Genomic DNA, 144,179 nt, shown 5'->3' on the forward strand with positions numbered 1-144,179 from the left:
GGTTTCTTTTTTTTCTTTTTCTTTTTTTTTTTTTTTACACCAGTCTTCTAATTTTGGAAGGTGATTTTACAGAACTGCATGCTTGCTGTTGGCACTACTGTACACTGCAAAGAAATCTTACAAATATTTGCTAATGCTAGTCCTATTTTAAGTTAAACCTGCTACTGCACTAGGGCATTATCCTAAAGATGTGTTCCTTGTCTGTCTTTGCTTGCTTCAAGTTTCCACTCTTCACTGAACCCAAGTCCTCTTTCGATGCCAGATGCTTAAACTGCCATGTGTACCCTTCCTAATTTGCTACTTTCCCAGAAATTTGCATTTGCTGCTTCTGCTCCATTTGCAGTGTCTTCATCACTTACTCCTGCCACTCAATTGTGTATTGCTTTTCATCTGTAAGTATTTTGCCAGGTATGGTCCTTGCTTTATGATTTAACTGGACTGCTGCTACTCACGATTCCAGCAAGAAGAGAACATGTTCAAGCCATTGTAAAATAATCAGCACCACATGAAATTGAGAAGGTGGGATCCAATAACCTGAAACCCAGATGGCCTCTGGCAGTGAAAAGTAGGAGAGCTGTCATGATGAAAAAGATCCAGAAGTCAGCAAATGAGTTGACTTAATCATGTGACACACAAAAAAATGAAAGGCAGAGTGATTCCGAGCAACATATGTAGGAGTGTCCCACTCAAGATTGAACTCTCTGTAGTCTTATCTATGTTAGTGTTCTCCACACAGGTAGTACAGCTATTGGGGTGGGGGCAATGATGGGTACTAATTATAAATTAACAAGGTGATAGATCTACCAGCATGCTGGAACAGTCTCTCTGAGGGGAGATTAGCAATTGGGATTCGCAAATAGAATTGGACAACACTTTGCTGACACTAGTCGTGTCAGGTGGGAGGGGAGGAGAAGGTTGATTTCACTGTATGTGAAATAATAGTGATGTAAAGTGTGAAATAACATGTGGGCATGGCACTGCTGGCTTCTGTTAACCTCCACAGGAGTATGTTTGTAGATTCAGTGCTCTGGTACTGAGTGCCTTGATTTTGAGTAGGAAGTCACTGAATGACAGTCGTGCCAGAGGAGGTTCGGGTTGTGTATTAGGAAAAGTTTCTTCCCAGGAAGGGTTCTCAGGCATTGGAACAGGCTGCCCAGGGAGGTGGTGGAGTCACCATCCCTGGAGGTATTTAAAAGATGAGTGGATGTGGTGCTGAGGGACATGGTTTAGTGGTAGTGGCTTATCAGTAGTCGTGGGGTTGCGAGTTCTAGGAAAGTTGTTGGACTTGATGATCTCAAAGGTCTCTTCCAACCTCAATAGTTCTATGATTCTATGATTTTGAGTAAGAGCCCCAGCAATTTTTGGTCTCTGACAGGCTGGCTAGCTGTTTCTGTTGAACAATACTGCCTGCTTGACCAGTTAATAATATGTGTTGCAATGGTGGGGGTAGACTTTTACTAATACCTGAGCTGGTACCATGTGGCACTGAGTCACTGTCCTCTGAACGTTCCCTGTACTGCTACTGCAAATAAATTCACCAGCTTCCGTCTTAATAGCTGCTTTAGAGCCAGTGCCACGCTTCACACCCTGTTCTGGACACTCTCCAACAACTTAATGTCTTCCACTGAGGAAGGTGAGTAAAACTGATGAGAGTATCCTTAACTAAGGGGCCATAAAATTCTAATAGAGCAGTAATGTACCCAGTGAGCCTGAAGGGAATCTGATCAATAGTTGGAGGTTGAGGCTCAATTTACAGCCTTAATTCATCAAGCACAGTCATTCTCCATTTTTGTACAGGATGCTTTTGTGGTTCCTGCTGAGCTGCGTATAAAGTCTGCACAAGCCCTCTCTTGACAGTTCCCCAGGCTTTGTCATTTAAGAATAGGTGACTCTGCAGAGGTGGTGATCAGGGTCCTATGATCTATCTGAAGTCAATTTTTCATTGCATATGATAGACTGTACCAACTCTATCTGTTCTGAGAGTTTCAGGCTTGGAGCTGTTTCAAAGTGAGTAAAAAAGAAAGTAATTTTGAATCTCTTCAAAGTTTGACACCACAGTCATTCATATGCCTGCAAACCACTCCACACTCAGTCAGGAATGCTTCAGTAGCATGTTCTCCAAAACTCCTTTTACTGCCTCTTGTAGACCCTTTGCAATAGGATTTTTAAGAGGCAGATAGGTGCTGGGCTACTTTTATGTTTCTAAGGTGCCTCTGTGGTAGAAAGAAGTTTCCCCAGCTACTCCAGATACAAGTTTGATCTCTTTAAGTTTCCCAAATAAGCATGGAGGCAGACAATGAAATTTCCACCAAAGGTTTTACTAAAACCTTTATGTAAAAAATCAGACCTTTCCAAAGACTGAAGTAATGCAAGATTTTTGTAGCCACCTCCCACCAGTGGCATAAGCATGAAGTAGACCAAAGCATTTAAAACAAAACAGAAAAGCCTTGGTTAAGGTCATCTTGGCAATCTACTTGCCATTCATGCATATGTAAGTTAGCAGAAGTGTTAAGTACCTGAAGTGACAGGAAGTGCCTTCTAAGTGTACAAAAGGGTCCTACCTGGAGAGGGCTCTCAAGTAACCAAAATTATTTTATTTTAATTTTCAAATATAATTTAAGTATGTTTTTGAAATTCCTATCTCTTACATCACATATGGATGCATGTGCTAACAGCCTAGACCTGCACATGATCCTCATTCTGCAGATTAATTCCTTCTTTGGCAATCTCTCAGTGACTTTTATGGTTGATACACCCTGCCTGTAAGTATTTGCACTGCCAGGGGAGAAAGAAAGGGGAAGGTGGGACATTTTCAGAGAAATCTAAGAAACGAAAAGCTGAAATGTGAGTGGTAGCTTTTCTGACAGCCCACGGGGGCTCCGGAAAGCCAGAGCTTCAAGTCCTTTACCAAACCTCCCTCTGCAGCAGCATTTTTCCCTAAGGGCAGCGGCAGCTGTAGTGGAGGGGAGGCAGGAGGAGATGGGGAAGCCCTGCCTCTTAACTGAACCAACAGCGACACCCAGGGCTTCATCAGCACAGTCAATCCCTTTCCCAATCTGCTCCTCTGCACCCCAGACAGCCTGGAAAATTTTCCAGGGTTTAGCCCTTTTCTGTTCCAAGGTGACCACACTGATTGAGAAGGAGGTAACATTTTACTGTAGTAATTTTATCAGTAGAAATCCTGTATACTGGTGCACTGAGAGTAAATTAGATCAGCCACAGGCACATCTAAATTCAAACAACTGCATTCACATCACATGGATTGTCCTTTTTCATCTCTATTCAAAGTAGTTAAGATGGAAATATTTGTTTGCAGCTAAGGCCAAGGCAGCCAGCTTATAAAACCTCCCATTCCTGCTTCCTCACTGGAGTGAAAAACTCATTGAGGTCATACTGAAATTGTTTTGGTATGCTTTGGTTGATAAATATGTATACACCAAGATGAACAGTACACTCAAGGAGGATGTCACCACCAAAATAATAGGTGTAGGTTCTATGACAATGAACACTGAGTCAGACTTTTGCTGAAATGATCCTGAACAGCCCCCTGAGGACACATACCTGAACAAACAGTGGTGAGGGAACTGGGATTCCTTACTCTGGAGAAGAGGACGCTGAGGGGAGACCTCGTTGCTCTCTACAGCTATCTGAAAGGAAGTTGGAGTGAGGTGGGGGTTGGTCTCTTCTCCCTAGTATCAGGTGATAGAATGAGAGGAAATGGCCTGAAGTTGTGCCAGGGGAGGTTTAGGTTGGAGATTAGGAAGAGTGGTCAGGCATTGGAACAGGCTGCCCAGGGAGGTGGTGGAGTCAATCCCTGAAGGTGTTGTTCAAGAAATGTGTGAATGGGGCACTTGGGACATGGTTTAATGTCCATGGTGGTGTTAGGTTGATGGTTGGACTTGATGATCTTAGAGGTCTTTTCCAACAGAAACACTTCCACGATTCTAAAATGATTAGAGAGCAGCAGACATTAACGATTCTAGAAAAACATTTCAACAGAAGCAGAAAAACACCTTACAACTGGACACAAGGATGTACAGAGAAGAACCCAAATTACACACCAGTTGTCCATACTTCCCAATCCTAGGATGTGACAGCTGTCTGGCAGTCACTGGGGTATTGGTGATGTCACCAGTGCAAAACCTGCATGGCTGCTGAGGTAGTTTCTTGTTTGCTTTTCAAACTGAGGCTTGCTTCACATCTGAAAGGGATACCTGTTCCTCTCTGCAGGGCAGGAGGCAGCTCAGCTGCTACCAGGCTGAAAGAGCAGCAAATGAAGTAGACCAATGACTGTAGTTCTACCATCATGCAGAGAAATCATGGAGGGGAAGGGGACGAATGAAGTTCAAGGTTTTTAACATTCCAGTCGAGAAGCTGAGGCAAACTTAAGTAGAAAACAAGTAAATGCAGTCTGTGTTACACCAGTTTAAAGCACAAAAGTGCAAAGCACTGATTCTCCTTTGAAGCAGAGTATGAAGAGTTACAGAGTTCAGAAAGCACAGGAGTAAGCAGCCCATGAACTGACGGTCTGAACAGGCTAGGTCATACCTGAAAGCATACTTGGCCACTCCTGTACAGTACTTTAGGCTCTTTTAAAACAAACCCACCAGGGGCATCCTTCTCTAACTGAAACAGACCTGTGAGAAAACAGTACTCTGAAAATCAGGGCTAAAGTGTCTGAAATGAAGCACCTAAAACCATGAAGCATCTGTGATTCGTTTAATTCTTCTGAAAATGTGTGTCATAGTCCATAAAATCGTTGCATTTTCATATAGTCACTGGCTGCTTTTCAAACTGTCTCCCTGTTTAGTAGGATTTATACTGAAATAGTTAACTTCCGACCTGCTTGCTCAAGGAAAGATGAAGCCAGCTGAGGTTTATTCCTGCTGTGGCACAGCTGGCAATGGAATATTCAAAAAGCCAGCGACCCATACGCTGTCAGTGTGAGAGTGTTGCTACAGTCTCCAGCTCTATATCCCTGGCTTTCTTTTTCACTTTTTTTTCCTTCAGAATTTGGTAAGAAAGGTTGTTTAAAAACCAGTCTACATCCTGATAATCTTCAGGCCACCGCAAATAGTGACTCCTTTGTAAAAAGCTTTGAATTGGTTTGTGCTTCATCAGCTGATATTGAGAAAGTGACCCAGCTACTACCATAATGAGGACATCTTTCAGATCACAAAAGTACCTGCTCTGGGCAAAATTAAAGGCTTCCACACACCACCCATCTTTGAGAAACTGCTTGGTCACAATGCAAATTGTTTTCCTGCTGTTCCAAATGGCATCACGAATATTGTTGATATGTTCTTCCCCAGGCAAGAAATCTCTTTCCTCAAAGCACAAAGTAAATCTGTTTTTATCCAAATATTGTGAATCCAGGTGCTTTATCAAAGCATTCTGGACCCATTCAAAGTCATTTTTGCTGAAGCACAAATAGGCATCATATTTGTATTCACTTTTATCTGCTGCTTGTGGCTGGTTGTCGATCAGTTTTTTGGTGATAGTTTTATACCAGACAAAACAAATCCCCCGACAGCGAGTAAAAATGATGACTGCCATCAGAAACAGTGTAAGAGTGACAGAGGTGAAGACAAATACCGATAACCTGAGGGTCTCCTGGAGTTCATCTTCATCACAATCATCATATATCAGAGACGACAGTGGTACCCCTGCAAATTCAGGTGGGTATACACAGTACCTGTCAGAATGCGACCCAGCTAGGGTTACATTGGTTTCATTTAGCCACACTAGCAGGCTCTTTAAAGCACAATCACAGACATAATTATTATGTGTTATATCCAGAATACTCAAAGTCATAAAGACTTCAGGCTCGGGGGATAAAAGCTGGTTTCCAGATAAGTTCAGGTTTGTTAGGCTTTGTGGAAAAAGCCCAGGAGAAAGATGAGACAATAGGTTGAAAGCTAGATTAAGTCTTCTTAGGGATGTTAGACCTCTAAAAATCTCCGGTGGAAGAGCAGCAAGGTAGTTGTTATTCAGATGTAGAACCTCAAGTTTGGAAAGTGCCCCGAACACATCCAGACATAAATTTCTCTCCCACACGAGCTGTAACATATTTTCACCTAGATCCATGTATAATAGCTGACTGCTTCCTACAGCACTATCACTTTTCTCACAGTAAGAGAAGCGATTCTGTTTTAGGAAGATATACTGCACACCTGGAAATTGGAAAAGAATATACAGATGACCCAGGTTTGCCAACCAATTTCTTTCTAATTCAAGGTGTGTTGCTGCTATTGCTGTGTCAGGTACAGATGTTAGCTTGTTGTCACCTAAAAAGGCAGAGGTCAGATGTGGAAAGGAAGGGAGATTTTTGAGAGCATTGTCTCGGAGATCAATTATTTTCAGACTTACCAACTTCCTGAATGCTTCCTGAGCAATCATCCCAATATGATTTTGCTGTAAATCAATATGCATCACACTATGTAGACCATCAAAAGTATAATCGTACAACTCACCTAAAAGATTACTTGAGAGATTGAGAGTTTTTAGGTTTCTCAGGCCAAAAAATGCTTGGCTTTTGATTTGATTTATCTTGTTTTTGAAAAGGTTCAACAATTCCAGATTACCAAGGGTTTGAAAGATTAAGGAATTCAGAGAGAAAATGTAACCATTTGAAATATCAAGCAAACGAAGATCACTTCTTGCTAGCCCTGCAAATGTGTCGCTGTCTGGATTTCTTAAATTATCAAAGCCAAATCCTGAACCCATTATATGATATCTAAATGTTAAAGCACTAATCTGAGTCCCTTTAATGGCTTTTAAAAAATATTGGACTTTCTCTGTGCTCCAGCCGTTTTCACTAAGGTCTAGTGAGTTAAACCTGATGTTTATGAAAGGATTTGTGCATTTGGCCCAGGCCATTTCATGTGTCATGTACAAAGGATTAGAACTGAGGCTAAAATATAAAAAGTGTTTTCCTCCAAAGCAGGTAAGATTGCTTTGACACAGGTTGGCTATGTGGTTGGATTTCAGGTCCACAGTTTTCAAGACTGTTAGATTATAAAACAAGGGATGTGGATGAAGTTCTGTGATTTCATTCCCTGAAAGATCCAGTTCTTCTAATGAGCTCAAATCTCGAAAGTAACGTTCCTCCAGGATGGAATCTCCAAGTTGGTTCCTAAACAGACGAAGTACAGTCAAGCTTGACAAGCCCACAAAAGCATCAAGATCCAGTTGAAGAATCCTGTTGAATCCCAAGTCTAGGACACGAAGGTTTGGCAGGTTCCTGAAAGCTTCTTTTCCTATGGTAACAGGAGAGACATACTGCTTTCCAATTTCCAACAGCAACAAGTGCTCCAGCAGCGGAAACGAAGTTGCAGACACTTGTCTGATGTAGTTGAAACTTAGCAAAAGCTTCACCGTATCCTTTGGCACCCATGGAATATCTGTGAGGTTGCAGAAATTATACAGGGACACCTGGTCTTCTGAATGACAGTTTTTAAGTGCACATATATAACTAGCTAGTGATATTCCAAAGACAAATACTAGCTGTTGATGTAACATCACGAATCTATGTGGAAAAAGTGAAAACAGTAAACATTAATTCTGTAGTTGGCCGGCTATGCTTGTTGCTGTAACTCAGTAGTTGTAAAGAATATTTTTAACAGTTGTAGAATAAAGACTCATTTCACACTGAAAATTACTACTGATGTGGGGTTTATCCTTTCTCTGAAGTCTAACAGGCATGATCTGATAGGCTGGCTGAGCAGATGATGGGTCCTAAGGGGATGCCAGCACTTCCTACAACCCTCCTTGATATATGTTAAGGGTGGCACCAAAACACAAGGTAAGTGGGAAAATCCTGGCCTAGCCATTTAATTTGCATCATGGAACTGATAATGCTGGTGTATTGGCTCAGTTATCCAAACAGGTTTAAACAGTTTGATTACCAAAGTGCAGTGCACTTATCTCAACAGAGCAGGCTAACCCTGCTCTTTCCCTGAGTGCTCCCCTCATGAGGACAAGCACAGTACTGAGAATTCAAACTGCTGTCACACAGCCATGAATTTTTAAAAGGGGGACCTCTTTTGGGCCAACTTGAGCTTCAGATTAAGGCTGCTCTGTGAAATTGTTCTTGAAAGGGCTGTAAAATACTTTTGAAAGTATAGGCAGGGACATACCTAACAATTAAGGAAAAGAAGAAATGCAATAGCCTGAAACTGTGCTGCAACTATATTTCCTGAACTGTAAATTCCTAAGTTATAGAAAAAGATGCACGTTTTTTGCAGCTCACTGATGAATCCATGCATTCATTTATTCCAACTCTGGATTTTCCTTGTGTTATGCCATCTGTCTGCATCTATGACAAAAATGTCTTCAAAGCAAGGAAGAGCATAGTGAAGAACAAATCAAATTACTAGTCCTAAAGTGATTGTTTCTGTACTGTAGTTAAAAAATTAAATACCTACCTAAGATTGCAACCATCTGCCTCTGCTTTTTAAGATCTTTATTGAAATGGAATGACAACCCAGTGGAAAAAAATTTATCACCTCCAGCACAATCTGCTTTAAAACTGGTGAGTTGTCTTGGGTTTGGCTAGGAGAGGGTTAGTTTTATTTTAGTAATTTATTCTTTTCTTTAAGAGATGAGGAAGAGCTGTACCTTCCCTGTCAGTGTGATCATTAAAGATGCTCAAGGCCATGTGAAGATAAAAGCCAACAAATTCACTTAAATCAAATTGTGTAAACTCATTAAATACAGTGAGCTTTGAGAGAACCTGCTCATCATTCAGATCATTATAAATTACCCCCAGCACAGTTCATTCCCTCAGGTACTGGGTACCTTTCTCTATGGTGGTCCACTTCCCTGGGTGACATGTCACGTCATCCTTGAGTTGGTACCTTTCCTTCATGTCTGACAGAAGCTGCCTACAGAGACTCAGGGCCTGTGCCTGTTTTCCAATCACCTTGTCAGTGCCTCCTTCCCTAGATGGGTATCCCAGATGCTTGACTTCCCTGCCCTCTAATTCCAAACTGCTGAGCCCTTTATCCCAGCCTGGGAGCAGCCAGGTGATAATGTGCTTGCCTGGGTGGTGGCCGAAGTTCTTTTGCATGTCTTGTAACTCGCTCTGGGATACATGGATTCATAGAATGGTTTGAGTTGGGAAGGACCTGAAAGATCACCTAGTTCCAACACTGCTGCCACGTGCAGGGACACCTTCCAGACTGCTCAAGGCCTTATGCAACCTGGCCTTGAACACCTCCAGGGAGGGGGCATACACGACCTCCCTGGGCAACCTCTTTCAGTCTCTCACCATTGTTACTGTAAAGAACTTCTTTCTAATATCCTGTCTAAACGTACCCTCTTCCAGCTTCAGACCATTCCCTCTTATCTTGTCACTACAGGGAATGGATAGGGATAGGGATCAGGTGGTCACCTCTGGTTCTTCCTCCTGCTCTCGTGATGGCACAGGTTCATTGTCATCCCCTTGTCAAACAAACTGATTTTTTTTTAATAGGGGGAACTGATACTGGCACAGGTTGGCTCTCTGGTGTAGCTGCAGTGCTTGCTGTTAGAATTTGAGTAACCACAGCACCTCAGAGACCTTTTCTTCCCCTTCAGGAAGGCACTGAGTAGTGTTGAAAAGGGACTCTGTGTCTCTTGTGAATTACCAGGTTGGGGATATACTTTTTCCAAATATTGTACTAGTTTATCAGGATTTTGCACTCGTTCAGGGGTGAAATTCCAAAACACTGGAGGTGACCACTGTCCTAGGCACTTGCCCATACTCTGCCACACACCCTGCCACTCATAACTATCCAGCTTCAGGGCAGATCTCTGGATGGTATTCCCATGTCCTGCCCACAGATTGGGTAAGATGACTACTAAATGACACCACCACATACAAATATTAGCTCAGCCTATTGACTAGTGGTATAATCACAGCATAATGCAGCATTACCCAGTACAGCAACACACTAGTTCTGATCCATTTCCCCAAGGTGATAAACAGCACCCCAGAGAGCACACAGAGGACATAAGGATTCACATAACACAACCATGTAAGCAAATGAACCAGCATTATAAACATGCACTTGGTTGGACCTGATGATTATCTCAAAGGTCTCTTCCAATCTCAATGGTTCTATGATTTAGCTAATATAAAAAACATTTATGGCAAAGTTATTCTTAGAGACTTTGCTCAGATTTCTCATCTCAACACTTCAGGCTCCACACTGGGTGCCAAAAATGACTGTTGTGGTTCAGGCCCAGCCAGCAGCTAAGCCCCACACAGCTGTTCACACAACTGTCCCCACATCCCCAGTGGGATGGGAAAGAGAATTGGGAGATAAGGCAAACCCCCATGGGATGAGACAAGAGGAGTCCAATAGAACAGCACAAAGAGAGAAAAAACAATCAGGAAGCACAAGAATAGTAATGAAATAGTATATAAAGTGAAGGACATAAAATGCAGCACTAACCATGATGGCCCAACCCAACCTTCTGATCCTGGACCACCTAATCCTGCTCAAAGCACACACACTTGCCCCCACCAGCCCTTTGCTGATAGAGAGTATGAGGTCAGTATGGTATGGAATACACCATTGGTTGGTTCAGCTTCTTGTGAAAAACAACAACAATCAAAATAATCAAAAACCACCCCAAACAACCACCCCCAAATTTAACCCTATCCTAGCCAAACCCAGGGCTTAAGTGTAAATCCCTGCAGAACCAAACCCCCAGTGGCTATCAAACATCTGCAAAGTAAATCTACTTCAGAGAGAAGCTGGGCTTTGAGCCAGTAATTAAAAAGAGTTTAGCCCTACTAATTACGATGATGATGATTTGAGCATGCTGCTACTTTAAAGGACAAGTACAAAATTCAATGCAGAATATTGTTCTTGAATTAAAATAATCTTATGCTTGTTGACATCACACAAAGTGATTCCTGGGAAATGAAAAGGTGTGCCAGTAGAAACTGCTATGATATTCCTGTTGCAAATACCAAGTGAAAGAGCAAGCCACTTTTAAGAGCCTGTCTGCTAAACAGCAGGTACAAGGCTACTATAGCACCATCAAGTCTTGTAACTGACACAATTTCACTGTACCTAACATTTTCAGTGACGTTCTCAAGGCCATCTGACTATCCTGAAACCTTAACTTATAGAAGCACAGAATCATTAAGGTTTAAAATCATCTAGTCCAACCATAACCCAACTACCATGACCACTAAACTACACCCTAAACTACTAGGGTAAGCCTGCAAATTTTCACCCTAGAGGCTTACAGACCAAGTAGGAAACACACAGACATTGGAACTTAAAATACTAATCTTGTCCTTTGTAAAGACAATTGTCTGGGTTTGGTACAAGATCTGATTCTTGAAAGTAAAAGAGATTAATAATATAGGATAGACACCTGAATTCTGAAGTCCTGGCATTCAGTCTTCATTCACATTTTGTCTCCCTAAGGAATTTAAGATGTGCTGGAAAGAAAAGATTTTTTCCTAAATGATGACTCACACAGAGGAAACATGCCCACCACAAGCACAGATTGCTTGAAATAATGTCACAAAGGCCTGTAACCAAGAATATCTGTCATTTAGGTGTTTGGGATGTGGGTAGTGGATAAAATGATACAGACAGAGGTAAAGGTAGTAAATTTTTCATTATCTGCACCAAAAGGTACAGATAATGAAAGCATCCAGTCTGGTTTCTGGCCATGAAGGACATGGACCTGCTGGAACAGGTCCAGAGGAGGGCCACAAAGATGATCAGAGGGCTGGAGCACCTATCCTAGAAGACAGGCTGGAGGCTGAAGAAGAGAAGGCTCAGGGAAGACCTTAGAGCTGCCTTTCAATATCTGAAGGGGACTTAGGGGAAGGCTGGGAAGGGACTGTTTAGAAGGGCTTGTAGTGATAGGATGAAGGGCAGTGGAGCAGGGTAGATTTAAGATGGACATTAGGAGGAAGTTCTTTACAATGAGGGTAGTGAAATTCTGGAACAGGTTGCCCAGGGATGCAGTTGAGGCCATAGCCTGGAGACATTCAAGGTCAGACTTGACAGGGCCCTGAGCAGCCTGATCTAGTTGATGTCTCTGCTCACTGCAAGGAGGTTGGGACAAGATAACCTTTGAGGATCCCTTCCAACCCAATGCATTCTATGATTTTTCTGTAGGTGAGTGAAGCACAAATGAGTAAACTATATATATAATAAAGGCAGCATATCTTTTGATGAGTGTGTGAGAATCCCATCTCTAATTGCTACAAACCTGCTTTAGGATTAAGGGATAAACATTAATCCTAGTGCCAAGTTGGATTTAGCTCCGTAACTCACAGCCTTGCTGTTTGGACAGCAAGATGTGAGAGCACTGCCTGAGTGCTGCTGGCAAATCACAGAATCATGCTGCTACCTTGATTTCTTTCAGTGAAACAGCACTAGCTGCTACAGGTAGCATAAAAGCTCTCCAGAGAAAGGGAAGAAAGAGTGATAAGATTAAACAACTTCAGGGTGTATTTCTTGCCTGTAAAATCAATGCATAGAAGAGTCCTCTCTTTCCCTTCTATACCCAAACACATTAGGCACTGAAAAGACCAAAATCATATTTAATTGTCTCTTACTATTTTTTTTAATAGTGAGATGGGTTTGTGTGTAGAATTAAACTGATTTAACTTAAAATTTGATAGGCACACTACTTACATCATCAGTGTACAACACTTCTTGTGAATGTTTTGAAAATATTTAAGCAATTTCTACATGTTTACATTCAGTGCAGCTAACTGTTTTATATTCCTACTACAGACTGGTTTATGTTCATCTAACTTAAACTACCCAGTTTGCAGCAGTGTTCATGAGTAAGGCTTTCTGGCAAATTGTAAGATAGGAAATAACTCCCTGTTTCAAATCTAATCAGTAATAGATGTTTCTGTGTAGAAAATCATATAATTTAAAATGTTTTGCTTCTGATAGTATCTGATTAGTCAGATACTAATATAAATACATTCTTACCAACTTCTGTCTCTCTAACTCCCTGAAAGGAGGTTGCCATGAGGTGGGGGTCAGTCCCTTCTCCCTAGTAACAGATGATAGAATGAGAGGAAATGACCTGAAATTGTGCCAGGGGAGGTTCGGGTTGGATATAAGGAAAACTTTATTTGCTGCAAGAGTGGTCAGGCATTGGAACAGGCTGCCCAGGGAAGTGGTGGGGTCACTGTCCCCGGAGGTGTTCAAAAAACGTGTGGACATGACACTTTGGGACATGGTTTAATGGCCATGGTGATCTTGGCTTGATGATTGGACTTGATGATCTTAGAATCCTTTTCCAACTGAAACAATTCCATGATTCTATGACTCTTGTGTTCACCAGGCAGTGTCCTGCTGAAAGGATGGAGAAGTTTACAGCTGTAATATAATGAATGGGGGGCCCTGCCCGTTCTAAATTCTGCCTGAAGTAGTTATATTTTTAGCGTGAAATTGTTCTGGCTTCTACATGGCATCCAATGTTATTGACAAAGGTTCCAGGATGTCTTTCCCAGACCCCAGAAACAACAATTAGTTGTTAAATCCTTTTTGGGACAAGGGATTAACCAATTCTTCAAAGAGTTAGTAAGCTCCAGATCTTTCTGCCAGAAGCTGTCAAAGTGCAGCACTCACAATCAATAAAGAAATTAGCTGTGGGTACAAAGCATATGAGTGTGAAAGAGCCACCTGGAAAGGGAAAATTTAGAATCTTTGGGTAAGTGAGAATATTTTTGCTTCATTTCAGATTAAGCCTGACTCAGTGTAAATACCTTGGTTAAGACTGAGATTTAAAAGGGTTCTTGATTCAGTGCACAAGTTCTGGAACAAGAACCCTGTCAAAGTCAAAGAAATCCATTTTTTCTTCTCTTCTTCCTCTTTTAATCCAAATTTACTTTTGAGAACAAATCACAAAATGGATCAGGTTGAAAGGGACCCTCAAAAAGTCATCTTGTCCAACCCCCCCCACCGGTGAGGAGGGACATCTCCCCCTGCATCAGGTTGCTCAGGCTCCCATCAAGTTTGACCTTGAATGTCTACAGGGATAGGGCCTCAACCACATCCTTAGGCAACCTATTCCAGTATTTCACCACTCTCAATGTGATGAACTTCCTCCTAATATCCAACCTAAATCCACCCTGCTCCAGGTTAAAACCAGTGTCCCTTGTCCTATTGCTAGAAGCCTTCTAAACAGTCCCTCCCCAGCCTTCCTGTAGGTCCCCTTCTTCATAAAGGGAGAAGCAAACCCATGAAGAGAAGGCCTGATGGAGCAGAGGTTATTTAAGCACAGCCTGACATCACATTCCAGTGACAGAAGAAGCTGTAGAAGCTATAGCTGGTGTCAAACATGAAGCTCTCAAGCATCCTAAAACCACACAGTTCTCTGGGTGTTGATGCAGCCTGGGCTTTACCATTCAGCATGTCAGGCAAATGTTCATGTCCTCACAGTACTGAAGTTTAAATAACTGTACATCTGTAACTGATTTTTTTGATATGTTGCAGGTAAGTTGCTTGGAATGGCTCCAGGAAAGAGGTCATGGTAAATACAACAGTCTATGACCACTCAGCCATGCTGACAGGACAAAGCTGAGCTCTGGCACCTAGGGCAATGTGGGAAAACTGAGCAAACCCAGAAGTGTTGCAGGAGCCTATGTGAGGCTCTGCTCCTGACCCTAGAGTTGGTATATCGATAAATGAACTCAGTTCCCATCTCCATCTTCTTTTCCTCATTCCCCTTCTCTCTTCACCACACTTAGCTTAGCCATGGACCAAACACACCAGCACATAAAATGTATATAACATTTCCTGTAACTCCTATATTAGTGTGACCTACTGCATCTGTCCTCTTTCCACACTGTTATTCAGTCTGGATGTAAAGGTCAGACTTAAACCTGCCTTGGGAATTCTGGATGTTAGCTGCCCAGTCAGACAAGTAATCCCTGATCAAAGTCTTGGAATGGGGACTAGAAAGCATGCACAAACCTGGTTTGTGGCTGCTGCAGCTAGTATTATTGATGTTGAAGGACAATTTGGATTTGGTGCTTGGTAAAATTTCTTGGAAAAAAACAACCCCAAAGTCCTGCAAAGGTATTTTTCTTTGAATCTAACAGAAAGCCTACTAACAAGGGGATTGATTGTAATATTTATCTAGGCCATAAAAAGATCTTGAAAGAGATACCACAAACAGTAAGCCTTTGTTAAGGCTTACTTCCTTACTTCCTTAAAGGCCAACTTCCATTGTGAAAATTTCTGTTGCTGCTGCTATCTGATTAGATCAAATCTCCTTAGTTAAACAAAACTAAGGCTCTGAAGCTTTTGCCCAGGCTCTAAGCCATCACAATATATGCATTTGAGCTCATAAAAAGCTGTGCAGTGCAAACACACTTTTCTTCATGGAGCCTCTCTAGCAATTACAATCTAAAAAAGAAAACAATTTCATTCATCAGATGATTAATGAATGTGTGTGGGAGACTCCTTCAGCCTCTCCCTTAAGTCTCCAGGATGATGAACTCAAATACAGCATTTACCAACATAAAATCAGTAAGCATTTTATAGGGCAAGTGAGTACTGCAACAGTTCCTATCACTTACCTAAGGCACTCAGTCATTTAATGACCTGACAGAGCAGGACCACAGGGAATGATGAAGGCAGAGAGAGCCTCAGCTAGTCTTAAGAAGACCAGCAATGTTTCTTATTCTCCTCCAGGTCCTAAGGAAATGAGCTTCTGGAGGCTTCAGTGAGAAGAGTGAAGATTCCTGTGTTGCTACAGTTGTTTTCCAGCAGAGATGCTTGATCAAAGCTGCACACACCACCTGAGGGCACTCACTGTCACCACTTAGGTATTCTTGCCTCACACTCTGAATACCTTCTTTTTCTTTGAAAACTCATGTGGTAACTGCCTGGTCTAGACTAGAAGCCACTCCAGGCAAATAGAATTTCCTTCCTGTTAAGTTTACCTTCCCTCTTAGCTATCATTTTGGACTGTGTTTTTCACAAAGTGGATTTAGCCGAGGGACAAAACGTCTTTTTTTTTGTGCTCACTGGATAATTAGAAGCAGCCAGGATTAAAACTCCCACCTGGAAAAGATTGAAGTGATAATAGGAAAGGACTCTCAAGAATGACAGCCAAGTTTTTAGCTTACAGGAGGGCCAGCCTTTCACAGGAGACAGAAATTCTGGAGAAAGCAGCACTAAGCAGAGAAGCAGCATTCAGACTGTTAACTCCTAGGGGCAGAAACAGAGCTCTGTACAGCTTTACCTGCAAAGCTAACCTTTTCAGAAAGCTCACCAGCACTGTCCTGCCTGTGAAATAGTGGTCAGGCATAAAAGAGCAATAATGATTTGGTAGCCGAAGTCAGCAAGGATGACTAAATGGCTCGCCAGAAGGGAAATGCCACACCTGCACTCCTAGGGCCAAAGCTGGGCACATCATTTATTAAGGGACTATTAAAAGAGTATGGAGAAAGGTGCTTACATTTGTGGAGCCAAGCAGAACAAATGATAATAAAGAAATGCTTGCTTTTGCAAGTATCTGCACACACATTTTAAGAAAGGCAATGAAAAGATTAACATGCTGTAAATACCGAGTGACAGAAGGACCATATAGTACATGAGAGAGACAGCCAAGCTGCTTAACATTCAAGTAAAGTTAGAATCCTGCTCCACTCTTTTCTGGAATGAAGGCATTGAAAGGAGACCTTCTGAATGTCTATGAAATAGGGTTCATAGACTCTTAACTTGTCTATGGAGTGTGGAAATTACAAGTGTAGCTGGCAGAACTTTGTACTGTAGAACCTGTTGCGCAAACGAGACCAAGAAGTGAAGAATACAGGGAAGTAGCTAGCAGCTGTTCTTGAAGAGTTCCTGGGTGAGGCTGCAGGAAAGGCATTTAGAGTGGAAGGCATCAGACCTGAAATAGACACTCCATGCACTGCATGTAGAAAGTTATGCATCCCATTTATGAATCCATAAAAACACCTGCAGTCTGATACCTAGGGAATGCTAAAACAGACATTCCCATGCAGGTTGTATTTTAAATTCTGTCCCTACCCAGCTCTTTTTGGAGAGGAAAATAGTAAAGTCTTCATCTGGCAGAGTAATTTGTCACGGAAAACAGCTAACACTCAATTCTGTTTTCTGCACAGTGCAATACCAAATTATCTCACAAATACCCACGATCTGTGGAAGCACTGGTTATTTTGGACTGAAGGCACCCTCCTCCTCTCTGCTACAGCTCTTTGAGTGAATAAAGTTCCAGATTCACTAGATCAGAGGCGTGCTGGGGGCTGTTTTGTATGTGGGCCAAGGGAGGGGAGCATGGAGATCTGCACTGGGACTTTCAGTGTTCTGCTATGCACACGTTCAATCCAGAAACCATCCTTAAAGGCCCTTCTTGTCCTCCCTTTTAGTTATTAACACCTCAATCAACTTCTAGAAGTTCCTGCACAATGACACAGCTTCCAAAGGAAGCTGAAAAGTGCCAGGAAGAGCCTCTTGCCAATTAGGAGGAAGACCTAAGTCTCATTTGCCCTCAGGCAGAGGACAGAATGGAATTGAACTCTCCCATGACCTGGGTGAACGCTCCCAGCCAAAAGCCACTTAAGTAACGATTAAGTAAGAGTTCACTGCTCCATTTTAAAACACTGCTGCTTTTTAGGCTGGGTATGACTAGAAGCATGCCTACACCACAAGAGTTGTGCAGGGTAGCTAGACTTGGATGCTGACTGATCGGCCCTGTCAGCCTCAGGCATTGCGAGGTATCTGCAAAACCACAACGTTTCATGTGTTAAGGGTGGACATGGCACTTCAGGACATGGTTTGATGGATACAGTGGTCTTAGGTTGAAGGTTGGATTTGATGATCTTATAGGTTTCTTCCAATCAAAGCAATTCCAACATTCTGTTCTATGAATACTGAAATGTGGGTTGGACACGGCAAGCTGGACGCTTCCACGATCAGGTGCACCTAAGGCTGTGCCTCAAGCCCTCCCTCACATGCCTTTGTGTGTTTTAGTAACTTTATACCCCACATAGGTACTTTTACCCCGCTCCCCAGAAAACGTGTGTAACAATCTTTGTCTGCCTTGGGGGAAAAACTCCAACAGAACAAACCAAAACGGTTCAATAACATACTGCTTTGAAAAACGCAACGCACCACCCCGGTGCCAAAACACTGCGCTAGGTCGGACGACACGCCCTGTTTCTTGGCAGCTCTGAGAGGAAAAGCAGAGGGTGCAATGAGAAGGAACCTGACGCTTGCGTGACAACTCACCGCAGGCTGCGAAGAGCTTGTTCAGGGCTCCCGCTCCACGCTGTCCCCCGCCTCCCCGCCCGCAGCCCCGTGTCCTGGCGGCCATCGGAACACAGCGCGGCGGGACTCCAGTGCCAGAGACCCGGGAGCAACCGCCTCACGCCGCCCACCACCCGCGCTTACCTCCGGCCTGGCCCACGCTGCCACCGGTCGCCTCGGCCTGAGGTGCGCGGGGCTGAGGCTCCCCGCCCCGGGGCGGAGCGGCGGGTAACGGAAACCCGGGCGGCGGCAAGGCGGGCTGCTGGGTCAGCAGAGGAGCTGGGCTAGCAGACTGTGCGAAGCTGGCTTGCACCCCCACGGAAAACACGGAGGGTGCTTAGAGCTGCTTGTTCGTGCAGCACAATGGTAAATCAAGGAGAGGTGGGGTGCTGCAAAGGTAAAGAATGGAGGAAAATGGGGATTGGGGAGATATGGAATGGAAAGAAACATTTTTAAAGAACAAAAGCAGAGAGGAATGAGAAAACACTGACAAGTAAATTCCCCACTTGGGTGGGAATCCTCCCCAGCTTTAGAAGGTTTGCAATTAGGTACTGATAAGGGTATTGAAGGGCAATGGAGCTGGTGAAGCATGTAGAGAGCGGGTCTTAGGAGGAGGAAGGGACTGGGGCTGTTTAGTAAGCAGAAGACCAGGCTGAGGCTCCGGAGACCTCACTGCTCTCTACATCTACCTAAAAGTAGGTTGGACTGAAGTGGGGATTGGTCTCTTCTCCCAAGTAACAAGCAACAGGACAAGAGAAAATGGACTCAAGTTGCACCTGGGAGGTTTAGATTGCCTGTTAGGAAAAATTTCATCACCAAGAGGGTTGTTAAGCCCTGGAACAGGCTGGCCAGGGAAGTGGTAGAGATCACCATCCCTGGAGGTGTTTAAAAGATGAGAGGAGGTTGGAGCGAGATGGGCATTGGTACTCCTCTCCTTAGTAACAACTGATAGGATGAGAAGTGGCCTTAGTTTGCACCAGGGCAGGTTTAGGTTGGATATTAGAAGAAACTTCTTCACTGAAAGGATTGTGAAACATTGAAATAGGCTCCCCAGGGAGGTGGTTGAAACCCCATCGCTGCAGGCGTTTAAAAGAGGCAGAGATGTAGTGCAAAGGGACGTGGTTTAGCAGCAGACTTGGTAGAGCTAGGTAGTGGTTGGACTCAATAACATTAAAGGTGTCTTCCAACCAAAATGATTTTGTGGCTCTAGGATTATCACACTGACTCATCTCAGTCTAAGCAGTGTAAAAAATTGTGTTTGCTGGTTGCTTGATGTTTGAGCTTTTTCTTCTGGTCTTTTGCAGGTGTAAAGAGCTGGCTCATCTCTCTTTTCACCTCCAGTATGGCTGACCCTCTGATGTGCAGTCTATCTGGCAGAAGCTGAGTGGAAGCAGCCGGTATGCTGCTTGCAATCTTATCCTATTTCTAATGGCCATTATATTCCATTTTCTACATTACCTTATACTAAGTAGGATACTTAGGCTTCCTAAAGAAGTTAAGCTTGAATGATAGATCTGTAGCTGAAGTGATTTATTTGCCTTTTACTGTAATTCTTAAAAGAGGAATCCAGGAATGAAGAAGAAGGGGTAAAAGAGAGGACAGGGTAATTTTTATTTTAAAACCCAAGAATTATAGTAATTTAAATTTTCATTCTGCATTTAAATACAAGTGCTCGAAATGGATGCTGTTTGGAAAAGTGGCCACTTCTGAGCTAGCTCTTGAGCACACTGCTGCCTGTCCATACCCATAGCAGTAAGGTGATGTTTTAGTAGCATTGCATGGCAGACATAGGTGCCTAAAGCATTGGATCTACAATATATATCACATTAGCCAAAACACATGGCCTAATCTGGACAGTTGGTAATGCAGATCCTCAGTTCTGCATGTCCTGTGGTCATGTCTTAAGATTCACCTAGTAAATAAAATGAGGGTCCACTCTGTTGAAGTTGCACAACTCTCATGTCTCTTGGACTTGAACGCTGAAAGCAGCTCTTGCTTGCAACTCTCAGCAAGCTGTAATGTAGCCCCATCTCTTATCCCTCAGTGGTCAGATCACTCCTTCCAGAACTTTTCCTAATAAGATCTGAACTCTCCTATCCCTAGTGTCCCTGGATGTCCCACCAGACCATGAAGCAATCTAGATAGAATATTCTCACTCTTTCCTGTGTAAGCTGTTCTGCTTACAAAATCTTAACGGAATCAGTTGGGCCAGAAGGGACACCAAAGTGCCTGTCTTCATGCTGATCTGGGTTATGTACCTTTAATTACTGATACTTGTGTCACTGCTGTATTAAGTACTTCAAAGTGATTTCATATACAGGAGTTTTAATGGTGTTAATGCACCTTTCTGGTTGCCTGTGATACGTTCTGGTCATTCTAGATTACAACACACTCAGGCACTGAAACAACAGTTCTAAGGCTGCTGAAAACAGGACCTGTGTATCTGGATAAGTGATTGTGCTACATTTTGAATCCTATGTTTAAATGAAACACAGGGAATCTGACAAAGGCAAACAAACCAGTTTGGGAAAAGTCCTTCAGAATTCTGTCAGGTCATATAAGATATTACAGAAGTATGTGGAAGCACTTCTTGCTTTTCACAAATTTAGTGTGAGGAAATGCTTGTGACACTTATGCTCAAATATCTAACACTTATGTTCTGTTTTGTCCTGCTTCTTTCTCTTACTTATGTCTGTACAGATGGAGCTGGATAGCTGAAGTTCTGAATACTTCCAGGATTGCTCCTAGCTGTAATAAATAGGAAGATAGTAAGTTTGTAGTAAGTCATATCTGCTGACCCTGCCACCACAACACCTCTTTCTAGGTGGTGACAGTAAGAACCAGAATCAGGATTTAGACAGTTTACACATCCCAATGTGTGCCTCCAGTTTACACATCTCAATGTGTGTCTAATGTGGATACTTCACTTACAATCCTGTTGTAACTTGATGCAGGTGGGAAGCGCCTAGGTTGTTGTGGATCCTTCAGCCTGGGCCTCTAACTGTTTGCCCATACACATAAATTCACAATCGGAAACTGGCTTAACTGACACCTGAACTGTCACTGGGTTCTAGGCCTTGCTTCAGGCTGAGCTACTTTATGCTGAAGTTAGTGAAGCAAGGCCTAGAACCCAGTGACAGTTCAGGTGTCAGTTAAGCCAGTTTCAGATTGTAAGTAAAAACTTTAGAAGTGGCTGAAGCAGCAGTTAATGCAGGACTGGCTCTCCTTTCATTACTATAGTCTTGGAGCATCTACCCTTTCATTAGTTCAGTGCATTGAGTTTGATTTATCACTGAACAGTGCTCACACACTAGCATTACCACTGCAGACGGGCTTCTGGATTAAATCTTTTTGATTCAGTTATTAAAACCCTCCAAGTTTAAAATGTGTAAATCACAAAACTCTGTAGAAGATGCTATTGTATTCAACTACTGTGCTTGTGTAACTCAAAAGAAACAGCTCACTTGTCTGTTAATGCAGCTGTATTTTCTGGAGCACTGGGCTGATACCTTTCCATGCCTTCTTGCAGAGAGGAAGTAATGCAATTCCAAATGATGCAGATGAGCATGTTATATTTTGATGACAAAAGGCACACCTACACAACCATCTCACTTTGTTCTGTCACTTGCAAGACTGATGGAAATTAAAACAAAAGTTGTCTTTCTGCCAAGGTGTCTGTGTTAAGCAGAGACGCGTTTCTTGCTTCTCTGTTGTCTTATGCAAGTCAGGTACACAGAGCGAGCTAGACACCTGGCAAGCACCATGAAGAATAAGGAAAGGGGGGAAAAAGAAAAGATGTCCAATGTATAAATGAAACCAGCAAAAATTAGGAACAGTTACTTACAGAATTTTAATGTGTCCTAGATTTATGCAGCTTCTTGAAGTGAAGTACTGAGACACTTAATTTTAAGCATATTGCTACTTTCAAGAAATACCATACATGAAGGTTCATTTATAAAAGGTCAGTAAATGCTCTAACAGATTTTTTTTTTTCTGGTAACAAATAGTCATTTGTCTCATATTTTGATACTGACTGCAACAGGCTGGTTTACTGCCGTGATTTAGCACCAGCTATGATGTCTTCTACTGATGTGCTTGTAATATTTCCAGTGTATCCCACTCCAGTTTTAACACGCTAATAAAATATCTTAATAATGTGCAATCTTTATAAGCTCCCTTAAAATGTTGCTAGGATAGAATCTTTATTGAACTAAGACCCAAACAGGTGCTCTCTCTTATATTTAATGGAGTGGATTTAATACTGAAAAAAAATGTGCTTCCAGCCAAAGAACAGGCCCTTGTGTGTGCTGGTTGTGCAAATGACATTTGCCAGTTGTAATGAACTCAGACTGTGAAATTCTAATAGCCACAAAGGTTATCTATGGTGAATGACTTAGTACCTTCTAAATTAAGGCCTATAATCACACTCTAGTGATTAATGCATTAAATCACTGATGTCTTACATGTAAAACATTTAACCAGCTGTGTATCTTATTGTACCTCTGGGCTCACCTATAATGTACAATAGGCAGGTGAAAAGCATTATCATTTCCCACAGGTTTGTTCTAAAGCAGCCTTCTACCCACACAAGATCAATGCTATAATAAGGTCATTATTTCTAGAGACACACATTTTCATATCTTGCATAGGTAATGACATTAACTTTCTTTACCTTATGAGCCTTAGCTGAAATTATCATATTAAATAGAAAGAATTATTTGATTTTTTTCCCCCCTCCTGGATTTCACAATAAATACAGGAAAAATCTATGATGTTCTTAATAAACCTCCAGCTTTAAAAAAAACACAAAAAACAGTGTGGGTTGTGTTGAATGTTTGGGGAATTATTGAAGTGTTTTAGAAAGCTTTTGTCGATACAGTGAACTCAAAGGTTTGTCCACAGAATGGATAGAACAAGAAAAGATAAATTTCTACATGTACAAAGATAATTTTTCTCTCCTCATGTGTCTAGAAGCACACAAAATGAGCCTCTACAAGTGAATTTTTTTCCTTGTTTAGGTAGCATCAATTTAGATCTGAATGTGGTTCTGTGAACTTCATTTTTAGTGTTGCTGAAGACTTTGGAGAGGCAGGTTTTAGCATTTTTAGTCTTTGTAGCCTTGGCTACCACTGAGTTCAATTACAGATATGATTGTGTTAATTCGAGCAAAGAGAGAAGATCAGTAAAGTCTAACTGAGCTAAGTTTGATCAGTTGATGAAAGGACTCTATTGATCTCAACCTAAGAATAATTCAACATATTAGCTTGAAAATAGATTCATAGAACGGTTTGGGTTGAAAGGGATCTTGAAGATCATTTAGTTTCAACCCCCCTGCCATAGCAAACAGACACCTTCCACAAGATCAGAATGCTGATACTTTCATTTTAGCACATTGAAGCCAAAATTTGGTCTGTTGAAATTAGTGTGGTCAGATCTAGGCAAAAAAAAAAAACCTCAGAGCTGTGCTTACCCTGATTTGGATTCTTAAAAATAAGGTAAAAGTATGCAAAACAGTGGTGTCTGAGGAACTGATTCAGCCTGCTCTGCTTCTCTTCAAGGTATGATTAGGTTGTAGGAGAAAAATGTACTCACATGTTTAAAATTATATATACATACTACAGCCCCTGATTGTCCAACCTCCACAGCTGTAAAGGGCAAATCCCTATTTCAGGCATGGCACAGCAGCAGCTTCCCTCTGATGAGGCCACTTGGAGTAGAAGGAGACCTTTGTTCAGGCAGTGCCCAAGGGGCAGGCAGCTGTTCCCCGTATTCTGCAAAGAAAAGCTGACTGGAGCTGAAACCTGGTTTTATACTAACCTAAATACCTTTCAAATGTTGGGGCTGTAGTAAAACAGCCTGTGACAGCTTTTGTGTTACTGAACTCTCCAGAGTTTGTGGGAGTGTATACACAAACACACACAAGCTCAGGTCTCTGCCCAGGGATCACACAATGCACACAGTAGCAGGTAAGACAGAAGAGAGCCCCAAGAAATAATTCCTGCAGTGTTAACTGAAAAAAAAAAAAAATGGAGGTAAAACAAAATCCACTGCTTACACCAAAAGAAATGTCCCGTGAAATTGAAAATTACAGATGCTGACAGCACGCCAAGGTTCTGGGGTTTAAAAGCCAGGAGAGCCTCGTGACTCCTGCTGCACTCAAGACACCTCTGGGTTAACACCAGCGCATTCAGCTGGGATGGCTGGATTGCTCCATTCTGACCGCTTCTCCAAATGTGAAAAGGACAGATGAATTGCAACATGTCATGTGCCACTCAAAAGTACTGAGGGTGAAGAGAGCTTAAAAACAGCACAGCACTTCTGGCACTCCCCAGGAACACTCTTCAGTATCTCCAAAGTAGTTTATTAGCAAAGCACATAATATCTCTAACATTTTTGATTTTTTTTCACGTGACAAGATGCCTGCAGGCATCAGAGCAATAATCTGAAGCCTCAATACTAGATCACATTTTTTCCAAGAACAAAGAGGAAGTAAATCTTCTACCCAGGTTCAAGAGGAAGGACTGCTGAGCAGCCACACGAGTTCCCAACTTGGCTGAGAGCCCCTCTGCTGCTGCTGCCTCTGAGTCCTATGCCCAGGGTAGGAGAGGCCTTGGATGCTGCAGATAGTGAGACCTGCCTTCCACAGAGTTGTGCTGAGGGGTGACGTGCCACCCAGCTTCTTGCCCCATTGCAGGTAACCACATTGACTGGGGTCTCACCTGCTAGAACAGAAAAATACCACAGCTGTACTGCATCGCTTTCCACCTCACTCAGTGCCTGGTTTAGCCAAGCTCCAACTACTGCTGCTTGCACTCTTGCTTTTAAGCTGACAGCAGCTGCTGACCAGGAGTAACTGGAAAAGTGCTTGGAGCAGGAGGTGACATTGATTCTGGCTTCATCCACACCTGAGAGTCCAACCTTTCCCACATGAAATGTATTTCACTTTTGTATGGCCTCTTGCTGTATTTTTCCTACCTGTTTTGACTTGACAGCAGTTTCTGTTCATTTTGTGCTATCAGCACAAGCCCTAAACACTGCTCTTATCTGTTCCTGCCATGGAAAGTGCTGCCTAAGGAGAGGAGAGGTGCTGCGGAGGCTAAGCTTCTGTGACTTGCTGCCTGTGAAGCAACCATCCTCTCACAAATCACATTTGCCTGAAAACAGCAAGCTTGCCATTTTCTGTAACCCCACAGATTTCTGATAGTTCCCATTTACTTTGTACATTTGTGAGAATTTTATGTCTAGTAACCTTTGCTACTGGTTTTCCTGACCAACACACCACTATTTGTCCAGATGGAGCTGTGTGGGTCAAGGCCCAGTAGAGATGGGCTACAACAGCATAAACTTCTCTCTTTCACACTAGTGTATAAGGTGCACATTCAGAAACAGCTTTGGGCAGCAAACAGCTTTTGGTTTTAAGACAGCAGAATCAATTCTCTGTGACTGTGCCAAAGGGTAAAGCAGTTGCTCAAGCAGAGCATTTCCCAGTTATCACAAATCTGTTATTTTGATTTTTTTTTCTTTTCCTTACCTTCTTAGAGTTATATGGAAACAGTTGTTTGGCATCTGCTCATGTGAGTCGATCTAAATGTGTAATTTAAAATCTGTTGCAGTCTGCTTGGCATCAGTTTCCCTGTAAGCTTTTATCGCATACTTACTGCCCTCCACAGTCATTCTCCATTTCTTTCTCTGTGGCCCCACTAATTAAAGCCTTAGCTCATTTTTCTTTTAAGGGTCAAACTCTCTTCACTCTGTAATAGAGAAAAGTACTAATTAAATGTCAAAGGTCTTCAAACTGTTGTATTTGTGTTGCAGCCTGTAATGATTACACTGAACTACCTCTGACTGGCAGCCTGGACCGTAAGCCTTCCTCACTCGGTAAACAAATCTTTTCCTCAGTGCTTAAATATGTAATTGCATGTCAGGAGCTGCTTCTTTCCAGCAAAAGCACTCAAGAACACATCTTGTACTAGGCTTTGAGATTTCAATGCAATCATGGGCCAAAATTTTTTCTAGTTTACAGGCTGTTTTTACCTTCCAGGGTTCTAATTCTGATTATGAAATTTGGCTGCCCTGTTGTGCACTTCTTGTTCTTTAAGGGCATGTTTAATCTGAACAGAAAAAAAGAATGCACAGGGACAACACAACAATGAGGCCAACCTTAAGCCTGATTTCTTTTGTTTTGTTTATGGTTTTAAAAGTTTGTTTAGTTTTCAGTGATACTCACTTTGGAGTTGAAAATACTCACTGTATCATGCAGCCAGGCCTGAGGAACATACTGACACGTGATCTGATAGCGTTGAATGCTGCTGATGTAAAAGCCTAAAAGGGCAAACCTAAGAGGACAAACCAAAGAAAAGCCATTATAAAGCACTGCCAGGGGAGGAGACCAATATGGGCAGCACAAGGCAGTACAGGGGGCAGAGCACTGCTCTCTCCGTGCTGCACACAAAGGTGTTGGCTTCTCAGTTCTTGTGTCATCCACAGATGCGACTACAGGATCTGCAGGTGTTGCGTGCTGCAAACATGGGTGCTGTCAGAGACACAAGGACCAAGGTAATTTCTTACTAATTATTTGGGAAAAAAGTCCCCTTTCTACTTACTGCATGTTCAGTCTTGGGCCACAGAAGTAAAGTGGGAGTTCAGTCTGCTTTTGGACTAATTAAATGATTGCTTAATTTCTTGAGAAATTGAGTGAGGTTTTTTATATAAATTATTTTTAAATTATGTAGTGGGAAGGAAAAAAAAGAAAAAGCATTTGGAAGATGAGAGAGAGTGGCAGGTGGCTGTTCTTTGCCAGCACTGCAAACAAACCGAGGTAAGGCTCCTTTTGCTGGAAACTAATAGGCAGACCTGTGAGGATGAAATTGCATTTTAAAACAGAATCTGGAAGGCAGAAAATCCTCTCAAGAAAATCTGTCTGCGTTAACGGATGGAAGTAATTTCCTCCCTTGTTAGATATTCTGGAGCAGACAGATAGTTGATTTACGTCTACTGTCTCCTAGTGACATAAAATATGGTTTGGTGACACAGTCTCAATGAAGAAACTGAAGGTCAGGGAACAATTAATCACTTTCTTGCTCATAATTTAATAGGAAGATACTTAGGTGTCCAAAGATGAAGACAGCGCTGTGCTGGATTTTCAAAGTGTCTAAAAGGGGAACTGTCTTGCTTTCTCTTGCTTGTCCTTGCATAGAACAGCCAAAGGCTGTTGATGACCTTTTGCACAGCCCTATGTGCTGAAGGCTTAAGAGACTGCAGAGTACCCCATACAATGCACCCCATCAGCCTGGATTCACTGCAAATAGTGTAATGCAAGAAAAACTAGAGAGCTGGGTGGAGTTCACAGAGCCCAGGTTTGCTTTAAAGGGGTGTAATGCTAAACCCCACCCTCCCTTTGATGGGAGCACATGGCCTTTCTTCTGCTTCTGGGAATCATGAGATGGGGACTCCCAACTGCATGATCAGAAAGATCTTGTTGCTGAAAGGGGTCCCAGTTCCCATCCATTTCATTGGTAGGAGCAGAGGACAGGCTGAAAGAATTGGGGCTGTTCAGCTTGGAGAAGAGAAGGCTCTGAGGAGACCTTATAGCTGCATTTCAGTATCTGAAGGGGACCTATGGGAAGGCTGGGGAGGGACTGTTTAGAAGGGCCTGTATAGATAGGATGAGAGGCAATGGTTTTAAACTGAAGCAGAGTAGAGTTAGGTTGAACACTAGGAGGAAGTTCTTTACAGTGAGAGAGGTGAAATATTGGAACAGGTTGCCCAGAGATATGGTTGAGGCCCAGTCCTTGGAGACATTCAAGATCAGACTTGATGTGGCCCTGGGCAACCTGATCTAGTTGGAGGTGTCCCTGCTCACTTCATGGGGGTTGGTCAAGACGACCTTTGAGGGTCCCTTCCAACCCAATGCAATCTGTTAAGGTGTGATGGCTCCTGAATTCAAAATTTCAGGGGACAGGAGACTGCCAGACCAGAGAAAACTGACTGGAAGGCATCATTACCTTTAATGATGCTTCTTGGCAATTTCCCCCCCTCCTTTTTCCATAAAACAGAAAGAACATTATCATCTAAGTCTCATCACAGGTATGTGTATCTCCAGTGAGATGTGTTTGTGATAGATCAGCCTGGCACCCCAAGCCTAATTGGAATGCTGGAATCTTTGCAGCTGCCACAATGACCTTTTTAAGGCTGGGCTTCATCACTTGTGTAGCTGTATCTGCTCTGCACACTGCTGCAACGTGAATGGATGCTTAAGTGAACCTGCTACGTTACTGGGGTAGTTCCCTTCCCAAGTGGTTGCCCAAAATCCAGTGGAAAACCAAGCAGATGGTGCACAAGCAGGCAGCTGACCTTGCTGGTCAGACTGAGCCTCATTTTTGCTGCAACACTCCAGTAACAGCCGATTACACCGAATTCCAGTAGCGTCTGTATCTTCATCAATAAGCAGGCTAAGCCACGCTAAATTGTTCTGCTCAACTTTTCAGTAAGTAATTAACCCTGAATTATCAGCAGCAGGCAGCTCTGGTAATGGTTATGAAAGAACTAACAACCAGTTGCACAGTTATTAACAGGAGAGCCCCGAAGAAGGCAAGCGAACAGCATGTGCTGCCATGGAATTAATAGAAGGGACAACGGTGGCAAGTGTGACCTCCTGCAGGGTGCTATGGTTCCAGGGGGCTGAGAGAGAGCTGCTGAAAGACACTTGCTTTGGCAAGAGCAGCATGTGCTCAGCAGTAGATGGATGGAAGTCAGAAACAGATGGAAATAAGGAGTGTTAAAAATAAATCTAGCCTAATTAGGTTAAAAAATAAAAGGATGTGAAGCCAACAGCTCAGCAACTGGTAACTGTTTAGTTCAAGCAGTTGTCCTGGCGACAAGAAATTCATGGGGGAGTGCCAGGAAGTGGACAGATGAAGTCATTTGCTGTGCACCCCATGCTCCTTAACTGGACCATATCAGTACCCATTTTCTGAATGTGTGAGCTCACCAGTTTCAGAAAGAAGGATCTCTTTAAAATGTCTTACCTTGAAACACCCTAAAATATTCACTAATTCTTAAAAATCTGGACTCCTGGTTTTTTGTATAGGAGCATTCAGGTGCTCCCGTGAATTCTGGGCCAGTGAAAGATCATGAGCTGACAGGCTCAGAACCAAGGTGTATAGATACATCATGCATGTAGCAATGTGGGCTCCCCTCAGTGTCCTTCTCCAACCATTTTCATGGACCATTTGTCAGCAGAGTGAGGAGCTCCATGTCCCTTCTCATCCTCTCTGCTGAGAATGTAAATTAGGAAAGCAAATAAGAGGAGCTTCTTATGAGGGAGGGGCTGTGTCCTGCTGGGCACTGCACTGCAATTAAGCAACTCATTTTGCTTCCCAGGATGAAACTGGTACAACAATATTAGTTACCAAAAAAAAAAAAAAAAAGACAAGAGAAGGATAAGCAGAGGGGAAAGAAAAGGCAAACACAGTAAAAATGGAAAAAAGTGGATCCAAACCAAACCCAAAGCCCTAATTGGAAGCAGAACCAACCTGACCACTGAAATGCAGACTTGATGGAAAAGAGCCACTGGACCTCCAATCCTGTAAACTTGCCTTCCCTCTTGATCTTTTGGAACCATTGTATAAAGAAAACAGCTTCTTCTGTTCTTACTGGAGAACATGGGGAAGTTATCCATGACCCTGGGACTTTCTTAGAATGTGTATTAGAATGTGTCATTTCTTCCTTCTCCAAGTTTCTGTTTAATATATTTCATCAGTGAATCCAGTTTTCCTGAGTTACAAAGCATCCCCGTGTAACAGTAGTCCCTGTCTCTTTGCCTTGCTGAGGAAAGCTGACACAAGAATCCCACTCAGCCTTTTATGTCCAATTTCTGTATGGGGTCTATGTGAATTATTAGAAATCTGCTCTGACACCTGGACAGTCAATAATTTAGTCTTAAGCTAAGGTCCTTCCTATTAAATAATGTATCTTACTGTCCTGGAAATGGTAGGGCTGGAAGAATCATAGAATTGTCAGGGTTGGAAGGGACCTCAAGGGTCATCTGATTCCAATCCCCCTGCCATGGGCAGGGACACCTCACACTAGATCAGGCTGGCCAGAGCCTCATCCAGCTTGGCCTTAAAAACCTCCAGGGATGAGGCTTCCACCACCTCCCTGGGCAACCTGTTCCAGTGTCTCACCACCCTCATGGTGAAGAACTTCTTCCTAACATCCAACCTGAATCTACCCACTTCTAGTTTTGCTCCATTCCCCCTAGTCCTATCACTACCCAACACGCTAAAAAGTCCCTCCCCAGCTTTCTTGTAGGCCCCCTTCAGATACTGGAAGGCCACGATAAGATCTCCTCAGAGCCTTCTCCTCTCCAGACTGAACAGCCCCAACTCTCTCAGTCTGTCTCCATAGCAGAGGAGCTCCAGCTCTCTGATCACCCTGGTGGTCCTTCTCTGGACATGTTCCAGCATGTCCAGATCTTTCTTGTAACAGGGGCTCCAGAACTGGATGCAGTACTCCAGGTGGTGTCTCACCAGAGTGGGGTAGAAGGGGAGAATCACCTCCCTTGACCTGCTGGCTACGCTTCTCTTGATGCAGCCCAGGATGTGATTTGCTTTTTGGGCTGCAAGGATGGGCTATATGCTGCTATATAATGGTAGTGACAAGAGAAGCTTGAGATGTGCTTCTCTCATCTGTGCCAATCCTCCTCTGACAGCTGATGTGGTAAGCTGTGCTACCATCTGCAGCACAGCACAGAGAGGAGCAAACAGCTTTTGGGGCATGGGAAGCACATTTTGCATAAACATGACAATGGTCTCTGCACTCCAGTGCCTAAGCTGCTGTTTTTCCTTCAACTTAATAGGTGTCTTCAGATAATTGCTGGAGAGGATTTATGTCACCTAGTGTGCAGGGAGTATTAGAAGGGCTGCATTCATTTAACTGCCTAAGATAGACACGAAGACCACAAAATCCCAAATTTGAATTTGTCAGAGAAAAAGATTCTGAAATCAACACCACTTTAATGCAACGGGGTTTAATTCACAGGATTTAACTGGAGTGCAGCCCACACTACATGGAAAGCTTCTGTAGGTGGAATAGGGAATATTTCTGGCTGTGATTTTGATGACTGCTGACCAATTTGTCTAGTTTGGAATTAGTCTACATGGGGCGAGCCATGTATTAGCCAAGCTTAGTTCTGAAAAGGCAGGAATTGCACAGAAACAGAATGAGCATGGGCTCCAAAGCTCATTTAGTGCATCTTGCTCCAGTGTTTTCCTGGCTTCTATTTACTTACAGTGGTCTTTAAAAATCTCTCATAACAGAAGTTTCTGACAACTTCCTCAGGCCATCTCTCCTTGCTTTGTAATCATTCCTGTGCTAAGAAAGTTCCTCCTAATATCTAACCTAATCCTCTCAAGCCTATTGTTCTTGTCCTACTTATATAGACAAATTCCTTTCTTGCAAAATATGCTTCTTACAGAAAACCAAATTTCTATGTTCCCTTTCATAGAATCATAGAATCATAGAATCAACCAGGTTGAAAGAGACCTCCAGGATCATCCAGTCCAACCTATCACCCAGCCCTATCTAATCAACCAGACCATGGCACCAAGTGCCTCAGCCAGTCTTCTCTTGAACATCTCCAGGGTCGGCGACTCCACCACCTCCCTGGGCAGCCCATTCCAATGGGCAATCACCCTCTCTGTGGAGAACTTCCTCCTAACATCCAGCCTAAACCTCCCCTGGCACAACTTGAGACTGTGTCCTCTTCTTCTGCTGCTGGTTGCCTGGGAGAAGAGACCAACCCCCTCCTGGCTACAACCTCCCTTCAGGTAGTTGTAGACAGCAATGAGGTCACCCCCGAGCCTCCTCTTCTCCAGGCTAAACACCCCCAGCTCCCTCAGCCTCTCCTCACAGGGTTTGTGTTCCAGGCCCCTCACCAGCTTTGTTGCCCTTCTCTGGACACATTCCAGTACCTCAACATCTCTCTTGAATTGAGGGGCCCAAAACTGGACACAGTACTCAAGGTGTGGCCTCACCAGTGCTGAGTACAGGGGAAGAATAACCTCCTCTGTTGTTCCATCTGAACACTACATGATATTTAATGTCACCTTTGAGGACAGACTCTTCCAAATTTCTAATAATTCTCTCTGCTTGGCTTCCCTTCAGCTACTTCATTTTTTCCTTGAAGTGACAAACAATTGCTCAACATTTGACACACTGCTCTAAGCTGAGCCTTTGCTATTGCTGAGTAGAGCTGAAGGATTGCTTCATGCATTTTATAAATTCCACTTCTGTGTAAACATCTTTGTATTGACATTTGACATTTTGACAACAGCCAGGTCCTGTTGACTCAGGTTGTGATTCACTCCCTATAGAGCTGCTGAGAGAACTTGGATGCCCACTCTTCCCCCAGCACTCTACAGGTCAAGCCCTCATTCATAAGTCAGTGTTAAAGGCTGACACATTGCTCATTTCTCCTTCTCCTTTTTCATTTTTAGAAATATTGGCAGGGTGAAGCCAGTTCTTGGTGTGGTTTTTTTTGTGTGTGTGGTTTTGTTTTGTTTTGTTTTGTTTTTCCCCTGGAATTCACAGTATCTACCCAAAGGCACATGGGTTGTTCATTTTTACTAATATGCTGCTGCTCCCTCTCCAACAATGTTTTTTCTGAGTTTGTTTTTGTTCACATCCAGTTAACTCAAATGAAAATAGTTTATGATGTGCTTATCTTCTCATCTGGTTTCATCTGCCCAGTGAACATACTGTCATGATCTTACCAGCTCTCAAGTCTCTTGTGGCCCTAAGAGCATCCACCCTCCTGATGGTTTGGCTGCTGGAGGTCAGGGAGTGCTTGAGGTTAGCCTGAGGTCCTTATGTCAGGGAACTGTGGGGTTCTTCAGGGTGGCCAGGGCAGGTTGAGAGGCAGCCCTCAAGCCCAGAGCACCAGCTTGAGGGTCAGGGCACAGCTGCCAATCTGGGAGCAGGCAGAACTCTGATGAGAATTCAAACCCCATGTGGAAAATAAACAAAAAGCAGAAGAAACAGTCTTATCTTTCCTCCAAAATATTCAAGCATGCAAAACCCCCAAACTCAACAACCCAAGTAATGCCCCCCAAACACCCTTTCAAGAAGCCTTATATGTCATAAGCAAAAAATGATAAAAATCTCTCTTTTACTTTTGCAAGTTACATTTACTATGGTGCTATCAAAGGGCTATTGAGCAATATTAATACATCAACATTTCCTAGCATTTGCAGTTTTTCTAGTATTTGCAGTTCTGCACTTTTAAAAATAAAAAGGGCCTAATAAGCCATAAATTTACATTCCTTACCTTGCCCTGTCTGGCTCTGTTAGCCAAAATAACTGCAGTGCCATAAGTCCAGCAGTGTAAATCTGTAAAACCGTAGAGCTCCAAATATTAATCAGGAGCTTTCATAACAGAAATTAATAAATGGAAGTCCAGAAATTTAATAAGGAATGAAATTTCACAAGCTGTTAGCAGACTGGCAAAGACAGATTTCATAGTGTTTTATAAGGCATCTAAAGTAAATTCAATACTTTTCGATGACATTATGAAACCAAAAATCACTTAACTGACTGTAGGCTTGGGAAGTGCTTCAGTTTAAGGCTGATATTACTGCACTCTTGTCTTGTTTGCTGGCATGGCAATCCTGAACTTCAGCTGGTAGTGCAAGCACCTCTGGAAAGGATGGGGCCTAAAAAGGAAGGGGAAGCAAAGAAAGTACAAATACACAATAGGTTCAGGATAAACCTGAAGATCTGATTGCAGTTGAGACCATTTCAGCAGAAACCAATGTAAATCTTACGTGAGCAAGAATGGTGGATGATGTGGAAGATGTCTTATCTTTCAATATCAACCACTGTGTTCTCATCAATGATACCACAGAATGATTGAGATTATTCCAATAATTGCCTCTCTCTTGCACAGTTTTCTGTCTCCATTTGCTTCTTGCTATCATACACAGGTGCTGGCAGGATGCTAATAAACACTTTCTTGACTGGTTGCAGCACAACTACCATGCTACCAGCATGACTCATGAATGGGACCACTAGGTGCTACCACAATGCAAATAAATATCTCCAAAGGTCATTTAGTCCAACCTCCCTGCAGTCAACAGGGACATCCCCAATTAGACCAGGTTGCCCAGCGCCTCATTGAGTCTTACCTTGAATATCTCCAGAGAAGGGGCCTCAACCACCGCCCTGGGCAACCTGGTCTAGTTGCTGAGTGAGTTCTTCAAACACCAGTTTTACATCTGTATCATTTGCTCAATGACAAAAATAAGATGAGAAAATCTACTTGGCCTTCAGTAAGTGTATGGAACAGCCAGGATTGTTCCTGACTAGTAACAGTGAGCCTGTAACTCCACAGAGGTGACACACAGGCGTTAGCACAGTGCTCATGCAGAGGAAGGAAAAGCCTCTGCAGAGGCTGTGCAGCATCTGCAGAGGCTGTGTAGCATCTACAGAAGCTGCTCCCATTTCCTGTGCTCTGCTTAACCAACACCACTCTCTCCATTTGTAGCTGGATAAGGAATATAAAGCTGAAAATGCCACAGAGCAGGTATTCTGCTGCCATCTCAGCCTTCAGATGGGAGCTGGTGAAAGAAGCAAGGAAGGCAAGAACCAGGCCAACTACACACAATCAGATAAGTCAAAAGAACCAAAATGGAACTTTATTATTATTTTTTAAAGTATTCTACAATAATGGCTCAGAATACTACCACAAGGTACAGGGACAAGGCAGTGCTCTGGGCTATGACTGTAGATTACTCTAGTAGATATATATATATATTTGTAAGAGCCTAAGAAAGGTTGAAACAGGGCAGTTCAACATTTCTTAAGCACATATTTCATAATTTTAACATTTTCTAGATCTCTCATATTATAGCAGGATTTATCAAATGCAATGTAGTCACAGAAGACTTGCATAAATACAAATATCAATACTTTACCTTGAATATTGTATAGGATATAAATTCTGCTTTACCTTTAAAAAAATTCTCCAGATCATTATGTGACCTGGGAGTCTTCCCTTTTCTTTCTCTTTAAGAGTTTTTAAATATATATATATATTTATATATATATTTGCTATCATACATCAAAGTATATACGAATCCCATCATTTCTGTTCTATTTTCTGCAGACATGGTCTGAAACAAAATCACCAACAATTAAATCAAAAGCTTCCTAGTTACCATAGGAAAGCCAAAGAAGATCTTTCTTTTTTTTGTGTGTGTGTGTGTGTGTGTTTCAGTACTAGGTTGTTTTTTAGCTTGTAAGGATTCTTCATAAAGTAGAGGTCCGTAGATCATTTAAAGCAGTCTTTATAAGCAAATTTACATACTTTGACATGCTTTTGTGAGGCAGTTAGTATCAAAATCCAATAGCATTTCTTACAGAACCACATGACTTTCTGCGATGCAGATACACATTTCATTTCTAAAAAGCCACAGTTCTTTTTCTACATCTGCTCTCATCAAATCCCCAGGATTCATTCATGAAACCATTGCTGTTCCAAATGCTGTCGCTGTTATCCCCGCCCTGGATTAAGTTTTCACCCAATCTGGTGACATCATGGCGTGGAAGATTGCTAAGTAGGAAAACATGCTCCCCAAATCCACAGAGAGTCTTTTCTATCTCTAAATCCTTGTGATTTGTGTCACCCCACAGTGCAATGTGACACAGACAGGTCTCTGTGCAGGCTAAGGGTCTTCTTCCATCAAAGGAATCTCTAGGGGAAAAGAGGAAATAATGTTGGTTGTTGATTGTAACTTCCTTTTATATTTTTGCAGAGTATTAGCAATTTTACAAAACCCAGAAATGAATCTTGCAAAGATCTGAACAAGGCATGCAGTATTACCAGTTCTACACCCACTTATGCTCGAACACCTGTATGAAAAATGCAAACTACCCAGATTTTCTAAAGAAGTTAGGCCCACAAAATCTAAATTCAAACATCCTTTCTACTACATTAATCACTGAAACAGGGACGTTTACTGGCATTACCAGAATTTCTTCCCTCTCTCTTTAGCTGTGCTGTGAAGTAGAAAGACCTTCTCCACCCACACTTCCATTTACACTGAATTTAGGCCACTGGGCTTCAGCTGTTTGCCTAGTAACTCTCAGTGGCTGTGGAGAGCAGGATCAGAGCCACTCCTAAATGTCTCCAAGGAAAGCTATCTAGTTTCCTTAACATGCTGAGCAGCACACCATGGAGCTCCATTAGAACTCGGTGAAATTATATCAATGTGTGCTCATGTTTGATTCAAATGCACACAATAATCTATGGCAATCTCCATCCTCAGATGTGGTCCCATGGGCATATTCCCCTTATGCTGTGACTCCCATGGCCATGGCTTAATGTGTACATGCCACAGACTGAGCAGTTATCTGTACAGATAGACATGATGAGTTTGGTAATAAAGGCTGCTAATTTTGGCTGAGTATGAAAACAGCATTTGCTTTCTATTTCAAGGGGGAAATCCAATTCTTTGCTGTGGAGGCTGTGTAAGGGAGGTTGTGAGCATAGGAGCTGAGGAGCAGATGAACAAACTAACACAGGCAAGATGATAGCTGGCTTTGCTGCTGTGTGCAGCAGCAGACACATACAGCAGCTTTGTGATCATGGAGCAGTGTGGTTTAAAAAAATGCCCACATCAAAATGTGGACAAAACCATGGGGAAAGTACAAGCAAGTCCTCTGGGTTTATTCTTGCTCTGATAGTGCAAACAAATGATGGCTTCTGTTCAGGACTCATCTGTTACCCCTATGCAAGACTCACCATCTGCAATATCGATCTGTGGACTCGTGGACACAGCCTCCGTGGCAGTGCTATGGGATAGGTCAGTTCGATCTGAACCAGGAAGCGCTGCCACTTGGCTTGCTGGGGGTGAGTACAAACTTTGGAGCAGTTCAGAGGAGCCTGACCTGCTGTCACAGGTCTCATATTCACTAGGCAGCGTGTCTGCAATCCTGGGGCCAGGGTAAGCAGGAGGGTTCTGATCTTCTGTCTGCAAAACATGCCCCTGATCTGTGGTAGCTGAGTATCCGGGTGCCAAAGCATTCAAGCCACTGCTTACAGCTTCATCGTAGGAAGGCAGCATGACAGGAACACCATCCACCACCACAAAGTCGGGGTCACCCATGGAGCCCTCCTGGTTGCCTCTACATCAAACACAGATGAGTTACCACAGAGAGCAGGAGCATGTCAGAAGCACGTCAGAGCAACTGCTTAAGTAACCACGGCACTTTCTAGTCATGCAAAATGAAGCTACAAGGTCATTACCAGTCACAGAAATGTTTGCTTCATGGGTTTGCAAAACTCTGTTCAAGCTGACAAACTGAATCTGTTACAAGCAAAAAAGGTAAACCAGTAATCATAGAATCATAGAATTGTTTTGGTTGGAAAAGACCTCTAATATCATCAAGTCCAACCATCAACCTAAGACCATGATGGTCATTAAACATGTCCTGAGGTGCCATGTCCACACAATTCTTGAACATCTCCAGGGACAGTGACTTCACCACATCTCTGGACAACCTGTTCCAACGCCTGACCACTCTTTCAGCAAAGAATGTTTTCCTAACATCTAACCTAACCCTCCTGTAGCACAGTTTTAGGGTATTTCCTCTCGTTGTCACCTGATACTATGGAGAAGAGACTGAACCCTGCCTCACTACAACCTCCTGTCAGGGAGTGTGAAGAGCAATTTTGAGAGGGGAAGGAAAAGAAGTGCTTAGAAGAGATAACGAGTACCATTTGCTGTGCTGTGCAAGGTATGTATCATGGAGATAAGATCACAGATGTAGTTCACAGATATAGTGTCTGAACCCCTGGAAAGAGATGTGCTAGGGCATAAAGATGTTTACAGCCCATGTAAGCAGGCACTGAGATGACTGTTTCTGAATGACAGGGCTTTGGTTGCCAGATTTTTAGCCTCCTTCAGGTCTTGCTTAAAAAGGATGAAGGCTTCCTTAACCAGTACTAAACTGGTTTCTTTTTTAAGCTAAACATTTCTATTCATTCAGAAGTTCTGTTAAACCCTTAAGTATTGGATTTCCAGCCATTTAAATCACAGTATAGTCCTGGCAAGAGGGAATTGATCCCAGATACCTTTGGGACATGAAAACATCTGAAAAGGAGAGGACAGAAAGCAATTTTATAGTTTCATAGAATGGTTTGGGTTGGAAGGGACCTTAAAGGTCATCTAGTTCCAACACACCCCTGCCACAGGCAGGGGCATCTTCCACTAGAACTGGTTGCTCAAGGCTGCCTCCAGCCTGGCCTTGAACACCTCCAGAGAGAGGGCATCCACAAGCTTCCCGGCCAACCTGTTCCAGTGTGTCACCACCCTGACTGTAAAGAATTTCTTCCTGATACCCAGTTTAAATCTCCTCTCTTCCAGCTTAAAGCCATTCCCTTGTCCTATCACTACAAGTCCTTGTAAGATGGCTTTCAATAAGCTAGATAAGGACAGGCTATAAAGCTATCCATAGTGCAGCACACTGCCCTGAGATCTTCCTAGTTTTATATGTAAATGTGTACGTATACTAGTCCTCACTTGCTGTATATATGTACATATATATCTATGTATACAAATGTACATATTACTTATATAATCTGGATACTTTCACCTACATGTGTTTATTTAACTTTAACTAAAGTCCTTTTCTGGTGCATTGGAATGGGGGCATGTCAACTGACATACAGCTTTTTCACCTCTCCTTTCTGTATGTGGCAGCATAAAGACACAAGAAAGACCAGGCACAGGAGAGGAGAAATCACACAGCCAAGGTCCATAGCAAACTTAGCAGACTGAAAACTAGAAACAAGTCTAAACTCCAATACAGTACTAGCTTTGCCTAAAACTCAGCATGCCTGCCTTGTTTTTCCAGTTGGAAGGTGATATGTTTTTCCAGTTGGAAGTAGTAATATGAAGAATAAGAATAATAATACCCACCTACCTGTTGTGTGAGGAGTGCTGTGAGAATTAATGGCAAATGCTCATGGCTCATATTAATGGAAATAAAGCAAGATGTAGGAGATGTTTACAAATTGTGGTGAAAATAGTACTCATAAAGGGGAATAATAAACTTTTAATACAAATATGTCTATATAGAAAAAAAAATCCTTTCTTTACATTACTAACTCTATAGTATTAAAAAAAAATAATTCCCCCAGCACCTGAAAATAAGTATTTAAAAATATTGTCAGCTATTTTTACATGCAGAAGCAGCAATTCTCAGTAGCAGGGCTATAACTGTTCCCAAAGTGAATCTGTGAAACTTTTCCTTTTATCTTAGTTGCAGAAAAGGCTACTGGGGAGTGCCCTTTTCATACCGGTGGTTCAGACTTCCACTCAGAGCAGAAGATTATTATCTACAAGGCTCATGAGCTGCTCCATCTCCTCAGCAAGGAGTGCTGAATGTGAAAACTGAATCAAGGCCCTCAATCTTCAAAAAGATAACAGTACAAACCTTGGAAGGAAATGTGTCTTAAATTTGGTCTGGAACATCCTGGCTAAAATAACCAGTAGCAGTACTAATAAAACACTGGTAGCAGTGAATGCCACTATTTTCCATGTAGTCAGGAGGGTCTCCTGTGTGTTTGGCCAGGTCTGTTCTGTAACAAAAAGGCAGTACAAGAGTTGTGTTTTATTATTACCATTGTTATTTTGGATTAATACTTTAAGACTCAGAAATGGTAATTAGGGCAAGACATCTTTTTTACATCCATTGCAAAGTCACACGATCCCAATGCTACATGCCAAAAGCAACCTTAACATAAAGCTCTGTCACAAGGGCTGGATATTGATTTTCCATCTTCTTTTATACATGCAAACATGACCTTAGCCTATATACACATAAAAATATGGAGAAGAGCTAACAATTGAATCATAGAATCATAGAATGCTGGGTTAGAAGGAACCTCAAGGATCATCTGGTCCACCCTTTCTAGGTAAGAGTATAGTTTCAATGAGATGGTCCACCACTCAAGCTGAGTCTTAAAACTGTCCAGTGTTGGGGAGTCCCCTACTTCCCTTGGGAGATTATTCAAATGTCTAACTGTTCTTGTGGTGAAATTGAAATGGTTTAGGATCATTTAGGATCTTGAAAGGGTACTATAATTAATAGCATCTTAAAAGATATATTCATCACTTTACCATGAACCATGAAGTTCACCAGTGATAGGATGAGGGGCAATGGTTTCAAACTAGAGAAGAGTGGATTTAGACTGGATGTTAGGAACAAGTTCTTTACTGTGAGAGTGGTGGAACACTGGAAAAGACTGCCCAGGGAGGTGGTTGAGGCCCCATCCCTGGAGATATTCAAGGTGAGGCTCACAACCTGATCTAATGGAGGATGCCCCTGCTGACTGCAGAGGGGGTTGGACTAGATGACCATTAGAGTTCCCTTTCAGTCCAAACCATTCTATGATTCTATGATTTACAGACCACTGAATTTGGCCTAAAAATGAGGGGATCAGAATAAGAGGATCAGAATAATGCATTGCTTCTCCCTCACCTGTTTTGACACAGTATACTTGGTAGGAGGGAAACCACTCTCCATACTGGCAGGTGATGTACTTGTAGTCATTGGTGAGGGTGTAACCAGGATCACAGTAAAACTCCACCACTGTCCCATGGTTGTAACGCTCACAAGGCCGCGGGTGGCAGATGTAGTCTCCATGACTCACCATTGGAGGTAGTGGACAAACTTGAGCAAATAAACAAAGAGAAAAGGATAAAGACATTAATTCTAGCAACCCACCACTGGGTAGCTTCACTGTCAAAACACGCAGGGCGCCCTTCAGACTCCCTTTCAATTTTGGGTTATACTCAGGGGTACCAGACCACTGCTGCTGGGAAGTGGTTTTTGGTTCTCATCAACACCAGCAAGTTCTGCTGTCACCTGCTTGTTTAAAGTCCTGAGAGACAGGATGTGGTGAGCTTTCCAGCCTCTTGGGCAAGGGGAGGTCAAGAGGAAGACAAAAGGGGACTATAAGCTAGAAGATGGTTATGTGGGGATGGAGTGGGACAATCAAAATAAGGAGAACTGCTCTCCTTACGAAGCATCTCAAATTTAGCTGTAACATCCTAATTTTTTTATTTCATTTATAGAATTAAATGGTTGTATGCACTAATTAAATTCCTAAATACTCACTTTAAAAAATAAGTTGCTATCAACTGTGCTGCTAGAAATGCACAGCACACCATGTTGCTTAAGCACGTACAATCTGTAGCACTGTAATATTATTAAGTTGAGCTTATAAACTCTAGCAGTGTTATTTGTGTTTTGTTATCTTTGAACAGCCCAACTGATCTCAGTGGGACCACTGGTGGAGTGAGGTCTTAAATATAACAGAGGCTGAGCCTGTGTTAATTGTGTGCAGTGGTTTACATAAGGTTAGGTAAATAGGGGAGAATTGCAATGTAAACATGTGGAACTTTTATTGTAGGCCCTGAAATGAAAAAAGTCCTCTCACATGGCTGGGCAGATGAACTCAATGGAGAACTGAGAGTTCACTCTCCAGGAAACAGCACTGAGGGAAGCAGTTCACAAGCAGCATTTTTATAACAGAGGAAACCTTTCCACTAAGCATTAGTCGATTACTATTTTCCTAAATGCTTCTTACATAGAGGGAAAAGACACCTACAAAAAGTAATGATGTTTCAAATAGCTACATACTGACCCAAAAAGGGCTTAAATTTCTGGATGGCTTGTTTTATTTCCCTTCAGAGGCAGTAACTAACTGGCTCAGTGCCCCATCTGCAGGCTGTTGCCTTCACTTCATGCCTCCCTCATGCAGGCAAGACCTACTGCATTGATTTAAATAATGAAAATGCCATCTCTTGGAAGAAGAATCTTCACAGAAATTACAATTCAGCTGCTTCTCTCTGTGAATCTTGTTACATGAATAATGCATTTGATAAAAAAAAAATACACAAGATATTAAATGAATCTTCAAGAGAGACTGATTACAACATGCAGCAATGCCTATTCCCCATTCCCTGGAGACATGGTTTTGTTTGCATTTTCACTGGCAAGGCTTAATAATAACTTGAAATCAGAGCAAGTAGTTCACATAAAAATTCACACCCTCAATACTCTCCAAAGTCTCTGGGTCCACAAGGAAGAGGAATGCTTTACTTAAGAGTCAAAGAAATTTTCTTAAGACTAGGGCAAAGGTGTCAGAAAGCATCTTTTGTCCATATCCATTGTCGGCAACAGTTTTGGCCTGCCATAAGGGAACTTGGTTTATTTTTATTAGCTACACTAAAAGCATGAGAACAAAGGAAGAGAACAACTTAAGCTTCTTTGCATGAGTTTTGCCAAGCTATGGCAGGCTGCAAGAGATGTGTAGATGCCCAGAGCCTTTCTAGCAACCAGCAAGTAGAGCACACCTTATCACAAAGAGCAACACTCAGAGAAACAAATTTTTCCTTTCCAACAATATGCCTGCTACCTCATCTCTAACCTCTCAATGTCATTAAGAACCAAAGCAGCCTACTGAATTCAAAAAAGCCACAAAGTTCATGTTCCAGCAATATGGGTCATCTCAGGAATGACACATTTCCAGGCAGATTGAAAACTGTACACTGTGGGAACAACCCACACATGGAGCTGTCAGTCAGTTTACAAATGGTATGAAACCTGGAAACAAGGCATCACTCTTTGTGTGTGATATGAACCCAGTGCTAAACCAGAGTTCCACCTCTTCCACTGACACCCTTGTTACAGTTTAGGGCTAGTGCCTAATTGTGCCTGGCCTAATTGTGTCCTAATTGTAAATAAGAGTTTTCCAGAGAATTCAAGTCTAGGAGCTGGACAGAATAAGAGATAAGTTTATCTCATTTCATTGGTCTGAAGAAATTCTTGTATTTTGTAGCACAGCTTATTTTGCTCTCTCTCTGGGCTTTCTCCTGTCTGGCTTCTTGCTTCTCTGTCTCTGCCTTTGACCTTACTTGCTTGGCTGATTGATTTCTGTTTGGGTTTGGTAAGGTACAGCATGCATAGAGATAACTTAGCTGTACACAGCCCTCTGGACTTTTTATCAGGGGGGTGGGTTTGTACAGGGGGAGAGAGAGAGATGGATTATTTGTACAAGGGGGTATTGTGTTACTGTTGAATTGTAAATATATGTAAATATATTTTTGTATATGTTTATTACCGTTTATACTTTTATATTTACATTTTTATTGCCATTTATACTTTTATATTTATATTGCCATTTATACTTTTATATTCTGTAAATACAATTTAATTTTACTTCCAGATTGTGAGTAAGAGTGGTAAATTTACTCCTTAGGGTAAATTTCCAAATTGTGCCATGCAATCCAAACTACAACACACCCTCCATATTTCAAGAGAAATACTCATGTGTTGGTGCTGCCTGGAAACTTCTTCAAGCATTTTTTTAATGAGTTAGTTGATGAGCATTATTCATGAATCAGAGTCAAGTTTTAAGTGGTCATATCTACCAGCAGCTCTTGCATTAAGCATTCTTACAACTAGCAGATACAGTGGAGTGGGTTTTAAAATGAGGGTATTTAGCTCAGCTGGAACAGTGTTTTCTTATGTCAAGTGGACTGTCAAAATCAGAGGTTCTCATTCATTTAGGGTATCACTCACCATCTCCTATGAACATAAATGTTCATCCAGTTTCAGGATCCCTCAGCATTTGCATGGGCAAAATGACCCCCATGAACAATCAGTAACACTCAAGTTAGGAGCTGATTTTTCCAAATCAAGTGCAATGACACACAGCACAAACAGCCAAAAATTAACTCACTTTAGGCAGTTAGTCATACACCCAGTCTTTTTCTCAACTCTCTTCAGTCCTGTGGTCACACTGGCCCCAAATCCTTTGAAGTCAGTGGAAAGGCAGCCGTGAAGTGGCCTTAATTTTGATCACAGAAAAGCAAGGTTATGAAATTCTGGAGAGCCACTGAACACTCTTGGCTTCCAAAGTCAGAAGACTTTTAGTGCAGACCTAGTGATGTTACAGGGTCATATCCCTTATTTATGCTGGATACCAGTGTATGGTACTGGTTACACAGATTAAAGGAAAGTGCCAGATCAAATATGGAGGAAAACTCAAGTGGCAAACCTAAGCCCATTGAAGTTTTCTAAGAAAGTTTGAATTCTGGCATTCCCAGCCCTACTTGTATTTGGAAATGACAGGCTATGGGCTTCTGACAAACGCATCAAACTCAGAGAATTAAAAGAACCACAAACTGATTAAAATAAAAGTGTATCTGACAAGTGCATTTTCACTGTCAAAGTCAACAGCAACACCAACACTATATAATCATAGAAACAAATTAATTCTCCCTCAGGAAGTTCTCACAGCTTGGAAAAAAAGCCATAGGTGTTATTCTTAAATATGACACCAAATCTTTCCTACCACTACTTTCAGCATCTTTGTTTTATAAGGCTTTTGAGACCTCAGTGCACTAATTACAACGTGCAGTAGCACTTTCTGACAACCAACATGAAAAGACCACATGTGTGTGTTGTTAAGTTTGGAGCTTGTCGGATGGATGGACGTAGCTGAGGCAATATCTGCTGGTGGTTCTGCAGCACATGACCCTGGCTCTCCAGATCTATCTTTGCAGAGCAATTGGCCACAGACTGTTACAGTCTGTGGGGAGTTACAGGAACTGTACAGCTCAGCATTCTCAGCTGAAAAGCTGAATCATTCAGCATAAAGAAAGAACAAATGTGTTTATGTGGTGAACAAATCCCTTCCAGGATGCTCAAGAAGCCTGTTACTCAAGGCAGCTGAAGGGAGGAATTCTTGATTTGATGGACTTCCCTGCCTGCTTGTAGGAGCTGCTGGAGCTAAGGGCTCTTCTCTGAGCTCAGCTATGGGCTTTCTGCTCTGACTGATTGTAATGAAAGATTAACACTCTCAGGAAGATCTTAAAAACTGGGTAACCTTTTGTTACAAACCCTGTCACATACTGGCTTGGAGCAAAAGCAAAGGCAGGTCTGCTCCACAGCGTGTCCCCTCCAACACAGCCTCTGCAGTGCAACAGCTGCATCCCTCGGACTGCCCAGACACTGGAGGAATAAATGTGGTTCACCCAGTATTTTTTCCTACCAATTATGGTTAAGTGGCTTTTTAAACTCTGCTCAGAGGATGCTGCAGTAATTCTACATTGCTGACACAGGAACTCTAGGAGGGAGAAATAGTGGTTTTGGCATTAATATATTTGCAATTAACATGGTGGCACAGAATAAAGATGTCACATCACTTTTTAATGGCCACTGGTTGGAGAGGTAACAGTGGAGTTACGAATCTTTATAATGCTCAACATTTTCTTGTTAGTCAATCAGTTCAATGGCTGGTCAGTTTAGACTTTGGTTGGAGTAGGTGGGAGGTCATTTATTCAGGTTTTACCCATCTTTTGTGCATGAGCCAGAAAATAAAAGCAAAAATATCTTGAAATATAGGGCACTTACTTTAAAAATGGGGTAGAAATAAACAAGAAACTTATTTTGTATCTTTGATTTTTTGAATAGTATAGGGGTTTTTTCTCTAGCTACTAGCCTGCCTTTCATGTAGGACATTAGTTGCTCACTTAGGTGGATCAGCAGAAAGACCCAGTGGAAGGCCAGCCATTTTCTGTTTGACACAGGGATGGACAGAGTTAGTGATATCTGCCCCTGATGAAAAATTATGCTTCTCCCAAACACAGCATGAATATCTGTTCATTATGCAAAAGATGAGAAAAGATTTGAGATGAAACTTCATGATGAGAAAGACACAGGTAAAAAATCATGAGATAGTGATCAGAGAGGTGGACACACCGTCTGCTTTGAGCACAAACTGGAAAAGCACAAGAGCTTCTCTTACCCTCACTTGTCATTCTTCTACATATCAGAACACAAATTAACACCAGAAATCTGGACACCTGTCTCTGGCTACTGCATTCCAACCAAACGTTAAATGTGAGCCATGATTCACTCCATAAGACTGCAGCAGTACACATCCCAGCAGATCTGACTCTCTCCATCTAGGGTGGCCTGGTCCTAACCTGGGTCTTTACTGCCTGGCTTCTGGAACCTCAGTATATTGCCTTCATACAAACACATGCTTGGCTACAGAGATCCCAAAGGAAGAAGAAGAGGCATAGGAAATTAAGGAAATTACTTCTACACTTCAAATATTTATATATATAAATATATAATATAATTTTCTACTCTATACTTAGATTTCACTTTATAGTAACGTCAAAAAGCATTTTAATTCTAAAATTGCAAAACAAAAATTGTCATTAAGTTTTCAGTACTGCAAATAGGATAGGAAAAAAACAACTGTTGGACTCAACCACTCATATCCACCTTGAAGAAGGAGTTAGAAGTTTGTAAAAGGAAGGAGGTATCAAACCGATTTGCTTTAAAATAAGTCCTGTTAAAACATCTCCATCTGGAACAGCTGCTTAATGAGAATTTCATCCTAATGACACCCTTCACAAATGTGAGCAGAAGAGGAAAAGTTACTAGAGTAACTTTTGATTTATCCTGACTATCAGCTTAACAATATCCTAACAATACTTTCCTATAACAGATGGTGCAGGTATTGCGAAGAAAGTCTTAGTGCATGGTATAACTGCACTGAAACAAGCAAGAAAGTCTTTGAGGCCACTGAATGTGTGTTTTAAAAGTGAAGGCATGCTTTGAGGAACTTTTCTGATTACACATTCCCACAGCAAAACAACAGCATCAATAGTAATACCAGAATAGAGAGTTTAGTGGAAATAACTCTTTGAGCACTAGTAATTCCTATTAAGCCTGAAAATAGACATAACTTAATGAAGTTACAAGATGCTTAGTTTGAACTCTGAAGTTGCCAGCAAATTTATTTCTTCAAAGGCTACAGCAAGAATTACTAAAAATATTGATTTCTTAGCCAATAATCTCCAAATTCTTTTGAATCTTACCCTTTCTCAGTTACTTAGCCTTCACACTGCCACTTACAATTTTTCTTCTCAAGGCAGCCAACAGTTAACCAACTTCTTCTGGACCATTCAGCAAGTCAATCCTCATGCAGCTAGGAACATACACTGCAGATCTCACACCTCCCTGCTCTTTGCTCTACCCCAAAACAATCACCTGTGGGTAATTCTGTATCAGCTACTATAGCAAGGTAAGCCTTTCCATGTGCACACAGTGAGAAGTACTTTTCACCTCCTATGATGTGTGAAATGAATGAAAAATTAAGTTTTTAATGAAAAGCTACTTTTCTGGTCTACCTTTGACAAACACTGCCCTGATGAAAATTGCTATCACTGACACCAGCTGTTTGAGCCTGAACGAAACAGTATGAAACTAGTTTCAAGCCTGTTTTAGTAATAGTTTAACATTAGCTGATTCCAAAATGGAAACAGAAGGTGATTTACAATCACTACTTGTGCACAGAGCTTCCCTGTTACTGGAGTTACTAATTACAGAGCTTGTTTTGGAGTTCCAGTCTGCTGAGCTCCTACAGGAGCATCACACCACATTCATACTCATCCTCAACAACCCTGCTGTTACCAGCACAGCAACCTGTGAAACATTGATCTTAATGCCAAGGTCTTTAGTTTCACAACAGATATGGGATGAAACAAACCCTGAGTGACCTTTCTCCTATAAATTGTAACTTCAAATTGGATTTTCATTTAAACTGCAAGAACTTGACAGTGAGTTTGCAGCAATAGAGAGCTAGGAGTTCTTTTAGCAAGAGGCCCATGATTCTCTTTAAAGAGGTATTTATAATCATTATTCACATGGGAGTGCTTGGAGCACTGTGGTTTCATTTCAGGTAGGTCATTTTAGCTTTCTTCATTACTTCCTTCTAATTTTGCTTCTTCTGTTTCTTGTGAGTGGTTGACTTTATGATCAAGTAATGGTCTTTTCAGGACTTTTAGAAGCAGATGCTGAGGACTGCAGAGACACCAAGCAGGAAGGAATCAGAGGTTCAAAATAAGTCAAGGCTTGGGTATTTGACAGATGTCACAGGATAACCCCAGACCTGGAAAACGTCAAAGTGCATAGAAGTAGAATGGAGGTGGAGGAGCTGATGGAGAAAAACAGATATGATAAAGCACTTGACAGGGATGCCTGAAGAAGGCAATGCTCACTGTGAGCTGGACATATCAATGCTTTTATGTTATTTCCATCCTCCTCTCTTTAATAGCTTTTCCCTCTTTGTTTATAGGCAAGGTTTCAACTACACCAGCCATCAGGGGTTGATGGGAGAGAAGGAATGCTGGAATAGACAAGGGCCTAGGTGAACGCTGAGGAAGTTGAGCTGTGCTATCTGGGAAAAGGAAAAGCAGAAGGTCCCATTCCCACTGGAGCTGAGGAAGGCCAGCACATGATCTTAGCACTATCATACCACAAATTGGCTTACAAGACCAGGAAAGTGTGGAAGAGCATTGGTTATTTATGTGTAGTTACCAGGTGCCTGCCTAACTGGTGAAACTGCCACCCTTTAAATATTGGGGTTTATCCTTGGCAGGGAACAAACCTACACAGTGAGTAAACTTCCTCATGCATAGAGTCTGTACCTACAGTTCCCTCCATTTCTGGATGTTCTGTGATTGTGCTGTGTAGCCAAATTCAATGAGCATGTCCATAAAGCACAGAGATATCTGATTTCAAGGTAGACAAAGTAGTGTGCTTTTCCTTTTTGAGGAGCCCTTGCCAGGTAAAGCTAAAGATTAATATTATAAGACAGCCTTTGGAGAGAAATTTTGTCTGCTTTCCTCCACCTAATCCTTGGCATATTTAAATCACCCTGGATAAAACACTGCATGCATCTGCCAGATAACATAGAACTTCAGAGCAGGAATTACAGCTTCATAAAGAAGCTGGGATGCCTGGAAACACTAAGGAGTTTCTGAAAGAGACCCAGGTGATAGAGCAGGTGTAAAACAATGATTTACTGTGACAGTCCTGTGCGTCAAGCAGAAACAGAAGACATAAAAGAAACAGATTACAAGTTGTTGTTCTGTTGCTTTCTTGAAAAATTATGAACAGTGGATCAGGCATCTATTTCAATCACAGCCAAGATCAAAGAAGATTTCTGCAATGTAAGGAAGGAGCAGGCTCTTAGAAATACAATAGTATTTATCTTCTTCAAACAGTGTCTTCAGCTTGGAGAGTGTTCTCTAAATCCCCTATCCCTCGTAACAAGAGCTGTAGAAAGCAACTTTTGGGTATCATTCTGTCTCAAGAATGTGGTCTTTTTTTTTTTCCTTTTTTTTTTTCCTGTTTCACTTTGCAATACACCTGCTGGAGTTAAGAGGCTGGATGATTATTAAGCAGAATATCCACGGAAGAACATGATCTATCTGCCTAGTATTTCATGTCACTGTGCTCTTTCTGAATTCAGTTCTTTTACATGCCTCTTCAGCTGTGTGGACAAAGGTGTACAGATGAATTTCAGCGTTCTCCAACAGCACAAAATCCAGATATTCCAAATCACCATGAGCAGCTCCTTCAGGTGTTCAGTGCCACACTCATACAAGGTGGTAGGGTACATAATAATTTCTGCACTCCTGAGTGGTGAATAAATTAACTGTGTACAGTGCAGAGACATATAGAATTACTGAATGACTTTTTAAAAAGTAAATAATCCTTCTAAACTTCTTAATCACTCTTGCTTTCCATGACTTAATCACCTCTGGGGTGAAGTGCTGTCAGCCTGTTTCATCCTTTGGTCATCAGGCTACTGGTGTCACTTGAGCAACAGCCCAAGTAAAGGTGCTTAAAGTATTGTTGATTGCAGCAGTTTGAGTATTTACTGCTGGCTGTTGTTCTTGAGTTGCAGAAAGTATCGCTGCAGGCAGTGAATATATTCTGAAATGCCACTCTAGTCAGAGCTGTTAAAAACAAAGCTATCAATATGTCTTGTGTTTTTAACTCAGTTAACTCGGATGACCTCTCTGACAGTTGAGCAGTATTTCATTTACTCTCTCCCCGTCCTGCAAGCTGAGTAGGTGTAAACATAGACCAGAATCCTGGTGTCTACCTCTCTTAATTTCTTAATACCACAGTGTTTCACAACCACCTTGTATTGCTGCCCTTTGCTCCCTCTACAGGATTTGTATCTGTTGGAGATCTGCTGCATCAACATTGACTTCCCTGAGGATACACATCAGTCTGTCATGTTGGAATTTATGTAAAGCCTTCTCAATGTCAACAAAGACACACAGAGAGAAATCCATTTGTACCAGTGTACAATATCTCAGGCTTAGGGCTGCTTACTTTATTTTGACACCTGAACATAAACTGATTACAGGCTGACTTGTATCTTTTTTTTTTTTCTTTCATTATATGGCTCTATGCTCCATCAGGAGTTGAAAATGTTTTAAGGACATAGTTTATCAAATGTCTCAGTGTCAGTCAGTGTCTCTGGCATTAGCAATTGTTATATAAGAATGAAGAAGTGAAGTCAGTTAGAAAGTTAAAGCTGCTTTGTTTGGAAATACTAAGCATCTGTGGCATTTCATGTGTAGTATTACTCTCCTCCAGTGCTTTTTCATGCTCTTTACTTTCTGGGTTCTATATCAGAATTACCAGACCCTGAGGGGCTGTTCTCAGGTTTATGAGAATGATTTTCAAGCTCTGTCCTGTATTCTTGCCTGTCTTTCCAGAATTTTACTATTTTAAAAAATTTGTAGCATACTTCACTGGTTTTAATTTTCATATAATAACCTCCTTTTCTTTTTTCCTTAGAAATTTCCTGATGCTCCAGGTAGGTTTTCTTTGGGGAGTTCCTTTTGCACTTCTTCTGGCTTTGTTGTGCAATTCTTTTAATTCCTCCCTTTTCCTATCTTTATTCAATAGTTTCTATAATTTTCATGATCTTTTTGCTAATTGGTGGTTGCTTAGTATTTTACTTTTTTCACCTATTCTCACGATGAGGTGGGTTTATATACCAGAGTCTGGAAATGCTTTCAATTTTCTTCTGTTTTTCCTCCCTTCTACTCATTGATTCTCCCCTTTGAAGTCTATTCCTCATGTTTGCTTCATTTCGAGTCTACCTACAAAAATTCGAAGTATTTTCTATTTTACATTCCTTCAAGCTTCACCTTGAGCTTTACCTCAGCTAGAGGCATGCAGAATTAGGTTTTGATATTGCAAAATATCTGATTTCCTGAGGGACCAGCTTTCCTGTTCAGCTGGGTTGATGCTGAAAACAGATATTCTAGGTAAGAGGACCATGTCTGTTGTTTCTAAATTCAATCAACCTGCTTTCCCTTTTACTCTTAAACACAAAACTGGGAATTCCCAATTACACTATACATACAACTGCTTTTACTTGAGCATTAACACTATAATCAAATTCCTCTCTTTGCCTGCTTTCCCCCCAGTCCTTTATAAGAGTTATTCCTTACAGCTTCTTGGAAGTCTTCCAAAAGGACATGAAAGATTAAAGCAGAAAGTCCAGATGGCAAAGTGTGTAATCATATGCAGATGACATCCCCAAAGTACAGGCTTTTTTGTTGTTTGTTTGTTTTTAATTTCTCCCTATTCACCTTAAAGTATCATACCATAAACATTTCCTAGTTCTATACATTTCATTTCACAGAGTTCCACACCAGTAGGTTTTCAAGTGTTTGTTCTCCTCCAGTCTTCTTGGAAGCCATCTGATTTTACTTTTAATGTTTATCCCTCATGTGGTAATCTTCATTTTAAGGAGTTTCTACCCATCTACCCATCATTTGCATATCTAATTTTACAGAACACAATCACTCACTTCTATTAATTTCTACAGATGGATGATTAACCCCAAACCAGTAATTAAAAAAACCCATATTATTATTATAAATACTAATAAAAATAAAATTCCTTAAGTCTTTATGTATCCTTGGAAGTATCTAGTGAGTTTCAGTACAAAAGAAAGTGTTTAAAGCTTTTGCATAATTATGGAATTCCACTAGGGAAAAACCCAAGGATATCAAGGAAGTTAGAGATTCAAATTTAGGACTCAAAGGAGAAGAAAATTCAGGGTTAAGATGCTTCCTCTTGTCCTCTAAGTGAGTGTAAAATTTTCTAGCACTGGTAAAACAACACAATTTCCTCTAACATGATTCCCAGATATAGCTGAACCGTTTCAGCTGAAGCTTCCCAAGCGATTCAGCTTGAGGCAGACACTCAAAAATAAATCCAAATGTTTTAAATTTGGCAAAGATACAAGCGTTTAAGAAGATCTCATACAAGTAAATACTCAGTTATCTGAGCTAGAAGCACCCTCGTTTGTCCAAGCTCTAACAACTTTCCTGATCAGATGCAAACAGCTGTTTTTGAGAAGCCACTGTGTAACTGCAGTTTTGGCTGCAGTTCAGTACCAGATAACACAATTTTTATGCAGTGCTGCGATAAAGCAGCAAGAGTGATTATAATTGTCATAAAAATCTTCTTCCCTATCAGCAAAAATTAGCCTCTCACCAGAGCTGGTTAAAGCTCTGTGCTTGAGGCTGTTGGGAATAAGACTGGACTGATCATCACAAAGCATTCTGTAATGGTGGGAACTGAGTGGCCCCCAGTGTAACTCGTTATTTAAATGGAGCTACAAACCCTTCATTTAGAATTTATTTGGCCAAACAAAGAGGGAAGAATTCATGAGATTGACATGCAGCAGTTGGACCATATGATCCTTGGGGTCCCTTCCAACCTGGCATTATGTGATTCATTTCTGTGATCACACACACATTTAAGAAATTCCTTCTGTGAAGGCTTCAGGACCATATACGAAACCAGGAAAGCTGTAAGCAGCATTGTTTATTGAAGAATAAAAGCTCTGAAATGGTTTATTATAGCTTCCTAACAAATAATTTGCTTTTAATCATTACCACATATAAAATACTGAGCAGGAAATGTCATTAGAATAAATTTTGAACTAATCATGGAAATAAATAAATGGAATGAGTTTGTTATTGACAGATTTCCTCTGTGAAAAAAACACTGCTTAGTGAGATTATACCTCACACCTAGAAGGAACGCTGAAAAATGAGCTTGACATTGGTATGCAAGGTGCAGAATAAAAAATATGCAGGGAGGGAGTTTTGTCTGTTAATTAAGAGTAGTGGATTGTAACAAGATTCCTGGAGATTAACATGCCTTGCATAAATCACTTGAACAAACACTTTCCATGAAGGACATCTCAGGTTGATTTACCCTGTCTGGATTTAATTTTGAAGTTCACTGAGTACCAGCTAAAGCAACACTACAACAGAGTTGTTGGAGTGACTTTTTAGTGATGCTGCTCGCTCTCCTGCCCCAGCAGAAGCAGGGACAGCCACAAAGCTGAGGAGAATCTGCTCTTTCAAGTGTTATGGTCTTAGACTTCAGTCTCCGTTGGTTCACTCAACCAATTTGTGGATGTCCACCAACATGAAGTCACCATGGAACACTTTAAGGAGAGTAATATGAAAGCAATTAAAAGGGTGGATGTACCTAAATCAAAACTCAAGCCTCCTAGATGGCCTTGACCCAGCATCTGGTAGATCACAGATCCTCATAGCTGACTGGGGATGATAAATTTTGATGTGCTATTTGACGTGTCAGGGCAGCAGTTCTTATCTCATGCTCTAAATTATCAAGGGGGGGGGAGAAAAAAAAGAGCCTCTCCATGACTATGTAATCCAGGCAATACACAATGACCATATGGGGTTTTGAGGGAATTTTGGTAGGAGCTGGAATGCTCACCTGTGTTAAGTGAGGGTAAAACACTGTTTTTCCTGCTTGGGTTCTGTATGTTAATGGTTTTATCTTCCTAAATGGAGAACTGTTATTTTTATCAAAGCAGTTATACTGTTTAGGTTAATCCTAACATAGCTCTCCTGATTTTTTAATGTACTTGCCATGCCATAAACAACAAAAAAAACCCTTCCAAAAATGCCTTAAATAGAGTTGGCTTGGGATTAATCTTTTATGCGTGTTAACTGGGAAAAAAATCATCTTGTTATGTCATTCTAAAATTGCAAAGGCATTTTTTAATTTTAGAATCTAAATTGTCAGTTATAAATAAGGATAATTTTCTTAGTTTTGTGCAGTATATCACTTTGTTGATGCTGTTGGCAAATTTTTGCACTTCCAGAATGCTTAGCATTTAGCTCAGTGACGTAAGTATCACATGTGAATTCCTATAATTGCTTTTAGATAAATTCGACAGATAGATAGCTTCCTCACAAGCTTGAAATAGAGCAAAAAATGTACTCCTTTTAAGGGAATGGAACGTAGTTGGATTCTGATGACTTCCAAGATGCAGTATGAAGATGGAGGAAGGCAATTCATAAGGTTTTGACAGTGCATAGAGCAATCCACTCAGTTTCTTTGTTTTATATACATGGGATGCAACTATAAATGTACTACAATATCCTCCATTCCAGTACTGCAGCTACAGTCACAGATTATTCCCTTCAGCTTGGTATGATTTACCTGCTTCACACTGAATGGTTTTTATGTTCCTCATCAATAAATTAGCTCACCCATTGTAGTGGTAAATCTTTCTTTAAGGTGAACTACTACGAGAGACAACAAATATTCAAGCATGCAGCATTGTGTGGCACTGAATAATGTTTGCAGCTGACACAGCCCAAACTAAGAGTTTCTATGGAGTATTTTTCAGTTTATCATGGAAATCTATCCATTATCTATAGAAAGCTATCCATATCTATAGAAACTCTGGCCATCAGCACACAAATATGAATTCCATAACTTCCTCAGCACTCTTATTGGAAAATCTGCATAGAATTTACATTTTAAGGGCAAAGCAATCATTGTTAAGGTCTTCCCTACTTGCACTTTGGATGTTGAGAGAGCAAACATTAGTTAGGGAACACCAAGAGCTAATGGTGAGGTGAACCACAGCAGGCTGCACACAGATAGGCTCTGTGTGGCCTGCAGAAACATTGCAAATAGTGGAACCATGGTTGTGGCCCTGAGTTAAAATCATATATAGCATGCTGATTTTGGAACATTAAAAGATAAATAAACAATGAGACATTTACCTTCCACATCAAGGCACCTAGGTGGGCTATCTGACCAGATAAGGTTATACATGCACTCAAGGAACTCTGCCCCTTCTAGTTTATATCCAGGAAAGCATTGATAATACACCACTGTTCCTACAGGGAAGGAGGACTCGAACTCAGATATGTTAATGTAACTATGAGGAAGAACCAATGGCCTCAGGCAACCTGCAAATTAAGAAGAGGAAGGTATCTTTTATTATGAAGTGCTTATCTCGATCATCTTCACACATCTCAGTTATCATTCCTAACTCGAGGAGTACAATGTATTTTATCTTCTCTAGTATGAATGGCATGTCTGCATGATCTCCCTCAGACACATAATGCCTCATTATCCTGTTTCAAACCCTGTTATTGTTTAGCCCACACGCTTTGCTAGCGTGGGATTCGCTCTCAGCAAATGCAGGAAAGGTTTACTGAAAATGACAGTATCTTGTTTCACAAATATTGACTGGTTTAGCAGATGGCAATTTATTTGGAGGTGGAATCTTCAATAAATACAGATTATCATTTGTACAAACCATGAGTTTTATTCTTAAAATTGACAGGCATACAAGCCATCTTTAATACTAAAAGTGCTCTGGTGACCAAGTGCACATAACTGTAAAAGATTTGCAGACAAAAGTAATGATTTTGAAATTCCAGTTTGAGACAGTCTAAAGGGACATGACTTCCTATAAGCAGTCCCACGATAAACACTGAACAAGGTTTCAGATTAGGTTATCCAAAAGTTAAGGTTCCCTTTATCACCTGAAATTGTAAATGTAGTCAAGGGACTGTGTTCTATGTCTGGAATTACTTCTGAAGGATTTGTACCATGGAAGGTACTGAGTGGTGACAGCTAAATGGTCACCAGCCATGTTTGGTTCATAAAAGAGCAGTGAACTTAGTAGATGACACGACCCTATAACATGTCATTCATATACATTGAAAGACTGTTTTGAGCTGGCACCTAGGCAAGAGTTGGTACTAGAGAAAAAAAAAATCCTCATGGTTTTAGAAATGACTCTCTGGGTAATAATACCGTTGATTTTTAAATCTGCAGTAATGTGGAGGAAAGATGATTAGTATCAGGGAATTAAAAATAATGTTATAAAGTTATGAGTCTAATATGAGCTGCATCATGACAATCCATAAATAGGTCTCTTGCCACTACTAGGAATTTGTGAAGGGTGTTCATAAAAGTCTTGTAATTTTAAGCCTAAGGGGGAAACTAATACCAGTTTGAGAACTTCTTCTAAGATACTGTCATCTAAAAGAAAAACTCTTGCAGCTCTTCAGGTGGTTATTTCCTTGCAGTGGTCTTTTGGGGGAGAGGGATGAAAGCAAAAGAAAACAACAGAAAAAGCTTTTTACAGCACACTGTGCTTCCTGTCAATGCAATGGTTTTCACAGCTGTTTGCCTAACTGGTTATCTCCCTGCTCAAATAAAGCTCCAAGAATCCTATCTACTGGTACGACATGTACCCCTGGTTGTGTATACCCCACACACCAGTTCCTGCAAACTAAGCAGACACTGAGCAGCACAAAATAAGCAGCCTCCAGTGGGACAGAAAGAGCACAGACTGTCCTGAGCAAGACCAAGCTTACACTTCCCTGAACAGTATCAGGGAAAATTTTGTCTGCTGGCTCAAACTTTTAATGCTCATTGGGTTCCTTATAACGCAGGACAAAAATTTACTTGAATTTGCATGACAGCCAAGTATCTGTGAAAATCCCTAGGTCTCCAAACATCTCAGGCTTCTCAAAAACTTCACTTTTTGATGTTTTTTTGCTAAGTAATCAGATAATTTGAGATCAGTAGTTATCATTATTATCTCATGGCAAAAATAGTTCAAGGTTGGATTCTTATACGCTCCACAGTCCTTTCCCACTGCCCTGACAGACAAAAAGGCTTCTTAGTGTCATGAGACTCCCCTGCCTGTTGTAATCAAAGGGCCATAGAAATGTAACTGACAGCCAACCTAGTGCAAGTAGACAAGTGCCTTTGACATTATTAGTCCTTAATACAGCAAAAACAAAATTCTGAAGGAAATTTTGGAATAGGTTTAAAGAATTGGGCAAAATGTGGCAGATATTTGAATCTGAATTGCCTATTCTCTACCTGTGTGATAGGTGCAGCACTTGGCTCTTGTGCAACTGATTTCTTAGCTTTTATTAGCACTGCTTTTCTTTTGGAAAAAGAGCTGCAGCTGTAGATTGCGTTTCCTAGTTAGGATTGTGTTTCCTACAGCAAGAGAAGAAAGTAACAAGCCAAGGGGTACTTGGGGTACTTCTGCTTCCCCAGTTAATACTGGCTGTCATAAAATTTCCACCTGGATCTTTAGCAAATACAGTACCTGCAATTTAATCTTTTAAGTGTTCATCTCACCTAACTGCAAAAGTCTTAATCTGCTTCCAAGATCAAACTTGATGGGGCCCTGAGCAACCTGCTCTAGTTGGAGATTTCCCCATTTGCCATGGGGGGGTTTGGACAGGATGACCTTTGAGGGTCCCTTCAAACCCCATGCACACTGTGATACCCTAATTACTTCTGAGGTACACCCACTCTCAAAAATGGGCTGTATACTTCAAACTGCCACACAGGATGCCATTGCTGATAAAACACCCCAGAACTAGTGCCCACTTTGTTATGGGTTTCTGAGAATTCCCCTCTTCTGTTTAGCCTGCTCAGATACAATGTGTGTGTCTAAAACACTGAGCTAACCCTTCTAACGTGCCTAAATTTCTACATGTCTGTACCATACTCTAAGACAAGACCTTGAGGGACAGTTTGGTGTGCCCCAGACTGAGGGTTTTAACTATGAGGACCCATATGAACTAAGTTCCAGCCATTTCTGGGTCTGGTGCCCCTTGATCTCATCAGTGTACAGTGGAAACACCCTGACTTACACATCTCACCCTGTCACTGTCACTCCCAAGAGTGTCCTAGCTCCCCTGCCTGCCTGCCCCAATGCTGACAGTGTAGTCAAGTACCTACAGAGAACTTTCAGCTTTAGGACATGACAGATGCATTTGAGGAAAGTTGATACTAACCCAATCTTCTCCTTAGCACAGACAGTTAAGATCTCACGATGCTGTTCAGCTGGTCAAACTTGTTACCTAGATATGAGCTGGTTAAAACCAATCCAATGGTACTAACACAGGCACGTTAGAAATTCAAAGATAACAGCACCCCAGGGTAATTGAATTTCACTTCACTAAACTAGCTTACCCTCAGTCATTCCTCACAGTCTGAGTGAAACTGGGATCCCATGCTGCTACTACTATTAGTTCTACAACTAGTGGCTTTTCTGGCTAAAACCATTCCTGTGCACACCCTGAATGTTCAGTCAATAACTATGGGTTTAATGGACTGTGAACCTGATCAACAGCTCTGCTGGAAACTCTGAGAGACTAGCTTCTCTGCTCTACCCCTGCCCACTGCACAAGGCAAAGAAAGTTAAATGACAGTTAGAAGTTTAAACCCTTCCAGAAATTAACTGCTGCCAGTTGCTCATCAGATCTTTTGCTGAACTTCTGACTGATTTAACCCTGATTTTTTTGGAAAAATTTAATTCATCTGTGTCAGATTTTAGCCTAGCAAACAAAAAAGCAATATTCAATATTTAAAGTAACATTTTAAGCATGGGTAGGTTCAGAAAGTGGGATCTTCTTTCCTGCAGTGAGCAACTGGGAAGAGAAATCAAAGACAATCTTAACAGCAGCACTATTCAAATACTGTACAGATCACTAACATTCTCACAACGGTGGAAAAAGATTGGCAAACTACCACAAGGTGCATGAGCTATAAAAACAGGACGTGCTGGTGTACTAAACCTTGACAAATGGGCAGATTATCCCATGTTCCATCGTCTTGACATATTGAAACCATGTTGTCTAAGTCAGGGTAACGGATCTGGAATCCTTCATGACAGCTGATTATTAACTTATCGCCAGTCCTGTATGTCTTGTTATGAATCTCTGCATCTTCAACATGTGGAACAAGGCAATCTGTGACTTCATGAAAACAAACAAACAAAAAATAGTAACTTAATTTAAAAAAACAAAAACAAACCCCCAAAACATGGCTAACTATTCAATAATCAAGCTCTTAAGCAAAAATTATCAGGTAATGTACGTGCTCTCCTTAAACCATTTGGAAAATACATGCATTTCAGCAAGTATGTCCTTCCTCTAGCTAACCATCAAACAAAGTTTACAGCACTTTAATAGAAGCTGATGTTCTACAATCATGGATCATCCCCCCAGTTTTATAAACAAACAAAACTAAGGGTGTTTAGGAAGACCGGGTTTAATTTTGTCCTTCCATTCAAATTACACCACACAGTCTGACTATCCCAAAGTCCCATCTGAAGGCAGACTCTTTGACAGCACTAAGGACAGGACAAAAGAAAAGATAAAGTACAGATATGACATGAGGAACACATTAAAAAGCCTGCAGTTTTAGCAGAGAGACAGATGAAAATCAGATGTATTTGCAAGGGTTTATCCAGCTCTTTTCCACAGAGTTTGTAATGATAATGTCTTTGCTTTAATTGAGAATTTCTTCACTTTAATCTTGTTGATTCTGTTTTAAATCAGAGAAAATTATGTGTCTGAATCCATATGGCTTTAGAGGGTGTGATTTTTAAGGCCTGAGTGCTTGTAGAAGACTCTCAGCAGGGGAAATGGCTGCAAACGTCTGGTGATATACAAGCATAGGCTCTGTTACCTGACTGTGATAGATGTATTAGAAAGTCTTCTATTTCACTGTATAAACCAGTGCCAAAGACACCAAAATATAAAACAACCCCCAGAAGACTGAAAAATGAAAGATGTGGAAAGTAGGAGGAAAGGGTGAGGCAGGGTAAAAATCCCTCTGCTAATACTGAATAATTAAGAGACCAGCCAAGAATATATGAAGGAATAGTTCAGGTGACTCAAAGTTCATTCTCCTCATAATGCAAAGTGAAATTAAAAAGAAGAGAGGAAAAGATTAAATATTGGGAAAATACAATAAAAAATATCTCTTTGTCTGCCAGCAGTCAATCCATGACAGAGATGATAATAAAATGTAAGCCTGTTTTATGCCATTTGCTGGGTATTTTTCCAACACAAGAGACAGTTATCTGCATTTTAAAATGCAATATTTTTCAAAAAAGAAGCTTCAGAATTCCCTTGAGATTTCTGCCATTTTCATGGGTAATTGTCTCTAAAGAGGAAGAAGCATCTCTGAATTTGTATTTAGCAATTAGCTGACAGCATGCACAGAGTAAAGTGGTAGCAACAGCTGGCTTGTTTGCATAAAAGTACAACTAGGAGGAAGATAAACTATCATTCGGCATAGCACACGCAAACTACTAACAGCAAGTGCATTTCATAACGTATTTATTTATTTAGGCAGGCTAGAGGATCTATTATTCCAAGACTCCATCACTAAATCTTATTAATATGAAGAGTGTTGCTTCCCCAGTTAAAACATTTTTCCCTTTGTACCTTCCTATTATAGAGATGTTTTCTAAAAGACATGGTAATTGGGATTGATACTTCTAGTATGGGTTCTGAAGACATTTTTAGTCAGGCACTGACAGGCACTCAGAACCTGCAGCAAGACATTCTACCAGAATGTATTCATTTATAATTGCCCAAGACTGAGAGGATGTGTACTCCAACAGAAGGTTGTAAAATGCACTGGGCTGAGGCTGCAGACATCACCTTCAAAGACTGCAGTTTTCTCTCTTTGGCAAGTTAATCAGCAGAGGAGTCAGGAGAGGATACCCCATAAGAAATGTCTGATGTTAAGCCTTGAATGTTGTCATGAAGAGATTGCTCTGGGCATCCTGGAGGATGGGATGAGATAGATGGGGATCCTGCTCCGGGGCCGTGCACGAGGAGATCAGAGATGGATGCCAGAAGATAATGTCAATGAACAGCTCACTCTCTTGGCATAACAGCTTTCTGTTGCTATACAAATGAAAGAGGTGTATGCACATACACAGCAGTGAAAGTTGAGATTTCGCATTCAAAGCAAGGGAAATTGATTCTGTAACAATGACCTATTACAGCAACTTCACCCCCCTTATTCCAAGTAATAGCTACAGATCGAATCGTTTTAATCGTCTAGATGGTGGCAGAGAACAGTGATAAGTTGCTCACTGTATCATCCTTTGCCTGAGACATCCTAGCTGACTTTGATAACAGGGTCTATTACAAGCCCCAGATAAATGTGAGACCAATAGAGCACAATATTACATCTCTTTTTCCTGATGCCTTGCAAGGAAACACTTCCCCACTGGCTGAATTTGTATTGTTTAGCACTTAGGCATAAATTGCAGCAGCCACCTTACTGCAGACAACTGGATTAGCTGGCATGAATTCTACTTGGAAAAGCTGTGAGTAAGTGACTGGATTTAAAATGTCCTGTCCTAGAAAATAAACTGCTTTATTCTAAGTATTTTGCAGCAAATCCATGGTAGATGCTAAACCATTTAAGGGAATACAGGATCTTTAACCAGCACTGAACAGCACTGGGTATAACTTACACTCTTTCCTGGCAGTTTTATGTGATCTCCTTATGTCCACCATGTGAGTATTAAAATGGGTCAGCCAAAAGAATGTTCTTATTAGGAATACATTTCTTATCTTGCAAAGACACAAAGAGATGGGGTGCAGCCAGCAGGCCCAACAGCCTGCCAGGTGCAAGGGCTCATCTTGACCTCTATAACTCTTGCTCTCTGCAACTACCTGAAAGAAGATGTTGGCCTCTTCCCTCAAGTAACCAATGACAGGACAAGAAGTAATGGCCTCAGGCTTTGCCCAGGGAAGCTTAGGTTGGATAACACTGAAAAGAGTGATCAGGCATTGGAACAGGCTGCCCAGGGAGGTGGTGGAGTCACCATCCCTGGAGGTGCCCAAGAAGTGTGTAGATGTGGTGCTTCAGGACATGGTTTAGTGGTCATGGTAGTTGGGTATGCTTGGATTCAATGATCTTAAAGTCTTTTCCAGCCTTAATGATTTTATGATTCTGACCTAACTCATGACGATGCAGCTTCAAGAGGAGACTGGATGAGGCACTTAGTGCCATGGTCTAGTTGACTGCTTAGGGCTGGGTGATTGGTTGGACTAGATGATCTTGGAGGTCTCTTCCAACCTGGTTGATTCTATGATTCTATGATTCTGTATATTAGGAGCTCTTGGCTTTAGCAAACCAGGGGTGTTCCCTATCACAAGAAGACTGATCTGAAAATTTGTTAAGCACTGTAGTTATAGGGCTTTATGGGCAAAGTACACACCTTCTCTCAAAACTTGTTTTTCCAGCCCATAGGGAAGGAGGACCACTGTCTTTCCTCACAAGAGTACCTGGATAATAAAAGCAATTCAGAAGGAAGGCATGACCTGGACACTATGGGCATAGCTACACCAGCCATGGGTAGCAGCTGCCTTGTCATGTCTGACGTCTAGGCAGGGGAACTTTTATCCTCCAAAAATTGTCCCTGGTCCACACTAACGTGGAAGGTGCTTGTAGGAATTGCTTGGGGATCACTACTTGACATTGGTCAAAACTGTGAGGGACCTTTCTAACACTGTAACAATATGGGCAGCTGCAGAGCAGTGCCCTGGCCCGGGCTCTGTCAGGTTTGTTTGCTGATCTGTATGTAAACTCAAGTGCAGAGGTCCAGTGCTTTTATGTATCTTACTGTGTAGCAAACTGTTGAATTTGCCTCAACCACATCTACCCACAACACTGGCAGGCTGGAACAGAGAGGAACAGCAAGGAAACATGAAAAGAACATCATGAAGAATGGGTTAAATGAAAGGGCAGCTCACCTGGACCTTGCCCTCTTAAAAGCAAACATTTAAGATCAGTATTGTCTGGTTTCTTTTACTAGAGCTAAATCCATAGCACTGTGTTAGTAGGATAGTTCTGTGAATGGCAAGCACTATTTCAGTGCATATTAAATAACATTTTCTTTATTGTCTTTGATTGTATTATAACAGTTCACAAAGACATCACTCAACAGCTGTGGCCATCATGCTGAGCGCAGGTTAAAAACATCATGGATGATGTGCTTGTAACCAGGCTTAAGAATCAGCAATGGGCAGGAGAGATAAAAGATGAAGAAATAAAAATACCTCAGTCATCTCAGATCCAGGGACAAAGGCAAAGAGAAATGAGGGCTAAATGTCCTACAGGAAACTTGTAGCCAAACTTTGTACTAGTCCACTACTTTCACTGCAGGTTCATCATCCCTGTCAGTGGCAGAACGAGGCACTAAAGACATCATGAAGTTGTCTGTCTGTAGAAGCACTGGGAGAAAAGGGCACGGTTCTTCACTTGGTTGCCATCTCCATGCAGACTGTAAATTTAGATTCAATCTCATAGGAAAGAGGTAGCATTTGTTCCAACTAGGGCAACAGACTCAGCAGCCACATTATCACAGTGGGAGAAGATTAGATTAAAGTGTGAACAACATGACATATTGCTCTTCAAGAGTAAATACAAGATTCAGCCTTAGAGCTTTGGTATTTATATGCATAACTGTTAAAATTGATGTAAGTTCCAGTCACAACATGCTGTAGATCAACACGAGACTGTAACTCTAAGCACACAGATTTTTGACAGGGCATTCATTGGGCACCTAGTCATGCAACTTTGCTCTCATACTGACACTTAAAACCTCCTGCCTCTTAACAAGAAATGACAGACCTATAAAATCAAATTGATTGGATGAAGAGCTCCAGGCACATGTATTAGTTTTAAAATCAATTACGTTCTGAAACAGGTTGCTTTACTTCCTTAGGTAAATAGCATTCGTTTGTGATTAGAGATCATTCTAGTAAACACATAATGACAATTAAACATGCATAACACACAGAGATAAAATTGTATTTCATCATCCTTAGTTGAATCCAAGCTCCTGAGATTAACTTAAAATGAACTTCAAAGTGCTGAGTGTTTTTACTATTCAGGCTGGCTATACCTGACATCTGCACAGCCTGGGATGAGAGGTGTGTACAGCATACATAGCACACTTGGCAGTCTGCCCCTGCCTTAAATGGCTAAATGCAATATAAAGTTTATTTGGCTGTGTGATGGCTAACGATGGATGGTTAAACACAACTTGGCACTTCTCCAGTAGTTGCCACAAATTTAAAATGTCTTTTTATATATCATTACAGAATTTCTGCAACGAGGACTTTTATGTATGCCATTAGACAGCTGAGAATGGCAAATTCTGTTATAATTCCTCCTTAACTGTTCTCCAGATGTGCCAGGTTCCTATACAGCCCACCTCCCTGTCACGTTGCTCTCTCATGAAGGTCACAAAGATGATCAGAGGACTGGAGCACCTCCCCTATGGGAGGTGCAAAAGTTGGGGCTGTTCAGCCTGGAGAAGAGAAGACTCCAGCAAGACTTTATAGCAGCCTTCCAGTACCTGAAGGGGACCTGCAGGAAAGCTGGGGAGGGAAGTTTTACAAGGGCTTGTGGTGATAGGGTGAAGGGAATGGATGGAAGCTGGAAGAGGGCAGATTTAGACTGACTATCAGGAAAAAATTCTTTACAGTAAGGGTCCTGAGACACTGGAACAGGTTGCTCAGGGAGGTTGTGGATACCCCCTCCTCGGAGGTGTTCAAGGCCAAGTTGGACAGGGCCTTGAGCAACCTGATCTAGTGAAAACTGTCCCTGGCCAAAGCAGGGGTGGGTGAGACTAGATGATCTTTCCAAGCCAAACCATTCTGTGATTCTATGATTCTTCTCCCAATACACAAAATGGTGTCTCTAAAAAGCACATAGACAAATACTTAGTTCTCATGGATTGCCATTGAACCTTTGGTTCCTATTTCTTCTGGATCAGTGGTTGTATTGTATGTTGGAAAGAAGGTTCTGTCATCTATTTTTTTTTTTTTTTTTTGCTTCCCATTGGTAAACCCTAGGAGGGTTTTAATAATACCTGAGGTATTATTACACAGTTAGTCAGGAAAAGACTTAAGCACTTGCTTCATTAAATCAGAGTCCTACTCTTCAGTCCTAATAATAAAAAGCATATTTTGGTGTATGCCTAATTTTGAGCACAGAACTTTAACAAGACTAATCACATAATTACAGTTATGCTGGAGCTTAAGTGCTTTGCTTGATCAGAGCATTGGCTAGCAATCCTTTTTAAGTGTTCTGTGCTGTAAAGTAATGATTATCTCTTAAGCCACTGTTATCACACCATCCATCTCATTCTCATCTTCCCATTTCTTTCTCTTTTGAAAACACCTGGCTTGAGAATTGATGACACTGACATCAGCAGCAGGTTGGCTGTTGATGGCATTGTGACCTACTGGTTACTGCCTCCACAGATTTCCACTGGACTGGGGGGCCTGGGAAGAGGTTTGTAATATTCAGCAAAATATGGCAATGCTAATTTTGACAGCTGCAGTGGATGATACAGGCACTGTTTCAAAGATGCTTATCAAAATTCCTAGAAGCTACCTGTAGAAGTTAAGTGTTGTAGGTTAAGGATTAAATGTAAAACCTCAGAGATAAAAGTCCTCCAGGGGACTAGAAAATCCCAAGAGGGAGGCACACACAGGTAATTTGTTTATTCTATTCCCTTTTCCTGTATCTCCCTATATAAGGAGCAGACTTTCTGGTCAGCTCTCTCTCTCACACACAGAACCATGGAATTAATGAGGCTGGAAAAGGCCTCTGAGATCATCAAGTCCAGCCTATGACCTAACACCACGACATCAGCTAAACCCTGCCACCAAGTGCCACATCCAATCTTTTCTAAGAGACCTCCAGTGATGGCAATTCCACCACCTCCCTGGGCAGTCCATTCCAGCTCTCTCTCTCTCTCTCCAGACTTGTGGCTTTTGCTTTTGCCTGCAGTGTGGGGGAGGTTTGGCTGGCTGGAGAATATTCTTTGCTGTGTCATTGAGACCTATCTCAGGGCTTAATCGAGACCTAGCAGAGGCTTAGCTGAGGCCTAATTGGAGCCTAGCTTGGGGAAGGCTGAGCAGGGCCGATTCTGAATGTACCTATATCCTTTTACTTTGGTGCCTTTTGTATTTTGTTTGCTTTTGTAAATAGAATTTCTATTTAACCTCCAATTCTGTGCAAGTGTTTTTACTTACCCCTTTGGGGTAAAATGCATTCTGTCCTCAATCCCGAGCCGTTTCAGCTCAAACCAAGACATCAAGAAAACAGTTTTCCCAAGCATTATAGCTTTTTCTTGCAGGTCAAATGCCCAGGTTAGACAAAGGTGCTGTCATTCTACAAGTGTTTTTCTCTTAAATAACCATGAGATGAGAGACGGGGGCATTTATGAAAGGTGGCTGTAACAGGAGAGGGCATGATTTGCAAACATACTTTATTTTTAAAGGCATCAGGTTGTTTCTTTGAGGCAGACCCATGCCACAATTATGACCAGGTGTTATTGGGCCCCATTGCCCTTACATTGTACACATCAGCTGTCATTTCAATGCATACCATGAGACAGCTCACAACTGGGCCCCTTGCAGCTCTGTAGCCTGTGGCCTCACATGTCCAGGAGTCCGTATTTTACAAAGACCTCTCCTGCCAACAGGGCAGCTACCTAGAAGACTATGGACTAGTTTCCAGTTGTTTCTGGCTACTCTCTCCAGTATCCCACGCAACGCTTTTACACAGACCACTGTTTAGGGTTGTTCCCTCACATGTATGTCCTGAGTGTGGTCCTCCCAGTCCTTGCTTGCTCTTGTTGTGACATCTAACTTCATGCCCTGCTGTCTTGGCACAGGATTCTAATGCCCACCCACTCGTCAGCTCAAACAAGTATCTGTAGTTTTTACACATGCTGAGTGATGCATGAGCCTATGTGCCAAGTGGTTAAGACCCACATAAGTCTTCAGCTACTTTTGAATGAAGATCATATATTTATCTGATTTTAAATGATGGAAGGTGTCTTGAAAGAATTTATATTGCTCTACCTTGAAGACAATAATGAAGTGGTGAATGACTTCAGTGGAGAAGTGACAAGACTAAAATGTACATGCTTGGTTTGGCTAACACCTTTCATGTCTGTTGATTTTGACAGCTCTGTTGACCAAAAATGAATTAACACAAAAACAAGGGACGTCTTTAGTATGCTTGATGAAATAAATCGTGCTGCCTGAATGTATTCTGACCAAAATTTGCACTTATGGTATATGCAATCTGATCTAGGTGCAATCTAGCAGGGGGGTTGAACTGGGTGATCTCCAGAGGTCCCTTCCAACACACACCATTCTGTGATTCTGTCTGATTCTATGATATTCAGATTAATCCTGCCTCTATCTAACTCCTAGAAGATGAGAGCAATTTAATATCCTAATTATTTAAAACCAAATACAATTTAAAAAATGCAATATAATAGAAACTGATTTATGCCATTATAGACTGAATTATCTCAAAGCAAACTTCTGCTGTGGCTTTAAACTCATGCAGTCCATGCATATTTGATTTTCCTACTTGAACCATGCACACGTCATCAAATATAATTATTTAAAACTACTGATTAACAGAAGAAGAAGCATTGGAAATTCCTTATATTTTCCTAGTAAAATACTGTAGAAAGGAGTATTAAGGAGGCAATTTGAATACATAGTTACAAATAGTTTACATATACTATAAGTTGGGTTTTTTTTCTCTCTCCATCAATTTGTAACTAGTTAAAAGGAGAAATATATTTATGTATATAATTTATGTATATATATAATTAAATATATTTATGTATATAATTTATGTATATATATAATTTATGTATATATATAATTTATGTATATTTTTTTTCAGATTTATGTCCCTTCCAACACAAGCATCCATGCATATACACAACCTCTCACAGTGTAAATTTAACTGACAAATGGGAATTATGGATGGGATGGACGGGAAACTAAAGCATGTGTCAAAAAAGACAGAGTGAAATGGACTCCAGTCTTTTGTGTTTTGTGCTGAGAAACACAGATGTGGTACATGGACAAGTGAGAAAAACCGACACTGGTGAAGTGCTTTAAGAAAACTGACTTACCTTCTTGTAGGCACACAGGTTTATCACTTGGTTTCCAGCTCAGAGAGCCATTAAAGTGTCTCACACAAAGTTTTTTTGAAGTACCATTAAGCCTGTATCCTTCTTGGCAATGAAACCGGACTACCACACTTTCAAAGAAAACACCTGCACTGGGCGTCTTGTATCCATGTTCAGGAGCTCCAGGATCAGCACAAGCATGTAAGTCATCAAACCCTATATCAAACAAAGATACAATCAAACTTTGTTCACTTACTCCTCATGCAGCTGCATTTGTGCTTTTTTGAGGTTTTCCCATTTGTTGTTTAATCTTCAGGGGGCCTCTTACCTTCCATTAATGTACCACGAGCAACCCTACTTGGGTACCAGGTATGCCAGAGATGGGACAGGACTAACATTCAGCTACAGCAGAAATACTCAGGTGACAGAAATACTCTGATCTTGTTGTGCAGCTGCTGAGGAAGTCAACCATACTCCTCAGCAGCTGACCTGGATAAAAATAAAGCACTTGACCCAACCTACCAGTGGGGATTGTGCAGTAATGTATCTGTAATTACTCTTGGGGACTATGGGATTTTGGAGGTCTGCTGCAGTCACTGGAAAAAATAATAATGTGTGAGAAGCAGAGAGGAAGAGGAAATAAAGAAAAGGGTATGAAACCTATCTGCCATACAAAGACAAAATAACTAAACCAGAAGATGAGATTCTGCAGTTCTATTAGGTGCCAGGAGATTTCAAGCTGGGAGGGATCTGTACCACAGGGAAAAGGGACACTGTTGTGGCAGTTTAGGCTGGGTGGCCCCTGCCACTGCTGCATGAGATACACCTCTGGTGTCCTGGGTGCCCACCCAGAGGGGTGGACACAGGAAATGGCGTATTTCTACCCATAAATCCTGCACCCTATAAGGCCATCTGCAAAGTCATTCTCTTCCTCTTTCTTCCCTCTGCTCCCCTGGGAGATGTCCTCTCTTATCGGGTAATGCCGGGGGAGTATCCTCAAGGCCTCTTAGGCCTGTCTAGGCCTAATGCCAGGAGGAGAATGGAGGAGGGGGGGGGGCAGTCTCAGACCTGGCCAGCCTGAGACTTGCCTAGCAGTAGGAGGGGGGGGGAAGGAAGAGCCCTGAGGGATTGGGTTTACCCTCAGGTGAGAGGAAGGGAGGACTGGGAAGCTTTTGGGAATTCTGTGAGGGGGTTCTGTATGCTTTAGGATGTTCTTTTCCACTATGCTTTGTAGTTTGTAGTTTTCTGTAGCTTCACCAATTAGTTTTTCCATTTAAACTTTTTCCATCACTCTTCAATCCGTTTGCGTGTGTCATTCTTTTGTCCCTTTCGGGGCAAGAGATGTTCTGGCTGGCCTCAAACCAGCACAACTGTCATGTTGGATGTATGTGAATCCCCTACCACACTGGCTTGGTAGCTCTACCAGATTTTTAAAAAGCTGATATGAGAGTGCTGTATGACTGCATTGATGCCAGAAGGGAGTTTGCACAGCCCTTTACTTCCACAATATAAACTGTAAAACAACAAACAAAACCCCAACAGTTGCAATCATAAAATGGGACTGTTTATTACTTTATCAAGCTAATTTCAATGTCATTTGCATAAACTGAAGCTTTTTTTTTTTTCCCTGCAAAGCAACAGAGGTTTAGTGCAGCACTGAACAAGTACTGCATACTGAAAGAGCAAACAGCTTTGCAACAGGAACAGCAGGAGGGCAATTAATGCCAGTGGGAGGGATGCCTGGAAAATTTGCAAATCATCGTACTGTAGCTTTAATGTTTTGATTTTTAAAGAATGGTATCAGGGAGCCCCAGCTACTTTCTGTGTGATAAGGATGAAGTGCTTCCATGGTACAGTCAGAGAGAAGGAAAATATTACAGTAGAAGACTTCTCAAAATAAATCTCCATTTCCTGAGGCCAAATCATTCCTTCCACCAAAGGGCTCAATGTGACACTGTGGCAGCCAAATGGAGAGAACTGAAGGTGGTAAAAGGCTCTTGCATTTGAACAATGAATTTCTCCCTTCAGTGCCCTGTCTGAAGGCTTGCCAGTGAAGAACAGAGGAAGCACACACCAAACCACAGTGCTGCATGCCCAATTGCCTGCCCCTGCTAGCAGAATAGGGAACACTATGGAGGTCACCAGAGAGGACTGCGTTTTCCTGGCTCCATACACAGCTGATTTTATGTGAGTCCAGATCACTGCTCTGAACTGCTCCACCAAGCTACAACTTCCAGAAGCTGACCTGATGGTCAGCACCCAGCCCAAACAGCTACACGCCGTGCATGCCAGAGGTAGCCATCACTAAACACCCAGCCTCTGCCCCTCTGCAGTGCTCCAATACTCAGGCCACTTCACCTAAGGCAATTGCACTAGCGTCCCCTCTCCTTGCACTGCTGAGTGTCCCCTCTTTGCACAAGAGCAGCAGGGCATCTGCTCTTATCATCTGCTCCTCCACCCAAGGAAGTCTTCTGTGAGAACTGAAGCGTCACTGCCGTAGCCAAGTCAAGCAAATCTCTGAATTTCACTCCTGCTCATCTGCTCACTCATCTCAAGATGTCCAGTGCAAATTGGCCAAGATGCTCTATCATCTGCCAACATGATGAACAAGGAGAAGTACAATCATTATGTTCATCGGATTACATATTGTAGGCAATACTTAGTAATAGAGAAGGGCTGTCCATTTTTACTGGAGATTCAAAAGAAGCTTCTTTATGCTTCAGGCAACAAATCCATATCCTTCAGTGAAGTCAGTGATGATCTTATTTATTTTCCATTAAGCCAGGAGATTACATGACATTTAGTTCAATTTTGTTACTTTGGTAATCTCAGAATTTGCAGTCAGGCAAGGAATATTATAACCCACCTTGGAATATGTGTCCTTTCTTACTAGCTGCATCAGGGAAAAGTACACAACTGCCTACTACTGTGCCTCTGCAACAACAGAAAAAAAAATGAAAGGTGCTGAGGTCACATACAATTTGCCTGTTAAGAAAAAAAAAAAAAAAGTAAGCCAAGGTCTTTTATCAGTTTTCATTAAGTCAAATATGCAAAGTTAGAGATTTTGGGATTGTCAGCACAAAACCCAACACAGAAGGCAAAATATTTTTGGGTTTTTTTACCAGTGCAGCCTCATTCTGTGACCCTACTGCCACTTTTCTGGTGACCTTTCACAAACATTTTCATTCCTCCTAGGGATTGTTTTGCAGTAAGTTGGTCTCTTAGGTTCTTTTTCTTGAGCACAGTTTGTGAACAGACAAATCTGTCCTCAAGGGAAATTCCCAAGAAGGAACTGGAACGCAAATGGAAAAATTTAATTATGCATCCTCTAGTTTCTACAAAAGCCAGTAGCCAGCTGTTATTCAGCTACTGAGTAAGAGATCACACAAGGAATCAGCACAGGATCACTGCTTCTATGCAGCTTCTCCATTGCTTGTTCCTGAAGCTAGGAAGAAGGAAAAGTCCCAGGGAATAGCCAGTTAGGAGGATTACACATGCAGTATGGCAGCTTCTCATGGCATGATCATGAAGGCAAAGCAAACAAAACCCCAGCTCCATCTTTTCTCTGCAGATATCTACAGTACCTATGGCCCAAATTATGGTCCTACCTTAGTAGGACCATAAGTAGAGCCAGTTGTACAGCAAGCTCCTTTTAGAAGATGTGTATGGTTCAGGCACAAAGCAGTGAAGCCAGTGCTCTGCCATCTCTTCCTGTGCTTTGGCTGAGAAGGAGGCAAGGACGCTTTCAAGGGAGGTATAGTGAAGCTGACCACAGCGCTGAGAGGGCACTGCAGGTGTTTTCACATGGTCTTCGCATTCTAGACAAGCCAGGAATTGCTCTGATTTTCTTCACAACAGTTTCTTCTCTCTTGCACAAGAGGTGTGCTGAGTATTTCAACAGTTATTGTAGTCAAGAGCTAAGTCTACCAGCCCTTTCCAATTTAAGTATAAAATGTCTAGTAACAGTATTCAAGACCAAAAATGCTGAAACACCTCTGAGAACTGGCATTTTCCTGTTGTCCTTAATGATAGTAGGCCTGGACCATTTACATAATAAAGTCTTTTCATGTGATCTCATCTCGTTAAGCTTCACCCTATCAAAAATGAGTAAATGCAGCTTGGTAAATTAGGTCTTTTTTTTTCTTGCAATCTTTAGTTTCTTTCCTTTTTTGAAGCTATGCACTTAAAAGCAGCTACTCAAAACATTTTTATAATGGCAGGAGTATTCTCATGTTAGAGATATGACATCTTTTGCTTTGGTCCCTTTAGAACCAGATAGAACCAGTCAAAACATTTTTCAGTCAAAGCCGCAAGATAAGACTTTGGAAAGAGCCACAAAAGTTACATAAATAGGAAAGAAAATAGCAGAAAGGTTATAACAGAAAGTGTTATCCTGCAGGAAAAGAGTGTGTCAGATAAGGCAAAAAAATAACTTAGAACTACAACAGATTTCGTTTCTTTCTAAAACCATTAATGAGTCTTTGGGAGAAAAGAAAGAAATCTTACTTTGACTACTGGATTTTTCTCATGGTTATGAAGAGGGAAGGGGGGAATCATCAGCACTTGCTAGTAAAAACTATACAACACAGTTGTGAAAGCAGTAAATTTTCATGTTACCCACATAATAAAAATTCTGTAAAGCCACCAGCCATCATCATAATCAATACTGCATCACTAGCAACAACTTTATGGGATGCTATTCTATGGCTTTAAATCTCTAAAGTAAAGACCACACAATTACTCCTGAAACTGAGAGTTCGATAACTGAAGGACTTTAATGTTTAGTCTTTAGTTGCAGACTTTCTGCATCATGGCACCTTTAAGGGATGTTGTTTATAAATATAATGAACAATGAAACCTTTTGATAAGGTTAGTGAGGCCATCCTCACCAGTAAAACATGCAGTTGATAAAGAATATCTTTTGGTTGTGATATTTAAGATATTTCTACTGTAGAAACAACAGGAGATCATCAGAAAATGTAAATGCTCTTATCCTGGATAAAAGCTAAACAGTTTATATGGGTTCCTATTTTACCTAAATTACTTGGAATTGTTAGTCAGATAAATATGATGACAAATTCATCAGAAGACGGAAAAATAAGCAATGTAAAATGAAACACTGTATTTCATTTAACCAGACTGCATTTCTAGAATTCTGTGTTATATGTTCTCTAATATATAGTGATTCATCTCATCCCCAATGAAAAGCTTGAAATACTGGAAGCCAGGGGAAAATTACATATTGGTGATGACAAGAAATCGTGATAGCCATGACTAAACTTCAGACATGCCTAAAGAAAGGCTGGAGGAAGAATCTTTCAGTTCTTCCTCTCATTCTCTGTTTCTCCACCTTTTTTCTCAGTTTCCTCTTTTGTTTTCCTAGTTTCCCTCTTCTATCACCTCCATATCTTACAGCTCCTTGTAAATTTATGGTGCTGGCAAGGTGATTTCTAATCTAGACTTGATGGACTTCTTTGCCTCTAAAGCTGCTATATAGCATTTGACTGACACACTGCTGATGCATGCTACTCAGAAATGGCTGCACTCATTCTTGAACACAGACATCACTCTCACTCCAATTTGTTACATCCTCACAGGGAAGGAAAAGTGGCATATAATGTGTAATAATATTAAAGATACAGAGCATTTTCAGTATTTTTCTTCGATACGATGGAGAATGGGCTTCTACAGCAACACCTGCATCTGGGGTCATTAAATCAGCAAGTCCTTTCTATCTCAGTCGGGGGTAGAGGCTTTGCAGCTTGTGGCAGGACCAGACTGCCAGCATGCACATTTCAGAAGGAGTCTGTAAACACTGCAGGAGCAGGTTATCTTAGGTCAGCTCTCAGTAAAAAAGTCACATTAGGCAGAACATAAAGCAGAAGGGCCAGAAATATAAACGTGCTGAGGGCTTGCTTGCCTCATACAAAAGAAAAGTAATTTTCTTCTCTTGAAGAGTTTCTGCCCCTTTTTTGCTGTGAAAGCCACACAGGCACAGCCTTTTGTGCCGTTGGCTGTTTATACCTGCTTGCTGTTGATGACGTTAATTGAACTATCCACATACCCCTGTAACAAGAAAAGGAAGGATGTGCTCCGATTAGCATCTAGCCTTGTCAGTGAAATGAAATTATAAACCTGTGATTTCATTAGTGAAATGTCTGCTAAAATCTAAACTCTCTTTAATCCCTTAAGGGTCACTAATACTTAAGCTTCCCTGAGACTTCAGCAGCTTTGTAAAACCCTGCCCTGTTTAAGATGTGAATCACAACCCCCCTTGCTATCCTTGCAGAACATACTCTCAACTCCCTGTGCTGATGAATATCCCTCCTCAGACAGCTAAGCCTTATCCAGGGCAGCCTAACAAGCCACTGAAAGAAAGGGAGAAGTTCAAATTACTTTGTAGGAGAAACAGAACAACAAGTAAGACCTCCAGGGGCTGGGTACTTTGCTTAAGCCACAAGCTGATCTATAAAATCAAGAACACCATTAAGCTTCATTCTTCTTCATATAACCCAAGAGTGTCATAGCAGAAAAGTAAGAAAATCACTGTGCAGTACTGTTCACGAGCACTAAAACCACCCATCTGCAATAAAAAACGAAAATGCAAGGCCTGCATAAAGGGCAACAGGCTCCAAGAGAGGCAGTGATCATTCAAAACACTGAAACACTGCCTCATTTGCAATTCCCTAGTTTTCTTATCTTTCCATTCCATTTCATATCCCCTTCTTCCCCATACTCCTTCACCCCAGTTCTTATCCCCGCACCACTCCCAACTAACTCACCACCTACCCCTGCACACTCTATCAAGACCTCCATGCTCCCAAATCTTGCCCACCACCATATTCACCACCTTCCTTTCTCCTCTTCTCAGTGCACTTAGAAAAGAGCTGTCACCCAGAGAAGCTCCTAAGAGCAATGGTCCTTGAGCACTTTTGTACTAAATCAAACTGACATCTCCCTAGAAAGCCTAAGGATTGGTGCTCCCCTCAGAGAGGACGCAGGGAACATGAGGAGCCGTGGGCAGGACAAAGTGCCCATGGAGGACGAAATGGGCCTTCCAGGAGCTTTGCTGAGGCTGCTTCTGCCTGGGAGCATCACCAGGGAGAAAGGAGGAAATGCTGTAGCGTCAGCAGGGCAGGTTCCAGGGCCCAGCATAGAAGATTTCAGATGTAATAACAGCATCTTTATTTCAGGGGTCGTGCCTCCAATTAGTTACTCCAATTACTGTTCAGCACTCAGTGATGACCACCTCAGCTGGTGCTTGACCAGTGTCACACAGCAGGGAACAAGCAGAATATTCTACCCATGGAGGCAATCACCATTTTTTAATTCTGAATGTGATCTTTGACATGGGATTCTTTTATTGCTTTGACATTGAGCTGATGCATGAGGAAAAACCACTTAAAAATTGCTGGAAAAGGAAGATGGTTTAGACTACAGTCAGCAGAGCACTCCAGTAAACACACGGCAAACTAGAAAGATGCATTTGTTTCTTCTCGAAAATGATTTCCTTCTAATTAACATCTTGAAGAGCACAGGCCTGCCCCTTTAATCATAACTTCTCACAATTAATATAGCTATGTCATCTCTGTAAAGAAGCCATTTCATTTCTAATGCAGGAAGCACTTGTTGCTTCCAGCCTTTTGTAACCCAACAAGTCTGACTGCATAATTTATGAACCTTATGAAATGTCATACGCTGCTGCATGATCCCCTCAACCTCCCAGCACTTAAAAAGGAAAACAAAAGGCACAAAGTAAATCTGCTAGTGGTTCTGCTGACAGAGCTCCTTTCTTCTGTGTTTTTATTACAGAAAGTTACCATGGCTATGCTGGGGTAGGATTCAGGGGCAATGAAAACTAATTTATCACACGAAAAAATTCCACAACCTCCTCCCAGTTCCCAAAGATTTTAACTGGATATTTAGTTTTCAAAGAAAGACGTTGAAAATGTCTTTGCATGCTGAAGACTAAACAGGCCAGGTCAGCATCAGGCAGAAATATCTAAAAACCTGAAGCCAAAGACTGTTCTGCTTTATAAAGTGAGTATTTTCTTCATTTCCATTTATTCATCTAGTTTAGTTTAACGCCTAGTTCTATTTAAACTGTGAACTCTACCATGAATTAAACACCATAAAGCTATGTTTTTCTTTTCTATTCTGTGTAAAAAGAAGCAGGTGAGAATGAATGACTGTTCAATTTCCTTGTTACAGGCAATATTTCACATTTCTAAGCTAACTTAAAATATAAAATGTACTTAAATTTATTTTATGCCTATTTTTATACTTAAGGCAATTTAAACTACTTTAAAATAGTTATTCTTTAAAATGCTAGTTCCACAAGTCTTACCTGAACCCTGAGTAACTCTGAATTCTAATAGCAGACAAATATACTTTGAGTTTTTGAAACACTTTAATTAAAAAAAAAATTGGAAATCAAACTGCATCTTTTACCATAATAAAAAGGGTGAAGTAAACACACATTAAGCTTTCTACATGCTTTAATAAAGGGAAAGATAGAATCCTAGAATATTTTTGGTTGGAAAAGGCCTCTAAGATCACCAACCTTAACCTAAGACCACCATGGCCATTAAACCCTGTCCTATACCTAAAAGATCCTCCTATTCCTTATGCTGTTAAGGCACTATAATAAAGATGATGTTTGCCAACATATACTTGTTGACTGGTGGCCCATAATAATCATCATAAAGAATTAAACATGCACAAATCCAAAATATAAAAACTTGATACATCATTTATGAGAATATTCCCTTTTTACTGATCTAAATGAATAAATGAGCTCATTACTTTTATTTAAATCAACCAAACCCACTTATATTTTTACCCTCCTATATAACATTTTATGTATCTTATGTCTAAGGATTTCATTAGAGTTGCAGTAGTGTCAATATGGAAATCCTGCCTTAGGTCACTAAACAGGATTAATAACAATCAGAAAGCTACTAATTTAAAAAAAAAAGTGTCAAATAAAATAAACCAAACAAAACTCTACTTCCACAATTTCAAGAATGTTATGGGCCTGCTGTGTTCTTAAAAAGCAGTATCCAAGTATTGTTGTTTATCTGTCTCATATTTTTAACACTCTGGGGAAAAAAAAATTAATTACTGTTACCATGTGTTAATTTAAACATTTTTAGTCTAGACAGGCATCCCTTAGGAAATACAGAAAAAAAAAAAAAGGCATAAAAAAATGAATCATGAGCTAGTTACTATAGTAATATTTCTTCCAGGCCAACAACATATAACTTTATTCATCATAGCAAATCCAAAGTAATGAAATGTCACACCGCTCAGCAAAGATCTTCATTTTTATAAGATGCAGGAATCAAATACTCAGAAGTATGAGTTGGGGGGTTGATATTTATACTCTAATCAACTACAGCCTTCCCCAGATGAGGGTACATTTTTATTGCACACAACGGCACAGTAATCCAAAAAATTTCTTGCTTTTCAGCTGTGCTATAGAAATTGATTTTATAGCTTGACAAGAACAGGCAGAATTGTATATCAGGACAATCAGGATTAATGTGTGAATATTACAACATTAAACTTTTAAACAAAGTGCACACTAGAGAAGATTGAGAAACAAGGGATTTAAAAAGCTGGTACATACTTAAAGCAGGAAAGCAGACAGACGACAGTTTCCAGCTTTTGCACTTGAAACATTACCACAAATCCTCTGATGCTGCTGGATACTCTTGACAGCTCTTATGCCCTACAATGATTTCTCTCTCTATGCACCTTTCCATGTGACCTTCCCTCTTAGATGGGCACCTCATCACAGACATCCATTTTTCATTTCCTATTTCCCTGCATATGTTTTGCTTGCTGGTACTTATGGGGTCAGTCTTGCAAAGTTGGGAAATTATGTACCTACAAGTCTAGAATATGTAAAGGAAGATGAGGTGGTCTTGCTGGTTCACTGTTTATTTACCACATGATGACTGCCATTGTGCTTTTCACATTTCCTTCAGATCACCGTGCAACTGCAAAGCACTTACACTCAAGTAAAGATTTCAGAAAGCAAGCAGATAATACCCACTGGAAAAAAAAAAAGCACTCTAACTGATTATGGTCCTATTCTCAACTCAAAAAGAACTTCTGATTTCCTTCTATACAGAAAAGTGACTTCATGTCCCTATATTCTGCTAGTACTGTTAGCACCACCACAGCTTTCAGTCTGTTGTTTCCCTTCATGGGAATGCATTTACAGAAGAAAAGTGAAACAAAGTTGGATGTTATTTTCAAAGAATGAGATAAACCCACAAAACTGCATAGAAAAGAAGCAGGAATCCAGGTGGGCACTGATAACGAAGCACAGGCATCACACCAAAATCCTTTTTACTTAAATTGCTAATCTAAAATGCTCTGCCTTGTGAGTTATTCTGTTCAGACTGGAAAAATCAGTAGTAGGTGAAGATGATGATGAAGCATACTTTTTCCTTTCTTTTTGATTCACAGAATGACAGAACTGTCAGGGTTGGAAGAGACCTTTGAGTTCATCAAGTCCAGCTGCTCACCTAGAGCTTGCAGTCTCACCACTACTGCTAAGCCACTACCACTGCATCATAATTGTGTTCAATTTAATTCCTCAATAGAGGGTAAAAACACCCTTAAAATGTGTTCTGCTTAAACAGCTGGTCAGGAGTTGGACTGTAACAGCAGACAGTCCAGCTGCAGGGATATCTCCTAACGTGCCTACTCCGCTGGTGCAGTCCTACCCAAGGACCTCCCAATGGCTGGAAAGTGATGGCAATCTGCACACAGCATCAAAACAAGCAACTCAAGGAACACAGTCACGGAGGAGCTAGTAAGCAAGACAGAAACATTTCTAATTAAAATGTCATGCCACTACGGAACCATTGTATTTGACCCCCTAAAAATAATTCCAAAGAAATGTTAATACCATATTTCACTGGCACAATCTCAGTTTTTTATGGCATCATCAAGAGACCGTTGGTGTGTAAAGTCAGCTCTGGTCCAGTATTTCCCCTTTCAACATAATCTGTTTCCTCTCTAGCCAGTTTCCTATCAATTCTGCAATACTTCTATTAATCCAAATCTTCACACATACTTTCCCGGGTGGCAATTTACTAAAGTCACAATAGACAGGTATCTGCTCCATTTCACTTCCCTGGGAAACCAGCTGTCATCTCAAGAGATTTAATACATTAGCCTGAAAGATGTATTTCTTTAATACATCTATGCTTTATTTTATATCATAGCTTCAAGATGTCTGATGTCCCTACTTTAAAGAAATTCCAAAATCTTGTGAATTATTAAAGTGAGAAAACCAAGTCCCTGAAGGCCCAGATCATGGGGTCTTATTTTCTTTTTTCTTTCTCTCTGTCATTCTTTTTTTTTTTTAATATCTTTCATTAATCAGTGAATATTACTGACAGTGTCCTAAGGCATGTCTGGAAGTCACTGTCAGTTATGGATACCAAAGTGAACTTAAGCAGAAGAGAAGTAAGCTGAGGACAGAAGAGAAAGTAAAGAAACTGGAGCAGGAACAGCAGAATTGATTTGGCAAAGGTACAGAGATGGTAACATACAGAAATATGTTATAGTGACATCCAGAAATATGCTACCCTGGAAGCTGATAGCTGTTTGGATGGTGATATCACTAGAAGAGAGAAGGAGGTGGGAACAGAAGCAGCAGCTCAGCAGGGTTCCCAGTAGGCTAAAACAGGGAGCTGGAGAGGGACAAAAGGAAAGAGAGGGGAAAATCCTGAGCCACAGGAAGCAGAGCTAAGAGGATGGACAGTGTTTGAAACAAGAAGAGGGAATCAATGCCAAGATGCTTGACAGGACAGTTTTAGAGGCTGGCAATACATTATTAGAGCCTTCCCAAGGGTTTATGGTCTATCCTTCTGTGCTTTGTTGTTTTTTTTTTTTTTTTCTGCTGACACCTCTAAAAAATGAAGACTTCATAATGTACTCTGCATTGACAACACTGAAGTTGAGACTGTCAGATGAAATCTAATGCACTTTGTACAATATATACACATCACTATTAGTCAGCTGAGAGATTGAGAGTTATGGCATTCATGTGCACAGATAATAGGTAATGCTGAGCTACCTGATGCTCACAATATTTTCATAAAAGCCAATCTGAAATTCACATATATTGGTTACATTTAAAGACTATGAGCTTTTGTTCTTCAGAAAGGATTCACATCCTTACCTATCATGAAAATAGATTCTCATCATTTTGAAGGACTAGAGGAAGAATGAGCTGTTATTAAATTTTTATGGTACTGTAAGTTGATTAGCTGGAAGCTAGGAAAGGTCTAGAACTAGCAAAGTGATAGTTCTTTGTTCTCATTCACGGGACAAGGGCTTTAACCACATAAACAAGCAATTTATTTAAAACTTATCTTTCTTAATAGATATTAATACAAGGATTTCTGCAGATTCTCTGTTCCCTGAGTGTTGAACGATTCTTTTCAGAACAAGAGTTGCAGCAAACCTAGTCAAAATAAAAAGCAGGCAGTACACAGATCCATACATATGCTTTGTGAGAAACAGGCAGCATATCCACATTTATATGTGTGCCAGTTCCCTAGGATGTCATAATTGTGTTTGTTCTTATAATAACTTTAGGCTTCAGTGATCAGAATAAAACTGCTATGCTAAAGCTAATGCTTCATCCTTAGTTCACCTCAGTACCCTGAATTATGTAGAAAGCAGACTTAAATAAATGCAGGAGTCTGGCTCCCTCCTTGCACCATAGACTCCAGCCATGCACGTAATGGGTTGCCTGATTTAATTCAGGGTCTCTCTTTTCAAATCTTACTTGTTTTTTACAAAAATTGGCTCAGCCATTTCTTTTTTATAACTGCAGAGACTTTGGAGCCTGCCTTCTAGTGAATTGCAGTCTCTACTGATACAAGCAACACATCAAGCTTCCTGACTTGCAAGAGCACAGTTGGGTTATTTAGACAATTATGTTCTTCCTGATTATTATATCTATTCTTTACATCTACAGCCTCTATAAATATAGCCCAAAATACTGAGATAGTTCAGCAGCTTAGTAAATAGGCATGGCCTTTCAGTAGCTATTATGACTCCAGCATGCCAGTACTAATTTTATAATTATAAATTATTTTTTGCTCCTATAACCAGACTACGGATTACCCTGTAATGAAGACAGGCATGTGTATTACTTGTTTACAGAAGGAGCACTGAGACAAACAGAAGCAGGACATAAACGGAACAAGCTAATGGCTTAGGGGTGAGCAAAAAGTCAACCCCCGGTCAGCTACCATATTGCCCACTATGCCTTAATACATTGAGGTTAAAGCTGAGCAGAACACACTTGAATATAGTGCCACTTTCAGTTTCTGGCCACCTTAGAATGATTTTCATCATAGTCTGACACCATCTAGAAACTCTTCCGACACTTGAGATGAACGGCTGTAGAAGGTCAGACAATTCTTGTAGGCCTTACTTGATTAGGTAAGGCTAATAGCCTTGTTTGGTTATGCATGGAATTCATGGGTGCTTTTTGCCTCCAATAGTTCAAAAATAGTTTCACAACAAAACTCTGAACCTGGCTGTTGATAATGCATTGATAGGGTCCCTGTCCCAGTTCCTGGCCATTGCACTATCTCGTCTCTTTGCTCTTCAGCATTACCAGTTTTAGAATCATAGAATCACAGAATTGTTGAGGTTGGAAAAGACCTCTAAGATCATCAAGTCCAACAATCAACCCAACACCACCATGGCCACTAAACCATGTCCTGAAATACCATGTTTTTTTAACACCTTCGGGGATGGTGACTCCACCACCTCCCTGGGGAGGCTGTTCCAATTCCTGAACACTCTTTCAGTAAAGAAATTTTTTCCTAATATCCAATCTCAATCTCCCCTGGCACAGCTTGAAGACATTTTCTTTCAACCTATTACTAGTCACTTGGGAGAAGTGGCCAACACCCACCTCACTACAACCTCCTTTCAGGAATTGTAGAGAGCAATGACGTCTTCTCTTAACCTTCTGTTCTCCAGACTGAACAACCCCAGCTCCCTCAGCCAGTCCCCATAAAACCTGTTCATGTCATTCTGTGACCAATACCAACCCTTTCTTTCCTTATGTCCTCTATCCTTACTAACCTTCTTCTGGGGCTCTCTTGGGCGCCACTTTTGAAAAAATCTCACTTAAAATATTTTCCTTCCCATTCTGCCTGATGGGACTCACCTACCATGGCTTGGCATCTCATGTTTGATGATAAATCTGCCTTTCTAGAACTGCCCCAAAACCCATGTCTCCTTGTTATTCCCAGCAACATCTCTGCTCTCATGTAAATCTCTGCCGAGAACCAGGGGCCGTTGATAGGATTTAACGGCACTGACTGGCTTGCCTGGAAAGGCACCCTCTAGCCCATGGCCCAGGAGCTCCAAGCAGCTCAGCCCTAAGTTCCCAGACCTTGCCTTGGCTATGCTGTAAGTGTGCTTGTCTCTGGCCCTGTCTTCTGGGCGGACCTTGGACCCATGTTTTAGCCCTGTCTCCTGCTGCTCTGTCTGGGTGGGCCCTTGACTCGGTTCATCCCTTGACTGTGCCTAAGGCTGTTGGTGGAGCCCAACAACAGCACCCATCTCTGCTAAGACACTGAGACTGTGTGGGCACAGCCCCATTTCCCTTCACTCCTTTCCCTTCCTTTGCAACATTCAAGCCTTTCATCCTGTTTTTCCTCACCATACACCCCTATTCATGGTTCTTCCTGTGCCCTGCCTTTTTTTCTAGATTCTCCTCAGGATATGCTTTTGGATGTATTGTTCTTTCTCAGGCTTTAATTTATCTTTTGTGAAACTTCCCTATCTCCCCATTTTTTGTCCAGTTGTCTTTTATACCCCTTACTCAAACACCCAACTTCTTTCATTTATCTTTTGCCTGGCACAGCTGCTTTCAACTTTGAAGGTTGTTGTCCATGAGGCCTTTGAGTTTAGGCTATGAAACCCAAAGGCAAGAAAGCATCTTGCCATACTTGGTGGTCTCTTACATAGCATGCCCCAACCGTGGCCTGGAAATGGAAATTTTCATCTTTTAGTCAATTCTTTGCATTCCTGGATAAAGCCCACAGGAACCTTCTGGAATTTCTTCACCTGTGATTAATTTCCTGCAACTATGTTGCCATACCTGAAATCAGAGAGACTGCCATTCATCTGATCTGTCTTATTGTAAAGAAATACTTGTTCCCGGTATGAAAAGAAGTATCTCTGCTCCTGATTCCTGATTCAAGCCATTTCATAGCTCACACGCTGCTCAGCAAAGATGCATCAATCATTACACATCAGGCAGGATTGACCTCCACAGGTAGTTACGAGTTCCCATACTGAGATATCACTGCGTGGTGCAAAGCATATGGCTTGACCTAAAGATCTTTCCCACTCACAAAGCACGCCTGTCCTCCATGTCTTTAGACATATTGCTCTCACAAAATTCAGCACTTTGTGCCTCTTATCAGCATCATCTGACACTAGCCATGAATGTAGGAATGATAACTTTATATTGTTTTGTTAAAGTTAAAATTAAATCAAAGGCTAAAAGACATATGTACAATAGTGTAAAGGGATAAATGCCAACCTCATGCTTAGTAGCTGTCTTAATATGAGACAGGTAACCTCCCCCTTGGACAGGATATTACACAGCCATTAAAGAAGGACCAGTGTCATTTATTATCCCTTGTCAAAGCAGTCTCTCAGTGGAGCAACTCGAATGCTTTTCTATGCCAGGATTAGGCTTGACTCAGTAAACTCAATGCTATGTACCCTGTGTGCCACTCAGAAGGGAACTGTGGTGAAGGGCAGAACCTACAGATACCCTGGACTTCTGCTTCAACTGAAACAGAAGGTTAAAGGATTTTTCTAGGGACAGACGGTGTGTGCTTGCAGCCCAGAAGGCAAGTAGCATCCTGGGCTGCATCAAAAGAAGCATGGCCAGCAGATCAAGAGAGGTGATTGTGCCACTTAACTCTGCTCTGGTGAGACCTCCCCTGGAGTACTGCATCCAGCTCTGGAGTCCTCAATACAGGAAGGACATGGACCTGATGGAGTGGGTCCAGAGGAGGACCACAAAAATGAGCAAGGGGCTGGAGCACCTCTGCTACGAGGACAGGCTGAGGAGCTGGGGGTGTTCAGCCTAGATAACAGAAGGCTCTGGGGTAACCTACCTTCCAGTACCTGAAGGAAGGAAGGTTGGAGACAGATGGTGTACAAAGGCCTGCAGTGACAGGACAAGTGTCAATGGTTTCAGACTAGAGAAGAATAGATTTGGACTGGATGTTAGGAACAAGTTCTTTACCATGAGGGTAGTGGAACACTGGAACAGAATGGCCAGGAAGGTAGCTAAGGCCCCATCCCTGGAGATATTCAAGGAGATGCTCAACAAGGCTCTGGGCAATCTGATCTAATTGAGGATGCCCCTGCTTATGCAGAGGGAGTTGGACTAGATGACCTTTGGTGGTCATTCCAACCCAAACAATCCTATGATTCTATTATTCCATGACTTCACCCTTTTCCCAGACTACCTTATCCACTTACGTTGTAAGTTGAAAGCGAATTCAGTTGAAAAGGGAGTCCTCAGAAACTAAACCAATTAGGCCATGATATTTAGGACAACAAAACTGGTGAAGGGTCTGGAGAACAAGTCTTGTGAGGAGTGGATGAGGAAACCGGGGTTGTTTAGTCTGGCAAAGAGGAGGTTTAGGGGAGACCTCATTGCTCTCTATAACTCCCTGAAAGGAGGTTGGAGTCACATGGTGGCCAGTCTCTTGTCCCAAGCAACTAGCAATAGGAGGAGAAGAAATGGCCTCAAGTTGTGCCAGGGGAGGTTTACTTTGGATATTAGGAAAAATTTCTTTACTGAAAGAGAGGTCATTGGTACAGGCTGCCCAGGGAGGTGGTGGAGTCATCATCCCTGGGGGTATTAAAGAAACATGTAGGCATGGCGCTTCAGGACATGATTTAATGGCCATGGTGGTGCTGGGTTGATGGTTGGACTTGATGACTTTTGAGGTCTTTTCCAACCTTAATGATTTTTTGATTCTATGATCGATTGCACATGATTCTCCAAGGGAAATACGAAAGCTAAGCATGTCGAGCACTTCACAAAAAAAATCCAGATTTTACTTAATGCCTTGTAACTCAGCTATCTGAATGAAAATAACTATGTATATGTATATCCTTGTACATCTTAAAAGTCAGCATACCATAGATACAGTTATGCATAAAAAATACCACATAAATAAGGCTAACTGGAGTGAAGATTGTGGTAAAAATTAATGCATTCCATGGAAAAAAATGAGGAAACTACTACCTCTCAAAGCCTCTCTAGGTGTTTCTGGCTTGAAACACCTCAGCTTTCTCGTAGGTGGTGAGAGATGCTTCTCAACATTATCAGCTGTTCTACACATCATGGTGCAAGTACAAGAGGAGATACTCCAAACTGAGATGAATTCAGCATTTTTTCTAAATTTGTTTTTATGAGTAATCAGGTAAACATAATCTGATGCCAAAACCCCCCACATTTATGGCACTTATTTCTGAAATACACCATACCCAAATGAGGGAGGAAATTGCTTCAGTGTGATTTATACCAGTAATGAGAAGTGATATGCTTTTTGGTAATGACATTGTGCAATACATTTTCTCAGTGGGGAGTGTGTGAGGTATTTTAATCTGTCTCATCTACTGCTACAGACTTCAGCAAAATTGTGACATTTTCATGTCACAAGTTAAGGGTTAACTGTTGTACCATAGAATGGAACTCTCCTGGGAGGATGGAAAGTCCATCCCAAGGGGGAGGCACCGGATAATGTAACATATTATTCCCTTCCTTTTCCTGCATATTCTCTATTTAAGAGGCAGACCTTCTGGTCAGTGCTCTCTTGCCTCCTGCTTTTGCTTTCAGCTGGTTGGGAGGGAGGCTTCTTGCTGGCCAGGAGCATGTGGTGGGCCCTAGTCCATTGCCGATTCTGGGTTTGTGTATTCCTTTTACCTTAATACCTTTTGAACTTTATTTACTTTTGTAAATATTACTGCTATTAACTTCCAATTCTGTGCAAATGTTTTTATTTACTCCTCTGAGGTGAATCTACATTCTGTCCAGAGCTGGAAGCTCAAACCAGGACACCTCACCCGAATCAGGACTGTCTGTAAATCCAGTAACAAACCACAATGTTCTCCCCATTTTGACTTACATTGTAGATAGTAGGCTTCTTCAAACTTCCACCAACCAGTGGAAATTTGCCAAATACATAACCCAGTGGGCCATTTAAAGGGATTTTGCTGTAAATTATGACTGCTACATTCACAAGCATCTTTCAGTTCCCGAGAGGCAGAAGGTGAAGAATGGGGAGTGCAACTTTCAACCTGAAACCTTTCGAGTATTTGTTCATGACCTAGAGAAAATGGAGAACTGGACAACATAAGCTCTCTGTATACAATCAGGAGTGGCACAGCTTAAAACTAGTCCTTGTTTTGCCAACTAAGGGAGATGTCAATCCTATTTCTTAGGCTGGCAGAGGCTGCCTGGAGCCTTCTTTAAGCTGATGTTAAGCTATTGTGGCTTACCTAGGTGGTGTGTGGCAGCTGATCTGAGCCAACAGGCTCTGCACACTCTTTGCCCATGAGATGAATGCATTAGCTTTAACTTCTTGCATCCAGAACTGTTGCTGAATTATTTTATGTATGCTTGGAAAGTCTGGAGAAAAATTAACATAAAAAAGTAATTAATGGGAACTCAGTGATGTGGTTTTGAGTGCAACAGACTCCAGAATTATTTCTAAAAACCTCTGTGCATAAAAATTCTACTTGTAAAAAAAAAAAAGGTCAAAATTCAAAGTATTTTGCCATGCTAGGTGAGATAGCAGGTCTAATTCTTCAGATAATAAAAAAGAGAGGCTGTGTTTTCGCACAGTAGATCTCATATCCTGTTCCTATTTGAGCACACTGCTCAATAGCAACGGTGTACAAATGTGTTAATTTAAAGCTCATTTTGTGCTGAAAATCCTTCAGCTCTCCTTGCAAGAAATCACCCTTTCCCTCCTCAATGGGGATCTACATTGCCGCTCCTCTACAACAGCTGCGATGTTCTCATTGTTGTCATTGTTATTATTAATATTATTTTTCCTTCCAGTTAGGGATTTCACTCTTACAGGGTACTCTGCATTTTTCATCTCTTTTTGAGAAAAGAAAAAGCAAAATTAAGTTAATATAGCCACCAGAGGGAGTCTCTGATATCTTGATAGAGAAGAAAAAGATATTGAAAGTGACAGAAAAATTAATGAAAATAATTATGGTTCAGAAATTGAGTTCCGAGAGGGAGAAACTTTGATCTTAAAAGTAAATTCTATTTCAGTGTAAGGTTTTATATAAAGATGCAATTTATGGCATAACTGGCTCCTTTCAATATATAAAGCATGCAGAGCAAGGACAAGAATCAGACTGGGATGAGAACAACTTTGATTAACTGTTGCCTCACTTAAAAATGCAACAACTCTTCAGTGTCAGTGAGTAGCTAGAAGCAATTCAGATTACTCAAGAGAGCTCATGTTTTTCAACCAGATATTAACATATAACTACACCAAGGTAGTAAAACAGTATTAAATTTTCTAGACATAAGCTTTTAAATGAATTTTGCAAAAGAAAACATATACCTTGTATCCTAGGCATGAAGCCTGCGTGAACATTGATTTTATATGCACCACAACTTCCTTGCCTAGCAGATGAATGAAAGCAGAGCTCTTCAGAAAAGACAGCAGAGCTTTCTCGGGCCTCTCAACATCTTGCACAATCCCTATTATGTTCCCTAGACAGCTGACCTTCAAAATGTCATTAAAAATATGAAATATTAAAAATTGCTAAAACATAGAAGCATCTGTGTTTCATATCCTATTCCTTCTGTGGCTTTTTGGAAGAAATCTGCCTTAGAGCATATATTTGTGAAAGGATGAAAAACGATACAGTATGTTTGTATCTGGTATCTGCAACAGCGTATTTATTGAAATATTCATCACTTGTTCTAGTCCCTGAACTCCCTCTGAATGGCTTATGCTGCTTTGGAGAAGGTGCCTGCCACACAAAGACCTTGAATGTTGTTATTCTTAAGTATCATCCTTTTAACCAAGAGATTTTGCCATGGGGGCTTTGCTTTACAACGCCAAATAGCCTACGTTTTAGTTTACTTAGACTGGAACTGGGACATTTCCCTTCCTACTAATGGAGGAAAACATTGCCAATCAAATATCAGACCAATTGCTAGATGACTTATGGTACTTACCATAGTCTCTCAAGATGCTTCTCTTGTATGCTAGGGGACTTCAGTTTGGATTTTCCTTTTTCATAACTGAAGTGAATGTCCTACTGGAACCCATACTGGTTGCACTGATCATTTGGAGCTATCTTTTGTTGACATATCTGAAATAACTCTACACAGTCAGCCTGGGTTAAAGTGATAATCTTAAGAAAGATCACAACTAATGAGCACAGATATAAGAGGACCAAAAGAACACCCATGAGCAAGCCTAATTTCAGTATTTTGTAACCCAAGGTTTTTTGCACCCCAAAGTCCTTTCAACTTCTTCAAGTATGTCTTTAACTGAGGATGACTTTGAGAAGGCAAACTGATGTTTTCCTTCCTGTGGTTCCATTCCAACCAATATTCCTCTGGACAAAAAGGTAGCTTCTGCCTCAGACTCAACTGCAGCTACTCCTTCCCTTAGATTACAAAGGGGAGGCTACACCTATCTCTGCAACCTGAAGCTCCAAATGTGTAGGATGAGCAGGATGACATGTAGCACAGGAATACTGTGATGCTTTCACAAGCCCCTAAATGCCTTTTGAGCATTTGCAAGCTCTGATAATGAATTAGAGCCAGAAGTAACACATTGGCCATCATTAGGTATTTAAAAAAAATCTTGTTCTGGTATTTCCTGAAATCCAAAGCAATAAAGCCAGAGACTGGGGAAAAACAACAACAAAACAACAATAACAACAACAACAAACAATGCAAAAACCCCCAACCAAACCCAAAAACAATTAATTCAGCTAAACAGTTATGTTATAAGGCACCAAAATCAAGGATTCCTACTAAAGCAACTTTAGCTACAAGCATCCCTATCAACTCCACTTTCTCCACAACAGCACAGCCACTCTCAAGTACACAGCTGCTCATCACACCTAATATAATCACAGTTATATAACCAGCTCCAGCACAAGACACTTGATACAAGTGTTGATGTCATGGTGATTTTTAAAAACAACATTTCTATTAACATTCTGTCTCTGGCTTTCCCAGCTGGCTGACTGCAGACTATTTCCCAAGATGTTCCAGTTCCTCCCTGCAGAGCTTTCTCATGCATCTTAATAATAATTCATAACATTTCTATTGCACCTTTTACTTTCACTCCCACTGAACATACTCAGCTGTGACTTTCAGAGCAGCAGTAATACTGCTGTAGCTGTGATTGACTTCACCATGCACCAAGACAACATTTGTAAGGAAAGTAAATATATTTTGCTAGACCAGTTAAGATAATTACAAAAATTGGACCCTTTTAAAGTCACAAAAGGCCCTCCTCACAAAGTCTGCTGCATTGTTTCTACTACAGTTATAAATTTGAAAATGTCCATTTAATGGCACACTGGCCAGAAGATTCAATTGATTGGGAACATAACCTAACAAGGTTGCAGGAGCTAAAAGTTTGCAAAGGTTTTATATTTAGAACCCGGAGCAAAATCTAATCAAACTAGAAACATATTTTCAAAACCACCTTTCCTCTCCCTCTTATCATTAGTTTCCCTCACTGACCTCTTCCACCTTTTGATACATATATGGATCAATGAGTAACTATTTTTTTATGCCAAAAATTAAGAGACGAAGAAATACATGTCAGAACAAAGAAAATAATATAGATCAATCTAATGCAAAAGCAATAGAGGAGAAAATGAGATAAAATCATTTTGCAGATTCATTCCTAACATTTCACCCCCTCCTCAGTTTCAGGAACAAGTACGGCAAGCTATTACATGCTGATAGAAATTAGTCTCTATCTAATAGCAAACACATGAGGTCAAAATACAGTGAGCAAATGTCAGTGAAAATAGTGTAAAAAACATTACAAGGATTTTGCTTTTGGCATAGATGTAGAGTACTAGAAAGAATCATGAAATCATGGACTGGTAGGGTTTGGAAGTGACCTCGAGATCACCGAGTCCAACCCCCCTGACAAAGAGGATCACCTAGGGCAGGTAAAATAATTATATTTACTAGAGGAGGATTGTAAATTTCTTCTGTGGCCCCAGCAGCACCACTCCACTCCCAAATAGTTAACTTCTACAACCAAGTACGTTTCAACTTCCAATATCTCATGCAAAACTGACATCTCTGCTGAGACTGTGAAAGGTCATGAAGAGATCATGAGTGCAGACACCTGCACAACTGAAGAATCCATTTTACTTGGTGAGGTCACTTAATGTCTATTTAAATGGCAGCATTCTTTTGTCACTGTTGAACTAAGGTCGCTGAACCAGGAGCTTAAAATACAGCTCTTTCTTTATCCCTCTCTTCAGATTCAAGGTTTCAAGGCCATCATGGCTTTTATGTAAGCAAACATGAAATGCTGCCAACAGAGCAGCCGTTTTATTGCACATTGAGAATCAGATATGGGAAGAAATGTCTCAAAATTCATATATATCTATGAAATTAGTGATTTTGCATCTTACTTCTTAAAACCATTCAATTAATTTCTATGTTTCATATGCTTCCCACACATGTGAGATCTTTGATCCTATCTGTGAAATAGAGGAAAAATACATCTAGCGCTGACTGTTAAACAACACCTAACTATAATAGCCAGCATATTCCAATAAAAGCCAGTTCCTTTGACCTTCTGCATCTTTGTTTTAACCAAGCTGGGAATACTCCTGCTAAGCCATCTGTTCCTATAATGAAAACAGCAACACAAGGACATTGAAGAATGTGAGCCGTGCCTTAGCAGTTTGGTCCTATTTGAGCCAAGGCAGCATACGGTCACGTCATGTGTTCATAAAGACACCAGTTCCACCAACTCTTCCTAATATCATCTGAGGACAGTAGCTAGACTGTTAAAAACAACTGTGTCAGTCATAATAGCAATAACAGTGATGACAATAGTAAGAGCAGACTGCAACAGCACTGCCGTACATAATGTCTCTATAGACTTTTATTTTCCAACCGTCATTCCCTTTGCTTACCTTGCACTGTACAACTTTAACTCTGTATTGAAAGAGTTGCTCAATTGCTCCACATTGATCAAGTATTACATTCTTGAACACCCTTGAACATAAGAAGTTTCATCTAAACATGAGGAGGAACTTCTTTAATGTGAGGGTGATGGAGCAAAGAATCAGGATGCCCAGACAGGTGGTAGAGTCTCCATCTCTGCAGATATTCAAAACCTGCCTGGACATGTTCCTGTTATACATTCTCTAGATGAACCTGCCTTGGCAGGGGGTTGGGCTTGATGACCTCCAGAGGTCACTTCCAACCCCTACCACTCTGTGATTCTGCGGTTTCATGATTCTGCAATTCTGTGATTCATTCTAGACTAAAGTTAGGAGAGATATGAAAGAAAAGGGAGGAAAGGATGATCACATGCCACCAGAATTACTTATTTCTTAGGCCATATTATCAGCCAGGAATCATTCAGGCTCTTGAACATGAACAAAAATGTCCACATGTGTATGCACATAAATCTTGGGGGATACATTTGAAAAATTTAAGGATCAGGTCTCAGATCTTCAGCTGCTTCTTTGTATTAGGAACACACTTCAACCTTGCACCCAACTTGCCACAAGTCCATGTGCTTTGGGCATGACCTGTGCATCATATTTCACAGCTATATAATGAAGTATGTCTCACACACTTCCCACATCCTCTCACATCCTCAACAGGACTGAAAGGCAAATCTGACAGAGAAGCTTCCTCTGATGTATGTTGATATGTTGTATATCACAGAATTTAAGGACTGCTGAGTTTGAAAGGGACCTTCTGATCATCTAGTCCAATGTCACAGCTCAAGAAGTGTTGGCTAGATCAGGCTGCCCAGTATTGAATGCAGTCAGGTTTTGAGTGTCTCCACAGACGGAGATTCTGCTTCCTCTCCAAGCCACTAGTGCTTGGTCATCCACAGTGAGTGGATGTTCAGAGGGAACCTCTGGTGATTCAGTTTGTGCCCACTGACTCTTGTGCTGCCACTGGGCACCACTGAAAAGAGCCTGACTCTGTCTTCTTTGCTGTATCTTCTCAGATTATTTTTATACATCAATAGAACCTCCACTGACCCTTCTCTAGGCCAAACAGTTTCAGGTTCTTTTCACATGCAGCATGCCCCAGTCTCACTCTCTTCTTAATGAGGCTCAGGATGCTTTTGGCCTTCTTTGCTGCAAGGATACATTGCTGGCTCGCGGTCAGCCTGTTGTCTAACAGGACTCTGCAGAGCTGCTTTCCATCAGTCAGTCCCAAATGTCAGACCCTATTATCAGGATTTTTAAGCACCTTTAAGATGTGTGCTTGCATCACACCAGATTCGGAAGCATGTGCACAAATACCAAAAAAAAAAAAAAAAAAAAAAGGTATGTTAGACTAGGCCAGGTGGTGGCATTTTTTACAGCTGACTCTGACTCATTTAAAGAATTTGCTAAATTCTGAAGATTGTTTTCAATCAAAGGCCAATGGCAGGTAGTCTATTACAGTCTATGTGTCTTCTGGATTCTTTACTTGATATCCCTATGGCTTCTGTAATTACAAGTACTTTTTCCACTGTTAAGTCACTTATGACTTGAAGTCGTGGCCAAAGCACATGACATCTTTCTCATCTTCGGGCTCAACTATGATATCACTCTACAGATGGGAGCAGACAAGGAAGCTACAGAGCTTATAACCAAGAGAAAGAAGAACATATTTCCAATGACCCAGCGTGCCATATTTGTTTCAGGGCCCTGAATCAAATTGATCTTTCAAATCGCAAAGTGAGGAAATTCCAACCTGTCCTTATGACCCCTTTATGACCACTGCACCTGCAATCTCTCAATGTTCCTAAGACTGAGAAACAAAAAGACCAGACCTGTAACTGCAACAGATATGGGTGACAAAGGGGGTCAGAATTTCACCTCTTCTGCAGAGCTACCCTGTATGGAATATGGCTGTGATCTCAAAAAGTATTGTTACTGAATGAAACAAAAGACTCATGGCATGGTGGGAATTATTCTCAATGAGCACAAGTGGGAAAAGCTACAAGAAAAAAATGAACTAAGCTGCACTATTGCTTAATATGCTGCAGAGGAAAGGGGGATAATATATGGCTGGTGATTGCTTTTTTGACTTATTTTGCACAGAAAGCTCTAGCATTGTATATGTTTACAGATAAGACAGATGCACAAGGGCAAACTGAGGTTAAAAATATGAAAGGCAAAGTGCATGGTTCACACTACTTCCACAGTTCTCTCTTAATGCAAAATTCTACTGAAAATCAGTCAGATTATTCTTTGGTTGGAAAATGAATACAGGAATGATTACCAGTGACCTCAATGCATCTCTAAGGACTATACCTAGTACAAGGACAAATTCGAATCTACAAGTTATTGGATCCTCCTTCTAGGAGATTTAGAACACAGTGATACAGGGAAGGTTAGTCTTCAAGAAGCACTCAAAACAAAGAATAGCTGAAGTCTTAAGGTTAGAGGATGTTTCTGAAGAAAAATGTTCTTCATTTCAGATATTTCACAATTTAAATCTTTAATATCTCATGAACTCTAGACCAGAAATACAAAGCACAACTTTCCAGAGTCAGAAACAGAAGAGAAAGAAACCAGATGTGTGAAAGATAAAACCAAAACATTTTATAAAATACATACAAAGCATTAAGGAAACAGGCAGGAGACCAGCTCCACTAGTTTCTTCAACCTATAGAGACACATGCCCAAAGGACAAAACTATCATCTTCTGCATAGCTATTCTGTACCATTATACATTTGAAACAGTCAGATCTTTTGCCTAAGGAGATTTCCCAGCTGGCAATGCTAACACATCACTGAAAAATCATATACCCATTTTGAAACTGAATAGAAACACAATTTGGTGACAATTACTTGAGCTGTTTAGCCCTCTTAGATTTCAAATACAAACCCACAGCTTTCCACACTTGAAATAAACTCATCCTACAGGTGGGATGCAGGTGGAGATCTCACCACTATGTCCCAGTGATAAGATGAACAGAGACTGCTTCTGCATGACAAGTCCAACATTTGTTGGAATTGCAGTGACAGTTCATTTAAGATAGACTATGGAAAAGCCTTTATTTCAAACAGCAGCTTTTTGATGTGGCCATATAAACTGCAGAAGAAGACAAAGCCAACATCATGGCTACTGATTCCAAGGCACAAGCAGTGTATGAAGAAGCCATGTGGTAAGGCCACAGCTCAGACAGTATCTGTGAACAAGAGTGGTGACCACTTCAGAATGTAAGACCACTCATGTAAGCTTTGAGAAAGCGAGAGGTGTTCATCCTGAATAATCAGTCTAAGGAACTGCTACCTGCTCTAGTAGAGGGGATAGAAGATCCATGCTTAAATATATATAACTTGTTTGACTTGAGAAATCACTGCCTCCAGCAAGCGCTTGAGTATATATTTACATGAAGAACTGAAGAATGAGTAGGTGGAATATAATATCCCACTCTGCTCCAGAAGTAACTTGCATGAAAACCCCACAAAATCAACCCTGGAGCCATGTTAAGATTATTTCACTGCCTACTAAAAATCTGCAATTTTGCTGTTAAACTGAACAACCCTAGCTCTCTCAGACACTCCTCACAGGTCATGTGTTCCAGGTCCTTCACAAGCCTCATTGCTCTTCTCTGGACATGCTCCAGCACCTCAATGTCCTTTTTGTAGTGAGGGGCCCAGAACTGAACATAGTACTTGAGGTGTAGCCTCACTAATGCTGAGTACAAGGGGATGATCAGCTCCCTGTTCCTGCTGGCCACAATGTTTCTAGTCCAAGCCAGGATGCCATTCATTTTCTTGGCTACCTGGGCACTCTGCTGACCCATATTTACTCGACTGTCAACCAATACCCCAAGCTGCAGTTTTCCAACCACATATCTCCAAGTCTGTAGCTTACCATGGAGTAAGTTGTACCACAGGGTGTTTTGGAACCCATGCCAAAAACCAAGCTTTGCAAACACTCTCTGGATATTAAGTCTTTTGTTTAAACTGGTGGTCTCCACTACTTTTTTTTTAAAAACATTCGATCTTGGGATGCCACATCATGTGTCAGGGCTCATATTCAGGCAAAGATTTTACATTAAATGGGAAAACACATTCTTAGAGGACAAACTCTGGAACCTAAAACAAACACATGCCATCAGTTATCCAGATAAACTGCAGTCATAATATAGCCTTCAGAGAGACCAAGGATCTCCCATGCTCAGTTTTATAAGGTGCAGGATCAGGACAGAAAATATTTGCTTTGTAAGCTTTAGCCTGCTACAACTGAAGTCTGTTGAGCAGAAATATAATTTTTTTAATTGGCATTAAGATTAAGATAAAGCAAACTGAAAAGTTAGAGAACCTGTCTTAAGAGTAGCTGCTGAGGGAACTGGGATTGTTTAGCCTGGAGAAGAGGAGATTGAAGGGAGACGTTATTGCTCCCTACAACTCCCTGAAAAGAGGTTGGACTGAGGCGAGGGTCAGTCTCTTCTCCCTAGTATCAGGTGATAAAATGAGAGGAAATGGTCTGAAATTGTGCCAGGGGAGATTTAGGTTGGATATGAAGAAAAATATCTTTACTGAAAGAATGGTCAGGCATTGGAATAGGTTGCCCAGGAGTCACTGTCCCTGAAGGTGTTCAACAAACTTGTGGACATGGCAGTTTGGGACACGGTTTGATGGCCATAGTCGTCTTAGATTGAGAGTTAACATTCAGATCCTAGAGGTCTTCCAACAGAAACAATTCTCTGATTCTAAATTTGATATTTCAAAATGCTTCCAATGTTTATAGAGTACCTCTAGAAGTATGATCCTATAAGGAAAATATGGAAACTGAATTTCTCTCCTTAATTGTGCCATTTTACTTCTGATGCAATCCAAAGCATACCTGTGCTGGTTTCCACCCAAACAGGTAGCATTAAGACCACACATATCAAACAGGCCATGGTAGCAGCCTTGTGTGACAAGGGGCTGCTAAATGTAAAACTTTCAGGGGCAGACGAACAATTCACTCTCTTTGCCTGCTCAGTACTGGCTTTTCCTTCAAAGTCAACAGCAATTCTTTGGAATTAGTGTCAAGTGGTCTGGGGCTGATAGATAGATAGGTATCCCATAGGAGTACAAGCAGTAACAGAAGGCCTTCAGGTGAAAGCAACTTCAGAATTGGAGCTGTGCTGGTTTGAGCTCTGACTGGAGTTTAGGAGCTCAAATGATAACTGATTGAGATTCCTCCCCCCTCCCTTTTTCCCGGCAAGGTAGAGAGGGAGGAAAGAAAACAAAAAGGGGTAGGGAAGAGGAGAAGTAAATTCGTGAAAGAAATAGTCTGGAATAAGTTTGGAAGTAGAAGAGGTACATTTTTTTACACCCACCCCCCCAAAAAAAAAAAAAAAGAAAAAAAAATATATATATGTATGTATGTATGTATCAGTAATGGGGAGGGTTCACAAAGGAATGAGGGTAAATGGGAAAACAAAACAAAACCAAGCCTGGATGGGCTTGTATTCCCCTGGATGCGAGTGGATTCTGTTGGAAGAAATAGGCCGCGGCCATGTGTTCAGTGCAGGAGGCAGCGGCAGCAGCTGATGTTCTTTCAAGCGGACGAGGCAGGAAGGAGAGCAAGCAGCGAGATGTTCACCCTTTTTATAGGCTTGCTAGACAGGAAGGGAGAGTGGAATAGACCACCTCTGAGCCAGGAGACCCCTTCTCCTGGGGGAACCAAGTCCCACTTGGATTAAGTTTCTTTTGTCCACCTGGGGGACTGGGTTCTTTCAGCCTCATCCAGTATGGGTGTAACCCAGCAAAGGAGCTAACAAGTGATGACCTATTGAAGAAAGAAGGATCCGTGATCAAGTATAAATCCCTGTTGTGCTCAGCTCCCTTGAATATACAACCACCTCCATTTTCAATTCTTTTATAAATCAGCTTTTCAACCCCCTGCTCCCATTACTGGCTTCATCACTTTTCATTCTCTACTACACATGTATAAAGAACAGGGTTATTGTGCACAAGGATATTTTTTCCTCAAGCAATGCATAAAGGAGTGGGCGTTCACCTATGTGTAAGACTTATATGTGAGCATTCATCCATATAAACATTTTTAGTTTGTCAGTGGCTAGGTCTGTGTGACAGTAATCAAAAGACAGGTTGAGACACAAGAAGGAAACCTGTGACATCTGCAAATTTGAATCAATCATGTGCTGTCAACAGAGAGTTAGCTCACAAAGAGCTGGAGTTTTAGAAAATGTTACTGCCTTAAAGGTCATGCTGGTTAAAAAAAAAATATATATATATGTGTATAAATGAAGCCATTTCTCACCACAGCATTACATCCTTTATTTAAATGTTAAACAGAGGAACAGACACAAACAAAAATCATAGAATCCAAGAATGTTAGCATCCAGGTCTGTAACTCAATGACCACTGCTAAAATCAGCCTCATAAGTCAGAGGTACTATCTGGGTTTCTTTCCTGCCTGATTGGGTTTTTTTTTTTTGTTTTTTTTTTTTTTTTAATCTAAGCAATGTATTGCAGTTGACACAATTTCTTTTCTCTGAAAAGCAGAGAGAACAGAAGTCTTCTGAGCTTTGCTTCCCTGCCTGCTCAGGGGATCTGAGAGAGCAGAGAGAACAGATGGGCGAAGTAGCATGTGCAAGAGTATTTCTGAATCCAGCGAGTCACTCAGCAGAAGACCTAGAAGGAACACTTCAACTGCCACATTTCCTAAAGTATCAGATAACATTTTTGTTGATGGTTTTGATTTTTTTGTCTTTTTTTTTTAATCACAAGTATTTTAATATATTAAGCCTAAAAATGAGAATATCTGTGGGATTCTTGGCATTCACGTCATTCTGTTAGTCCAAGAAAAGTCTCTGTCCACTGGGTCACAATTTGTCACCTTTCAGAAAAAGGCTTGGATTATGATGTGACTCCAGAGATGCCCAATTCTGCTAATAGAAACCACTACAATTAGCATGGGAAGGGTATAGCAGAGCTCTGTAGCCATTATGGCACTTTATTTCCTGAGTCTGGGTGGCTCCTCAGAAGAAAAAGGATTTACATCCTAGCAGCATTTAACACCCACAGGCCCTGACAGATTTAGCAAGAGGTGCAGTGATTCAGTACACAGAGGATGGATTAAAAATAGTGATGTTGTGGCTAAATTGCCTCCACTGTGTCTCTAAACTGTTAACCTCAAACAACCACTTAGGATACCTGAAAACTACCTGTGCAATCGCCATTGTGTGTCCACAAACAAAGGTGCATCCCTTGGACATGAACACAACAAGGCCAAGAGAACAACAACCTAGCAGAAAAGCTTGACTGTGTAGGTAGCTACTGAACAAAACCAATATTACCTATTCCACACTTTACAGCTTTAAAAAGGAGTCAGTCAAAAAAAGCAACGAGAAAAAAAGGCACAGCAAAAGCTCAGCAGCATCACTGTGCCCCAGGATATCGTATAATGGATACAGAACTGCTCAAATATCCAGTGAGACAGAGTCTGCTTCTACTATCCACAATCAGTATGTTTGTTCTGGGATTAAACAAACATCCATAATCAATACTGAAGGAATGCTGGACTGTGCCTCATACACTTGATCAAGAAATAATTCATCCCTGTGCGAAGCTTACCCTTGTAAGTCTGCCAAGGTCAGTGTCACTTTAGGTTATCAGCTGCTGGAAGTGCTGGCTAAGTTAAAACTGCCTAGAGCAAGCTTTAAACTTACAGACCCGACTTCTTTGACAAAATGTCTGTATCTTACTGCATCTGAGTTTGCAATCCCCTGATAATGCAAGGCACATTCTTCCCCCATATTCCTTATTCCCTACCCTTACTTCCTTTTTTGGCTGGGACAAATTTTCCATGTGTATCAGAATGAGGCTTGATTACAGAGAACGTGTTAGTATCACTCAGCTAAGGCTCACTATTGTATGTCTTTCTTAAGAAATAATTCAGATTAGATTTAAATACTGCTAAGATTTTTTTTTCCAAGGAAGAGGTTTTTATATGTGCAGTTTCTCATTGTGATTAAAAAAAAAAATATTTTCTTCAACTTAATGTCATCTCTTTATCAAATATGCTGCATCACCATTATGAGCTACAGTCCAAGATTTAACCCCTGTGTAACCTGAATGTTGAGTTTTGCTTTGGTTTCATACTCTTAGCAAGTATCTCAGAGGCAGTGGTACCTCTCTGGTCTGGCCTGTACCTTCACAGGGCCTTAGTTTCACTTCAGACTTTAAATTTACTTCAGTGCCTAAGCCAGTTCTAAAGCAGTTCTTAAACTCCAAAGTCACTTGCCTCCTTTTTTAAGATGCAAGCATGTTTCTTTCTTATGAAACTGACAGTAACTCCATTCACCTTTACTTAGTAATTCAGTGTTAGAAACTGGAATTGTTTGTGTTCCACAGGGTATTTTACTGACCAGTTTATTTCCCAGGTAATACTGTCAGGAGCACAGGGGCTACACAACCTCCTAAACTTTGCAGCACTCAACAAGACTAGGAGAAAAAGCTTTCAGAAGTCATTGAAATTGTCCAAACTGGTACCTATCTGGAACTGGAGTATGTCCAGAGAAGGGCAACAAAGCTAATGAAGGGTCTGGAGAACAGGTAGTACAAGGAGTGACTGAGAGAACTGGGGGTGTTTAGTGGGGAGAAGAGGAGGCTGAGGGGAGACCTCATTGCTCTCTACAACTCCCTGAAAAGAGATTTGAGTGAGGTGGGGTTCAGTCTCTTCTCCAAAGTAACTAGTGATAGAACAAGATGAATTGGCCTCAATTTGTGTCAGGGCAGATTTAAGTTGGATATTAGGAAACATTTCTTTACTGAAAGAGTGATCAGACATAGGAACAGGCTGCCCGGAAAGGTGATGGAGTCACTGTCCCTGGTGCTGTTAAAAAAGAACTGTAGACATTGCTCTTTCAGACATGGTTTAGTGACCATGGTGGTGTTGGGCTGACAGCTGGACATGATGATCTTAGAGGTCTTTTCCAACCTTAATGATTCTATAGGAAAACACGATTCTTCCTTTATTGCATCACTACTGACAAATATTTCACCCCTGAAAGGTATCTTTTAAATAAAATAATTAGCATTCTGCAGGTAAATGGAGAAAATGTTTTGACTAGCACAAACCTGACTTCTGTGTTGCTGTTTCAGTTAAATGTCACTTTTTTTGCTTCAGCTTTTTCTAACAATACTTCAAGTTGCAAAGTCTCTCTCCCTAGAAATGCTAACCGAGAATGTGTAACTTACAAGAGCAGAGATCCATTCTCTCAAGAGGCCAGCCTATTATGAAAAGAAACTCACAGATGAGAAGCACACCACCTTGCAGAAGTCTGATTAAAAACAGAAGCATGAAGATTGAACCTCTCAGCAATATCAGATTATTCAACAAAAGACACAGCTGGGTATGGAAAGATGAACCTTTGCTCCACTGTCTCCCCTTCAGAGCTAAAAATAATAGTGACTCATGCCAATAGCAGTGTTTCTATTTAGCTTTACAAATTCAGGTCATTAGGCTTGTATGTACAGAATTATTCCATTCCTACCAGAGACCATGAAACGATAGCAAGGATATCAACATTCAGGAACTGGGTACTGACCAGTCCTTGGTTTCAAAACTCAGTAAGATAGTCCAGGGCTAAACAAAATTGATACAGTTGAGTTCGGTAAGGAAGTCAAGACTGAAATTGCCATTACAAGTAGGAAAAAAAAGAGAAGCTATACATAAACCTCTGAATGGTACATCCCTCAATCTCTCTTTTTCCCATCTAGTACTTTTTTTTTTTTACCCCCTGCCTTTTATTTGTTATTTCAAATCAAGGAAAATGGTTATAAATTGTTTGAGAAGAATTTTTTAACAGCTATCGGATCTAGATAGATAGACAAGATGATCTGTAGAAGTCTGCACATGGGCAAAATTACTAAATAAACATATTAAACACTTTTTAAGTGCCTTGTAGCTTCTCAGAGTACTTCTCAGAAAAGGCATTTTTCTGCCAATGTTATTTTCAGGGAAGTACTTTTGAAAATAGGTCAGAAGAGATAAGCATGGACTGACAAAGCTGTAAGATAGCAAGTATGAGAGAACTTCAGATACTGAAAGGACAGGCTGTATATCCAATCAGAAGGACCAGCATCATCTTCTGTTCCAGAAAGATGAGATTTTCTTCATACCTGCATGTATACTGAGGTGGGGCATGGTTTTGGAACTGTTTCATAAAGCCAAACCTCTTCATCTCATACAACATACACTCCCCCCATCTCCTTCATTCCCAAGGTCAAGTATAGGAGATAAAACTGAGGATCCAAATTTGTTCTTGCAGGAAATTTGGCTGAGCTGTGGCTATGGACTGCCTCAGAGTGAGAGAGGAAATTCACAGGAGAAATGGAAAGCTGATGAACAGGAAAATCCCTACATCATCCTACTTCCAAAGACATTTGGATCAAGGGAAAAAAAAAACAAATAGCATTTCCAAGCTTACTAAGAGCAGTATTGTGTTAACATTCACAGCAAGCTGCTCATCTCATCGGCTCCTGAAACACTGCTGCAGCTCCCCACACTGCTTTGGTTCTGCTCTTCAGAGATCTTATGATAGCAGAATCACTTCACTGCAAAGACAGAAAAAAATCTGCAGGTGGAAAAGAATTTTGCCTAACAATATATGTATAGATGCACTCTCAAAGGACGTTTTCCTCTCCATCATAATAATCAAAGAACTGAACTAAGTATGGCCAAAAGTGACCATGAATAGCAAATGCAAAGGTGACTTGCACAACTGCAACAGGGAGATGTTTTCAGATCAGGTTTGTAACTCTTTCCTCTGAAAATCTGCATTTTTAAATCACAGCTTTAAACAGGTCAGAATGGCCAATGTAATGAATCACCTATGACACAAATGCACTGTGGCAAAATCTCTTTATTGGACACAATCCTGAACTACTTTAAATGAGTGTCCCCTAATTATGTTTGGGTTTGGGGGAGGGTTTGGGTTTTGTTTTGGTGTTGGGTTTTTTTTTTTGGTGGTGGTGTTTTTTGTTTGTTTGTTTGTTTTTGTTTTTTACATTCTAATATTGCTAGCATCCCTTAAAAAAAAAAAAAAAAAAGCTGTTTAAAACTCAGTATTTTGCAGTCTGCCTTATCAAGTCAGATCCCCACAAACTTAGCCTGGCTGACACAGGAAGTTTCTAAACTGCATAGATTTGCTTGCCTGTTGGAAGAACCAAGAAAACTCTACCGTACAATCACAGAATCACTAAGGCTGGAAAAGACCTCTAAGATCATCGAGTTCAGCCATAATCCAGCTACCATGACCAATAAATTATATCTTGAAGCACCACATCTACATGCTTCTTGAACACTTCCCGGGACAGTGATCCCACCACCTCCCTGGGCAGCCTGTTCCAATGCCTGAGCACTCAGTAAAGAAGTTTTTCCTAATATGCAACCAAAACCTCCTTTGGCACAACATAAGCCCATTTTCTCTCATCCTTCACTGGTTATTTGGGAGAAGAGACCAACCCCAGCCTCATTACAACCTCCTTTCTGGTAATTGTGGAGAGCAATGTGGTCGCCCCTCAGCCTCCTCTTCCACAGACTAAACAACCCTGGTTCCCTCAGCCACTCCTTGTATGACATTCCCTCCAAACCCTAGAGCTAATGAATGCATTTGTTAGGAAGATCCACACCTCCTATCACATGAATGCTACTACATAAAAGGGCATCTCTCACTCTGTTTTGACAAAAAATTCTCTCCCCACAGTGAATGCAATTTATCTGATGGATTTCTCTTTGAAATGATGAATGAGGTCCTTCTTTGTGATGTTACAATACATGAAATAAAAATGAAACAGAATCTAAATATACCAAACACTATTCTGCTCTCCACTTCTCACATAAATCCAATATAATTCTTGTGCCCAAACTGAAACACTAGAGGCAATGCTCATCCATTTTGCAGTGTAAAAAGCAACCTTGTAAATATTAAGAACAGGCATAAGAACCTTGAAACAAATGTCAACGAGAGTAGTATATTTTTTACAATTCCATTGCTGGATTTGGTTTTAGTTTCTTACTCTTAATGAGCATATATGCATCCATCCATCCGTGCATCCATCTATAGAATCAAAGACTCAAAGAATTGTTTCAGTTAGAAAATACTTCGAGGATCATTGAGTCCCATCATCAACCTAAGACCACCATGGCCATTAAACCATGTCCTGAACTGCCATGTCCACACATTTCTTGAACACCTGCAGGGACGGTCACTCTACCACCTCCCTGAGCAGCCTGTTCCAATGTCTGACCGTTCTTTTGGTGAAGAAGTTTTCCCTCATATTCAATTTAAACCTCCCCTGGCACAATTTCAGGCCATTTCCTCTCATTCTGTTACTTGATACTAGGGAGAAGAGACCAACCTCCAACTCACTCCAACCTCCTTTCAAGGAGTTGTAGAAAGCAATGAGGTCTCCCTTCAGCCTCCTCTTCTCCAGGCTGAACAATCCCAGTTCCCTCATCCACTCCTCATAATACTTATGCTCTAGACCCTTCACCAGCTTTGCTGCCCTTCTCTGGTTCTGTGTACCCCTCTTCCATCCTTCCTTTATAACCAGATAGCTCAGGTGTCACCTTCTGGAATTTCTTCCAGAGCACCACTTACAGCCAGTGTGCAGTGATGTGTCCCATCACAATTCGCTTTCAAATAGATCACAAGTATAATGGAGTTGGGCTTCATCTACTCTCATTTTGCAATAGTCTATGTATTTTGTTTGGTGAATATTTTCACTGGGATATTCTCTTTGGACTGAAATATCCTAGGCTCTGCAAACAAGCTTCAATTTGACAAAATCCATTCTGGACTGTACTTTTCTTCTACTGGTCTCTAAGATGGATGTACTGGATAAGGGCACCAGTGAGAGATGTTGCACAGGCTATCAGCAGTGAATGGCCTTGATAGATTTCAAAGATGGATTTTTCCAACTGGGCAGCTATTTCCAAGTGACATTCCTCAGAAAAGAAGGAGCTAAAGCCTGAAACAATAACCCCACTCTTTGGGACATGAATTGTTTAGCAGAGAGAGAAGGAGAGTATCAAAATGTGTGCACAATGCTGGGAAAGGTATCTGAATGCTGTCAAAAGACCAGATTACAGCAGCATAATTTGCAGAGGGGCACATAAGACATGAAAGCAGGGTGTAACGACAATAAGGTGTGTAAAGCAAGGATTTTGTAGCTTCTGATAAATCTACAACATTGATGCTTCTAGACAGGAGTAGGGATTATGTCTTATGGGTTTTTTTGAGCCTGATGCTGTGACTGAAGCTATGAAGCTTAAAAGGAGGTGGGGTGTTGCAGCCACTGTTCTGAGGGCAATTGCTGGACATGTACAGAGTGCATGATTCCTTAGCTGACCAGTTCCTTAGCACACTGCATAGAGCAAAACACTAACATTCCATGTGTGCCAAGAACAACATCCTCAGGTTGGCACCCTTGGATTGGAGCATGCTGCAGAAGCCACCTCCTTGACATGCTGGCATCTCCTACTGGGAAAAGATTTTAGCTTATAGATGTGGTTGGGTTTTACTGGTTAAGGGATTGATAACAACGAGTATAAAAAACAGCCACTCTGTGCAATGGTTACTCTTGGGTTAGGGACTCAGGTAGGAATGGCTTCAGTTAGGGCTGCTAGGTACTTCTGCTTCTGTTAGTTTGCTACTTCTTGTGGTAAGGGCTTTGGTGTAGGGATGCTGCTAGGGAAATTCTTGAGACTTCTGTTAGCTGCTTCATCTGTTAAGGGCTTCCAGGACTTCTTCTGTAAGTGGGACTCTAAGGCTCTGTCATGCAAGGGATTCTACAATGCAGCAATAAAGGACTTCTGGGAGGACTTCTGAGATTCTCTGCTCTGGAATCTCGTTGCTATATGGCGACAGAGTTTGTGCCTTCATTCATTACCTAATGGCCCGAATTGGGAAAAGAGAAACAACAGTGGGACACCAGATGAATGCAGCTACAGCCATGGGGGGTGTGAGGGAGCTGTGTCACAACCATAGAACCATAGGGCTCTTGAGGCTGGGACAGGCCTTTGAGATCATTAAGCCCAACCACTCACCTAGAGACCATGTCATCCACTCCAGCTCACCCATGGAACCAAGTGGTATTGACCTGGAATTACATTTAATGCAAAGAGAGGGTGAATCTTCCACAATTCTTCCCTGGGCTTATAGAAGACCCTCAGGTCTCAGAGAAGTGAGCAAAAAAAAGGAGTGCAAAAAAAGAGAGCATCTCCTTGTACAAGTCAGCAACAGGAAGAACTGCCTGGGATGATTATCTCTGAAGCTAAGGAGGGGTGGAGTAGGAGCTAGTGATGCAGTTGCAGCAATGTGGTGCTGCCCCAGAATGGCTGTGACTGTACTTTTCTGGGGGAATCATGATCCCCCTTGAGAGGAGAGAAGGATGTTCTGCATTTTACACGAGCAAGACAAATGCCTGCGTCTTCTCATTTTTACTACTGCTGTTGATAACACAATTTTATCCTAATTCCTTCAAGATTACTGCAAAGCTGGTAATTGCAATCAAGCTATTTTATAAGTCCAATTTACAGGAGACCAAATTATTTATTATTTATTTTGAGTTCTAAGTGGATCATTTGTGTTTTCTCTGCATAATGTGATGTGTACACAATATCCCTCAAAATGTCGACTCAGTGGAGAAAAATGACTGCCAGTCTCGTAAGTACCCATGGCTTTCAGAACACAAATCATCATTACACAAACACAGGAACAGCATGGTAGGATTGCACAGAGTATTAGTGTGGTGGGTTGAAATTACCCCTCAACTGATTTGGAGAAAAGTATCCCCAGAAATAAAATTGCCAGACCGGCTCAGTTGATGGAAGCAAACAAAGCTATATTTACAAGCAAACTACAATCTAGAAACATGAAATGCAATGAATATGTACAAAATATACATTATGTACATGAATTTACAACTTATAAACAACACAAGAACCCCCCCAGACAAAACCAGGGGGATACCTGTAGTTCCCCACCCTGTACAAGGGAAAAGAGGAAAGAGAAGAGCAGAGAGGAGGTTGTTAGTATTTAGCCACAACAAGAACACAGCCAATGTCAGCAACAGCCAAGCAAAAGATACCAGCTAGTATCAGCTAGAATGAAGAGCCAAGAAAGAGACAAAGTTAGTTTATACAACTAACTTTATGTTAGTTATCAGACCAATGGGATTTATTTAGACCTTATCATTATTTTCCCTTTACATCCAATGGTGATTTATTTACATTCTACCACTTTCTACCCAAGATCTGTGGAAAATGTCTTAGGCATCATCCTAAACCTGCCAGAATTAGAAACAGATAAAAGACATACTCTGTGCCATAAAGTTCTTACAGCTAAAAGATTTACTCAAGCAAGTAGTCCTGTTGACTTCAATCCCCACACCACCACACTCCTCCTCTTGATAATTCAGTTCTCAACGTTGCTTTAAATCTCTCAAACTTCCATTTTAGCCTAAAAAAGCACCTCCTCCCCACACACTCTCTAATATCCCCCACCTCTCCCTGTGCCACTCCAGATTCCTGGATGACACAACCTTTCTGATCACCCACCATCAGCACTCATTTTACTGGGAATGGGAACTCAAGCAACACCTGTAAGTAGCTGCTTCAAAAAATTGCACTTCAGGTTATGTGTTTGCAAACACACATGGAAGTCTTAAGCTATTGACAGGCTTTTGTGTAGACCTAATCTATTACCAGGGGGCTATTCAGTATACACAACTTCACTCAGCCTACAGAAATAAAATATAAATTCACTTGGGTGCAATTTAGTGTGGCAATAAACATACTGTTTACATCACGATCAAGTACAAGGAGTTGGTCTGATATCCCCAAGGAGACCAGACTGTGTAAATAAGCATCTTTTATAGGAGGGCTCTGAGATTTATTCCTGATTCTTTTCACTTGTGACTAGGGAATATCCTTGCAAGCCCTTCCAAACTAGCAAGGCAAAGCTGACCTTTTCAATAGCTGCTGGTAAGATATCCGCTCTTGTGTTATATGCAAACTTAGCTGTGACCTTAACCTTTAGTCTGGAGAAGAGGAGGCTTTCATCATAAGTCCCTGAAGGGAGGTTATAGTGAGGTGGGGGTCGGTCTCTTCTCCCTAGCGTCCGGTGATAAAACAAGAGGAAATGGCCTGGAATTGTGCCAGGGGAGGTTTAAATTAGGAAAAATGTCTTTACTGAAAGAGTGGTCAGGCATTGGAACAGGTTTTCCAGAGAGGTGGTGGAGTCACCATCCTTGGAGGTGTTCAAGAAACACATGGATGTGGCACTTTGGGACATGGTTAAATGACCATGGTGGTCTTAGGTTGACTTGATGATCCTAGAGGTCTTTTCCAACCAAAAAATTTCTATGATTCTAAAAATATTAGTTTCCAACATGAAGGATCACAACAGCTCCTTTTAAGTTGGTAGCAACATATGAATATAGGACAGCTAGAGCTAAACCTTCACTCCCAGCCTGTTAACTAACATCTAACTTTCCAGAGATACTTGCAGGGCTAGTGCGGTCAGGATTCTTTCCACCCTGACTCAGAGATGTGGTAGCAACAATCAGGATGGTTAAAGACACATCAATGGTGAAGACACTGGAGGAGAGGCTGAGAGACTTGGGGCTTTTTAGTCTGGAGAAGACTGAGAGGGGATTTAATATATGTTTATAAATATCTGAGGGCTGGGTGTCGAGAGGGAGGGGTCAGGCTTTCCTCAGTTGCACCCTGTAAAAGGACAAGGGGCAATGAATGTAAACTACAGCACAGAAGATTCCACCTCAAGGTGATGAGGAACTTCTTCACTGTGAGGGTCATAGAGCACTGGAACAGGCTGCCCAGAGTAGTTGTGGAGTCTCCTTCTCTGGAGACTTTCAAGACCCATCTGGATGCATTTCTGTGTGACCTGTGCTAGATTCTAAGGTCCTGCTCTGGCAAAGGAGTTGGACTGAATGATCTTCAGAGGCCCCTTCCAACCCCTATCATCCTGTGAGTTGCACAGTGGAGGAAGTTAATACTTGGGAATCTCACAGGAGAGCCATAAATCCTCTGAGAATCCTATGTTACAGCAAGGAAGATTCAAATATGGTTCAGAAAAAAAATATATAAATTAATGGTTAAGAGAGTGAAGCACTGGGATAGATACTCAGGAAATTTGTAGTGTCCAGCATGAAGTTTTGAAGGATAGCTTCCCTAAGGTGTGTGTGTGTGGGTCCTGTTCCGAGCAGAAGGATGAACTACAGGTGCTTCTGAGGCCTTTTCCAGTCCTATTTCTGGACTCTGCTCTCAAGGCTATTGTCCCATCTCCAGGAAGATGGAAATGAATTTTTCATGCCATAGTTTTTTTTCCAGTGTACGCCTTCACTGGTGCTAATGACAGGAGTGAGAATAGGATGTCACGTTTACAGGCTTCCACTTCTGAGCATCTACTCCTCCCTCCCAGCACATATGGGAGCTTTTCTCCTGAATGTGTATGGTGCTCTCCAGCCTCTTGACAGATCAACAACTATGCATGCTGCTGCCTTTCTGCAGTACCAAAAGAGAAGATCTGAAGGCTCTGCATTTTCAAAGACAGCCTCTTCTTTTTAGCTTGTTCTCTAGATCTCCAGAATGGGAGTCCAGTGATATAATGATTCCCCTGATTCATGTGCATGCCATATCCTGCTTTTTCCTTTAGCAGTGTACAAGAGAGTTTATTTTTAGGATACCTTCTCAAGATACCCTTGATAACCCAACTTCTACATAATCTAACCCTTAGTAACCTAACCTATTTTCTTCTCAAATCTATTGTAAGCCCTGTCTTCTCTTTTCAGTTCCCAAGCAAAGTTGTTCTTTCAGATTTTATAACATTTTACTAAGTGTAGAATTCGGCTTCACACAGAAACTCTGCTGCACCATTAGCCCTTGTATGCTTCCCAGCTCTGCATGGCTTCACCACCTGCAGTAAGCAAAAGAAACAGCGAGAGACAAAGCACTATACCTGTTTAATCCATCCTTTACATTACACCTCATGGAATTGTTTCGATCGGGAAAGACCTCTAAGACCATCAAGTCCAACGGCTAACCTAAGACCACCATAGCCATTAAACCACATCCCAAAGTTCCATGTCCACACATTTCTTGAACACCTCCAAGGATGGTGATTCCACCACCTCCCTGGGCAACCTATTCCAATGCAAGCAACCAGCTGTAAGCAGAACTAATTTTTACATTAGAGTATTACACATCCACTGACTTTCAGTGGTGCGCACTGATAAGACAAGGAACAAAGGGTTCAAGCTTGAATATGGAAGATTTCACCTCAACATGAGGAGAAACTTCTTTACAGTGAGGCTGGAACAGGCTGCCCAGAGAGGTTGTGGAATCTCCTTCTCTGGAGACTTTCAAAACCCACCTGGATGCATTCCTGTGTGGACTACCCTAAGTGATCCTGCTCTGGCAGGGGGGTTGGACCTGATGATCTCTGGAGGTCCCTTCCAGCCTCTAATGTACTGTGATGCTGTGATACTTCTAAACTGCAATGGGCAGTATATAAGGCAATGACACTCATGCCAGTCTTTATGGAACTACCTGGTCATGCAATGCTCTCCTCTCAAACTTCTCAAGTATGTTAGGATTAATTAAGAATCACACACCATGTTTTCCTAAAGTTGCCTTTTCTTGTAAACTCTGATCACCAACCACACGGCAGGTGTTGGAATAGGTTGCCCAAGAAGGTGGTGGAATCATCGTCCCTGGAGGTTTTCAAGAAACGTATAGACATGGCACTTTGGGACATGGTTTAATGCCCATGGTGGTCTTAGCTTGAAGGTTGGACTCGATGATCTTATTGGTCTTTTTCAACTGAAACAATGTTGTGATTCTATGTCTGAGCAAGGCAGAAGAGCATTCCTATTAATATGTGCTTTGCACCATTTTTCATTAGTCAGAAGACGTTTTTAGTGCCTGGAAAAATGCCGTGTGCTATCTCAGACATAAAAGAGTCAGGCAAATAAACCACACTGGAAAAATTCCCTTTGTGATTTGCTTAAGTAGCAATTTATGTCAATAGGAAATCTAGCGCTCATTTTAGTTAAAAGACAACCACAGCCAAAAAAATCCTAGTATAAAGGCAGTATCATGGATTTCCCAAAACTCTATTTACAGAAGAAAGTTCTGGATAAAGATCCAGAAGATCTCTTCCCAGTCTAAGGCAAGAACTGTTTCTTATGTGAAACATGGCTTTAAGTCATTTAACCTTTCTATATAATTTTCCCATCTCTGAAGGGGCATAATAAAACTCATTTTCCTTTATAAAGTACTTTGAACTCTATGGATGAGAAGGGCTATATTAAAAGAAAAAAAGCCACATTTTTATCCCTATTGTTACTATTGCATAAACAAGAATGTTTGCCAAATTATATGTTGTGCTTTTTTTTTTCTTTTAATATGATATGTTTAGCTAAAGTAAGTAGTGGCCCTGGCAGAAAAGCCCCATAAATCACTTTCTGAAGCTGATCATACTGAAAAAAAAAAAAACCAAAACCACCAAACCAAAAACAAAACCAAAAACAAACCCACACAACACCAAGGCTGTTTTAATACAGAAATGTTCCAAACAAAGCCTATTTAATACAGAAATTCTCCTGATGAATTCTGGAACTTCTCTAGACAGCAAACCCAAGGTATAATCACTTAAGAATGAGCAGAGGAACAACCCAGGATGGACACTACTCAATTTTAAAGCCAATAGATTCAGGGGTCACCCATCATGAGCATGAAAGCACATCCAACACATTGACAACCACCTGAAGGGTGGGACAAGACGAAGTTGCTCATCTCCTTTCAGTGGTGTCCTGTGATAGGACAAGGGGCAATGGATATAAACTGGAACACGGGAAGTTCCACCTCGACATGAGGAAAAGCTTTCTTACTGTAAGAGAGCACTTGAACAGGCTGCCCAAAGAGGTTGTGGAGTCTCCTTCTCTACAGACTTTTAGGGCCTGTCTGGACATGTTCCTGTGTGACCTGCCCTAGGTGATCCTGCTTTGTCAGAGGAGTTAGACTTAATGATCTGCAGAGGTCTCTTCCACCCCCTACCATTCTGTGATTCCCAGTAAGAGCTCAGTGAGCATGCATAGCACCAACAACCACTTCTGCTGTTTTCAGTCCATGGACAAATAAAAACCCCAATTTGGATAAATCCCTTCATCAGCCCAGCTGTTCAGGAAAAGTCAGCAGGAGACCCCCCTGAAAAACAATTGGCCAGACTTGGTGGGGACAAAAAGCAATGGGTTACAATAGCCAGAAAGGAAGCATGGACATTAAAAGCTGCTGTCTTAAACTGCTCCATTGTGAAATCCGGTAGATGTACAGCCTGTAATTGGTTTAATAATGCTATGCTTGTGCCCTACTGAAGCAAGCAACTGAGAAGATATAAAACCAAGTGAGGAGATGTTGGTTTCACAGTTAAATTGCTGAATTTGGCAAGATACAGGCACCTTTCGTCCCTTGAATACGTCAGCAAAGCAAATTTTTACACTTACTGAATCAAATTGTATACACTACACCACTTTATCCCTCAAGCTCATGTTCTTACTATGTTCACCACTAAGCACAGGACAGTTTTTCATTCACATTTGCAGTGGCATACAGCAAATACTAATTTGGGTCACACTTTGTTGTTCTTTTCATGCCTAAAACATGCCTGGGTGTGTTCCTGTGTGATCTGGTATAGGTTCTTGCGTGATCTGGTATAGGTGATCCTGCTGTGGCAGGGGGGTTGGACTAGATGAGGTCCCTTCCAGACCCTAACATCCTGTGATTCTGTGAAAACCACACTGAAATGCACAGCATAAGTGCAAGGTTTTCTACTTCTAATAATGTGTATTTGTTTAAAAAAAAAATTGTAATCAGAGGTAGAGGGATTTTTTTTTTTAATGGAGTACCTGAGTAGCACTGTAGAAAAAAAATCCATAAGAAGCTGTAAAAGTGAATTTAAAAAGCATATTCCTAATTCTGGTAAGAAAATTTAATTATTAATCCACACAATAACAGCAACAAAAATCATTAATGTTAAAAAACCTTCTACTTTGGCAGACTTTAGCTTGTACTTTGTTAAAACCCCTATTTCTCACCCCTGTAATATTTCATTTGGGATGTTCTCAATCTACCTAATAACATGGCTATGAAATACATCACTTATCTACTTTACCGATGGGAAAATCAAGCAAAGCATAATTAATTCATTCTCCTAAAGTTGTAATCATCCCTAATACAGAGATCAAAGATATTCTACTCTAATCCCAGGAGTAAGGGAACAAACCAGAGAAGCAAAGTTAACCTCAGTTTCCAAATCCCATGGTAAATCAGGGATAAACCTCCTTCCTTCAGGATGCTAAGAAACTGATTTAAGATTAATCTGTCAAATATATCCACCTCTCGCAAGGCTGTGGGCAGAAGGATGTGCCACCAAGACAAACGAGGAGCTGTCTTCTGCCACTTGCAGTCAGAATGGCTGCAAAATGGTACTTCACTGCTAATTCAAAGATGTAGAGAGAGGAAAGAAGCTTGTATGAGGCAGATTTGGCATTGAGAATAAGATTGTGTCACAGTGGGAAAAATCAGTTGCTGTCAAAATACTGAGCTTCTCCAGTAAGATGGAGGTTAAAAACAATCCTTCAAAATAACTGATGATTTCAACAAATATACAGAGGATTCGAGGCCAGACACACTGAGAGGGAGTGAGTAAAATACATTAAGTGCAGACTTAGCGAGAGGGTATCAGAAAACATTCTGATTTTGTTTTTTTTCCCAGAAAGCCTTCTTTATAATCTCGAAAAGTGTATGCAAGGCAGTTAGGGAGAATCTTTGGCTGGCTTCTCTTGCCAAAAACAACTTCAGGTCAACAAAAAGTAAGTCCTATGGTGGGTCTGCATCATCAGCACACACAAAACTTTGTGTAGTACAATGAAACAGGTCTACTGTTCTCAGAAACCTGATGGATGTGGTTTTGGTAGCCATTGCACCCAAAGGCAGAAGTTAGATATTATAACCAAGGCATAACAAAGACTTCAATCAAACGCAGTGAAATCACAGAACAGTACAAATTCAGCTTTGGTCTATTAAAAAACCCCCACACAATTCTGCATGGTATCACTAATATTCAATATAATGTTTGAAGGCTTCACAATGTGACAGATTTCTTTCCCATCACGCATGAGGTACAGTGCTTCCCATCTTAAAAAGCATCCAACAGTGTGAAGGAACATTGGCTGCAGGACATAAAAATAGGCAAACTCAATAAATGGATTGCAATGCCAAAAAAAAAAAAAAAAGAGAGCGAGAACATACATAAATAAATAAATAAATAAATAAATAAATAAATAAATAAATAAAAGGAGGGAGATGAGATGGGAACAACTGGCCAGGTAGCAGCCCTGCACAAACAAGCCTGGGAGCTACAGGGAATCAGAAGCTGGATATAAACCATGTCATATAAAAAAAGCGAAAGTACTCAGGATGTCTGAACAGGGTCAGAGCTTCCAAAGCACAGGCAGGTATCCTTCAGGTCTGTTCAGCACTCGTGAGGCTGCTGGGCAGCGTATTTCACAGGGACATGGCCCCATGGGAGCAAGTTCATGGCCTGAATGACCAGTGATGCAGACTCAAGAAATGCTTGGAGAAACTGTAGCCATACAGTCTGAAGGAACTGGAATCCCCATTTATGCAGCAAAAGACCAAAGAGGTGGAACAGAACATGAAAGACAGCCAGAAAGCTGAGGAGCAGTGGCTCTGCTGAATGGCTGCTATGAACAAGAAGAGAACTAGCAGGCTTAAACAGCAGCCAGGGTGCTTCAGGTTAGACCTCAGGAAAAACTTGCTCGAGTAAAGGCTGATGAAGCACTGGCAGAGGGTGCTTAGAGAAGAGGTGGAGACCTTTTAAGAAGAAGATTAAATAAACATCCTGCAAGAAGAACGTGATTACACCTGACCCTGCTTGAGAACAAGAGGCAAGACAACGTGACAGCTTATGATCCTGTCCAAGCCTATGGAGATGCACACTTCAAGCCTGAGCCTCTCCATGAGGCCATGCAGACGACACTGTAGAAGAGCATAGCTCAAATAACCGAGCTACAACGATAACGCAGACATGCACCCAGGAGATGTCTGGCTACAATGACAAAATTCTAAAGCCACATAACAAGCCTCAAAACCAGAAGCTTACTGAACTTTTTTTTTGGTCTCACTTTCCTTTCAGATTCCCCCTCCCATCACAATATAATTCCAGATATTTGAAATATATGTATAAAAATATATTCTTACAGCTATTATTTCCATACTAACAGTGCCTTACAGATGACTTACAATGCCTTAAAAGGACCAAATAACTTCTCATTAACTTCATCCACTTGTGAATTTCAATTTCCTCCTGCTAGCCTTCCCAGACTGCTCCTACTTTCTTATTTTCTTTCTTTTTTTCCCCTACACTATGACACGATAGCAAAAAGCAAGATAAACAAAGATCATTAGATGAAAGCCACAAGCTGATGCATGAGACATCTGGTATCAGCAGAGTTAAATACATCAGGGAGGAATGAGGTATATTGATAGCTGAAAGGTTTGTTCATTTGAGTTCACTTCTACAGCAAATTTTCTGCTAGATCCACTTTTGGGAAAGTCTGAAAGTAATAAACAGAGTTATTCTCTGTAGGGTTATTGACAGGAAAAAAAAAGGAGTTATAAGTAGTATTGATTTGGGGTGAAATGGTAGAACGTGACAATCAATACAGCTTAGTCAGATATAAAATAGAAGGAGTCACACATGTCATGACAGGATTATTCCAGCAGCCAAATCCTTCTATCAGCTAAGGAAAGGAGGAAGCTATAAATGGGACCCAAAATGTAAGCCATGGATTGCTTTATTGAAAAAACAAGCCTAAACTATTCATTTTAATTTCCCAGTATGTGAGATAGTTTTTATTTCAGGATATTGTCACTACTATTTTTCTAAAGCTTTTGAAACAAATTCCTTCCACCTCCATAGTATTTTCATTAACTGCCATCAAACCTCTTTTCAAATCTCTGAGAGAAGTATGATTATCTTTATTTAACAGAAAATGAGAAGACAGAAGGTGATTTGGGCTACATTTTCCAAAGCAGTCAGTAATGCTTGGTGCCTTCTGTCTGGATACATGAATCCATAAGGTGAGGAGAGTCCTATAGAAATAACATTTTTAAAGGTCCCAGGGAAACACAACTTTGGTTGGGGAGTCAACAGCTGAGGCTTCATGGAAAGCAAGCTTGATCACAGGTACTACAGAGTATCAAAACAGGAGGGATTCTAATTTACAGTCTTCTGCTATCATTACAAAGCTCATTATTTTTACTACTTGAATGACTCAAGGTGAAAAAAACCCAACACAACAACCGTCCATTTGACCACATGAAAGACCTGTACATTAACCAGTATTTACACAGTGCCTAACTTCCAAGCACAACCCCACTGGAAAATAATAACGATAATAAAAGTAAGAACGGCAATGAGTATCTTTCACTGATTATTTTATCCACACACTGGCACTCAGTGTATTGCCTTTTCCTACACTCTGGACTGAAAATATAAAAAAAAAAATTAAAAAAAATTGTGAAGGATCCTAAAATGCCTTACAAGTGGAATTAGAATTAGTTATAGTGCCAAGGTGAAAGGCAGCAGTACTAATAACGATCTACATCACAGAAGAATTTATTGCAGGCTGTGATGAAAACTAATACATCCAAGGGAGTCATAAACCATATTTTGAAGAACCTCTTGCACTAATCAGCTAAATAAATGCCAACAATCAAACCGCAGGACACAGTCTCTGAGAGGGGTGGGGATGGGGGGCTTGGATTAGTCTCATTTTTATGAATCAAGGCATAAGAAGGAGGGTAGAGAAGGGCAGGAGCTCACACAACTCCAATGGCAAGGAAAGCACAGGACAGGCAGAATGGCATCCCCCTGCTGAAAGCAAGCTGGGCAGGAAACCAAGGGTAACACGGTTGCAGATTAAAAAAAGAAAAAAAAAAGCCATTGATTTCTAAAGAGGGATTCCTAGCGACTGTAACAGTTCAAAAGCTTGTTAAGCTGGAATCAAATTTTGCATTCACGGGATTTCTATTGGAAAATGGCATTATCACCTCCATATAGAAAATTAGGACTGAATCACATCAAGAGGAGGTGGACCAGATGATCTTTTGAGGTCCTTTTCAGCCGTGTTTCTGTAAGTCTCTAATCACTGACGGAAAACACATCTGAATTGGAGCTGCTTGAGCTTAGGCATTCAAGTTAGAAATTTTTGGCATCTTTGGTGTGAGAAAAAGCCCAGGCAATTTTTAGATTAGACTCTGTCTACCATTAGTGATGTGATTCTGTCATAAAATGGCTTATTCTCCCAACACAAATATCTAATACCATGCCAGAGTAGAAATGTGAAGCTTGCTCTGATTATCATAGCTAAGTTCATTTTTACAGCAAAGCAGTTTATTCTAAGACTTTTCCAGCAATCCAAGTCTAATTATGGGATCAATTTAAAGCAATTTTGTGATTAAATGTACCTGCTGATAATATCTCACAGGCTCAACAATGTAAAATGGTAGTGTGAAAATGTAATTAAAATTAAAAAGGGGGGGGGGGGGGGGGGGGTGGAAAGAAAGAAAAAAAAGCCAAATTAGGCTGGGTCGCTCCTCCACGAGTACTGAAGGACGTTGCATTTTCAGACCGAAATCCCGACTGCGTCCTCCCGAAATTCCTGCTGCCCCCAGCTGCATGAGGTTTTTGCACTAAGAGTCATCTGAGAGGTGTCCGAGCGAATGGACGGGAGGGGGGGGGGACGGAGAACGGATGGGGGGGAGCGGAGGAGAACGCTGCTTTTTTTCTTTTTCGATGAAAAACATGACGCTCTTTCAAAATCACGCTGCACTTACACAGAGCTACTGCTGCCTACCAGGGGCCGGGGTAAGGCTCCCTTCTTCCAGGGGTTCCCGTGAGAGGCACTGGAGGTTGCGGACAGGGGTGGGCGGAGGTGGGGGGGACACACACAGGATCGAGCGGCGCTTCTTCTTCCCTCGGAGGGAGCCGGGGAGGAAGTTTTCCTGGTATCCCCCCACCCCGCCCCAAACCCCTTCCCGGGACCGGAGCTGTGGGGGCGGCAGGGAAAGGGGTGGCTCAGGCGGAGGAAGGGGGGCAGGGGCCGGGGCCCCTCACTCACCGCCCGCCACCGGCCCCGGGCCGAGGCTCAGAGCCAGCTGCAGCCACAGCGCCGCGGCCAGCGCCCGCCGCTGCGCCGCCGGGAGGGCACCGCCGCCGCTCGCCTGCTTCCCATGACACATCTTCTGCCCGCCAAAGGCATCCGGTTCGTCGCCGCCTGCAACGAGAGAGCCAGCTCCGCCTCGCCGCTGCCCGGGGCTCCGCAGGTCGCCCCCGCCGCTCCCGCAACCCGCGGCGCGGCTGCCCCCGCACCGCCCTCTCCCTCTCCGCCCGCCCCGCCGCCCTCCCGGCCCCGCAACCCCCTCCGCTACCTGCGGGGGTTCCCCCCCTCCAGCCCCGGCGGGCACCTCCGCGGCTGCTGCCGCCGCCTCCGCCGCTGCGGCTCGGCAGGCTGCCGGGGCCGGGCGATCGGGCGCGCACACGCATCGCGGCACACGCAGGCACAGCCGGCCCTTACCTGGGGAGGGGGGCAGCGGGGAGCCGCAGCGCGCACCTGCCCGCGTCCGCCCGGCCACGGCCGCGCAGCCAAGCCGAGAGCCGCCGCGGGGAACCCTGCGATGCGGGACCGCCGGCGCCCAGCGGCAGCGCGGGCAGCCCCGCCACCGCGCACACGCATGGCAGCCGCGGGCAAGGCTGCGGCGCCCCGCCGCGCTCGGCAAGGCTCGGCACGGCGTCCCGCCGGGTAGGCATCCGGGGTAGGGGGGCTGCCGGCAGGAAACCCGAGCGGAGGGAGCAGGGAGCACCCCTGGAGCGGTGCCCAAACACTTCCAAGAGCAGAGGAGCGCGGAGTTAAGGTTTACTCCTGGGAGTTTCAGACAGTTTGCACTTCAAAAGGGTGAGCAGCTCTGAGGCAGCATCTTGAAGATGCCCCGTGCTTCACCAGATAGGCAGAACGGTGGGTATGAGGTGTGGGTTGTGTCAGTGCTGATCATAGAATCATTTAGGTTGGAAAAGACCTTCAAGAGCATCAAGTTAAACTATCTCTGCCAAGTCCACCACGGAGCTATGTCGCCAAGCACCACATCTACATGGCTTTTAAACACCTCCAGGGATGGTGACTCAACCACCTCCCTAGGCAGCCTGTGCCAATGCCTGACAACCCTTTCAGTAAAAAAATTTTTCTTTATGTCCAGCCTAAACCACCCCTGGTGCATCTCGAGGCCATTCCTCTTGTTCTATCTCTAGTTACATAGGAGAATAGACCAACCCCCCAGGGTGCCAGTGCTGCATCATCCCCAGATGGTTGGAGTGAGAAAGTATCATATGGAGCACTTTGTCCCATCAGGTGTTTTTGGAGAAAGACAGTATGCTCTTGCCTGCCAGATGAAGCAGTTGGCCTGTTAGGAGCAGCACTCAGCTGGACTTAATCCATCTGTGAAATTCACTGCCTGGAACCACTGAATTGGAGACACCGTCTGGTGGCCTAAGACACTGTGACATAGCTCCATGATTTCTAGTGCTACTCATACTGCACTATGAACAACTCTGCTGGGCATTGCAACCCTTCCCTTGCTCAGAGGTCATGCAGGGTGCCCTCTTGCTGAGGAGCTTGCAAAGATGGTGTTTGTGAGGAAGATTAAGATGTGCAGCACACTCCTGGGGCACAGCAAGGGGAAGAAATTAGAACAAGGCACATTTGTCACAAAACATACTTGGACTCAATGCAAACTTGTACCCAAAAGATACATGGGCTTCTGCTAACGGCATGTGGAAACAGAACATCTGGATGCATCAAAGTTAATAGTCAAAGTTGGGGTTGCTTTCGCATGTCTCAGATACCTGATGCTGTCTCCTCTGTGTTAAAATGCAGGCTATTCAAGAGGGACTTCAACTCGAATCAGTGCATCATGTATCAGTTCAAAGAGCAGCGTGAGGAATATAGTTCTTTCTCACTTTACTCTCCCCTGGAGAAAATGGGCATCTTGTAGTGAAATACAGGTCTTCCATTAAGAAAGGAAAACCATGTGGCAAATTTTCAGCTAAGAGAGTGTTCAACCTCTGAGATACCTTTGCTGCTCCTTTTAAAGAGGAAAATTTGGAAACTAACAGAGCCCCTTCACCCAGGCATCGTTTCCTGACCGGATCAGTTTCAACTCCCCAGCCAGCCTAGAGAGGGAGTTCAGGTCAGTAACAGCTCTCCTAAACTGAGGAAATACCACACAGGCATAATTACGTGATAGGCATGGTTCCCCTGAGGCAGTAAGCTGTTGGCTTCTACAAGTGGCAGGACAGAACAATAATGCAGCAATTCACAGAATCACAGAATGGTAGGGGTTGGAAGGGACCTCTGGACGTCATTAAATCCACCCCCCCTGCCAAGACAGGTTGTTATTCCTAATCTCTCTCTGTATTGGCTCAATGTCCAGATGAAGATTCATGACAAGTGGTGCCCCTCAGGGGTCTGTACTGGGACCAGCAGTGTTTCATATCTTCATCAATGATATAGACAGTGGGATACATCAAAAGAAACATGGCCAGCAGGTTGAGGGGAGTGCTTCTGCTGTTCTGCTCCTCTGTGGTGAAACCTTGTTTGGATTACTGTGTCGAGCTCTGGAGCCCTCAGGAAAAGAAGGACATGAACCTGTTCTGGTGGGTCCAGAAATGATCACAGGGCTGGAGCACCTCTTCTGTGAAGAAAGGCTGAGAGAGTTGGGGCCTTTTAACCTGGACAAGAGAAGGCTCCAGAGAGACCTTATTGTGACCTCTCAGTACTTAAAGGGTGCCTATAAGAAACATGGGAACAGATGTTTTAGGAGGACCTGTTGCGACAGGACAAGGGGCAATGGTTTTAAACTAAAACGGGAGATTTAGGCTACATAAAACAAAGACATTTTTTACAATGTCAGTGAAACACTGGCACAGGTTGCCCAGAGAGGTGGTGGATGTCCCATCCCTGGAAAAAAAATGAAGGTCATATTGGACAGGGCTCTGAGCAGCCAGATCTAGTGACTGGATGAGGTGTATAAGGTTCATTCCAACCCAAACTATTCTGTGATGCTATGATTCTATGACCTGCAATAGTAGGATCTTTGTTTTTATGTCACTGTCTTGATAGCTTTGATTTTTGAAATCAAAATAGGACAAGATAATGTCCCCAGCACGCTAGCTCATTCCAGTTTTGCACACATTAAAACACAAAGTCTGCCTTCAACATGGATTGGGGCTTTACTCTCAGATGTCCAGCAGCCTTCCAAGGAGGAAGAGATAAATGAAGTAACATCTATCAGTGTTGATAGGCACTACTTGACCCTTGGTTCTGCTCCTACCTGCATGTGTGTGCAGCCCTGCAGCTTACACCATTCAGCTTGAGGAAGGGCAGCCAAGTGCTCTGGTCAGTCATCAGCCATCCCAGGTAAATGGGAAGACAACCACTCCAAACAGCACCAGAAAATCTGTGCTAACTTGTGCAGCAGCTCTTTCCAATCTTAATGAAATGTAAAAATTCACCTCTTGCCAAGTAGCTTGTAGATGTAGGATGCAAGATGGTGATGGCACCCAAAGGGCTGGAGGGCCTGTCCCCCAGTGGACAAAGGTGGGCATCCCTGTCAGCCAAAAGCAGGGTAGGTCTCCTGCAGCCCCAGAAAGCTCAAACTGAGTGAGGAGCTGCAAGAGGTGGAGGAGGATGGAGTCATGGCGTGGAGTCACTGTCTCTGGAGGTGTTCAAGAAATGTGTGGACATGGCACTTTGGGACATGGTTTAATGTCCATGGTGATCTTAGGTTGGACTCTATGATCTTAAAGGTCTCTTCCAACCAGAACAATTCCATGTCTCTGTGGTTTGATTATGGAGCCTACATTAAAGCCAACCACAGTGAGGCAGAGGAGAAAGGGCTGCTCTGTTTCAACTTGCACTTTTCTGAAAGGGGTAGATTACCTGAAGGGCTACAGCATTTGGTGACCAAACCTGACATGCACAATCAATTTTAGTGCATCCTCCTGAGCCGAAGTGGGGCCAAAGCAGCATTAATGGGCTGGACCTGAAGCTCTGAGCTGCTGTTACACAGCACAGACTGTAAACTACAGAAGGATTCGTCCCTCAGCAACCTTCCCAAGTGCTTCACAAGCACAGATTTTGTGGTTTTTCTTTTTTTTTTTTTTTGCCTTCCCACACTTAGTTACCCCTCCACTATTTATTTTAAGCCTGTTTACAGCTGAGCCTCAAACCTGTAGGGACTAACCCTGACTTAGTCTCCAGTGGGGATCACCCCTAACCAGTGCTGGCATAGAGCAGGTGGAAACAAGGCAGAATGATGATGTGACTTTTTTTTTTCTCTCTGTATATCCTCATGGAACTGCCTCCATCTCCCTGCACTGCCTCTGCAGCTAAAAATGCCTCTTGTGAGCAGCCGTCCTCCAGAATGAAGATAAAAAGTGCCAGCACTCATCTGCACCCACCAGAAGCAGGTTCCTGTTGTTCAGGCAAGTAAACATTGAGGCAGTGCTGCCAGTAGCAGGGGGAGATCACCATGGGTGCTGCCATGTGGTGAGAGGCATTTCTGGCTGGCTGCACCCTCATCAGAGGGAGAGGGCTTCAGCTCTCCTCCAGCTGGTGCACACAGCAGGTTCCTGGCTGCTTCTAGTAAGTGTAGGGTGGGCATCTCAGCTAGATTCTGGCTGGTGTCCTCCTGGAGCTTGATAATCTTCATGAGTAAAACATTCTGCCTGTATTTGAAGTTGCAGAGTTTTATTTTTATCTTGACATACAAACATGTCTAATTAATTATCTTATTTTTATCTTTCCACACACATTTATTTGATTATCTTGTTCTGAGATACATGCTGGATAAAAGGCTGTATTGAAAACTGCAGCTAAGTGCGTCCAACCCAAAAAGTAGTCCCTGACTCCAAGCCAAGTGACAAGAACAATAAGGTTGAGTCTGCTCCAGACTGGAGAACTAGAAGACCGTGCCCACCTTACAGAGCATTTGGCCCTGGGTCCTTAATACAATACAATAGTTTTCTGTGTCTGTGAAGGTGTGAGAAGTGCCATCCAAGCATCCAAAGCAATGTGAGAACATGTGCCATCACCAGCTCAAGTGGTGCTCTTGCGGAGTGAACCTGATGGTTGGTGTCGCTTGGCTGGTGCTGTACCACAGGAAAGTGCTTGAGAATGCTCAAGGATGCAGAGCCAGGATGAAAGAGAGACAAGAGGACCCAGACTTGGTATAGTCTCATTCACACTAGGTTATGTACAAGGACATATATTGCTTCAAGAAGAAAACATTTTTTCACTCCAGCAAAGAGCTAGGGAATAAATTAACATGATTGCAGAGTGAACAATGTGGGACCAAGACCTGTGAATGAAAACAGGGAAGACACATTCAAAAAGATGCTCACTAGCTAAGGTAGGAGTCAGATGGAAGGAAGGCTTTTAAGGTCAGGTTTGCAGTAGAGCTCTCCTGCCACAACTGAAATAGTTATTTGTAAGCCTGGGATATGCCCAAGTTCATTTAGTTCTTCCCATTTCACCCCAAGCCTTTAGACACACTATTGCACTTATTCCAGCAGTGCCCCACACTCAGCAGCTCCAGAGCCTGAGCCTGCCCAAGAGCAGGAGACACACAAGGGGCTGCATGTGACCTGCACTGCCAGGGTACTCCTTGATGCCAACCAGCTCACACTTTCCGTGGAGCAAACTGCAAACTGGGTCATAGCAATGTGGTTCTGCCCATGCTTGCTGGACAACATAACAGAGCTCTCATCCAGGAGCTGGGAAACCAAATTTCTGGGTCTGAAGGAGTTCAAACATGTATCTCATTGCTATTGTCAGTGTACAGACACCATAGACACTGAAGCTACATCTGCCTAAGAATATTAAAGAGTTCTAGAACACCAAGTCTCCTTTCTCTGTATTGTTAACTTGTTATCACAAGATTAGAGTGGGCTACCTAACACTCTGGTTGACCTCCTGTGCATGAGAGTGGTCATGAACACCTTTAATTTGCTAAGAAAAATGTAAGCCAAATGTGGGGCACTGTGTATCTGTGTGATTGTTTGAGTTATTTATTTATCCCATCAAGATATTCCTTCTGCATGTTTTACCTGCTCAAAAGCAAGTTCAGAAGGAAATGTCCTACTGATGTGGCTGCTGGGTAGATAGGGTATGTCCTGTAGTTAGGTTCCAGTAAAGGTGTAAAGTTTGTAGCCATGATTTCAGCAGAGGGTGAAGAGAGAATTTATTTGTAGCAATGTGAGACTGTACATAAAGACACAAGGACAGATTAGCTGCAGCTGAATGAGTGCAGTGGTGGTAGGTCCATGGCAAAACGAGCAGTTTAAAGCAATAAATTACTTTAAAATATTAAATGGTGATGGCTACCATTGAGATTTGCCTGCCAGAACATCATTCCAGGCTGTAGGTACATATTACAGAATCACAGAATTAACCAGGTTGGAAAGGATCTTCGAGATCATCAAGTCCAACCTATCACCCAACACCATCTAAACAATTAATCCATGGTACTAAGTGCCTCATTTTATTGCCCTCTCTTTCTGGGAAATCCCTCTTTCTGTGAAGAACTTCTTTCTAAGATCAAGCCTAAACTTCCCCCAGCACAACTTGAGACTGTGTCCTCTCGTTCTGTCACTGGTTGCCTGGGAGCAGAGCCCAACCCCCACCTGGCTGCAACCTCCCTTCAGGCAGTTGTAGACAGCAATAAGGTCACCCCTGAGCCTCCTCTTCTCCAGGCTAAACAACCCCAGCTCCTTCAGCTGCTTCTCATAGAGCTTGTGTTCCAGAACCCTCACCACCCTTGCTGCCTTATTGTTGCAAGACATGCTCTTAGACCTCCTGGTCACAGATGAGCTTCTTTTTTTTCACCAACCACAAGGAAGAATTAATACTTCCCAGACCACAGGTGTCATGTTGTTGTAAAACTAAGAAAACTATTCTGAATGTAAAACTAAGAAAAATCATTAAAACATCACCCAACAAAATGCAGATGGGTGTTGAAGGGGATTCTGAATGTCTTGTAAGGACCAAAACTATTAAAGGCTAAGGTTTAATAATGACCTTGTTGTGTCCTTATGGCAGATAGTAGTTTAAGCTATGTGGCAATTCTTTTATTTCTAACAGGCTCAAGTTTTCAAGCATCTTCAAATAAATATATGACTGCTGATTTTACTCATTTTTTCCACCCTCTTATGAATCAGATAAGGCAGTCAGACATTTTCTTCATACCTGGAGTATTCTATATTTCTGTTTTAACTTAGAAATATTAATGAGCTGAGGTTTCACAAAAATAAGATGGGTGCATGGGTGACCTGAGGAGGTATACATTATTAAACACAGATGCTTGTCAGCAACAAAAAAAAAATAATAAAAGGTTTTAACTTTTTAAGTGTTAATGTTAGGTCTTACTGTTAATATTCAGGAAGGAATGAGTTCCTAAGCATTTTCCAATTTATCATCAAGTGTGCTTTGAACCCTACCAAAGCATGCCAGGAGACCCTCTTCTTCACCATGACATTGCCTTTGCTTGACTCGGTGAGAGGCTACACCCAACGCCACTCTAGGTAGATTTGTATTGGGAAATTTGGATTTCATCATTTCATCTCTGTCTAAAATGGCCAACTTTCTCACCTATGACTGCCAGAAGAAGGTGATTACCATCCACTCAGTAATTGTAGGGATTGCAGAAAAGCAATTATTCTAAACAGAATACTTTAAGGTGATTGCTTAGAAGAGAGGCTTGCCTCATAAGTGTGCTTTCAAGAACAGGTATGCAATTAGGAGGATAATTATTCTGATAAATTCTGAACCACTCACTAGCAATTATGATGGCTCAAGAAAAGCAGCCCTTAAATTGTTGAGTCCTGATTCTGCAGATGTTAAGTGCTGGTTGCTTTCAGCTCCTACCAAATTCAAATGGGAGTTGAAGGCATTCAGTTTCTGACAACATCAGGATTTAGGAAGAGGCTTTCCCTGCACTAAACATAATCACTGCTCTTTGAAAGGAGGGGCACCCTGGAGAAAGTGACAACAGTATGAAAGGAGAACTCTTTTTCCTTCACTGAACCATTAGCACTGACAGCCATAAAACCACATCTGGGACCAATACACAAACATTAATAACCAGCCATCAGTGTAGTTTTACCAATTAGTGCTAATTACATTTCATTAGAAAAACTGGCAGCATAGGGAGGGTGGAGTTTGAACTACTTTCTTGCTTCCTACTGACCTACATAACTAATGAAAAGTTTTAATTAACAGAGAACTATATTTTTATTTCCATCAACATAGTTTAGAGGAGATTACAGGGAGGGCGGAAATACCTGGAGAACTGGAGAACTCACTTCCGTCAACACTTACTGGGAGTTCTGTTGCTCAGCTCAACAGATGAACATCTTTTTACTTCTCTGATTCTAGCCAAATTGTACTTGCCACTTGTCCTGTGACTCCATTTGCCCCTCACTTTCCATTAAGTAGTAATTTCCAGCAGGAGAACATAAAGTGAAATAATTCCAGGACCAATTTAAATTTGTTATGAGTGCTTTTCTTTTCATCCCTCTGGACAGGAAGAGGCTAGCAAATACAAAACACAATATGCAGTGTTCTATTTGCAGCACTGTTCTAAGCATGAATGGTACTCATCACCCTTAAGTATAAACTCACAATTAATTTTTCTATGCCTACAGCACACTTGACACAGTCAGTTTTCTTTGTATTATGATACCTGAAGTTATACATGAGGACCCAGTGTCTTTCACTTCCAGCTCACAAATTCATTGTTTACTGAAGGTTGGTCTGTGTAAATTAAGGTCCTTGACCCCATCAGTTTTCCCACTAGTGAAGTTCCCAAATCATACCTTCCATCCATTTTGAGGAGGCTGGCAGAGGGAACCAAGAGCAGAACGGGAAGGCACACATCTGACTGCCACCACACCTTTGGGGTGGGCAGCCCAGCCATTACATGGTGGACCAGAGGCTGGACATGAGCCAGCAATGTGCACTTGCAGCCCAGAAGGCAAATCACATCCTGGGCTGCATCAAAAGCAGTGTGGCTAGCAGATGGAGAAAGGTCATTCTGCCACTCTGCTTTGCTCTGGTGAAACCTCACCTGGAGTACTGTGGCCAGCACTAGGGCCCCCAACACAAGAAGGACATGGACCTGCTGGAGCAGGTCTACAGAAGTGCTACAAAAAATCAGAGGGCTGGAGCACCTCACAAGGACAGGCTGCGAGAGTTGGGACTGTTCAACATGGGGAAGAGAAGGCTCCAGGGAGACCTTATAGCTGCATTTCATTTCTGAAGGGAACCTACAGGAGGGCTGGAGAAGAGCTGTTTAGAAGGGCCTTTAGCTACAGGGTGAGGGGCAATGGTTTTAAACTGGAGCAGGGTAGATTTAGGTTAATTATAAGTAGGAAGTTCTTTACAATGAGAATGGTGAAATACCGGAACAGATTGGGACAGAGATGTGGTTGAGGTCCCATCCCTGGAGCCATTCAAGGTCAGACTTGATGGGGCCCTGAGCAACCTGATCTTGTTGGAGATGTTCCTGCTGCATGCAGGGGGATTGGACAAGATGACTTCAAGGGTCCCTTCCAACCCAATGTATCCTGTGATTCTAAAGTGATACACAGGAAATCACACAAGGACAGCAAGACACAAATTCCTTCCTTCCTACTGCTGCCTAAACTTAGAGCCACAGGCAGCTCCCCCAAAGGGTACTCGAATTCACAACTGCAGTCCCCAGCCTCCTGATCAGCTGTCCCTTCACTATTTCTTAGCAAAAATTCCCAGGGTTTGGGGGTATGTTTCAGGGTGTGAGCTCACCCTCAGCAGCATGGATCTTGTGCTTGCCTAGGAAGTGCTGTACCTCCACGTGCCAGAATGATATGCCTGTGTAAACTACCAAGATGCTTTTAATAAGAAGGGTCTCTTTCAAACCAGAAGGGATGTGCTCTCCCTTGTCCAAACAGCAGCTGAGCTCTCCACCCAGGTGCAACAGAAATCTGCTTCCACAGCCCAGGGGGACTCAGGTCCTTGTGTCTCATGCCTCCACAGGGTTAGTGTAGACACAGTGTTTGCCTGAAAGCATCTAATTAACCATATAGAAAAGTAATGTGTGCTACCTTTTTCCTCGCATAAAGAGCAGCTCTATCTATTCCTTTAGGACACAAAGAAAGAAGAAGGAATCAGAGTGGAGTTCCCGTGAGAGAGAAGAAGAACGAAAGATCTGAAGCAGAGAGAATCATAGAACTGTTGAGGTTGGAAGAGACCTTTGAGATCATCACCTCCAAGCACTTTTGCAGAGCTCACAATCCCACAGCTACTGCTAAAACAAAGATGTGTTGACACATATTCTTTGAAAGGCTATGACAAGAATAAAGCTGCTGTTTGAGCCCACTCTTCCAGTGCAAATACCTGTACCTTTCTAATCCTAGAAGCAGAATAACCGAAAAAAAGCCAAAATGTCACAATTTTATAGCACTATATGATGGCTTTGTAAATTGTTGAGATCTTTAACATTGGGTCCTAACCAAATGCCATGCAAAACCTTAACTTCATAATGCACGATCAAATATGAATTCAGCAAGAATTGGTTTCCATGCATCTTCTGTATCCATATGTACACATTTTTAGGTTTCTTGATAGAGATGCAGCAGTTTACATCCATTTTGCAGCAAATCCATGCATGCAAAAGCTACAAAAGGATGGTTTGTGTCATTGATACTACACTAGGATTTTTCTACATCTTTGCTCATGCAGGTACAGTATCAAGCTGCAAAACCTTCAGGAAAATCCACAATGTAAAGCAACAACTGTATAGCATGACTTTGTGCAGCCAGAAGAAAGGGACTAGAAAAGAAAAGAGGCCTCAATGATCATCTGGTCCAAACTTTCTAGGTAATAGCAGAGTTGAAATGAGATGGCCCAGCACCCTATCATCTTAGTATTAAACTGTCCATTGTAGGGGAACCCACTACTTCCCCTGGGAGATGATTCCCAGTGTCTAACTGTTCTCATGGGGAAAAACTTTCTTTTTGGAACCCAGTCAGAATCTCCCTAGGAGTAACTTGTACCCATTGCCCCACATCTTTCCTATGTGACTCCTTGTAAAAAGGGAGTCTCCATCCTCCTGGTAGCCACCCTTTATGTACTGGTACATGGTAATAAGGTCCCCCCTAAGCCTTCTCTTCTCAAGGCTGAACAAACCCAGTTCTCTCAGCCTTTCCACATATGGCAAGGCTTCCAGTCCTTTTATCATTCTTGTGGCCCTTCTCTGTATACTTTCCAGCCTGAACACATCATCTCTAATTTCTGAATGCATTTTCTACTGTTTTTTTCATGTAGTCACAAAAATAACTTGATTCTGCTATAGCAACATTACTACAGAGTTGTGCCAACTGTATCAGCTGCTCATTTTGCTCTCAGCAGTTCAGGTTCATTCAGGTTTCTCCTTGCATGTGATGCTTCTTTTTTTCTTTTCTTTTTTTTTTTTTCCTTTTTAGTGCCGCATTTTTGTAGTTGAATCTCTGTCAGCTCTTGTCAGGTGAGATGATAACAAATCTCAAACTGTCTAGAAAAAAATTATCACCATTTACAGCACACTGTTGCCACCCTGAAATTCATAGCAACAAGAGGATTAGCTTGGATGGAAGAGAAAGCTACACTAGATTAGGCTGGATTAGCTATTCTTTCTCAGCAAAAAAACCCAAAATCCTCAAAATACCCAAACAATATGAACATCAGCAGTTCTAAAAGCAATGTGAAGAGTGTGGAGGGGGCATTGCAAGAAGGGCAGGATAAGTCCATGTGTGACTTTCATGGGAGTCCCTCCCCTCTATAGTCCCTGAAAGGAAAGCTGTAGGTGAGGAGTCACTGGGCAGCTGAAAGCAGGAGAGGAGGGTGAGGAAGAAGGGCAGCGTTGGAATTGGGATGAGTTACTCTGTAACAAACTGTTTGGGAATGGAAGACAGGAAACAGCAAGGCCTTTCTAGTCTGTAGGAGGAGAGAGCAGCATGGCAACAGCATGGACTGGAAAAGCCTCTGAAATAACGCTGTCTTCCTCTGCACAAGGTCTACTGCACCCTCCAGGGACAACATCTCCCCAGAGCAAGGACTGAAAACCCACTTAGCTACAAAGAAGAAAGTGTTCTATCTTTTTTCTGAGTAAGATGACTTTCAGGTGTTTGGGTCCCCATGGGTGTTGTCTGATACTTCATGCTTGCTAATGAAAAGCAGATCCATTCAGGTCTAGTCTTCATCAACAGGTTAATTGACATCATATTAATTATTCTTTTTTATTAAGTTCAATGCCATTTAAAAGCTTTGCCCTTCTTTGTAATTAGGTGCTACGGTTATATTATTTATATGAGGCAATTGCTTGCTTTGAAGTGTAGAACACAAACTGAAACATAAACTAATTTCTCTGGTATAGCAATGCCAACGCATTTTTGGTGCATCAAGCATCAGGTATTATATACATGAATGGGTCTATGTATGGTGGTGATGATGGTGAGAAGTTCAGATGACAGGCTTTGAAAACCTAATACTAATTAGATCTTCACCTGATGAGACCTTCTGTGTGTCTCTGGCTATTACATTTCTCTCAGCTGTCCAACTGTATTCTGTATACGGAAGCATATCAGTGTTTGGTCAATCTAAGTTTTCAAAAGGACATCCAGTTTTCTTGTGGCAGTTAGTTAATTTAGTTGCTTTCCATGTGTAAGATTCCCAACTATCCAACTAATATTTGTCAACTTCAGCCCCCAAACAATGACTTCTCAGAGCCTTTTTGTGTCTGGACTTAAGATTCCCTTTATAACTATGCTTCTTCCCATGAAAATATTCCAATAACACTTCATGAGATTCTTTAAAGTAAGCTCGTCAGGCCAAGCTCTCTACATTTCTCAATCCAAGAGTATTAAACAGAGGCTTGTTTGAGCACTTCCAGGGCCACCTGAGGAGAGGCAGGACTCCCAGATGCCAGGGGCACACCAGGCTGCCGGGTTCTAGCTGCCAGTGCCAGCAGTCCATGTGACTTGGACCTGCTCAAGTCACCACTCCACTTTCTATTGCTGTAAGGCAAATACTCTGCTGGGCAGAGATAGCCTAAGCTGAGCTTGCTCCTGTCCTGCAATCAAGGGAATGGGGGCATGTGAGTCCCCATCTTTGCTAGCCACTGCCATCAGCTCAGCTCTGCTGAGTTCCTGTGCAAGGAATACAGAAGCCTGTTCTGCATTTGAAAAGGCTTTTCTCAGTGCTGGAAGAAAAGACATGGAGAAATGTCCTTCTCTTCTTTTGAAAGGTGGCACCTTCTCTTCTTTGGAACAACAAACTTCAGTCTTGCTTTCACTGTTGAGAAGCTCATAGTAGCCTACAACCCTTTTCAAAGGGATTACTCTCTGCTGGGTGATGACAGCCTACAACCCCAATGCTGGCTTTGTGGGGAGTTACCACTGTTCTGCACAGTAGTCTCTCTCTACAAATTTCCTAACAAAAAGCCCAAACTGTCTTGTGCCCAACCAGAAAGGAACTGAAATAATTCACTGTCATGTCTTTTTGGCCCCTTCCTCATTCCCTACGCATCACAAATTCTCATCTATAATTGATTGTTACATGTTACCCTTTTTGACTGATTGTACATCACTGCTTATTCCTAATAGTTGTTTTAATTTCTTTCCCAGAGTCTGGACGGCCTTTCAGGCAATGCTGTCGCATTTCTTTGTGCTGGAATCACAGCTTTTTGGCTATTTAATGAGCTCTTCTTGAAAGAACTCACAGTTCTTCACCACATTTGCTGCTTCTGATTCTGCCCTCCCCGCCCCACCCCCACCCCCCCCCCCCTGCCCCGAATCAGTCTCAAGTCTCACCAATTTTTCTTCATCTTTGGGAAACTAGTCCTTCTGAAGTACTAAAAATGTGGAAAAGTCTGACCTCTTTTCACTCAGTTTGAATACTAACAAGCAATGAATATAATTTCCTGGTTGACCACTTAGTTTTACCTGTCACAGAAGGATGCATAATAGATTTGATGCAGGTTAGGAAGTTACCCCTGGAACTTTTAGAGGGGGGTAAAAAATGCCTTAAAAAGAGTCTTGGAGGATATTTCTCTTCTTTCCATACACAATGCTTGTGGAGAAAAGAGGAATCGTGCAGGAAAAACTTTGTTACAAGTGATTTGAATCCAGGAGTTCTTGTTTGGTCCATTAGAGACAGGTCAGAAATTATTTTCCTTGCATTTGAGACTGTTTGGGTAACAGGCTGTATTTCAGCTGATGATTTATTTATGAACCTGAGGATTAAAGATTATTCATGACTGTGAATATGGGATAGATTGTAAAATTTTACCTGCACTGGAAATCGAATCACAAACCTTCAGCCTGCATTTTAGTCACAAGCTTCCTTCCCTAATATATTATTTAGCAAACATAACGTTATCTCATTACGTGTGGTCTTTGCCCCAAAGAGTTTTCTGCCTCATTCGGGCACCAAAGATTCTTTAGCAGAGGAAAGCATAATGAAGTAATTACTTTTGAAATAAACAGACATCATTTCAGATTAGAGAGGATGCACTTTAATTAAGGCATCATCCAGAAAGCTTCATATTCTGCAAGGCACACATTCTGTAAGGCACATATTCTGTACCAGTGACAGCAAAGATGTTACGTGAATGTGGTGGGTTGATATCAGACCAATGGGATTATTTAGACCTTATCATTATTTTCCCTTTTACATCCAATGGTAATTTATTCACATTTTGCCAAGTTTTGCTCAAGATCTGTGAAAATTTACTAGGCACAGCTTAAAACTGCTACAATGAAGGACTTCACTGAACACAGAAACTGGTCCTCTTAGATTATTAAAGTGAAATAATTTTACCTATGCCTAGGTCATAGGTCCATCAACAAAACACAGAGGAGAACGATTTCAAAATCCATGCATTACGTTTAATCCTCCTTACAATACAAGAAGTCCACTTCCCTGGGATTTGATTCTGCTGTGAACTGAAACCATTAAGGTGAATGGTCCTCAGGCAGAGTTGGTACTGAGAATTATTCCAACACAGTTTGGTGCAATTTGCTGTGTCTCATAATGCCTGAATACAGGCAGCCCATGAATGCAAATGGGAAGAATAATTTTATTACATTATTTTTATAACTGCATCATTTTACTAATTAAAACCTTTACTTATACCAATTCAGGAGTGAGGAACACATTATATTAATGCACAGCACTTATGAAATGTTTAGGGCTGACTAGTAAATCTGGGGGTGATGCAAGCCACAGTTAAAAAAGCTTTGGGGGTGAAACAGATCAAACAGCATTTTGATTAGTAGAAATAGGTTTATGGGAATTGTCTCCCCAAATTCAGTGTGGTGGGGACAGATGGGCTGAGTTTGGTTTGTTTGTTTGTTTTGTTTTGTTTTATTTTTTCCTGAATCTATGGCTATTTTGCTGTGCTTCAGATGTTTCTGAGGCACAGGTGTTTCTAGGCAACATTTACTGAATTCCTGGAGGAAAAAATATCAGCATAGGAAAAGGAAAACTAAAATCTGCCTGACCCAGCAGCTGTACTGAGTTAGCCTGTTGTCTAGTCATTTAGTTAATCAAGGCCAAATAAACAGAAGTGAAGAGTCTAGAGAGCAGGTCTTATGAGAAGCTGCTGGGGGAACTGGGATTGCTTAGTCTGGAGAAGACGAGGCTATGGGAAGACTTCATTGCTCTCTACAACCACCTGAACTGAGGTTGAAGTGAGGTGGGGGGTTGGTCTCTTCTTCCTAATATCAGGTGATAGAACAAGAGGAAATGGCCTGAAATTGTGGCAGGGGAGGTTTAGATTAGGAAAAATGTCTTTATTGAAAGAGTGGTCAGGCATTGGAACAGTCTCTCCAGGGAGGTGGTGGAGTCACCATCCCTGCAGGTGTTCAAGAAATGTGTGGACACAGCATTTGGGGACAAGGTTTAACAGCCACGGTGGTGTTAGATTGACAGCTGGACTTGATGGTCTTAGAGGTCTTTTCCAACCAAAACAATTCTGATTCTGTGAATCACAATTATTTATCTGGGCTTTGGGTCAAGATTTTAATTTGTTATCTACAAAACCAGTGAGAAACCCAAACCGAGCAAAGCCTGAGAAATATGTTTAGGAGCACTGAAAATAAGTTGCTCATCAAATACTGATAATCATCCAGCTACCTCCATAAGCAGGTACAGGGCATGGAATACAAATGCAACTAAACATATGCATTACATTAAAATCCTGGTTTTATACATATTTTATCCTGCAAATTCCCCTACATATCTGACTAATGCACGATAGGGAGCAGGGCTCTATATAGATTCAATCACAGTGTCTGGTCCCAGGTTAGCTTAAAGAAAAAAGAGAGAAGTCATCCCACCTTGCATAATTCATTAGAAATGTAAGTTAGAGAGAACAATTGATTCAGAAATGTATTTGACACTTTTTTTCCCATTGCCTATTCTTTATTTCTCTGCCAGAAAGCTCTTATATCTCAGCTTCTTACAAGATTGTTAAATTACTAGTCAGAAGAATAAACCTTTCAGAAGATTTAGAGGTTTTACCTTCTGGATTATGTACCATGGTGATTTAATGCTAACATGCTGCAGTGCTGACTAGGGCAATTTAATTCATAAGAATTTATAGGCTACTCAGAAAGTATCCTAAATGATTATAATTATCTGACGAGTTTTTGTGAGAGCAGAGGGACTGGTGATCCATCTGAGTCCCTCAAGCCCCCTCCCATCCGAGGCATCTCATCTCTCTGCCTCCTTCAGCAGCATCACAGCTGCAAATGTTCCAGCCATTGATGATGATGCCACACAAAATCTGCAAAGGGTCATGCACATAAAATCAGCAAGCATAAAATGAGAAATAACTGGTTAATTGTGCTGGTTGGGAGAGGCTTTTTTTTGCTGATACCTACAGAAGTCTGTCTCTTCTCACTGCTATCCAAGCAAAGGCAGGTTTGATGTGGCAGTTTTAGGCATCTACTGGAAACCAAGATCACAAGTCCTTTGTAACTCATGGAGTTTTGCTTTTGACCTCGGTAGAAATGACCTCAGGTTGCACCAGGGGAGTTTTAAGGGGAGTATTAGAAGAAATATCTTCACTGAAAGTTTTCAAACACTGGAAGAGGCTCCCAAAGAGGTGGTTGAATCCCCATCCCTTCGGGTGCTTAAAAGATACAGAGATGTGGTGCTAAGAAACATGGTTTAGCACCAGGCTTGGTAGAGTTAGATAATGGTTGCACTCAATGATTGCAAAGTATTATTTTCAACCTAAGCAATCCTATGATTTTATGAATCTATGATCATTATTGAAGCTTTTAGCCTCTCTGCTTACTCCTGTTTGTTCTCACAGAGGTCATGTTGATGCTTATACCTCCTATGCCTGATCACAGGTGAGTACACATACCTATATTATGCACAGAAAAGTCCTGGATGAGGAACTACAATTTACAGTTTCACTTTAGGGGTGCTCTGCTCTGACTACCAAGGTAAGACAAAGTTCTAGAATTGTTTCAGTTAGAAAAGACCTCCAAGACCACCAAGTCCAACTATCAGTCTAAGACCACCATGGCCATTAAACCATGTCCTGAAGTGCCATGCCCACACATTTCTTGAACACCTCCAGGGACTGCACCACCTCTCTGGGCAAGCTGTTGCAATGCTGACCACTCTTTCACTAAAGACCTTTTTCCGGATATACGATCTAAAACTACCCTGGCACAAGTTCAGGCCATTTTCTCTCCTGATACTAAGGAGAAGAGACTACCTTCCACATCACTACAACCTCCTTTGAGGTAGCTGTAGAGAGCAATGTGGTCTTCCCTCAATCTTCTCTTCTCCAGGCTGAACAATCCCAGTCCCTTCTGTCACTCCTCACAAGACTTGTTCTCCCGACCCTTCACCAGCTTCATTTTCCTTCTCTGGACACACCTCAGCACCTCGATGTTTTTCTTGTAGTGAGGGGACCAAAACTGAACATAGTATTCAAGGTGTAGCCTCACAAACAAAAAGATATGACAATAAAACAGGGAGTACAATGGGGCAAAGTTCTGTTTTCTCACCCTGGAATCACTCTCTGGAGCTATGTGACTGAAGTAAGTGATTTATGCTCAAATAGATTAGACCAGATTTAGTTCCTAAGCTGTCACCCCTATCTGCCTTTTATAATTGTCACGTTTGTGCTAGACTGTTTAAAAGTGCTGAGGAATGAAACCTTTATTTAACACTGCCCACGGATCTGTAATTTCAGCTGTACAGCAGCAAGGTTTTAGCTGCTGCTGAATTTGGCCTCCACTTTGGTTCTTTGAGAAAATGTGTTCAGAGCAGAGCCCTGGCATTCTCCTAAGCAGCACCCAAAGTGCTGCTCACTCTACATTAGCACTGATTTCTCTACAACTCTTATCAAGAAACATCATGAATGACTTTAAAGAAGGAGAAATAAAAAGTTGCTTCTGATCCTCCTAATAGCAGAACAAATGAGGAACCTTCCCAAAAGTGGCTCCCCTTCAGTGGAAAACTATCATTCAGCTAACTCCTAGAATGGGAAATAGTCACTAATTACACACTACCAATGAGAAGAAGAGTGATCTCACACACTTGCACGTTGCTTCCAGCAGTTCTGGAAAACACCCTGGAGGTGTTCAAAAACCATGTAGGCATGGTACTTTGAGACATCATTCAGTGGGCATCGTGGTGCTGGGTTGACAGTTGGATTTGATTATCATAGAATCGGCCAGGTTGGAAGGGACCTCTAAAGGTTATCTAGTCCAATCCCCCTGCATTGAACAGGGACATCCTCAACTAGATCAGGTCATCCACAGCCCCATCGAGTCTCACATTGAATACCTCCAAGGATGGAGCCTCAACCACCTGTTTGGGCAACCTGTTTCAGTGCTCAACCACCCTCACTGTAAATAATTCTTTCCTAACATCCAATCTAAACCTACTCTTCTCTAATTTCAAACCATTGCCCCTCATCCTATCACAGCAGGCCTTCATAAACAGTCCCTCTTGGTTCCTCCAGTATTTTCTTAAATGTAATTTTTTTTTCCTAGATCTTTGGTCATTGTCTTTGCTGCCTTCTAAGTTCTCACCAGTGAGTTAAGGCCTCTTTGGATGATGGTGCATGAAGCTGAGCACAGAAACTTGAAAGCAAAATACCAGTGTGTACTGTGAGGTGTGGCTGCCTTTCTAGGGAGCATGGTCCTGATCCTGTTTGTAACACAGCATCATAGGTCTGCTGATCTAAGTGGCTTTCTTTTCAGCCTCTGCAGAGCCTCTATCACCTCTGGCTGTTACATTGTAATGCAGCGTTTTATCCCCATTGTAACGTTCATTGTGTCATTCTGAAGTCATCCTAAACTCTTATTTCTTGCCTTTCAGGTGCAATTGTTGTCAATAATTCTAAAATAGAAGAGCTCCTGCACTCTGAGAAGCTAAGCTGGTTAATGCCCTGAAACTGTGTCTCTCCTTCTGTCTGAATTCCCCTCATGTTTAGACAGGCCTTGCTCTCCACCAGAAAGTTTGCTGCTACCTTTGTTTATGAGATCAATAATTCATTTCCTATTACTTTCCCGTGACAATGGATTAATCTGTTTAAGGATCTGAGAGAAGACTCCAGCTGTGAAGAGAAAAACAGAACTGCCATGGCCATTGCCGTTGTGGACACCAAAGAAGTCTGAGGGCATACTGCCTGCTCAGAGAATCCACGAGTGGGCATTTCCATTTCAAGTGCATCTGAAATCCAAGGCTTCATGCCACTCACACTTGCCTAGGGTTACAGATTGGAAAGTTAAAGGCTGTGCATAGCCACCAGTAAAATAACAGTTTCTATGCATAACAGAACAAACACTTGTCCACTGTACAGTATTTGCAGGAGAAATAATCTGCAATCACATTCAGACTACAGAAGGAGGAAATTCATTAAAACCAAATCACATTATAGTGTTCATGCTTATGTCTTGCATAAATGTCTCGCTCTCTATAAAGTTTGGCTCTGATGAGAAGGAAAGCTGTGGGAAGAATGATTATTTGCTTATTTTCATTGAAATGATCCGCTAGAAGCATGTTTGAAAGATACCAGCTCTGACACCATCTCACTACACTCATTTTCTTCTACAAAAACCTTGTCTTGAGATAAATCTGAAAGTGCTTTAATCTTGTAGGAAAATGAACAATTTCAACTGTGTAACGGTAAGTTTGATACTGAAAACTCAACAAGTTACAGAACAGCATCCTTTTGCAGCAATATTTGGATTTATATCTTGTTTGGGGTGTAGTCACTGAAGAATCTGAACTGTCAGAGCAAAGTATGTCATCCTCTACAAAGCAGTCTAACATGCATTCGTTTTGAGAGAGAAGCTGGCAAGCTGTTGATGCTATTAAAACGTAAAATAACAACAACAACAACAACAAAACAAACAACAAAACAACTCAAGTACCCAAACAAAAAGAAAACCCATGTATATAGTTCTACATTTATCTTAAAAAAGGATTTGTTTAAAACTTTACAAGCTGTCACACCCAGTAGCACCAAAAAGCTTAAAGCAGAAAACACGTTGAGAAGTCGTAACTCACTTCTACAAAAGGATGACATTATGCATCTGACACTTATTCACTGACTCTTATTCAAACAACTTCTGAAAAATCTACTCTGCATTCTATTGTGAATCCCAGCACAAAGGGTAAAAAAGTTACTCCATGTAACAATGATATACTGTATCACAGTATATCAGAGTATCACAGTACAGCAGAGGTTGTAAGGGACCTCAAGTGGTCAATGAGTCCAACCCCCCTGCCAGAGCAGGATCCCTTAGGGTAGTCCACACAGGAATGCATCCAGGTAGGTTTTGAAAGTCTGCAGAGAAGGAGATTCCACAACCCCCCCTGGGCAGCCTGTTCCAGTGCTCCATCACCCTCACTGTAAAGAAGTTTCTCCTCATGTTGAGGTGAAATCTTCTACGGTCAAGTTTGAACCCATTGTTCCTTGTCTTATCACTGTGCACCACTGAAAAGAGCCTGGCCCCCTCCACTTGACAGCCACCCCTCACATATTTACACACATTGATGATGTCTTCTCTCAGTCTTCTCAAGACTAAACAGCCCAAGGGATCTCAGTCTCTCTTCATAGGGGAGATGCTCAAGTCCCCTCATCATCCTCATGGCTCTCTATTGGATTCTCTCCAGCAGGTCTCTGTTTTTCTTGAACTGGGGAGCCCCAAACTGGACACAGTATTCCAGGTGTGGTCTCAGCAGGGCAGAGTAGAGAGGTAGAAGAACTTCCCTAGACCTGCTGGACAGACCTTTCTTGATGCACCCCAGGATCCCCTTGGCTCTCTTGGCCACAAGAGCACATTGTTGTTCCATGGAGAACTTGCTGTCCACCAGCACTCCAAGGTCTTTCTCTGTGGAGCTGCTTTTGAGCAGGGCAGCCCCTAACCTGTACTGGTGCCTGTTGTTACTTCTCCCCAGATGTAGGACCTTGCACTTGTCCTTATTAAAGTTCATGTGGTTATATCTCAGTAATCACACTTAGTTGGGCTCGAAGAGAATCAGATATATGTTAGATATCTTGAACAGAACAGCCAAAACGTAAATCCATTCCCTAGTGCTGAGATCTTGCTCTTCTCCTAGATAATATTTTGCAAATTTGCTGGACTGGGAGATAAGTCCCCATTTTCTTGTGGTGTGTATCACAGAATCAGAGAATCAACCAGGTTGGAAAAGGCCTCAGAGATCATCGAGTCCAACCTATTACCTACTAACTAATATCTCATGACAACTAAACCATGGCTCCAAGTGCCAAGTGCCACTCCTTCCACTGCCATGAGGATATTTGCTCTCTACATGGATGTTTCTTTGTATTGTAGCAGGAAATCTACACAGCTCAATACTCAGATCATCTATTTCCTTTCCAAATCTGTATGGGTGAGTTATATATCTTTTTGTCTTTGAGCAGAGTGAACTCGGAATGCCACAGTGGTATGGTGAAATGGATTTGTTGTTATAACAGCAATGATGGTTGTTGCAAATGGTTTAATAGAAAGATAACTGGATGAGCTTGCATCGTATTGATTCCTTTTCATCATGGAAAACTGTAGTGTATCAATTGATAATGAATTTTATTTTGCCTTTATATAATGAGCCTGAGGTTTCTGTCACTGAATCCCTAAACAGCAGGGGAACTGAACTGGCCATGATGAGACATAACAATTCAACAGTTGAGCAGGAAGAAATCTAATTATCCCCTGGCTTTTGTCAAATATCAAGTCTTTCTGGGTAAAGGTTGTTCAGTATCACAAAATGATGGCATAAATCTCATCCATTCAGATACTTCTAGCTAGCTAGTTACTGTCTTATGGACAAAGCTGTGCTCCCAAACTCCAGTTTGCACATTTGCCTTCTGCAATTTCAAAGTAACTAGATGCAAACTGAACAGGTACCCTTTTTACATTATGGCATTATGCAAATTACCTCTGCTTTGTCCAAGAAATTTGCAGCCAAGAAGAATCATGTTCTTAAAACTATCAAATTAGTGTGATTGCAATTTCAAGAGCTATGTACCTAACATGCAAGGTAAATTACATCAGTGGAGCAGTTCACTGTAAACCCTCATGCCTCCTTGTGTTGAACACAGGTGGGATCAGGCTTGCAGAAATCTCCCCTCTCTCTTCAGCATTCATCACCAGGCCTGGCATGCAGCCCGGCACTTATAGCAGGACTGATGTACTTGCAAAGGCTTCCTTGTGGTCTGGACAATTCTGCAAGCAAAACTCCAAAAGAATTACTGACCTTGACAAACTTCAGCCCTGTGGTTGATGTGTCTGGAAGATGCGGAGTAAGAGGGAGATTTGAATAGAGTCTGGGTATAGAATCAAGTAAAGTACCCTCTGAACCATTCCTTATTATGTTGGTCTGCTCAAGAAGACGCGGGAGTCTTAGGGCTCATCACTCAGCTCAGCAGCCTCTATGGCATTAAAGAGCAGAGTGGAAGACCAGCAGCTATGTAAAATGCTCTGGTGTACTGAGAGAGGTCTGTAGAGTACATCTTTGCAGTCTTGCTTAGGCAGGACTGAACCCACTCATGCTCTAAAGCAGCATGGAGACATGGTGTTATCTCTCAGCAGAATTTAGTGATACAGGCCTATTTCCTTAACCCAGGCTTCCAGACAGGTCTGAACCCCAGATAAGCTTCCTCATACCCACACACACAAGGACAAATAGATATACTCTGGCCACAACAAACACCAGGCAAATGCCACCTGCCTCTGAACAAGGATATTGAGTCAACTCAATTGTTCACCTCAGAAACTGATGGTAGTCTCCTGGGCATCTGGGGTTTCACTAGGAGTCTAACTCAAGAAGTAGCCAAGAACTGACCTACACTTGGACATGGAATGACAAGAGCTCATGATAAAGCAATATAAATATCTTCAGGAGAGGAGCTGAAGGTGTTGCTTACTGACTTTGTCTGTAAAATGCTTGTAGTCAAGATAGACAGGCATAGGGAAACAGCAGAGTATTAGCAAGATCATCATTTGAAACCTAATGGCTTCATGAAGTTCAATACAGAAGAGTAATTTCTGTGACTGAAATTTTAAGTGACAGAAAATGGGAGGAAAAAAAAGAGATTGAAAACTTCCTCCTGCTTAACTATCCCCTCCAGTTTCTCTCTGTTGAACGTTGATCAACTTCCCCTGGGTGTCCTAAAAGAAGTAAGGCTTGAGAACAGATTTGGAGACTCTGATCAATCTACACCAGGGGACCTTCCAATTATCCTGATGCAGTCTGATGGGGGTCTGAGAAGTTATTAAGATCATTGAGAGAAAAACAGATAAACAGCATTTAAAATCTGAAGTAGATTGCTGAAATCTAATTAGAAAAATGTCCCAGCTCAGAAAAAAAAATATATTTTCCAACCCTTCCACAATTTCCTAAGATACCTGTGGTGCTTGGCATAGTACCTAGATTGCTATGCCTTGATCCTAAAGGTCAGTGACCATTAATTAAATTTCATTCTACACCCATCTTTTGAAGGATGTCTCCTCAGCTTGCCATCTGGAAGGTTAATAACAGACAGATTTGCAGGCTGTGCTGCAACACTCAGATCCAAAGATGAATTTCACATGCTTCTGATAGCAGCAGCTGTTCAGATCTGCATTTTGGGATGGTTTGCAGAGAAAAGACACCTTCTGAAAGTCTGGGTCCTATGTCAAGGCTTTAACAAGGACTGATTCCAGTGCTAGAGATGCTAATGTTGACAACTCTAATGCTGGGCATGGAAATAATGACCAAGAGTAACACTGAAAGATAACATGGCCATCTGAGAGGTGAAGAGAGAAACTGAGTCTCCTAAATGGACACCACCTGAAGCTGATTGGACAAGGAAAGGATGATGGAAGGTTTGAATTGAGGTACAAGTAGCAACAGGCTATAGCTTCTGTTTTAGCATCCGAGAGAGAAATATTAACAAAAGTTTTCTGGAATGGGTGTCTGGGGGAAGTTGCTGGCCATACAGTCACATATATGACACTGGAAGTACATAACCCCTGGGATGGCATTCATAAGCATGCTTAACTCAAACTCCTTCTATGGTCTTAGCTCTCTGTTTTTTAAAGAACATCCCACTTCATGGTATCTTTTAGCAGTACATAATTTCTGTTTGCCTGTGCCTGGCATTTGTAAAGGTCTCAGAAACAACAAATTCTGTGTTTTAGCGTTGGTGTGTAGCTTTGGCCTCCTCTTACATACTCAACTAATGTAACCATTCTTTGCATCCAAGCCATTGCCTAAGAGCTGCAGGGGAGCACAATGGCATATAACTGAGGGATCCTGTTCATTCATGGAAAATAATGTTGTATTCTGCACCCTATAACTCATCTGAGTCTGTAGTCTCTTACCATATACAGATCTTCAGCCATGTGCTCCATGTACTTCGAGTCTTGCTTCCTGGTACCGTGTTGCAGACCATATTATACAAAACAGCATACAGAACTCTAGGCAGAGTCCACCAGAGAGGAAGGATTTACAACTGGAGAAAAGGCTGTTCTATGGTACAATAATCTGGCACTGTTTAGTATTTTGATCTAGTTCAGTTTGGGAAGACATCTCGTGAAGAAGAATGTCTCATTTTGTCAGCTATGGACAGCAGCTGTTGCACAGGGACTGGAGGTCTTTAGGTGATCAGCTGCACTGGGAATAATTTGAAGAGATGAGAGTTAATTAGTTTAGGGTAAACCAAGAAGGAATCTGATTAGCCAGAGTACTAAAAGCCAATTACTTGCAGAGCACAGCTAAATGGCTTTACAAAGCTAAGAAGAGAGAGCATCTGACAGTTTCTTTAACAGATGGGCTCTGATCACTAAAAAAATAACCTCTTCTTGCACTCACCCTGAAAATTTAGTTTTGGTTGAGGTTCTGGGAGAGGCTTTGCATTTAAAGAAAATAAATAATTTCTTCAAGGCCTTGTAAGATGCCCAGCTAACTCATGAGTGGAGAAAAATACACCATCGCAGAATCATAGCATTATAGGATTGTTTGGTTGGAAAGGACCTTTGAGATCATCAAGCCCAACCATGATCTAACTCTACTGAGTCTGGTGCTAAGCCATGTCCCTTTCAGTGAAGAAGTTTTTTCTAATATCCACCCTAAACCTCTCCTGGTGCAACTCAAGGCCATTTCCTCTCATCCTGTCACTAGTTACTTGGGAGACTGACACCTACCTCAGTACAACCTCCTTTCAGGTAGTTGTAGAGAGCAATGAGGTCTCTCCTCAGTTCCCAGTTTCTTCAGCCACTTCCTCATAAGACCTGTTCTCTAGACCCTTCACCAGTTTTGTTGACCTTTTTTGGACATGCTCCAGCAACTCAATGTCTTTCTTGTAGTGAGGGGCCCAAAACTGAACCCAGTATTCAGGGTATTAGCCCATAACTGAAACACCAAGGAGTTCATTACTGGACATTCAAACACATTCAGTAGCTTGCATAACATTTATATAAAATCAAAAAGATGCTCAAGGCAGGCAAAGCTAAGAATATGAGCAAGAAGTGGACCATCTGTGGGCTGGTGTGTGGTTGCCTCTGTGGCTGCCAACACTCAACTCCAGCTGGACCTGTCAGCTCCTTTCTTGTAAGCATGCTGCCAATGCAAATTGACAGGAATCCCCAGAATTCAAGCCTCAGTATGTATTCCCTCATGCAATGCTAATTGTTCACAACAGGACAGATACTGCAGGAGAGGATGTTTGACTAATTGCCTATCAAATTGCACCCAAGCCAAAAACCACTCACAGAAGTGGTGGCAGGTAA

At 41.7% G+C, this 144,179-nt stretch overlaps 2 protein-coding genes across 2 annotated transcripts; both read right to left on the reverse strand.

Annotated features, from left to right (window-relative positions):
• Positions 1-4,938: 4,938 nt before the first annotated feature.
• On the reverse strand, positions 4,939-7,521 carry TLR5 (toll like receptor 5). The gene has a single exon (XM_054395176.1). It carries the CDS (start codon positions 7,519-7,521, stop codon positions 4,939-4,941), a length of 2,583 nt encoding a protein of 860 aa, XP_054251151.1.
• A 28,465-nt stretch (positions 7,522-35,986) lies between these two features.
• SUSD4 (sushi domain containing 4) lies at positions 35,987-119,603 on the reverse strand. Its single transcript, XM_054397241.1, has 9 exons — positions 119,549-119,603; positions 117,898-118,698; positions 68,338-68,550; positions 59,138-59,317; positions 55,298-55,486; positions 40,809-41,000; positions 39,762-39,906; positions 37,066-37,448; positions 35,987-36,015 (listed from the first exon to the last, which is right to left on the reverse strand). Exons 1-9 carry the CDS (start codon positions 119,601-119,603, stop codon positions 35,987-35,989), a joined length of 2,187 nt encoding a protein of 728 aa, XP_054253216.1.
• Between the last annotated feature and the right edge of the window lie 24,576 nt (positions 119,604-144,179).

The sequence above is a fragment of the Indicator indicator genome, chromosome 2 (assembly GCF_027791375.1).
Source record: "Indicator indicator isolate 239-I01 chromosome 2, UM_Iind_1.1, whole genome shotgun sequence".
Classification (NCBI taxonomy): Eukaryota; Metazoa; Chordata; class Aves; order Piciformes; family Indicatoridae; genus Indicator; species Indicator indicator.

Excerpts from the sequence above, each read along its gene's own strand:
- SUSD4 (XM_054397241.1), bottom strand. The coding sequence starts at position 119,603 with ATGCCGTTAGCAGAAGCCCATGTATCTTTTGGGTACAAGTTTGCATTG. Across the intron at positions 118,699-119,548 it reads CAAGTTTGCATTGAGTCCAA|GAGTAAACCTTAACTCCGCG; the intron begins GTATGTTTTGTG and ends TGAAACTCCCAG. Across the intron at positions 59,318-68,337 it reads ACCTGTGTGCCTACAAGAAG|TCACAGATTGCCTTGTTCCA; the intron begins GTAAGTCAGTTT and ends GTTTTCATGAAG.
- TLR5 (XM_054395176.1), bottom strand. The coding sequence starts at position 7,521 with ATGTTACATCAACAGCTAGTATTTGTCTTTGGAATATCACTAGCTAGT.